The sequence below is a fragment of the Podarcis vaucheri genome (genome assembly GCF_965113315.1).
Source record: "Podarcis vaucheri genome assembly, chromosome: 3".
Lineage (NCBI taxonomy): Eukaryota > Metazoa > Chordata > Lepidosauria > Squamata > Lacertidae > Podarcis > Podarcis vaucheri.
This window is the reverse complement of record NC_138761.1, coordinates 8,789,360-8,933,538: the sequence shown is the minus strand read 5'-3', so window position 1 is coordinate 8,933,538 and position 144,179 is coordinate 8,789,360. Positions and strand designations below refer to the sequence as shown.

The window sequence follows — 144,179 nt, the reverse complement described above, 5'->3', positions numbered from 1 at the left end:
AGATGGTGACAGCAGTCAAAATTAAAAGACGCCTGCTTCTTGGGAGAAAAGCAATGACAAACCTAGACAGCATCTTAAAAAGCAGAGACATCACCTTGCCAACAAAGGTCCGTATAGTTAAAGCTATGGTTTTCCCAGTAGTGATGTATGGAAGTGAGAGCTGGAAGTGAGAAGGCTGATTGCCGAAGAATTGATGCTTTTGAATTATGGTGCTGGAGGAGACTCTTGAGAGTCCCATGGACTGCAAGAAGATCAGACTGATCCATTCTGAAGGAAATCAGCCCAGAGTGCTTACTTGAAGGACAGATCCTGAAGCTGAGGCTCTAATACTTTGGCCACCTCATGAGAAGAGAAGACTCCCTGGATAAGACCCTGATGTTGGGAAAGATGGAGGGCACAAGGAGAAGGGGATGACAGAGGTTGAGATGGTTGAATAATGTTCTTGAAGCTACCAGCATGAGTTTGACGAAACTATGGGAGGCAGTGGAATGGGGTCACGAAGAGTCGGACACGACTAAATGACTAAACAAGAACAACATTATACGGGTTAGCTTAGCACATGGACAGTGAGATTCGACTGCTCTGATTTGTTATTCCTAAAATAGATGAACGAACAGGCTGTCTAGAAGGTAATTTGTTGGTTTTTTTGGAGTCCAATAAATAATCTGGGCTGAGACATGTTTGATGAAAACAGTAGGTGCCTGCCAGACTCTTTTGCAAAGGCTGTAGGAGTATAAGAAGAGCCATTAGCCCTTCTAGTCCAGCATCCTGTTCCAACAGGCTGCAGATGTTGTTGCACAGCACAGTTTTGCTCTAGCCAGTTGGTGCATACCAGTTCTTTGGAAGTTGCATTGAAAATCCCCAGCAGTAGCTCTAGGCCATAGAAACAGAGGTTGAGGGCATTCCTGGAGGTCATTGAGTGAGAATTTGCGTAATAAAAAGGGCAAAAAAGTTTTGAGATAACCCAGTTTTTCAGCTGGTTTCCTGTTAGGTCCCTTTGCTGTGACCTTTGCTGTTCTGTTTTTACTGATTCCATTAAGAACCCAAGCACCTTATGGTAAAGGGGGGTGGGGGTGGCAGTGATGGTGGTTAGGAATTTTATGAATAAAATAAGAAGACAAGAAGAGTCCTGCCAAAGCCCCATCTAGACCAGGATCTTGTTCTCACAATGACCAGCTGAATGCCCACGGGAAGCCTGCAAGGAGGACCTGAGAGCAACGGCACTCTTGCCACTTGCAATTCCCAACAATAGGTATTCAGAGGCAAACTGTATCTGAAAATGGAGGGAGTACATGGTCCTTAGGGTCAGTAGACATTATCCTCCATCATTTGAAAGACCTACATTGGCTCCCAGTATGTTTCCAAGCACAATTCAAAGCGTTGATGCCGACCTTTAAAGCTCTAAATGGTCTTGGTCCAGTATACCTGAAGTAGCGTCTCCACCCCCATCATTCTGCCGGGACACTGAGGTCCAGCTCCGAGGGCCTTCTGGCAGTTCCCTCACTGCGAGAAGCCAGGTTACAGGGAATCAGGCAGAGGGCCTTCTCGGTAGTGGCTCCACCCTGTGGAACGCCCTCCCACCAGATGTCAAAGAAAACAACAACTACCAGACTTTTAGAAGACATCTGAAGGCAGCCCTGTTTAGGGAAGCTTTTAATGTTTGATGCATTACTGTATTTTAATATTTTGTTGGAAGCTGCCCAGTGTAGCTGGGGAGGCCCAGCCACATGGCCAGGGTAGAAATAATAAGTTATTATTATTAATATTATTTGTTTAATCCTCTTCTGAAGCCATCCAAGTTAGTGGCAATCTCTACATCTTTGTAGTGCTGAGACTTTGTTGGAAGTCTTTGGGACTGGTTAAACTTCTACAGAACACTTAGTCTGATGACATTCCCTACATCTCTTTAAAAAATGATCAAGATGGGTTGTAAAATATCAAGATGCATTGTAAAATATCAAGATGGGAATGCTAAGGGTCCTCTAATGCCTTGTAGTCCTCTAATGCGAACCAGTAGTTCATTGGAGATGCCCCTAACATGGTGAAATGCTGGGTCTGGGAAATGGCCTCAGGTTGTTGACATGAAGAGCTTGCAAAACCAAGTTTGGATTTCCCCTTTTTGCAACAACCTGGTATGTCACCATCTCTAGAAGCCTTTAAATATCCGCATTACATCCCCTCTCCATCTCAGGTTGCCAGTGGTGGTAGATTGCAGTTGAACCTTCAGCCATGAGGCTCCTTCACCTTGTTTTTGGGCTTCTCTGCATGATGATGCTGGTGGTTCCAGGTAATGCCATATTTTTTAAACAACCCTTGTCTCTGTATAAACTCTGTGAAAATCAAGTGTGATTTGACGGGACTTACTCCCATGTGGACAAGAAGCAGGTAAGAACTTTTGGTAGAGGACAGGACGAAGATGAGACTGTATGAGGATATTCACAAATTCTGGAGGCATCAACAGCAGCTCCCAGGTGTTCCTCCTGAGGCCCATAGTCATTCTTCTCTGTTGCCGCATAGTTTATCCTGATGCCTAGGTGCAGTTGGGGACACTATCTTGCTACCAGTGTTGAAGTAAGATTCAGTTGTTAGCCCAGAAGCTTCTGATTGTGGAATGGGAAGGAGCTCCTGTCTTAGGAACATAGGAAGCTGCCTTCTACTGACTATTGGTCCATCTAGCTCATTATTGTCTACACTGAGTGGTAGTGGCTCTCCAGGATTTCTGGAAGGAGTCTCTCCTAGCCCTACCTGGAGAACCCAGGACCTTCTGTTTGCAAGGCAAATCCTTGACCACTAAGCCATGGCTCAGTCTTGGACAAGTCCTTGCAAACATATGCAGTGAGTCTAGCTTGCAGAAATTTAGTAGAGGAAGCTTTTCCTGGTGTGAAAATTAAATGGTGAGGGAAGCTTCACTTGTTACATTTTTCTGTCATTTAGCAGGGAGTCTGTGGTCCTCCAGCTGTTGCTGCACTCCACCTCCCATATGCCATGACCATTGGACAACTGTCTGCAGCTGCTGGGAGTTGTAGTCCAGCAACACCATCTTGCTGTCTGTTGTAGCAAATTTCCATAATTACATAAATTAGGTATGTTATGTTGCCATTGTGCTATTCTAGCCCATTTTTTTTTCAATGCAAAGAATCTCAGTGCAAATGGGATGGGTGGGATGAGATCAGTTACCTAATGGGGGCAGACTGAAAGCAACAACAGTGAATAACATGCATGAGAGTGCTTGGACTAAAATTGTCAACCAAAAGCTTTGCTTTTCTGGTTTATCACCACAGCAGCTACTAACATGGGGTTTCAGTAAAGCAAATAATTTAATCAGACAGCGCCTATATGATATCGAGCGACAGAATAACCTGGCCACAATAAGGAAATTTCGTCCATGGTATGCTTATTTCCCACCTAGTCATTTTGACACTTTGGCACCCTATTTGCAAAATACAGACGTGCTTTCACTTTCGCAAGATTGAATATACTGTCTTCGGCTGCACTTGAGGGTCGATTTCAAAAAATTCCACTGGAAAAACATTTAGGTCCCTGTGGAGATGGAAGTACAGTGGTACCCCGGGTTACATACTCTTCAGGTTACAGACGCTGCAGGTTACAGACTCCGCTAACCCAGAAATAGTACCTCAGGTTAAGAACTTTGCTTCAGGATGAGAACAGAAATCGTGCGGCAGCAGCAGGAGGTCCCCATTAGCTAAAGTGGTGCTTCAGGTTAAGAACAGTTTCAGGTTAAGAACGGACCTCCAGAACGAATTAAGTACTTAACCCGAGGTACCACTGTATTGAGTCAGTGGTTCATGTGCTTCTGGCTTGCACTCTTTATAAGGATTTGAGGAGTGAGGTTATTAGCCCTCTATTATTGTCCAAGCCGGGTCACTCAACGATTGCTACTGTGTCCTTTCTTTTAGCAGATCAAGATGATCAGGTGACAGCAAAAACTGCAAGCAGGGGCAATGAGAATAAGATCTATTATTTGAATATTGATGTAAACCCCCAAAATGTATTTTTTATGGTTAGGTTTTTACCTCTGTCTTCAGTACATTTATTTTATTTTATTGCTATGGATAGTGGCCGATGCAAATAAATATTCTATCTATCATATTGGTTGGAATAGGGCTGCTATATGTCTGGGATTTCCCAGATATATCTGGGATTCATCTGTCGGAAATGGTCCTGTGCGGACTTTAAAAATCAGTAAAAATATCTGGGGAAACCTGGCTGTCTGTCCACCCATGTCAGAAGTGTTTATTGTTTTGGCAAATTTCCTTAAAAATAGCTCAAAAACAACTTTTGTGTCCAGATTTTCACTTTTTGAAATATGGCAACCCTAAGTTGTAATGGTTTCCATTCTAGAATGGGGTGAATAAATGAACATTGACAATTTCTGCTTCAATTTCTGTTTTCCCCAGACTTCTCCAACATGCCTAGTTTTACCATAGGTAAAGGTAAAGGGACCCCTGACCATTAGGTCCAGGCGTGGCCGACTCTGGGGTTGCGGCACTCATCTTGCTTTATTGACTGAGGGAGCCAGCGTACAGCTTCTGGGTCATGTGGCCAGCATGACAAAGCCGCTTCTGGCTAACCAGAGCAGCGCACAGAAACACTGTTTACATTTCTGCTGGAGCGGTACCTATTGATCTACTTGCACTTTGACGTGCTTTCGAACTTCTAGGTTGGCAGGAGCTGGGACTGAGCAATGGGAACTCACCCCGTCATGGGGATTTGAACCACTGACCTGCTGATCGGCAAGTCCTAGGCTCTGTGGTTTAAACCACAGCACCACTCGCGTCCCAGTTTTACCATACAAGCTAAATAAATAAAATTGACTATGTCGTACTTGGCAATGCTAAAATAATAGGAAATGCTGGTCTGTTTATGCCAAAGCCTCAAACTGCAAAGAGCTCAGTTCTGCTCCAACTTGATTTTGTGTCTCCGTGTGTCTGCAGGATTTTCTAAAATCGGTAATGCCAAGCAGTGTCGTGAAGCCCATGGAAAATGTGTGAGGCGCAGATGTCCTGGTGACTACAAGCGCATTGGGAATTGTGCTAGAAAGATTGCCTGCTGCAGGTGAGAGCAAAGATCTCTGGCTGAAAGAGAACAAGGCACATGTTTGCAAACGTAGGAGCCAGGGTCAAGATCCCTTCAGTGCCCATCAGTATTCAACTTGGCACCCCTGTTTGCCAGTGAAAAGCAGACTGCCTCCAAGTGAATTTATGGAAGACAGCATCCATGCATTTGAGTCAACTCTCTCATTCCCCATTAGCTAATATCCAACTTACAAAACTTTGGAAAGCCTAGAGCAATAGTTTCTGAACTGTGATACTCTGAAGCTTTTCAGGGATTCCCCAGAGAGTTCAGTAATGGTGGAGTGGTTGCCATGGAAGACAATTTACCTGTTGCTAGAACCACTTGGGGCTCCCTTCTTGTGTAATAATAATAATAATATAATAATAATTTATTATTTATACCCCGCCCATCTGGCTGGGCCTCCCCAGCCACTCTGGGCGGCTTCCATAAAAACCAAAAATACAATAAAATATCACACGTTAAAAACTTTCCTGAACAGGGCTGCCTTAAGATGTCTCCTGAATGTCAGGTAGTTGTTTATCGCTTTGACATCTGCTGGAAGGGCGTTCCACAGGGCGGGCGCCACCACCGAGAAGGCCCTCTGCCTGGTTCCCTGTAGCTTTGCTTCTCGCAATGAGGGAACCGCCAGAAGGCCCTCGGCGCTGGACCTCAGCGTCCGGGCAGAATGATGGGGGTGGAGACGCTCCTTCAGGTATATTGGACCGAGGCCGTTTAGGGCTTTAAAGGTCAGCACCAACACTTTGAATTGTGCTCGGAAACGTACTGGGAGCCAATGCAGGTCTTTCAAGACCGGTGTTATATGGTCTCGGCGGCCGCTCCCAGTCACCAGTCTAGCTGCCGCATTCTGGATTAGTTGTAGTTTCCGAGTCACCTTCAAAGGTAGCCCCACGTAGAGTGCATTGCAGTAGTCCAAGCGGGAGATAACCAGAGCATGCACCACTCTGGCGAGACAGTCCGCAGACAGATAGGGTCTCAGCCTACGTACCAGATGGAGCTGGTAAACAGCTGCCCTGGACACAGATTTGACCTGTGCCTCCATGGACAGCTGTGAGTCCAAAATGACTCCCAGGCTGCGCACCTGGTCCTTCAGGGGCACAGTTACCCCATTCAGGACCAGGGAATCCTCCACACCTGCCCGCCTCCTGTCCCCCAAAAACAGTACTTCTGTCTTGTCAGGATTCAACCTCAATCTGTTAGCCGCCATCCATCCTCCAACCGCCTCCAGACACTCACACAGGACCTTCACCGCCTTCACTGGTTCTGATTTAAAAGAGAGGTAGAGCTGGGTATCATCCGCATACTGATGAACACCCAGCCCAAACCTCCTGATGATCTCTCCCAGCGGCCGCATGTAGATGTTGAAAAGCATGGGGGAGAGGACAGAACCCTGAGGCACCCCACAAGTGAGAGCCCAGGGGTCTGAACACTCACCCCCCACCACCACTTTCTGAACACGGCCCAGGAGGAAGGAGCGGAACCACTGTATAACAGTGCCCCCAGCTCCCAGCCCCTCAAGACGGTCCAGAAGGATGCTATGGTCGATGGTATCGAACGCCGCTGAGAGCTGTATGTGAGAAAAGCAAAAAAATATAAATGTAATGTGAACAGCCAGGTTTGGATGTGTTCTCTGTTGTGCTTCTCATGGGGCAGACATGAGTTCCACATCTGTGTCCCTCACAGAACCTGAATGAACACCATAAAGACAGCAGATTTTAAGTTTTTGCTCTACTTTGTTTTTTACTAGAACACCATAATCTACCACTGAGAGCTGGGTGGAAAAATCATACACTTAGAATTAAATAATCTTGAGCTCAGAAGGCGTTTTGAGCACCAGAACTGAACTGAGCTCATAGTCCTCCTCCTCCTCCTCCTCCTCCTCCTCCTCCTATTATTATTATTATTATTATTATTATTATTATTATTATTATTAGCTCTCTCCCACCATTTTCCATGGCAGGGATTCATGGTGGCTTACAAATGAAATAGAAACAGCTAAAAACATCGAGAGGGGATTATTAAGAAGCAATTAAACAGTAATAGAATTACAATACAGTGGTACCTCAGTTTTCAAACGTTTTGGTTTTCGAACGCCGTAAACCTGGAAGTAAATGCTTCAGTCATCAAATACTTTTAGGAAGTCGGAAGTGCCACACGGCTTCCATACTGAGTTTTCCATAAGTAAATGCTTTGGTTTTTGAACGTTTCAGAACTTGAACGGCCTTTCAGAACGGATTGTGTTCGAAAACCGAGTTACCACTGAATATAGAATATATAAACATACAGATAATTACAGTAAAAACATCATAGTAGTAGTCCTTTCCTGAAAACAATGAATCCCCAAAGCCTGTTGGAATAAGAAAATTTTCACCTGCTGGTGGAAGGATAAAAAGAATGCACTTCTGGTTAGATTTATTTATTTCAGCAGCCTAATTTGGTGGAAGTAGTTTTCTCTTTACTATCGTTAAACAATAGCAAATCAAGACCCCTTGCTGATTAAATGCAGGTTATATACACATGTATCTATGATTACTGATTTTTATGGTAAGGTAAAAAAAATGAAGTGATGTACTTTTAAAATAATAATAATAATAATAATAATAATAATAATGTTTATAAAGAAAAATACAAAGATTATTCTCATTATTATTATTTTAAAAATCCAAATTAAAACATTAATCCAGAGGCAAAAGAGAGAGAGACAGAAACAAACAAACAAACAAACAAACAAACAGCAAGAGATAAAGTAAAAAGAAGAAATGGAATTAAAAAAGAGAAAGTGAAAAATAAAGAAAGAGAAGAGAGAGAGTAAATAGAGAAAAAGAAAGGAAGAAAAGTTTAAGAAGCGAAAGAACTTCCAGTGTGATAGTACTCTTGATAAAGTGCACCAAATAAAGATAATTTTCCTTAGTAATCCATTTAATAGTCTCTTTATAAAAAAGAAATAAATCACAGATTATCAGTCCCACCCCCGCAACACTCTGCTCTGCAGTGGAACGCCATTGCAGATATCTGGAGCAATTTCCCCGAAGGTCTAAAGACTGTGAACCAAACCAATGGCTAAAAGCATCCTTAGGAAATCTCCAGTACATGTCATCCCTTGCCAGACATATACCAAGGTATGATATAACACATGAGATTTTAGACATCTGAAGATGCAACTTGGACCAGGAACATATTACCTGTTGGCTATTCGTAACAGTGGACTGAATCTAGTGCTCTTCCGCTCATCTTACTTGAACAATGGCTACCGTATCGTGGCTACTAGTCATGGTGGCTATGCTCTGCCTACATGGTCGGAGGCAGTAAGCTTCTGAATACCAAGAGGGGACGATGTTGCTCTGCTCAGGTCCTGCTTGTGGTTTTCCCATAGGCAGTTGGTTGGCCACTGTGAGAACAGGATGATAGACTAGATGGATCGCTTGTCAGATCCAAACAGGCTTTCCATATGCTCCTAACAGCTGGGGATTTGCTGAATGAGCCTCTTCGCGTTTCTGTAGTTGGTCAGGGAATGACTGTACATTTCATATGAACCAAATTTACTTTCTTGAGTCTATTTCCCCCAGAATAAAATATGTCTCTCTTTGTCCTCCTTATCTGTGCAGGCGTTAACTGGCGACCGCCTGGCCACATCTCAATGGTCTACTTGGAATTCACTGCCTCCTGCCGCTGTGAAACTTCTATGGACCACACACTTGGGATTTTACTACACAGAGAGATGTGATTGCCTCACACCTAAATAAAAACAACTTGTAATGCAACTTCGTGACCGAAATGAATCTGTTCATGTTTGGGAATGGGAAGATTATGGCTTGGTTCTTTTGACTCCTTTTTTCATTCCTCCCCCTGTACAAGCACATGCCAATGGACCTAAAGCACACAGATGAGATAGTGACACTTTTGTGACCCTGCAAGTTGGCTCTGAATAAGAGCAGCCCAAATTCTAATGTTTTACCATTTATACTTTACTGAACTCAGCTGCCAAATCTCCCACCTTGTTTACATGAGCTAGATTGCACCAAATGGCCAAATCTGATGGAATAGTTCCTGTTGCAGCAGAATTATATTCACATTGTATGCACCTTGCATCTACTGATCTGAAGGGAAGATGGTCCTTCTTGGGGTGTGTGTGTCCCCCCCATCATTTCAGCAGCTGTCTGGCTTCAGGGAATTGGCTTCCTTCCCATCTTGGCAGTAGATAAGTAGAACAAAGGAAAAGGAGTCTTTTTACCAGTTAGAAATTTTAATGATCACAGCGAGAGAACAAAGAATCCATTTCCTAGGAATGGTGGTGCTTCCAATTAAGAGTTCCACTCCTTACCTCCATAATAATAATAATAATAATAATAATAATAATAATAATAATAATAAATTTTATTTATATCCCGCCCTCTTCAGCCGAAGCTAGGCTCAGGGCGGCTAACAACAATCAAATAATCCAACATTCTAAAAACATTTCATTATAAGAATTAATTAAAATCAAATTGATGGCAACCATTAAGCAAAAATTCTGTGCAGATTGCCAGAGGAGGGAGTCAGGCTGCGCCTTGACCAAAGGCCTGGTGGAACAGCTCTGTCTTGCAGGCCTTGCGGAAAGATGTCAGGTCCCGCAGGGCCCTAGTCTCTTGTGACAGAGCGAGCCACACACGTCACTACCGCGTCTTGCCAACTGGTCTTGCAACCACTGTGCTTTCTGTGCTGCCACCTTATCTGTTCTCCTTGACCTTGGGCTGAGTGGATGAATGCTTTCTAATGACATTGAGTCTGTTAACTCTCTCTCTCTCTCCCAGTTCTCCTCCTCCTAGCTGTTCCCCACCCATTTCTTCTCAGCTTCTGCCTTCTGAACTATGCCTCTCTGCAAACCATTGTTCAAAATCTATACTGTCTTCCTGCTCCTGGGAAGATTCAGGATCCTGATCAGAAGCAGGGCGAGGCTCCTACAATTCCTCCTCTGTGCAGCCCTCCTCAGCATGGTCCCTGACAGCAGCTGGTTCACACAACGTTAAGCCACTTCTGGATGTGGTTTTTCCATTGTGTGGATGATATGATGTCGATTGGCCAAATGGGGGAAATGTGTGATATGTGGATTGAAGGAGTTGGCAAAATGGCAGGGGTTCTTTAAAAGCCCATTCATGAATGGGATAATTGGCCCAGGAACCAGCCACTCATATTTGACTTTGTTTCAGCGGTGCCTGTTTTTGCATCGCTCCTCCCAGCTCTTTCCAGGGCTTGAAAGGGCAGAAGCTTTGAACACAACCCAGACTGCCAGTGATGTGGTGAGTCCTTTCTATTCCAACTTCCTGGTCATGCCCTCCAGCTCCCATCAGATCCAGCCAGTATGACCAATAATCAGGAATGATGGGAGTTCCAGCCCAACAACATCTGGGGGCATGATGTTGGCTAACCCTGGGTTAGAGGGACTTGGAGTTCATTTGCCGGGGTGCAATCCAGACGCTGTGGACCACTCTCTGAGGTTCAGTTCCCATGAGGGTAAATCACAAGGTTCTAAACTGTGCTACAGACAATGAAACGACATTGCCCCTCCTTCAAAAACAGAAGGAATCACGGTTAACCGGTTGCTCAGTGACAATGCTTTTATTGAAGAGAACAGCTTTAAAGCAAACAAAGTCAAGATGTTTCTGTGGGGTTCATGAAAAACTCACAAGGAAGAGTCTTCCAGGCTGCCATGGTAGCTGGAGGTGATGGTTTTCCAAGCAAAGCTGCATGGGACATCTTCCTTCAGTCATTGACTCTTAAAAGCAAGAGAATGTGGGACTGCTGATTAATCACCAGAAAGGAAATCGTTTCAGATCCAGTCCTGATTTCAAACCTCTAATCTGCACTGGTGGCGCTGTGGGTTGAACCACAGAGCCTAGGACTTGCCAATCGGAAGGTCGGCGGTTCAAATCCCCGCGACGGGGTGAGCTCCCGTTGCTCAGTCCCTGCTCCTGCCAACCTAGCAGTTCGAAAGCACGTCAAAGTGCAAGTAGATAAGTAGGTACCACTCCGGCGGGAAGGTAAACAGCGTTTCCGTGTGCTGCTCTGGTTCGCCAGAAGCGGCTTAGTCATGCTGGCCACATGACCCGGAAGCTGTACGCCGGCTCCCTCGGCCAGTAAAGTGAGATGAGCGCCGCAACCCCAGAGTCGGCCACGACTGGACCTAATGGTCAGGCGTCCCCTTACCTTTTACCTTAATCTGCATAGCCCTGATTAAACATACATAGAATAATAGAATGGCAGAGTTGAAAGGGACCCCAGTCCAATCTGCTGCAATGCAACATCTCAACCCTTTCCGCTCTTTTCTAAAAATACTAATTGAGACATTTATATAATGACTTAAACATCCACATTTCTAATCACTGTTTTTATACACATTACCTCTCTTCTGATGCATAAAGTCTAGCTCTCATCTCTACTGCCCATTCATACTAAAACAACTTCTCCATCTCCATTTGTCCAGTTGCTTCCCTGTCCTAACTGAATATGAGGATTTAGTTCTACATGTTGCCTGCATGTAGAGCATTCACATATTTAATTTGAATCAGGGCCACCCTTTATGTTTTATGCCCCCTATCCCAATTTACATCATGCCCCCTTTCTCCAATGGCTGCATGTCACTGGAGAAATGCCTGCAGAGGAATCCTAACACTCAAGCAGTTTAAGCTCCCTGAGGTGAACTCCTTCAGCCAAGCCTTCTCAGAAATACCCAAAGGGCCTTCTCATACACAGAAGTCGTTTGACTGCTTTACCCCCTCTGATGGTCACAGCTCAGACTACAGCCACATTCACCTCTATGACGAAGCCATATGATACACTTTAAACAGTTCTGGGCACTGTAGATTATTAAGGGTGCTGAGAGTTGTTAGGAGACCCCTATTCCCCTTCCAGAGCTGTAACCCTAGGTACCACTGTACTGTCTTAGCAATAATTGTAAAAGACCACTAATATTGGCCAGTACTGAATTTATTTCTCCTGGATTGTTGGAGAAAACCTGTCTCCATCATGTGCTGAATGAATTGTAGCTCCTTACAAACTCATTGGGAAATGTGATAAGAACACCCTTTGCTGCAAAAAGAAAGTTACTTATATGGCAAGTATATATTTCCTTCTAAATAATAATAATAATAATAATAATAATAATAATAATAATAATAATAATAATAATTTATTATTTATACCACGCCCATCTGGCTGGGCTTTCCCAGCCACTCTGGGTGCCTTCCAACAAAATATTAAAATACAGTAATCCATTAAACATTAAAAGCTTCCCTAAACAAGGCTGCCTTCAGATGTCTTCTAAAAGTCTCCCACTTCGGTGGGAGATGATGGCTGGCAACTATCAACAGATAAAAGCTTGTCTCCACCATTGACTGTGTGTGAGATCCCTCTGCTAAACCCCAGTCCTGTGCCTCAGAGGACTCAAGTGGGCTCTGTTGACATGGAGGAACATAAGGAGAGCCTGCTGAGTCAGGCCAAAGGCCCATCTAGACTACCATCCTGTTCTCATAGTTGCCAGCCTGGTCCTGAAAGCAGGACCTTAGTGCAACAGCACTCTCTCTTCCCATGGTTTCCTGCAATGCCAAGCAGAGCATAGGGACCGTGGCTAGTAGCCACTGATAACTTTCTCTGAGAATTTGTGCAATCCTCTCCTAAAGTCATCTAGGTTGATTGCTATCATTGCCTCCATAGTTTGACTATGTGCTGTGTGAAGAAGTGTTGAAGGCATGCTGTCCATTGGGACACCATGTTTTCTCTGTATTGTTATCAATCTTGATTGTGATTTTTCTTCAAGGAACCACTTTGAGGGTTTTTAAAAAACTGATGTTAAGAGAAGATTTTTTTTTCAAGTGTAATTGTTATCTGATAAGGGGTGGTGGTGGATCTTTGCGGACACTGCAGCTAGCGAAGATAGGGTTAATACCCCTCCACAGCTGCAAAAATCCTCTCCCAGTAAGATCTTTCTCTCTCTCACACACAAATGAAATCTGATGAAATCCCTATGGGAGATAGGGCATGTTTAGCCTGGAGAAGGTTAAGGGGTGATATGATAGCCATGTTTAAATATATAAAAGGATGTCACATAGAGGAGGGAGAAAGGTTGTTTTCTGCTGCTCCAGAGAAGCGGACACGAAGCAATGGATCCAAACTACAAGAAAGAAGATTCCACCTAAACATTAGGAAGAACTTCCTGACAGTAAGAGCTGTTCGACAGTGGAATTTGCTGCCAAGGAGTGTGGTGGAGTCTCCTTCTTTGGAGGTCTTTAAGCAGAGGCTTGACAACCATATGTCAGGAGTGCTCTGATGGTGTTTCCTGTTTGGCAGGGGGTTGGACTCGATGGCCCTTGTGGTCTCTTCCAACTCTATGACTCTATGATTCTATGCATACCGACTGATATATCACAAAATGGAGCAAATCCAGTTGTTCCACAGATGCCTTTCTACTGCATGCCTCGGGTAAGTTCTCTGAAAAGTGGTTTGTTGATTAAGGTGAAAGTTGGAGCTTTGGGGACATTTGGATTTGAAAGGAGTAAGAAACAAGATTTGGGCTCCACTTTTAAGCATGGAGGTCTGGCTGGAAGAAACATTGTCCTCATCGGGCTAGAGCATCTCCGAGATCTGGTGTTTAATATTAAGGACTATCAAAAAAACCGGCAGAGAGGAACTGAGAGACAATTAAGAGCCTCGGATGTGAGATCCCCAGGCTGATAGTAGATTAAGACTGATGGACATTTGTTGGGGATTGAAACCGGGAAAGGGGATGGGGTGGGATTTGGGGATCCAAAGGGTGTATAATTATAATTCGTCTTTTTATTTTTATTCTGTTTTGTTATTTGTATGAAAAATGGGGAATTCGTGGAAGGGAATTTGGGTCAACTTCAGAAAAAGGATTTAAGAATGAGTACTGATGCATAAATTTTGATGTTTATAAGGTAAAATCGGTTTTTTATAATGAATTAAACATAAAAAGGTTAAAAAATTGGGGATAAGAACTTGTTGAACTAACAATTTGAATTGGAATATAAGAAGGGGAGGTGTGGGGAAGTCAGGGAAATATGTTATTGGTTTTTAATCTACTAAAATGGAAAATTTTCAATAAATATCTATAAAAAAAAGGAACACAGCAGAGTGACTGTTGCTTCGTAGTTTAATTTTGTTTCAAAGTGCTTTGGAAGGAAAACTAAGCTTGTCAAGGAAACACATCCTACCTTTGGTTTCTCTGGTAATAAATAAAGAAGTGAAGAGAAAAGGAAAAAAAGAAAAAAGAAAAGTGGTTTGTTGAAAAACCTTGCTCCAATAAAATGAATTTTCTGGGACATTCCCACATCTCATGGACAGCTGTTGGTTGTCATGCAACTTACCTGGTGTAATGAGGAGAACCAAAAGGGAAAACATGAAGAGAGTGGAAGAAGTCTTCATGGTTTTAAGTCGTCTCGGTGTCTTAAAATCATGTAGAGATAATAAAACAGCATAGCCTGAGAACAAGTCCTGTATTTATAGGTGGTTGTGAGATTGTGGAATGGTAGTTTGTGCAATAGCATACATGGAGGGCGTATATGTGTTGGTCAGAGATTTGACAAAGCTGCACCAGGTTAGCTGAGTGAAGCTATTTTTGCAGGGCGTTGAGTATTTTCATGAAAATGTTAACCCACAGACCTGTTTTTCCTTTTCATAAATAGCTAACATATTCCATATCATTCTAGAGATAATTTCCATAGTTTCATTATCTGGCCGCAGTTTTTCAAAATGACATCTATGTGTGTGTAAATCAATCAGAACTGTGACATTCAAGATGACTCAGAATTCCTCTCTCTTTCCCCCCTCTAAAGTTCAGTTAAAGACCTCTCCAAGAAATCAGACAACAGGTTCATAGCCCATGATTGTATTGATAGTTTTGCTTTCTCATTTGCTAAAATGGCAAACAATTTAGCGTTAGGAGCAAAACCAGAGTATTTAGGAGAATAAAACTTTGGCTGGTTGAACATGTTGCAATAGTTACCAAAAAAAAAAAAATCACCCCTCAACAAATGAAAATAAATATTTTAATATATATTAACGTTATTCTTGTCTTTGAAGTTCTGAGGTTCTTTGGATTGGTTGGCATCCATCTGTCTCTTGGGAGACAATGGAGGAGTGAGCCTTTGTGCGTGAAGTCTCAGCTCTGTCTCTGGTTCCTCTCACAGTCCTCACAATGTTAGCCCTCCCAAAAAAATTCCCTCGCAAGCCGGTGCCTCTATTCATGGCCAACACATATACAGTATGAAGGCTTTGACACTGCAGGTTCATTCTCCAAGCTGTACTGGCCTCACCATATATGTGTAGAGCCCTAATGGCTCACAAGGTTAAAACCCACACAGCTGTGCCAGATGCTTGTTCTCAAATGCAGTGAAGCCAACCTGTGATTGTGATTCACTTTCTGAAGTTGTTCAAGAATGGTGAGAAAATGAGAAATATCACCTTTTTGGGGGGTGGGTTGGGGGGAGAGTTCACAGTGAGTTGGATTTCAGATGCCTATTTCTGCTTCCTCAAAGCATTGATGGTGGATTTCCCCACAGCCTATGAAAGTGCCCAGCTAAACCGCAATGTGTTAACATAGCTAGATTACATACTGATTCTATCTCTTATCTAAACTAAACAAAGGTTTACGGTGCCCTGTCGAACTTCCACTAACTTGGCGTATGCTTCCATGTGCAGCAAAGGAATTGACCAAACAATCTGAGCAACATAGTTGAAATGTATTGCCTCCTGCAGCTTTGCTTTTCAGATGGCCCATAGATTTGGTTTTGTGGCCAGATATTTGCCCAATAGATGCAAGTTCTTGTGCGACTTTGGGTTTTTTTGTTTTTAGGTTTAAAATATTTAAGCTATAGATGTGTGTGTGTGTGTGCGCGCGTGTGTGCGATATCAGAAGGTTGGGGGTTTGAATCTGCACAACGGGGTGAGCTCCTGTTGCTCTGCCCCAGCCCCTGCCTACCTAGCAGTTTGAAAGCACGCCAGTGCAAGTAGATAAATAGGTACCGCTGTGGCGGGAAGGTAAACGGAATTTCTGTGCACTCTGGTTTCCATCACAGTGTCCTGTTGCACCAGAAGTGGTTTAGTCCTGCTGGCCACACGACCCGGAAAGCTGTCTGTGGACTAATGCCAGCTCCCTCGGCCTGAGAGTGAGATGAGTGCCGCAAGCCCACAGTTGCCTTTGACTGGACTTAACTGTCCAGGAGTCCTTTACCTTTTACCTTATAGGTTTAAAAGTCTAAACCAATACTTTGAATTGACCCTGGAAACAGCTTGGTAACCACTGGAGTTCTGCAGTGACTGATGGGATACAATCAGTTGTAAAAACTGATCTACCTGGTAACAACATTCTATGCTAATTGAAGTTTCCAAACACCTTTCCGAGGTTGGCCCATCTATAGCATTTTGGAGTGGCCTAACCTGGGCCGAGATCAAGAATTCAGAAGCCATGATGGTTATTCTCTTTTTTTATATATATATTTATTAAAAGTTTAATGGTTACAGACAAAAGAAGAAAAAACAATAAAAGTTAAACAAAACAAAACAATACCTTACAATACATCAAAAATAAAAACAAAAACAAAATACAATACAGTAAAACAACAAAAAAGAAACAAAGACATTTAAAAACACATCCAATATTTCCGTATCTTTACCTTTCATTTACTTGTTTCATCGACCTCCTCACACCTCCCTTTTTTGTATTCTAGTTCACTTATCTATTTCAGCAAATCCTTTCCATCTTTCTCAATTTTTGTTCTATAATTTATCTTAACAATCTGACCTTAAATTTCCACTTTTACCCATTAACAATCTATTTTTACTTAATTCTTTATAACATTTCTGCTAAAGCCATATAACTTCATTCCAGCATCCTTCTAACATTCATTGATTTTGCAATATTTCTGTAAATATACTTAATTTTTTCCCCAATCTTCTTCCACCGACTCTTCTCCCTGGTCTCGGATTCTGCCAGTCATTTCCGCCAATTCCATGTAGTCCATCAGCTTCATCTGCCACTCTTCCCGGGTGGGTAGATCTTGTGTCTTCCAATGCTTTGCGATAAGTATTCTTGCTGCTGTTGTGGCATACATAAAGAAAGTTCTATCCTTCTTTGGCACCAATTGGCCGACCATGCCCAGGAGAAAGGCCTCTGGTTTCTTCAGGAAGGTATACTTAAATACCTTTTTCATTTCATTATAAATCATCTCCCAGAAGTTCTTAATCCTTGGGCATGTCCACCAAAGGTGGAAGAATGTACCTTCAGTCTCATTACATTTCCAGCATTTATTATCGGGCAAATGGTAGATTTTTGCAAGCTTGGCTGGTGTTATGTACCACCTGTAAATCATTTTCATTAAATTCTCTTTTAAGGCATTACATGCCGTAAACTTCATACCTGTGGTCCATAACTGTTCCCAGTCAGCCATCATAATGTTATGTCCAACATCTTGTGCCCATCTAATCATGGCAGATTTCACCGTTTCATCCTGAGTATTCCATTTCAACAGCAAGTTATACATTCTTCACAAATTCTGAACTTTGGGGTCTAACAATTCTGTTTCCAATTTTGATTTTTCCACCTGGAAGCCTAGTTTTTTGTCCAAATTATATGCCTCCATTATTTGATAATAATGAAGCCAGTCTCACACTCTGTTTTTTAGCTTTTCAAAACTCTGCAGTTTTAATCTGTCTCCCTCTTGTTCCAGAATTTCCCAATACTTCGGCCATTTGGCCTCCATATGCCATGATGGTTATTCTCTGCCTCCATGGTTGAAGGAAGTAATGCTTCTGCTACCACTGAAGGGGAGAGTGATCTTGTTCATGAATCCTATTTGTGGGTTTCCCTTTGAAGCATTTGCCACTGAGAGAACAGGACGCTGGAGTATATGGGCCTTTGGCCAGACCCAGCAGGGGTGGCCAAAGGGGTGCAGCTGGCAAAGGGGTGCAGCAGGGGTGGCCCAAAGGGGTGCAGCTGGCAAGCTATCATTGAAGCAGGACCCTAGAGGATTATTATCCTTAGCTTTTTCATATAATCAGTTATTCATATAATCAGTTATCAGTAATCAATATATTCATATATGCTCACACATAATCAGGTCTTTCAGTGATTTTATAATCCATTTGAATAATAAAAAAGCTTTTTGCCTAGTCTGACAGCAAGCAGCTCAACCTTTTCCACAATGCATTTTACACCCTAGAGAAAGGGGAAGCCATAAATCTGAAGAAGGCTGGTACATCTCCCCCTCAGTTCATAGACTAATTCTGGACACGAAACAGGAAGGGCTAACAACAATACTCCCTACATGAGCAGATGCACAGGGGAGTTAGCTCCAGGAGATCCCCTCCTCTGAAGTTTCAATTCCCTGTTCCATCAACTAGAGAAAAGGTCAGACTGTACTTTGACTGTACAGACAAAGAAAGCAGAAGTTGGGAAGTTATACTCTGTGCACGGTCAGGAGCCACAGAATGCACTAATTTATGATTCGTTGCTGGCGTTCGTGATTGTCTCATGATCTGTGATGCGCACAGGTATTTAACCTCAGAACTTGAATACTTTGGGGTCCCAGTCTTTTGGAAAGGATTCCAACTGGGTCCATTATTGCTCAGCAATAAACCTCACCTTCTTTTTCTCCAATTTGCTGTGTCTGTCAATCCTTTGTTTCATTTTAAGTGGGTACCATTTAAAATTTACTTGCAACATCATCAGGAGGTATTTTGATCTATGGTCATCTCATGTACACAATTGAACTGCAGGGGTTGATCTTACAGCACAATCTGAGTCAAGATTGATTGAAGAACAACTCTCCAATGGATGTTATCACCTCCAAATGACACTTCTGCCCTGCCTGGATTGAGCTTCAGAATATTACCCCCCACCCCAATCCAATATAATGCATAAGAATGTAAACTGGGTTATTGATTTCATGCACCTGTTCACAGTTCCCCATTCTCTCACCTCGATCAAATGAAAAGGAGAAGCAGAGTTTGTTGTCATGTGTTGATAGCCTCATTATAGTCAATTGGGTCATATGAAGCCTTCGATTTTCTACAACGAAGGTTCATTTTTTATTTTTTTAAGCAATTTTTTTATCATGACAATAGGCACATTTACTTGTCTTCTGACAATGGTTCATTTCTGAGCCAAACTGTGTCATGCCCAAGGCGATCTGAGCTGAAGTGACTCACTTTCCAAGGTGACATGGGTTCAGAATCGAATCTTATTTTAGGTGGACCCCCTTAGGGCATATATCTCAAGACCTAACGTTCCAGAGGGACATCCCACAAGTCATACAGGGACCTCACCACTCATGTATTGTGGCTTCATAAGAACAGCCCTGCTGGATCAGGGAAAACACCTGCTTCCTGCAATGGCCAAACAAGGTGTACTGGGAAGCAGAACATAAGCACAACAGAAATCTCCTACTCATGCGCCCCACTTAGAGACCTACTGGAAGTAATATAGCCACATGATTAAAGGTAAAGGTAAAGGTAAAGGGACCCCTGACCATTAGGTCCAGTTGTGACTGACTCTGGGGTTGCGGCGCTCATCTCGCTTTATTGGCCGAGGGAGCCGGCGTACAGCTTCCGGGTCATGTGGCCAGCATGACCAAGCCACTTCTGGTGAGCCAGAGCAGAGCACGGAAATGCCATTTACCTTCCTGCCGGAGCGGTACCCATTTATCTACTTGCACTTTGACGTGCTTTCGAACTGCTAGGTTGGCAGGAGCAGGGACCGAGCAACAGGAGCTCACCCCGTCGCGGGGATTCGAACCGCCGACCTTCTGATTGGCAAGTCCTAGGCTCTGTGGTTTAACCTACAGTGCCACCCGCATCTCCTAGCCACATGATTAGAAGCCATTAAAAACCTTACTCTTCAAGAATGTGTGTGTGTGTATGTGTGGTTTTGTTAGAAAAATCTCTGTTAGTACAAGAGTGAAGTGTGTCTTCAGTGGGAATCCCAGAAACAATCATAATCACTTCTAACCAGCTTTTTTGGGAGAATGAAGGGGAAACTTTGGCGTAGGTATAGATGTGATCATGTCTCCTTCGATGAAGGTGCCATGGTCTGATCACTACGCTCTGAAAGCCAGGATTGACTTTCCACCCCCACCCTGTTTAGGTGGCGAGCTGATTTGGGCTCGCCGCAGAGGCTGATGGACCCTGATAGATTCCTTCAAGCCTTGCGGAACCTTGCTCCCCCTGGCGACTCATTGACTGAGCTTGTTGAGGGCTGGAATCTTCCATTCCTGGGTAAGGTGATTGAGAGAGCGGTTGCTGAACAGCTTGGTGGGTTTCTGGATGGAACATCGGCTCTGGATCCATTCCAGTCCGGCTTCCGCACTGGTCATGGGACCAAGACAGCTCTGGTTGCCCTAACAGATGATCTTTGTAGACAGCTGGATCGAGGCGGGTCGGGGCTGCTGATTCTTCTAGATCTGTCAGCAGCTTTCGTCATGGTTGATCACGAACTTCTAGACCACCGCCTTGCCAACGTGGGGATCCAGGGCACAGTCCTTCAATGGCTGCGCTCGTTTCTCTCTGGTGGGGACAGAGGGTGGCGCTTGGGGGGGAATTGTCATCACGCCACTCCTTGGTGTGTGGAGTACCTCAGGGTGCGATACTCTCCCCTATGCTTTTCAACGTCTTTATGCTCCCCCTCGATCAGCTTGTCCAGAGTGTTGGGCTGGGTTGCCATCAGTATGCCGATGACACCCAACTCTATCTGTTGATGGGTGACCATCCTGACTCAGCCCCAGACACACTGACCAGATGTTTGGAAGCTGCTCCGGAGAAGCGGACACGGAGCAATGGATCCAAACTACAAGAAAGAAGATTCCACCTAAACATTAGGAAGAACTTCCTGACAGTAAGAGCTGTTCGACAGTGGAATTTGCTGCCAAGGAGTGTGGTGGAGTCTCCTACTTTGGAGGTCTTTAAGCAGAGGCTTGACAACCATATGTCAGGAGTTCTCTGATGGTGTTTCCTGCTTGGCAGGGGGTTGGACTCGATGGCCCTTGTGGTCTCTTCCAACTCTATGACTCTATGATTCTATGCATACCGACTGATATATCACAAAATGGAGCAAATCCAGTTGTTCCACAGATGCCTTTCTACTGCATGCCTCGGGTAAGTTCTCTGAAAAGTGGTTTGTTGATTAAGGTGAAAGTTGGAGCTTTGGGGACATTTGGATTTGAAAGGAGTAAGAAACAAGATTTGGGCTCCACTTTTAAGCATGGAGGTCTGGCTGGAAGAAACATTGTCCTCATCGGGCTAGAGCATCTCCGAGATCTGGTGTTTAATATTAAGGACTATCAAAAAAACCGGCAGAGAGGAACTGAGAGACAATTAAGAGCCTCGGACGTGAGATCCCCAGGCTGATAGTAGATTAAGACTGATGGACATTTGTTGGGGATTGAAACCGGGAAAGGGGATGGGGTGGGGTTTGGGGATCCAAAGGCTGTATAATTATAATTCGTCTTTTTATTTTTATTCTGTTTTGTTATTTGTATGAAAAATGGGGAATTCGTGGAAGGGAATTTGGGTCGACTTCAGAAAAAGGATTTAAGAATGAGTACTGATGCATAAATTTTGATGTTTATAAGGTAAAATCGGTTTTTTATAATGAATTAAACATAAAAAGGTTAAAAAATTGGGGATAAGAACTTGTTGAACTAACAATTTGAATTGGAATATAAGAAGGGGAGGTGTGGGGAAGTCAGGGAAATATGTTATTGGTTTTTAATCTACTAAAATGGAAAATTTTCAATAAATATCTATTAAAAAAAGGAACACAGCAGAGTGACTGTTGCTTCGTAGTTTAATTTTGTTTCAAAGTGCTTTGGAAGGAAAACTAAGGTTGTCAAGGAAACACATCCTACCTTTGGTTTCTCTGGTAATAAATAAAGAAGTGAAGAGAAAAGGAAAAAAAGAAAAAAGAAAAGTGGTTTGTTGAAAAACCTTGCTCCAATAAAATGAATTTTCTGGGACATTCCCACATCTCATGGACAGCTGTTGGTTGTCATGCAACTTACCTGGTGTAATGAGGAGAACCAAAAGGGAAAACATGAAGAGAGTGGAAGAAGTCTTCATGGTTTTAAGTCGTCTCGTGTCTTAAAATCATGTAGAGATAATAAAACAGCATAGCCTGAGAACAAGTCCTGTATTTATAGATGGTTGTGAGATTGTGGAATGGTAGTTTGTGCAATAGCATACATGGAGGGCGTATATGTGTTGGTCAGAGATTTGACAAAGCTGCACCAGGTTAGCTGAGTGAAGCTATTTTTGCAGGGCGTTGAGTATTTTCATGAAAATGTTAACCCACAGACCTGTTTTTCCTTTTCATAAATAGCTAACATATTCCATATCATTCTAGAGATAATTTCCATAGTTTCATTATCTGGCCGCAGTTTTTCAAAATGACATCTATGTGTGTGTAAATCAATCAGAACTGTGACATTCAAGATGACTCAGAATTCCTCTCTCTTTCCCCCCTCTAAAGTTCAGTTAAAGACCTCTCCAAGATTCCACCTAAACATTAGGAAGAACTTCCTGACAGTAAGAGCTGTTTGACAGTGGAATTTGCTGCCAAGGAGTGTGGTGGAGTCTCCTACTTTGGAGGTCTTTAAGCAGAGGCTTGACAACCATATGTCAGGAGTGCTCTGATGGTGTTTCCTGCTTGGCAGGGGGTTGGACTCGATGGCCCTTGTGGTCTCTTCCAACTCTATGATTCTATGATTCTATGATTCTATGATTCTATGATTCTAAGCTGTGGCTGGATGGTTATGTGGGAGCCGGTTGCAGCTAAATGCTTCGAAGACAGAGGTCCTGTGGCTGGGACGGGACGATATGGGATTGGGGGGGCAACTCCCATCTCTTGTTGGGGCGCAATTAGTGCCAGCATCGTCCGTTAAGAGTTTGGGTGTAATCTTCGACACCTCCCTTTCCATGGAGGCGCAGATTGCAGCTATAACAAGGGCGGCATTTTTCCATCTCCGCCAAGCTAAGCAGTTGGCTCCTTACCTCTCTCGCCCTGACCTAGCCACTGTGATCCACACGACGGTCACCTCCAGACTGGATTATTGTAACTCGCTCTACGTGGGGCTGCCCCTGAGACTGCCCCAAAACTCCAGCGGGTGCAGAATGCTGCAGCGAGACTCCTTACGGGGTCTTCGCTGCGAGATCACATTCACCCGGTGCTATACCAGCTTCACTGGCTCCCGGTGGAGTACAGGATCAGGTTTAAGGTACTGGCTTTAACCTTTAAAGCCCTATATGGCCTAGGACCCTCGTACCTATGGGACCGCCTCTCCTGGTATGCCCCAAAGAGAAACTTACGGTCTTCAAATAAAAACATCTTGAAGGTCCCAGGCCACAGAGAAGTTAGGCTGGCCTCAACTAGAGCCAGGGCTTTTTCAGCTGTGGCTCCGATCTGGTGGAACACTCTGTCACAAGAGAGTAGGGCCCTGTGGAACTTGACATCTTTCCGCAGGGCCTGCAAGGCAGAGCTGTTCCACCAGGCGTTTGGCCAGGGCACAGCCTGACTCCCTCCCTCGGCAATATTCGTGGAGCTCTGGCCCAATGGTTGCCAGTGGCTTGATTTGAATTAATTTTATAATGAATGATTTTAGAGTGTTGTTTGTGCTGTACTTTTGTACTGTGTTATTGTTGTTAGCCGCCCTGAGCTCAGCTCTGGCTGGGGAGGGCGGGATATAAATAAAATTTATTATTATTATTATTATTATTATTATTATTATTATTATTATTATTGGTTTACTAGAGTGAAAAGATGTTGAAAAGGATGGGAAATCAAAACTACGTTCTAAATTTATGATCTGAAGACTTACATTTTTCTGTTTGAATTTTATTTTGATAACTTTGATATATAGATAGTGATATGTCTTGGATGTATGGATGCAATTATGGATAATAAAGTGTTGAAGGGGAAGAGATTTTTAACCTTTTACAGCTTAAAAAAATTAAATGAATGAAACTCTTTCTCCCTCTTTACGATGCATATCTGTTTCCAGCAGTAGAAGAATTAGAACTGTTTATTGCATTCCTTATTTGTGCAAACAAAGAACTGGCCCATAACAGCAAGGGACCACCCAGGCAGCATATTTGAAATTTATGGCCTCCTGCTTATCTGCTTTGCAGATGGACCAGAGATTTGGGCCATGACTGACCTGCTCATCTTTTTGCCTAATAAAAGAAAGTTGTCTTGCAACTTGGTTTCTGAAAGTATGATGATATGGAGGCGATGGTTCATAACACGTGGGCCACAATGCAAAAACCCCACATTCTATTATTCATTCATTTATTGCTTTTATTTCCCATCTCTTTTCCCAAGTACCTCAAAGTGATGTAGATGATTCTTCCCCTCCTCAATTAATCCCCACAAGAACCCTGTGCAGTAGCTTAGACTGAGAGGCAGTGATAGGCCCAAGGTCACCCAGTGAGCTCCATGGCTGCCTGGTGATTGGAAGGTTGGGTTGCCTGGGTAAATTGACACTGTCAAAGAGAAAGTTAGCCATAATGATATGTCTAGGCTGTGTCAACAGACCTATAATGTCTAGATCAGGGGCCAGCAAGCTTTTTCAGCAGGGGCCGGTCCACTGTCCCTCATGCCTTGTGGGGGGCTGGACTATATTTTGGGGAAGAAAAAAAAAAAGAGAATTCCTATGTCCCACAAATAAGTTCCATGCAATTCTGGTGCTCAGAAGTCTTTGCTCCTTTTCTACACCTGTCTCAGTACTCATCTGGCCAAGCTCATCTCTGGATTTGGCTGAACCCTCTCAGACCAGATCAAGGGTTCTCTTTGATCCAGCTGTGTCACTGGGGATATAAATGTTACCAGGTGGTTGGGGACAATCTTTCAGCCATGGTCTTGTCTGGATCACTGGCCATGATCATTCACACTCTCTTAGTCTCCAAATGGACTAGAGTAGTGTGTTTCTCAGAGTTGCCTTTGAAAACTATTTTGCTAAGACAGCTAATCCAAAATGCAGTTGGGAGCCTCTCGAACACAACAATAGTCACCTGGATTTTGAGAAAGTTCAAACCTGAACAGGAAACATCAGGAACATTCTATAATGTAATTGGGATGGAGTCGTATCTTGCAACACAAATTTTAAAAATAACTTTCACACCTGCATTTTTTTTTACATGTTTTTATTGAGTGGAATACACTGCTTTAGTTGTGTTGAGCTGAAATAAGCTGTCTTGGCTTCCCCGACCGAAGATCCATTTCTTCTTTTCAGGTAGTCAAGGTTAAGAAACATGCACTGGCCTGGAGTTGCACATCATTATTTCGTGCAGCACACTTTACCACGGGGACAGTCGCTTATGCTGAAGCGTATTCCTTTCGGGCAAGTGCCCGGAAGGCAAATATTTCCACTGCGGTCACATCACCTTCCCTGTTCTGTAAGAGGGGAAAATGGAAAGAAATTTAGACAGATAAATAAGGAGAATGAGATTCTGACTTGCGAGGCAGTCTGATCAAAGAAAGAGAGAAGGGGTGACTGAAAGAGAGAATATGAACAGAGTGAGATAACATAGAGAGATTTATTGCTGTAATTGTTTTCCTTATTTAATAATAATAATAATAATAATAATAATAATAATAATAATAATAATAATAATATTTATTTATATCCCACCCTCCCCAGCCGAAGCCGGGCTCAGAGCGGCTAATATCAAATGTATAATACATTAACATAAAATCAGACAATCAATTAAAATACATCCTCAAATCAGATCAGGATCAGAATAAAATCCAATCAGATGGCAACCCGCAGATTAGGGTTGGGGACCTTAAATGCTCACCAGGCCCAACTGTTTGTGCTGAACTTATATGGGCCTGTGAGAAAAATTGGGAGGCCACTTTCATGCAAGTTCTTATGAAAGGGGAGAGGGAGTCAGACTGAACCCCGACCAAAGGCCTGGCAGAACAGCTCCGTCTTGCAGGCCTTGCGGAAAGATGTCAAGTCCTGCAGGGCCCTAGACTCTTGTGACAGAGCGTTCCACCAGATTGGAGCCACAGGCGCAAAAGCTCTGGCTCTAGTTGAGACCAGCCTAACCTCTCTGTGGCCTGGGACCTTCAGGATGTTTTTGTTTGAAGACGGACTGGAATGGATCCAGGGCTGATGTTTCATCCAGAAATCCACCAAGCTGTTCAGCAACCGCTCTCTCAATCACCTTACCCAGGAATCGAAGATTCGAAACCGGGCGGTAATTGGATAGATCTAAAGGATCTAATGTTGTTTTCTTTAAGAGTGGGTGCACCACTGCCTCCTTCAGTCCCCCTGGGAATGTCCCGGTGCCAAGGGACAAATTGATGATATTCCCTAGGGGGACCCGCACCTCGTCTGGACACGCTCTAATCAGCCAAGACGGGCACAGGTCAAGAGGACAAGTGGTGGGCTTTCCAGCTCAGAGGAGTCTGTCCACATCGGCTGGGGATATCTGGTCAAAGTGGTCCAATACTGGACCCGAGGACAGTTGAGGGGCCTCCAGTTCCTTTATTGTATCCAAATTGGCAGGGAGGTCATGGTGGAGCAACAGGACCTTCTGCGCAAAAAAGCTCGCAAATGCCTCACAGCTGTGTGTCAAATTATTATTTAAATTTGGCTGTTCCTCAAGGGACGTTAAAGACCTGATTATACTAAATAATTGCGCCGGGCGAGAACTAGCGGATGCAATGGAGGCCGAGAAGTAAGACTTCTTAGCAGCATTCACTGCCATCTCGTAGGTTTTCATAAAAACCCTATAAGATGTTCTTGAGGCTCCATCACGGGCACCCCGCCATACTCGCTCTAGCCGTCTGAGGTCCCGCTTCATTTTCCGGAGCTCCTTGGTAAACCAGGGAGCCCGGTTTCTGCGGGGCCGCAGAGGGTATTTAGGTGCGATCTCATCGATGGCTGCCAGGAGCTGGATATTCCAGCCCTCAACAAGCTCAGTCAATGAGTCACCAGGGGGAGCAAGGTCCCGCAAGGCTTGACGGAATCTATCAGGGTCCATCAGCCTCTGCGAATCCAAATCGGCTTGCCACCTAAGCAGGGTGGGGGTGGAAAGTCAATCCTGGCTTTCAGAGAGTAGTGATCAGCGAAGAAGACATGATCACATCTATACCTACGCCAAATATCAAATCCAGAGTGTGGGCTGCTTGATGTGTGGGGCCCAAAACAAACTGGGAGAGCCCTAGTGGAAGACACCAGGTCCAGAGCCTGTGAGGAGGGAGTGGCATCAGCATGGATGTTGAAGTCCCCCAATACCAATAGGTTAGGGAACTCCAAGGCCCAGCCGGCCACCGCCTCCAATAGGCCTGACAGGGTGGCTGCTGGTGCGCTAGGTGGCCAGTACACCAGCCAGATAGCCAAGCTCACCTCGGAGCCCCACACTAGGCCAACACATTCAATGCTGGTGATCGATGGCGGTGGTAGAGCCCTGAAAGAACAATCTTCCCGGATTAATAATGCCACCCCTCCCCCCCGGCCCACAGTCCACGACTGGTGGAGGACAGAGAAACCCGGGGGTGCCATCTCTCATAAGGTAACTGTTTCCCCTTCGCACACCCAGGTCTCCATCACACAAGCCAGGTCGACCCACTGCAAGGTAAAGAAATCTTGCAGGGTGGCGGTTTTGTTGCCTATAGACCTGGCATTGCACAGCACCAGTGACGGAGTAATCCTTGCTCACCCTACCCTCGTCCCTCGGGATGGGGCGCAGATTGGAAGGGGTACGAGCATATCCGTATCTCGATCCCCTTCGCCTATGACATCTGCCCCCACCGCCATACCTCTCTCGCCCCTCCACGGTAGCAATCCCAAGCCTCATACTAGCCTCCATTTACAAATAGAAAGCAACAAACCAAAAACAATTATACCAAAACAAAACCAATCCCCACCCTATTCAACATCCATCCCACCCAAGACCAAAACAAAACAAAACAAAATAAAAATACATGAATAAAAACCACCGTTCACAGTGGTACAGCAAAGTAAAAAGTAAAAACACTTTTAAAACACTTTAAAATATATAAAAACATTTTTGACATTTGCTGCAGCAGAATCAGTGTCCTTAAAGCTGTGGTGGTGGTGAGTGTGGGTCCTGCCCCCTGGGCCTGGTGGAATTGGTCTGAGGAGGGAGCGGCCTTCCCCAGCACTCATGGTGGCGGCAGCAGCATTTATTTTAAATTGGGCAGTCACCAAATTGGACCCTGCTGCCTGGTGCATTGGTGTCGCCTATTCTTAGTTGACTAAAGTATTTTCCTTATTTTTCATATTTACTTTAATTAGGATTTTCACCCAATTGAAGAAATATAATTCACTGAATTGAAGAATTGATTGAATTTCAATAAATTTGCTTGTAAGCAAATTCAGAGTCAGCATGCACCCACTAACTGTATATGATGTACTTATGTACTGTATTTTTCGCTCTATAAGACACACCATACCACAAGACGTGCCTAGTTTTTGGAGAAGGAAAACAAGAAAAAAATATTCTGAATATCAAAAGCCAGAACAGCAAGAGGGATCACTACGCAGTGAAAGCAGCAATCCCTCTTGGTGTTCTGGCTTCTGGGATAGCTGCGCAGTCTGCATTTGCTCCATAAGATGCACACACATTTCCCCTTACTTTTTAGGATGGAAAAGGTGAGTTTTATAGAACAAAAAATACAATATATCGTCTTAGAGGAAACATCCTCAAGGGTGAAAACGTGGTTCTTCCTATCCACAGTTTTTAATGGGACATTCTACCAAATTAAAAAATGCTGCCTATTTAATTATTCTTATATGATTAAAAATATTTAACTGATTCAATTAGGCTAGGGATGGTCAGTGCTATTTTTCCAGGAAAAGAGTTGCCAGAACTCATCACAAATTCCTTCCTTGTTCTCTTATAAGTTATAATGGGAATGGTGGCCACCTGAGAGGTGCTGGACCTGAGTTCTGGTGGGTTCAAGCTGAAAAAGGCTCTGGAGATGGAAAAATATGGGGCCTAGCTCCAGATGTTGTTGTCACCCACAGTAAGCAAAGCCCATGAAGCCCATATTCCAGAAACATCTCAAGGTCCACAGGTTTCCCAACCCCTTGTCTATGGACATTACAGACCATATTTTATATTTTATATTTATGATTAAATATCCAGGGAGAGCCTTTATGAATTGATTGACAAGATAGAAATGTTAATTATCAAGTACCTAGGAATCAACAAAATATTACTGAACTGTCAAAAATATATACGTACATTTTATAGATAAAAAAAAAGCTAATAGAAAAGAGCTGGAAGGAGAAATAAAATTCCCCAATGTAGTAGAGTATAATGTTAGGCCCAACATTTGTAAGGTTCAGAAAAACAATTTATCAACTTTCTTAAGAACTGAGATCAGGCAAAAGGGCAGAATTGCGGGAAGCCAGCAGGTCCACTCCATGGCGCCAGTCCGGAGATCCTCCCTCCAACTCCGGAGCTGGAGAAGAAGACTTCTCACCATCAGGGCGGACGAGGCGAGGGGCGGGCCGGAGAAGCGGCTGGGCTGGGCGTCTTCAGTGGGTGAGTGGCCGTCCAGTGGGGAAAATTGGAAGTGGGACGAGGCTGACGGGCAATTTGCCCCCGTTTCCTTGGCTGCACCCGAACACTTCCATACTATGTGCTTTTGCTTTTGGGCTCTTTGTTCTGTCTCATGGACAGACAGGATGTTTGTGTGAGCTTCTCCTCACAATGCTGTTATTTTCTTTACTATGATTTGCTTTAATTTGGTTTGATTTGATGTAAAGCCTCCTCAGCCATTTGTGCCCGCTTCTCCATTGGCACAGAAGGCAACTGTGGAGGTGCCCACAGAGGGGCCCCTTGAATTAGGCCACCTGAGGCACCTACCTCAGTCTGCCTCATGTAGGGGACCAGAAGTAGTACATGCTTCCAGCCCCTTTTTTTTCCCTTTTGTCATTTATGTTCAAATGCTTTTAATTTCAGTGTATGTTTTACCTGGGGGATACTGGATCGTCCCAGAAAACAGAAGGGCTACCATGAAGATCCAGTGCAATAGCATTGCTGAAGCTTGACTCAGGTCTCAAGTTGAGCAGCAAGAGCAGAATCTTGAGACAGAATGCTCTGGTGAGAGTTCTGTGTCTTCTGAATACCCAACTATTTATAGGGTTTCGTGATATACTGACACGTAAGCCCTCTGCATGGATGAACTGGCATGATACACGGGATGACAAAATCTATTCACCAAGAAGAACCCAGAAAAGTTAATTACCGTATATGTTGCACATTATTCTTCAGGAAGCCATAATATTCAATGTTCAGAAAGTAAAATTCATGTCGTTAAGCATGATGTGCACTCATAGCTCAGTGGTTCTATAGCACTTATTGTTTTAAAACTTTCTGTCTATATATTATTTCCTGCTTTGGGTATTGTGGTCCATGACTGCAACCACTCAAGAAGACACATTGTACCAAAGCAAGGAAATACTGAACAGTGCATTAACCTGATGAAATCTTTGGGATTCAGTGGGCTGTATGGAGAAGGTCAACGGCTTTGGAGGAGCCAGCCACTGAAGTTGAGCAATGAGGTATGGTCACTAAGGTTTGAACTTGAGAAAAGACTTCATTCGGTGCAAAAGACGGTGTGGGGGGAGGGGAGCCTATGGTTTCTTTATAGAAAGTTATCTTCTCCACATTTATGATTTGCCAACCCTCCCTTTGAATATTACTTCAGAATTATATTTCTACAGGTGAGGAGGGAAGAATTTGGATTACTGATATGGAATATGACATTAAACAGAACTGTGTGTGTAAAAAACAGAAAAAGGGAGGGAAGCACTATATTGCCAAAGGTTTATGGTAGAAACTGAGAGCTGACTCTTCCCCATCCTTTATATTATTCATGGAGTGAACTGAATAATGCTGAAAGGACTTTGAATTTCATTTAATCGGAAGTATAATACAGTGGTACCGCGGGACACGAACGGGATCCGTTCCGGAGCCCAGTTCACATCCTGAACATAACTTAAGATGTGACAGAGCATCTGCCCGTGCTCGGGTTGCATTTTCCCGCTTCTGCGCATGCACGTTTCACCGCTTCTGCGCATGCGTGTTTCGCCACTTCCGCACGTGCGCAGGGGATGTCATTCTGACCACCTGCTCATGCGCAAGCGCGAAACCTGGAAGTTTGGGACGCTTTATTCACTTTTGTATGGTTTAAGGTATCCAAATGTTTCTTGTACCTATGTAGAAAATATAATCCACTCAACAGAAGTTGCATCCACAACTAGTAAAGCCCCCCCCCCCCGCGTTTAAGTCCAGTGAGAGGCGACTATGGGGTTTTGGCGCTCAGCTTGCTTTCAGGCTAAGGGAGCCTTTGTTTGTCCACAGGGAGCTTTCTGGGTCATGTGGCCAGCATGACCAAACTTCTTCTGGTGCAACAGGACACCGTGAAGAGTGCCAGAGTGCACAGAAACGCTATTTACCTTCCCGCCACAGTGGTACCTATTTATCTATTTGCACTGGCATGCTTTTAAACTGCAGAAGCTGGCACAGAGCAATGGGAGCTAACCCCGTTGCACGGATTCAGACTGCCGACCTTCCAACTGGCAAATCCAAGAAACTTGGTGGTTTAGACCACAGCGCTACCCGCTCCCTTGCTGAAGGGGGGCCTAAATAGCTGGATTAGATGCAAAGTCCCCCTGCGATTAATCCAATCTTCATTCTCATGTGTGAATGTGGATATGCATAGCTGTATTGTGCCTTTGAAATGGGGGCACCTGCCATTATAAAGTTTGGTTATAAATTGTGTCATGAAGAATTATGCATTCTCCTCCCACCTCCTTTTAACCCAAAGAGAAACGTGATCAATTGTTTAGATGACTGCAATGCTTTTATTGAGGAAAGAGTACTAAAGCAGACAGAGTCCAATTATCTTCTCATTCTTTTGCTGGCAAGAAGTTCAGCAGGTTAGGAGACAATTCTTTTAGCAGAACTGAGGCATCGATTAGATCCGCTCCAATCAGTTATTTCCTGGTGAGAGAAGGAATATGATAATCGGGGTTAGTGTCCACAAACACAGTTTGGCAATTCAATTGTCCTGTCATTGTTCCAAAGCTCTGTACACTTGGTGATAGACATATCATCCCAGTTCATCTCCACACATCTATTAACTAAATCCTTTACCGCAAACTTCAGGTCTCTGCTATTCCATTGAGTTAAAACCACCTGCCCATCAGTATTCACCAAGTTGCTCAGTTGCCCACATTTAATTCCATCCATGAGTTCATGGACCTGTTGAACCTGCACAATCATGTCTGATGTGGTTACATCCGAGGCTTCCTAATTTGGCCTTCACATGTCACCACCCAGGTCCAAACTTTAGAGAAGCAATGCAAAATCTGAAAAGGAAGCATTTTGTTCCAGTGATGTAAACATGGTATCATACAGCCATGGGGTGGGGGCTTATTTGAGTTACACAGTTGGGAACATAATGCTCCTTCTGTATGGGCACTTGGGACAGAAGCTTTCCAGAGATAATGGCAAATAAGTAAAAATTAAAAAAAAAATCCTTCCAGTAGCACCTTAAAGACCAACTAAGTTAGTTCAACTAAGTTAGTTCTTGGTATGAGCTTTCGTGTGCCTGCACACTTCTTCAGATGCACACGAAAGCTCATACCAAGAACTAACTTAGTTGGTCTTTAAGGTGCTACTGGATGGAATTTTTTTATTTTGACTATGGCAGACCAACACGGCTACCTATCTGTAACTGGCAAATAAGTAGACATTCATTTCCATGAGCATCACATACTTATGGGTGATCCAACAGGTTTTGTGGGGGGCTTCTGGAGCACCACAAAAGCCTGTTGCACCTAAGAGGAGCTCTGCTGGATGAGGCCGATGGCCCATCACGTCCAGCATCCTGTTCTCACAGTGGCCAACCAGATGCCTGGGGGAAGTTCTCCCCTCCTGTGGTTTTCAGCAACTGCTGTTCAGAAGCATTGCTGCTTCCGAATGCCATGGTGTCACGTTGTGACAGAGGCCTTGGACCCATCGAAGAAGAAGAAGAGTTTGGGGGCACTGTTATACAGTGGTTCTGCTCCTTCCTCCTGGGCCATGTTCAGAAAGTGGTGGGGGGGATGAGTGTTCAGACCCCTGGGCTCTCACTTGTGGGGTGCCTCAGGGTTCTGTCCTCTCCCCCATGCTTTTCAACATCTACATGCAGCCGCTGGGAGAGATCATCAGGGGGTTTGGGCTGGGTGTCAATGAATATGCAGATGACACCCAGCTCTACCTCTCTTTTAAATCAGAACCAGTGAAGGCAGTGAAGGTCCTGTGTGAGTGTCTGGAGGCGGTTGGAGGATGGATGGCGGCTAACAGATTGAGGTTGAATCCTGACAAGACAGAAGTACTGTTTTGGGGGGACAGGAGGCGGGCAGGTGTGGAGGATTCCCTGGTCCTGAATGGTGTAACTGTGCCCTGAAGGACCAGGTGCGCAGCCTGGGAGTCATTTTGGACTCACAGCTGGCCATGGAGGCACAGGTCAAATCTGTGTCCAGGGCAGCTGTTTACCAGCTCCATCTGGGACATAGGCTGAGACCCTATCTGCCTGCGGACTGCCTCGCAAGAGTGGTGCATGCTCTGGTTATCTCCCGCTTGGACTATTGCAATGCGCTCTACGTGGGGCTACCTTTGAAGGTGACCCGGAAACTACAACTAATCCAGAATGCGGCAGTTAGACTGGTGACTGGGAGTGGCCACCAAGACTACATAACACCGGTCTTGAAAGACCTACATTGGCTCCCAGTACTTTTCCGAGCACAATTCAAAGTGTTGGTGCTGGGCTTTAAAGCGCTAAATGGCCTCGGTCCAGTATATCTGAAGGAGCGTCTCCACCCCCATCGTTCTACCCGGACACTGAGGTCCAGCACCGAGGGCCTTCTGGCGGTTCCCTCACTGCGACAAGCCAAGTTACAGGGAACCAGGCAGAGGGCCTTCTCGGTAGTGGCGCCCTCCCTGTGGAATGCCCTCCCACCAGATGTCAAAGAGAACAACAACTACAAGACTTTTAGAAGACATCTGTAGGCAGCCCTGTTTGGGGAAGCTTTTAATGTTTGATATGTCACAGTATTTTAATATTTTTTTGGAAGCTGCCCAGAGTGGCTAGGAAAGCCCAGCCAGATGGGCGGGGTATAAGTAATAAATTATTATTATTATTATTATTATTATTATTATTATTATTATTATTTTGATATATAGATAGTGATATGTCCTGGATGTATGGATGCAATTATGGATAATAAAGTGTTGAAGGGGAAGAGATTTCTAACCTTTTACAGCTTAAAAAAAATAAATGAATGAAACTCTTTCTCCCTCTTTACGATGCATATCTGTTTCCAGCAGTAGAAGAATTAGAACTTTTTATTGCATTCCTTATTTGTGCAAACAAAGAACTGGCCCATAACAGCAAGGGACCACCCAGGCAGCATATTTGAAATTCATGGGCTCCTGCTTATCTGCTTTGCAGATGGACCAGAGATTTGGGCCATGAGTGACCTGCTCATCTTTTTGCCTAATAAAAGAAAGTTGTCTTGCAACTTTGTTTCTGAAAATATGATGATATGGATGGTCCATAACACGTTGGCCACAATGCAAAAGTCCCACATTCTATTATTCATTCATTTATTGCATTTATTTCCCATCTCTTTTTCCAAGTACCTCAAAGTGATGTAGATGATTCTTCCCCACCTCAATTAATCCCCACAAGAACCCTGTGCAGTAGCTTAGACTGAGAGGCAGTGATAGGCCCAAGGTCACCCAGTGAGCTCCATGGCTGCATGGTGATTGGAAGGTTGGGTTGCCTGGATAAATTGACACTGTCAAAGAGAAAGTTAGCCATAATGATATGTCTAGGCTGTGTCAACAGACCTATAATGTCTAGCTCAGGGGCCAGCAAGCTTTTTCAGCAGGGGCCGGTCCACCGTCCCTCATGCCTTGTGGGGGGCCGGACTATATTTTGGGGAAGAAAAAAAAAGAGAGAATGAATTCCTATGTCCCACAAATGAGTTCCATGCAATTCTGGTGCTCAGAAGCGGACACGGAGCAATGGATCCAAACTACAAGAAAGACTCTCCTCCCTGAAGGGGAGGGGAGGGGTTGTGGTCGGAGCCCCGAGCCCCGGCTAGCAGGGGGCGTGGCCGCTCACCTGGCTGGTGCTCACGCCCCCTCGGTGGCCATCCAACCAGGGGCCATGGAGGGGGCGCGTCCAGCAGCATTTTGCTGCAGCGCCAGCCTTCCCTGGCCTCATTCTTCCTTCTTCGCCCCTTGCGAGTCACCCACCCTCCACTCCCTTTAGTTAGGGTTCAGGTTTTTGGCCTTGCTATGGACCTTAGGTTGGTCGCCCTGGTTGGCTGGGGGGCCTGGTAGGAGTTTTTCCATTTGGCACTAGGCTTTTTGGTTTTTTCGCCTACCTCGTAGCAATCGTCACAACTTTTGCGGTATTGGTGGGTAGGTTAGGCATTGGAATAATGTGTTGCGCTGTGTGGAAGTGCTAGGTGTGGCCATCGCCTATGCCTTCAATTTTTAGGGGTATTCCGTTAAAGGAATCTGGGGGTCGTGTATTCCGTCTGATGCCTGCTTGGCGGGAGGCCTTGGCACGACCCTCGGTGACAGCAGGGGTGAGCCTATAGTTGGATTAGCATCAACAGGCTCCACCTACTGGTGAAGAACCCACTTGTTTCGATCCAATGCCTAAGCCAATACCTTTTCAATTGCTGTAACCAATAAAGTTGTGGCCTTTTCTAGCCCATTAACCTTATATCACGTGTCCATGTGTCTTCATTTCACTTCACCGGGGTCGGGTCCTCGAACCACAAAGAACATTCCACCTAAACATTAGGAAGAACTTCCTGACAGTAAGAGCTGTTTGACAGTGGAATTTGCTGCCAAGGAGTGTGGTGGAGTCTCCTTCTTTGGAGGTCTTTAAGCAGAGGCTTGACAACCATATGTCAGGAGTGCTCTGATGGTGTTTCCTGCTTGGCAGGGGGTTGGACTCGATGGCCCTTGTGGTCTCTTCCAACTCTATGATTCTATGATGTCTTTGCTCCTTTTCTACACCTGTCTCAGTACTCATCTGGCCAAGCTCATGGAGTTTATCTCTGGATATGGCTGAACCCTCTCAGACCAGATCAAGGGTTCTATTTGATCCAGCTGTGTCACTGGGGATATACGGTAAATGACATCAGGTGGTTGGGGACAATCTTTCAGCCATGGTCTTGTCTGGATCACTGGCCATGATCATTCACACTCTCTTAGTCCCCAAATGGACTTGGGTCGTATGTTTCTCAGAGTTGCCTTTGAAAACTATTTTGCTAAGACAGCTAATCCAAAATGCAGTTGGGAGCCTCATGAACACAACAATAGTCACCTGGATTTTGAGAAAGTTCAAACCTGAACAGGAAACATCAGGAACATTCTATAATGTAATTGGGATGGAGTCGTATCTTGCAACACAAATTTTAAAAATAACTTTCACACCTGCATTTTTTTAACATGTTTTTATTGAGTGGAATACACTGCTTTATCTGTGTTGAGCTGAAATAAACTTTCTTGGCTTCCCTGACCGAAGATCCATTTCTTCTTTTCAGGTAGTCAAGGTTAAGAAACATGCACTGGCCGGGAGCTGCACATAATTTTTACGTGCAGCACACTTTACCACTGGTACAGTCGCTTTTGATGATGTGTTTTTCTTTGGGGCAATTTCCATTCTTAGAAATGCAACTGCCTCCATAGCGTTCACAAAACCTTCCATTAAATCCTGTAAGAGGGGGAAATGGAACGAAATTTAGACAGATAAATAAGGAGAATGCAATTCAGATTTGCAAGGCAGTCTGATCAAAGAAAGAGAGAAGGGGTGACTGGAAGAGAGAATATGAACAGAGTGAGATAGCATAGAGGGATTCATTGCTGTAATTGTTTTCCTTATTTTCCACATTTATTTTAAATTGGCCGTCACCAAATTGGACCCTGCTGCCTGGTGCATTGGTGTCGCCTATTCTTAGTTGACTAAAGTATTTTGCTTATTTTTCCATATTTACTTTAATTAGGATTGTCACCCAATTGAAGAAATATAATTCACTGAATTGAAGAATTGATTGAATTTCAATAAATTTGCTTGTAAGCAAATTCAGAATGCATCCACTAACTGTATATGATGTACTTATGTATATCGTCTTAGAGGAAACATCCTCAAGGGTGAAAACGTGGTTCTTCCCATCCACAGTTTTTAATGAAACATTATACCAAATTAAAAAATGCTGCCTGTTTAATTATTATTATATGATTTTAAAAATTTAACTGATTCAATTAGGTTAGGGATGGTCAGTGCTATTTTTCCAGGAAAAGAGTTGCTAGAACTCACCACAAATGCCTCCCTTGTTCTCTTATAAGTTATAACAGTAATGGTGCCCACCTGAGAGGTTCTGGTGGGTTCAAGCTGAAAAAGGCTCTGGAGATGGGAAAATATGGGGCGTAGCTCCAGATGTTGTTGTCACCCACAGTCAGCAAAGCCCATAAAGGGAGTTATATTCCAGAAACATCTCAAGGTCCACAGGTTTCCCATCCCCTGATCTATGCACATTACAGACCATATTTTATATTTTGTATTTATGATTAAATATCCAGGGAGAGCAATTAAGAATTGATTGACAAGATAGAAAGGTTAATTATCAAGTACTTAGGAATCAACAAAATATTACTGAACTGTCAAAAAAATATACATACATTTTATAGATAAAAAAAAAGCTAATGGAAAAGAGCTGGAAGGAGACATAAAATTCCTCAATGTAGTAAAGTATAATGTTAGGCCCAACATTTGTAAGGTTCAGAAAAACAATTTATCAACTTTCTTAAGAACTGAGATCAGGCAAAAGGGCAAAAAGAAGAACGACCCAGAGCCTGTAAGTATTTTTCATTCTCCGATTGCTGATGGATCTCGTGATCCACACTGTTTACATTCCATACTTGTGGAAGTGAGAGAACGGAAGCTTAGACACTGAACTTCCTGTTAGGATATTCCGTTCCACTTTAAGAACAGTTGTGTGGATTGTTGTATGTCACATGTCTCTTTACACTCCAGCACAGCTTGCTGGGAACTTCCGTTTTGTGTATAGCAATTGCTTATGCTGCTTGCTTGGACATGAAGGGGAGAAGACATGTTTTTTCTTTTGCCTTGATGTATGCTGGGATGCAGGTGGTGCTGTGGGTTAAACCACAGAGCCTAGGACTTGCCGATCAGAAGGTCGGCGATTTGAATCCCCGCAACGGGGTGAGCTCCCATTGCTCGGTCCAGGCTCCTGCCAACCTAGCAGTTCGAAAGCACGTCAAAGTGCAAGTAGATAAATTGGTACCGCTCCGGCGGGAAGGTAAACGGCATTTCCGTGCGCTGCTCTGGTTCGCCAGAAGCGGCTTAGTCATGCTGGCCACATGACCCGGAAGCTGTACGCCGGCTGCCTAAGCCAATAAAGTGAAATGAGCACCGCAACCCCAGAGTCGGTCACGGCTGGACGCAATGGTCATGGGTCCCTTTACTGTATGCTGAATAAACTGCTTGTAAATATGCTCATCACAGCCTCTCTCTGCCACTTCTGTTGTGTAGCATTTACTCTGCTGATTAGAGCATACTCCAGCTTCTAAAGCTGGGGTCACTGACACTGAACCAAGGACTGGAGATTGCCTGGCACATCGGCCGGTGGGCTGGTGCCAGCTGGGGGCTTGCCCCCGTTTCCTTGGCTGCATCCCAACACTTTCATACTATGTGCTTTTGGTTTTGGGCTCTTTGTTCTGTCTCCTGGACAGACAGGATGTTTGTGTGAGCTTCTGCTCACAATGTTGTTATTTTCTTTACTATGGTTTGCTTTAATTTGGTTTGCTTTGATGTACAGCAATAAAATTAATGATACTACATACTTCCGCAGCCAAGCTTTTGTTTACTCTGCTGTTTGCGTGCGCATATGAGCAGATATGAGTCGTTGAGAGAAGGACTGTTGCCAAACTCTTCTGTTACTGGAGGGAGAGGCTCCAATAGAGCCCCTCAGTTTACCACACATAATAAGGGCCATAGCTCAGTGCCAGAGCATTGGGGTGTGGATTTCTAATGAACAAACTTCTCTCTTTGAGGTTCAACGTCCCAGGTTCAATATAACCATTGCATAATGGCAGCCCAAGATATTCGGAATAACTTTTAAACTGATGTTACAGGTATTTATAATACAGTGGTACCTCGGGTTAAGTACTTAATTTATTTTGGAGGTCCGTTCTTAACCTGAAGCACCACGTTAGCTAATGGGGTCTCCCACTGCCACTGCGCGATTTCTGTTCTCATCCTGAAGCAAAGTTCTTAACCCACAGTACTATTTCTGGGCTAGCGGAGTCTGTAACTTGAATCGTCTGTAACCTGAAGTGTATTTAACCTGAGGTACCACTGTCTATGTCTATGTACTGGGGCGGCCCATACTGTTTTACCACCTGAGGCGAAAAGGGAAGATGGCTTCCTGTGCTGTCCATCCCCACCAAAGCCTAGGTGACCTGGGTTGTGCAGTTGTGGCTTCCATAAGCCAGTGAGATCTCAAGGGGCTCCCATGGAAACCAGAAGCCTCCTCAGCCATTTGTGCTCGCTTCTCCATTGGCACAGGAGGCAACTGTGGAGGTGCCCACAAAAGGGCCCCTTGAATTAGGCCACCTGAGGCACCTACCTCAATCTGCCTCATGGAGGGCACCAGGAGTAGTACATGCTTCCAGCCCTATTTTTTTTCTTTTGTCATTTATGTCCAAATGCTTTTAATTTCAATATATGTTTTACCTGCGGAAAATGTGATCATCTCAGAAATCAGAAGGGCAACCATGAAGAGCCAGCGCAATTGCATTGTTGAAGCTTGACTTGGATCTCAAGTTAAGCAGCAAGAGCAGAATCGTGAGGCAGAATGTTCTGCTGAGAGTTCTGTGTCTTCTGAATGCCCAACTATTTTTAGGGATTCGTGATATACTGACACGTAAGCCCTCTGCATGGATGAACTGGCATGATACACGGGATGACAAAATCTATTCATCAAGAGAAACCCAGAAAAGTTAATTACTGTATATGTTGCACATTATTCTTCAGGAAGCCATAATATTCAACGATCAGAAAGTAAAATTCATGTCATTAAGCATGATGTGCACTCATAGCTCAGTGGTCCTCTGTCGTCCCCTTCTCCTTGTGCCCTCAATCTTCCCCAACATCAGGGTTTTTTCCAGGGAGTCTTCTCTTCTCATGAGGTGGCCAAAGTATTGGAGTCTCTGCTTCAGGATCTGTCCTTCCAGTGAGCACTCAGGGCTGATTTCACAGAACCAAATGCCTTGAATGCAAAAGTGCTCAGTTTGCATAGGAGACTGTAGGAAAGATGTTGTTTTGGTGCTTTGAGAGCATCCACAATATGGTTGAATACAACTGGGGGAGATTTCATAACAAGAAGAAACTACATTGCATTTAGTCAAATCATTATTTCCTTGCTTTGGTACACTGTGTCTCCTTGAGGGGTACTAGGCATGGACTGCAGGAAATAACATATAGGCAGAAACTTTTTAAACAATAGATGCTATTGAACCCCAGAACCCTGAATAAATACAATGGATAATGCCATGGACTTTACTGTCTGCTCCTTGAACATTATGGCTTCCCAATGAATAAAATACAGAATATATGGCAATTAACTCATTTTTTGTCTCCTTGATTAAGTTTATGTCATCACGAGCAGTACGTTTGAATCATCCATTCATAGGGCTTAAATGTCAGTACGTTACAAAACCCTGTCAATAGATCAGCATTCAGCCTTCCAGAAGACACGGAACATTAATCAAAGTATTCTGCCTCAGTAGTGAACTTCTGCACCCAGGGCATGTGGACCTGTATATGACAGCAGTCTCCCTAATTATTCCACTCAGTTCCCAAGCAAAGGGTCTGAAATTGAATTTACAGCCCACAGAATGCTGAATGTTAATGCACTGATCAGCAGTTCCTTGATTTGGTACTGTATACTGTGTCTCCTTGAGCAGTAGTAGAAATGGACCACATCACTTATATTATCCGAAGTTGAGCAGCAAGAGCAGATTAGTGAAACAGAATGCTCTGGTGTGATTTCTGTGTCTTCTGAATGCCCAACTATTTATAGGGATTCATGATATACTGACACGTAAGCCCTCTTCATGGATGAACTGGCATGAAAGACATGATGACAAAATCTATTCACCAAGAGGAACCCAAAAAAGTTAATTACCACATATGTTGCACATTATTCTTCAGAAAGCCATAATATTCAAAGATCAGAAAGTAAAATTCAAGTCGTTAAGCATGATGTGACTAAACGGCTTCTGGCACAACAGGACACTGTGAAGAGTGCCAGAGTGCACAGAAATGCCATTTACCTTCCCGCCGCAGTGGCACCTATTTATCTTTTTGCATTGGTGTATTTTTAAACTGCAGAAGCTGGGACAGAGCAACGGGAGTTCACTCCATTGCACGGATTCAAACTGCCGACCTTCCGATTGGCAAGTCCAAGAAACTCGGTGGTTTAGACCACACCATACTCGCTCCTTTGCTGAATGGGGGCCTAAATAGCTGGTTTAGATGCAAAGTCCCCTTGCGATTAATCCAATCTTCATTCTCATGCATGAATGTGGATATGCATAGCTGTATTGTGCCTTTGCAATGGGGGCACCTGCCATTATAAAGTTTGGTTATAAATTGTGTCTTGAAGAATAATGCATTCTCCTCCCACCTCCTTTTAACCCAAAGAGAAACACGATCAATTATTTAAATGACTGCAATGCTTTTATTGAGCAAAGAGTACTAAAGCAGACAGAGTCCAATTATCTTCTCATTCTTTTGCTGGCAAGAAGTTCAGCAGGTTAGGAGACGATTCTTTTAGCAGAACTGAGGCATCGATTAGATCCTCTCCAATCTGTTATTTCCTGGTGAGAGAAGGAATATGATAATCTGGGTTAGTGTCCACAAACACTATTTGACAATTCAATTGCCCTGCCATTGTTCCCAAGCTCTATACACTTGATGATAGACATATCATCCCAGTTGATCTCCACACATCTATTAACAAAATCTTTTACATTTTCGGTCTAAAAAGGAAGCATTTTGCTCCAGTGATGTAAACATGGTATTCATACAGCCTTGGGATGGGGGCTTACTTGAGTTACACAGTTGGGAACATAATGCTCCTTCTGTATGGGCACTTGGAATAGAAACTTTGCAGAGATAATGGTAATACAGTAGACATTCATTTCCATGAGCATCACATACTTATGGGTGATCAAATAGGTTTTGTGGGGTGCTTCTGGAGCACCACAAAAGCCTGTTGCACCTAAGAGGAGCTCTACTGGATGAGGCCGATGGCCCATCAAGTCCAGCATCCTGTTCTCACAGTGGCCAACCAGATGCCCGGGGGAAGTTCACACGCAGGATTTGAGCGCAAGAACAATCCCCCCCCGTGGATTTAAGCAACTGCTATTCAGAAGCATTGCTGCCTCCAAGTGTCATGGTGTCACGTCGTGGCATGTGCACACTGTTTACTCTCCCTCTACCATCACCACTCTTTGGCACCACAGAGGCCTTGGACCCGTCCAAGGCTGAGCTTCAAGGCTTCCACCAACGCCCAGCGCAGACACAGGCGTACCCCGGAAGCATGTCTGTGGCCAGAGTGTGCTCCAACATAGGCCCCGTGGCAGAGGCCCAGTCACCACTGTGGTCCTGGAGAGCCAGAGGGAAGGCAGTGGACGGGAGCAGCAGCTGGCAGCTGGGAACCCACAGGGAAGATTTGGTGGGTGCTTGTGCCCTCAAGGGCCCCTGGAAATGGCTCCAGTGTTGCAACTTGTACATTGCTTTCTGGGTTCTGTGCTGTCCCCCATGCTTTTTAACATCTACATGCAGTCGCTGGGAGAGATTAGCAGGGGGTTTGGGCTGGGTGTCCATCAATATGCGGATGATACCCAGCTCTACTTCTCTTTCAGATCAGAACCAGTGAAGGCGGTGAAAGTCCTGTGTGAGTGTCTGGAGGTGGTTGGAGGATGGATGGTGGCTAACAGATTGAGGTTGAATCCTGACAGGACAGAAATACTGTTTTTGGGGGACAGGCGGCGGGCAGGTGTGGAGGATTCCCTGGTCCTGAATGGGGTAACTGCGCCCCTGAAGGACCAAGTGTGCAGCCTGGAAGTCATTTTGGACTCACAGCTGTCCATGGAGGCACAGGTCAAATCCGTGTCCAGGGCAGCTGTTTACCAGCTCCATCTGGTACACAGGCTGAGACCCTATCTGTCTACGGACTGCCTCACCTCTCTTTCAAATCAGAACCAGTGAAGGTCCTGTGTGAGTGTCTGGAGGTGGTTGGAGGATGGATGGTGGCTAACGGATTGAATCCTGACAAGACAGAAGTATAGTTTTTGAGGGACAGGAGGCAGGTGTGTGTGTGTGGAGGACTCCCTGGTCCTGAATGGGGAAACTGTGCCCCTGAAGAACCAGGTGCGCAGCCTGGGACTCACAGATCAATTCTGCGTCCAGGGCAGCTGCTTACCAGCTCCATCTGGTATGCAGGCTGAGACCCTATCTGCCTGCGGACTGTCTCGCCAGACTGGTGCATGCTCTAATTATCCCTCGCTTGGATTACTACAATGCGCTCTACGTGGGGCTACCTTTGAAGGTGACCTGGAAACTACAACTAATCCAGAATGCGGCAGCTAGACTGGTGACTGGGAGCAACCGCCGAGACCACATAACACAGGTTCTTGAAAGATCTACATCGGCTCCCAGTACGTTTCCGAGCACAAGTCAAAGTGTTGGTGCTGACCTTTAAAGCCCTAAACGGCCTTAGTCCCGTATACCTGAAGGAGCGTCTCCACCCCCCTCGTTCTGCCCGGACACTGAGGTCCAGCGCCGAGGGCCTTCCCTTACTGCAAGAAGCCAAGTTATAGGGAACCAGGCAGAGGGCCTTCTCGGCAGTGGCACCTGCCCTGTGGAATGCCCTCCCACCAGATGTCAAAGAGAAGAACAACTACCAGAATTTTAGAAGACATCTGAAGGCAGCCCTCTTTAGGGAAGCTTTTAATGTTTAACAGACCACTGTATTTTAATACTTTGTTGGAGGCTGCCCAGAGTGGCTGGGGAAACCTAGCCTGATGGGCGGGGTATAAATTATTATTATTATTATTATTATTATTATTAAGAAGGAAATGTATACTTGCCATTTAAGCAGTTTACTTTTTGCAACAATGGGTGTTCTTATCACATTTCCCAATGGGTTTGTAAGGTGATAGACATTGTTTAAAACGCATGCAGGTCCCCTTTTTTTTTGAACACTGCCAACCGTTTTCTATTTTTTGAGAGAATGCTGCATACAGACAAAACAAAAGGAAAAAGAACTGGTCAGATAACAGTGTTGTCAACATTGCCATTAACCAACATATCTAATTCCTTTAGAGTTAGCTAAGTGTAATGTACTTCATAAAATTTATATTCCACATGATTGTAAAAACAAACAAACCCTCAAAGCGGTTTACAAACCCCCCCCAGTAAAACTAAGAAAAAATTAAGACATATGTAAGTTAAAGCGCTAACACAAATTAAAATTACTTCAACTTCCTAAGCATTTGTGCAGGCTAGTCAAAACAAGAATGTTTTTAGCAGGCGCTGAAAGAGGGACTGCTTGGTTTCAATAGGAAGCAAGTTTCAAAATGCAGCTTCTGCCCCACTAAACAATTGATGTGGAGCAAGGCAGTCTCGCAAGTAAAGTGGCCCCAAGCTGTTAAGGGCTTTATATGCTAAGCAGAGCAATATTGTCCCTCATACCAGGCCTTTGACTCACCTGGAGAAATGAAGAGTAGAAGGAGGGAAAGCAGGAAGAGGCTGCAGAAGGCCTTCATGGTTTCCACAAACTGTCTTGTGTGCCTTAAGATCTTTCCCAAAGGAGATGACAGGAGGTGAGACTGGAGAGATCTGCAGTCACTCTGTATTTATTGGAGAGTTTGTCAATAGCAGACGATGTGACGTTTCAGATGCTTGAGAAACCTGTCAGTAAAATATTTCATGAAGCTGATTGCAGCAAGGGACTGCTGGTTTTTCCCCCAAATAAAAAAATCTTCATACTTTGCATAGTGTGAGCTATATTCACCAAGGCTTTAAGATAGGCCAAGTTCTTATTTTATTTTACAAGAAGAGAACTGAGGGTTGGAGAAAAGCAATGTGCCAAAAGAAACCCCCACCAACAATGCAATATTTATTAAAACTAGTATTATTTAGGCTATTTACCTCACTTGAGTCTCCTAGGTATTCAAAGGAGCTCAGCACGGGACAATCTTTTTCACTCCTCACCATCAATCTAATCTTCCTTGGTGGGTATTATGAGGTGAACGATGTGAAAAATCATAAAGAAATGGGAGCCCTGAAAGTACTGTAAAAATTGTGACAAGTCACATTTCTTAGGCACACAAAATTCAGATACACTGGTACCCCTAGTTGTGGACACGATCCGTTCCAGAGTGTCATTAGCACCCCAAAAAGTCCACAACTAGAGTGGCACTTCTGCGCAAGCGTGGAGTGCAATAGAGAGTTTCTGCGCATGTGTGAAGCGTGCAGAACTCCTGCGCATGTGAACGTGGCGAACCCCGGAAGTAAACACTTCAGGGTTTGCAGCGTTCGCAAGCCGAAAAGATGCAACATGAACCTAACACAACACAAGGTATGACTGTACAGGTTTTCATTCTTCGCCTCCCAAGGTAGTGGGCTTTTCTGTAGCTAGATTGACAACTCTAAAGATGCTTTGTGGTGCGGTCGTAAATGGAACCATTGTCAAATGCTACTCCACACCACTTACTTTTCCCCAATATAATTTGCCAAAATTAAGTAATGATCACTGATGAATGCAGCAAGCAATAGAATGGACTCCCTTGGGAGGTTGTGGACTCTCCTTCCTTGGAGGTTTTTAACCAGTCATGGATGCTTTAGCTGAGATTCCTGCATCACAGAGAGTTGGACAGCAGCTGGAGACTTTTTCAGGTGGTTCGCAATTTAGCGGAACCACCTGCTACATCGGGGCCCAGTACGGGCCACATGTTCTCCTGCAAGTTTTTTTGAAGATTAAGTCACTCAGATTCAGGAAGAGGTAGACTCCACCGTGGGAGCAGGGCCAGGGTGGGAGAGTGCTAGAGTCCTGTCTTGTCAAGTTGTGTGGGATCAATTCCAATCTGTTATCTCCGAGGATGTGGACAGGCTGCTTGGACGAGTGAAACCAACCACCTGTCTCCTTGATCCTTGCCCATCCTGGCTTATAAAAGCTGGCCGGGAAGGGCTGAGCGATGGGCTTCGTGGGGTGGTGATGGCTTCCCTCCGTGAGGGAGCCTTCCCAGACCCACTGAAAGAGGCGGTTATTAAACCGCTTCTTAAAAAACCATCTTTAGACCCGGCCAGTATGGCCAACTATCGCCCAGTCTTGAATCTTCCATTCTTGGGCAAGGTGATTGAGCGAGTGGTTGCTGAACAACTCCAGGCACGCCTGGAAAAAGCGGACCATTTGGATCCCTTCCAGTCGGGATTCAGGCCTCATCATGGGACTGAAACTGCCTTGGTCGCACTGGTCGATGATCTCTGGTGGGCTAGGGACAAAGGTGAGAGCTGCTTCCTAGTTCTGCTGGATCTCTCAGCAGCGTTTGATACCATTGACCATAATATCCTTCTGGACCATCTTGAGGGGCTGGGAGCTGGGGGCACTGTCATACAGTGGTTCCGCTCCTTCCTCCTGGGCCGTGTTCAGAAAGTGGTGGGGGGGATGAGTGTTCAGACCCTTGGGCTCTCACTTGTGGGGTGCCTCAGGGTTCTGTCCTCTCCCCCATGCTTTTCAACATTTATATGCGGCCGCTGGGAGAGATCATCGGGGGATTTGGGCTGGGTGTTCATCAGTATGCGGATGATACCCAGCTCTACCTCTCTTTCAAATCAGAACCAGTGAAGGCAGTGAAGGTCCTGTGTGAGTGCCTGGAGGCGGTTGGAGCATGGATGGCGGCTAACAGATTGAGGTTGAATCCTGACAAGACAGAAGTACTGTTTTTGGGGGACAGGCGGCGGGCAGGTGTGGAGGATTCCCTGGTCCTGAATGGGGTAACTGTGCCCCTGAAGGACCAAGTGTGCAGCCTGGGAGTCATTTTGGACTCACAGCTGTCCATGGAGGCACAGGTCAAATCTGTGTCCAGGGCAGCTGTTTACCAGCTCCATCTGGTACACAGGCTGAGACCCTATCTGTCTACGGACTGCCTCACCAGAGTGGTGCATGCTAGGACTACTGCAATGCGCTCTACGTGGGGCTACCTTTGAAGGTGACCCAGAAACTACAACTAATCCAGAATGCGGCAGCTAGACTGGTGACTGGGAGTGGCCGCCGAGACCATATAACACTGGTCTTGAAAGACCTACATTGGCTCCCAGTACGTTTCCGAGCACAATTCAAAGTGTTGGTGCTGACCTTTAAAGCCCTAAATGGCCTCGGTCCAGTATATCTGAAAGAGCGTCTCCACCTCCATCGTTCTACCCGGACACTGAGGTCCAGCACCGAGGGCCTTCAGGCGGTTCCCTCACTGCGATAAGCCAAGTTACAGGGAACCAGGCAGAGGGCCTTCTCGGTTGTGGTGCCCTCCCTGTGGAATGCCCTTCCACCAGATGTCAAAGAGAACAAGTACCAGACTTTTAGAGGACATCTGAAGGCAGCCCTGTTTAGGGAAGCTTTTAATGTTTGATGTATTACAGTATTTTAATATTTTTTGGGAAGCCGCCCAGAGTGGCTGGGGAAGCTCAGCCAGATGGGCGGGGTATAAATAATAAATTAATATTATTAGACTAGATGACCCTTGGGTCCCTTCCAACTCTACAATTTTATGATGGAAATTGAAGACCATGGTATCATAATGCATAAACGTATGGTGTGAATGTGGTCCAGGCCTGCTATTACCTGCCTTGAGGTTGCTATGGCTTTGTTGAATTGTATTAATCATGTTGATGAATGATTTCTGATCCTTTCTGATCCTTTGAATGACTATGATTTTATTGAATCGCATTCATCATTTTGCTGAATTTATTGTTTGCCTCATTTATGTGCCGTTGTGTTTGATCGTGTTGTGATTGCAATGTTTGTTGCTTTTTAATGGTACTGTGAATGTTGTGAGCTGCTTTGAGCTTGGCATTTGTCGCTGGAAAAGCAGGACACAAACATTAAATCAAATCAAATATCCCGAGGCCCAAAATGTGAATTAAAATGAAGAAATGCACCCTTCTTCCACTGCGAAGTTGGGGAAGTGTTATTTGAAACACACACGGACTCAGTGAGGCCCAGTAGACTTTGCCCACACAAAACGAGTGTTTGCCCCAGAAATAGGAAGCTAGACGAGGCCTGATTTCTCAAAATATAGTGCTGTGCCTCTCTTTCTCAACAAAAACAAATATCGCAGTGCATTTTTCAGTGAAAGAAATAAATTGACCCATGACTCTCATCCACCTAAGCAGCATATTTGAAATCCATTACCCCCTGCTTCTTTGCTCTTCAGAGTTGGGTTGTAAATTTAAAGTCACCAGGTCAGCTTTGAGGTCTATAAAACCAATTTCTCGTGCAGCTTTGGTTTTGAAATATAGGTGTGCAGAGGGCAATGAGAGGATTCCGGTTCTACAGGTTCACCTGTATTTTAGATAAATATTAGTTCTCAGTTGGATGTGGGATGCAGAGTGCATCGTGTATATAGGACATTTTTTAAAAAAAGGTTTAGCTTTTTATAATTTTATAATAGGCAAAAATAAAGATGGATTTGAGCCCCATGTTGGGCAAAAGATTCCTGCATTGCAGGGGGGTGGACTAGATGACCCTTGTGGTCCTTTTTAACTCTATAATTCTATGATTATTTGGGCTTATTTCTAACTTTACAATTCTGATTGTTTGGGTTTCCTCTCTGCACATGAATTATTCGGCCAGCAAATGTCAACATAAAACATGTTCAAACTATTGCAATTGTCTGTGCTGCTTATCAGTCTGGCATAACTGTTGAATTTGCTGAAAGATAAATATTCTTGGGGCCGTCCAATGCAGGATTCAGAACAGACAAAAGAAAAGCATCTCAGCACATAAATAAAAAATGGGAATCGCTCCTATAAGATGTGGAGACGGCTGCCAACTTGAAAGGGTTTCAAAGAGTATAAAGACAGAACAAAAACTATGTAAATCCTAGTCTCCAAAAACAGATTTAGAGGCAGTGGTACATGACCCCAGTCAAGCTTGCAAAAATCTATCATCTGCCCGATAATAAATGTTGGAAATGTAAAGAAACTGAAGGTACGTTCTTTCACCTTTGGTGGACGTGCCCAAGGATTAAGGCTTTCTGGGAGATGATAGATAATGAATTGAAAAAGGTATTTAAATATACCTTCTTGAAGAAACCAGAGGCCTTTCTCCTAGGCATAGTCGGCCAATTGGTGCCAAAGAAGGACAGAATTTTTTTTATGTATGCCACAACAGCAGCAAGAATACTCATTGCAAAGTATTGGAAGACACAAGATCTACCCACCCTGGAAGAATGGCAGATGAAGGTGATGGACTATATGGAACTGGCGGAAATGACTGGCAAAATCCGAGACCAGGGAGAAGAGTCGGTGGAAGAAGATTGGAAGAAATTTAAAGACTATCTACAGAAATATTGTAAAATTAATGAATGTTAGAATGATGTTGGATAGAAACTAAGTGGTCTTTAGCTGTAATGCTATAAGAGAATATGAGAAAATGGTTATTAATAGGTAAAAAATTAATGTTATAATATTTTAAAATTGAAGATTAAGATGATTGAAGAGGGGAGGGATTTGCTGAATGAAAAATTTGAATTGGAATACAGAAATGGGATGCGTGAGGAGGTCTGGGAAATAAGCAAATGAAAATATGTGATGGAAAGACTGAATTGTTTTTAACTATTTTTATTTTGTATTTTCCTTTTTCCCCCCTTTCTATTTTGTAATTTTTTTGAAAATCTTAATAAATATCTTATTAAAAAAAACAGATTTAGAGGCAGAATTGGGTAGGATTACAATGCAAAGTGCTGCTAAGATATCTACAAGAACAGAATGAATCTACAGAACACTTTGAATTGTGCTCAGAAACGTAATGGGAGCCAATGTAGGTCTTTCAGGACCAGTGTTATATGGTCTCGGTGGCCACTCCCAATCACCAGTCTAGCTGCTGCATTCTGGATTAGTTGCAGTTTCCAGGTCACCTTCAAAGGTAGCCCCATGTAGAGTGCGTTGCAGTAGTCCAAGTTGGAGATAATCAGAGCATGCACCACTCTGGCGAGGCAGTCGGCGGGCAGGTAGGGTCTCAGCCTGTGTACCAGATGGAGCTGATAGACAAGTGCCCTGGACATCAAATTGACCTGTGCCTCCATGGACAGCTGTGAGTCCAAAATGTCTCCCAGGCTGCGCACCTGCTCCTTCAGGGGCACAGTGACCCCATTCAGGACCAGGGAGTCATCCACACCCACCCTGCCCCATTCCCACAAAAACACTACTTCTGTCTTGTCAGGATTCAACCTCAAACTGTTAGCCGGCATCCATCCTCCAACCGCCTCCAGACACACAGGACCTTCACCGCCTTCATTGGTTCCGATTTTAAAGACAGATAGAGCTGGGTATGATCCGCATACTGATGAATACCCAGCCCAAACCTGCTGATGATCTCTCCCAGCGGCTTCATATAGATGTTAAAAAGCATGGGGAGAGGATGGAACCCTGAGGTACCCCACAAGTGAGAGCACTTCACTGTTGGAGACAATATGGCTCTGAATGCTTGTCCAAAATCGCAAATGGAGAGAGTGCTGTCACACTTGTGAACTTCCCAGAGGTTGACCAAGAACAGGGTGCTGCAGTAGATGAGCCTTGTCCAACATGACTTTTTTTTATCCCCCCCCTCTATTTTTATGTCCCCCAAAACTCTGCATTTTATCTGAGTACTTGATTTACACCTGCCAATGTAGCATTTCAATTAACCCGCCATTTACATTGTGGTTTTTATTTCTGCATTGTTACCAGTTGGTTATGAACAATAGCCTCAATTTGTTTCAGAACCGAAGTTGCTTTCCTTTCGGGGGGGGGGGCAAAAAGATGAGGTCACTCACAGAGCAAATCTCTGATCCATCTGCAAAGCAACTAAGCAGGAGGCAATGAATGTAAAACATTCTGCTCATGTGGGGTTTTCCTTGGTGAGTTAATTTTTTCCATATATAAGGAATGCAATGAAATCTTTATCTTCGGCTGAAGATGATAACAGAGCATCGTAAAGGGAGAAAATACTTCTCTTAAGCTAACATTTTAAAAGTTGCAAAACACTGGTTAAAATGTAAGTGTTATAAATCAGCCCAGTTCAGCTGGAAGAACAAACTGGATATGTGTGTTTAGGCCTCATCAGAAGATGCACCACCTTAGAGCAGGAAGAAAAAGGAAATTACCTGTCTATCCAGGCTCCTCTGAACTTTCCCAAAATGACATTGTGACATTGACAGTTTTTTTTTATTTTCCATTCCTTCCAAATGATATCTAGCATGGAATTTTCCTTTTTCACAGATGCTGCACACCGGATTGACATCCCCAAGCTCTCATTCCTCCATGAGTGTATATGTGAGATTAATATTTATTTTTTTTAAGGCCAGGGTACACTTGTTCCCCTTGAATTGCATTTGCCATTTTACTCCCCATTCGCACAGTCCTTTTGCAGCTCTTCACAATCCCTTTTAGCATTATAGATAGAGCTGCTTCTGAAGACGGTTTGGAAACTTCAGCTGGTGCAGAATTCAGCAGCCAGGTTGCTCACTGGAACAAGACGGTCTGAGCATATTACAACTATCGTGGTCCAACTGCACTGGCTACCAGTGAGTTTCCGGGCCCAATTCAAAGTGCTGGTTTTGACCTATAAACCTTAATCGGCTCAGGATCACAATACCTCAAGGCCCGCCTCTTTCCATATGAACCAACCCAGACCCTGAGATCACCTTCTGAGGCCCTCCTTCGTGTCCCTCCTCCTTGAGAGGTCCAAAGGGTGGCAACACGAGAACAGGGCCTTCTCTGCAGTGGCTCCCCATCTGTGGCATGTTCTCCCCAGGGAAGTTTGTCTGGCACATTCATCACGCACCTTTAGGCACCAGGCAAAAACGTTCCTTTTTAACCAGGCCTTTGGTTGATGTGTTTGACATCCTGTACCCTTTTAAAATATGGTTGTTTTCTGGAAGGGTGTTATTGGGTTGTTGTTTATATTCTAATTATATATGTTGTGATCTTTTCTGTGAACTGCCCTGAAACTCTGGGTATAGGGTGGTAAATAAACTCAGTAAATAACAACAACAACAACAACAACAACAACAACAACAATTTATTACCAACAATCATGGCCACCTTACTGTTCACTCCTAACTCAAGATCATTTATGAACGAGTTTAAAAGCACAGGCCCCAATACTGATCCTTGAAGGACTCCATTTTCTACACCTGTCTATTGATAGAATTATCTATTTGTTCCTAGTCTATGCTTCCTGCTGCCGAACCAGTTTATGATGCACAGAAGGCCCTCTCCTCTTATTCCATGACTGCTAACCTTACTCAGAGTCTGTGATGAGATACCTTGCTGAAAGTTTTTTGGAAGTCCAAGTACACTATGTCAACCAGATCATCTCAATATATATACTTGTCAATCTATATTTTCATGTAGGACTGGGAATGTTCCCTGCCTGAAACCCAGGAGAGCTGCTGCCAGCCAGTGTAGACAATACTGAACCAGATGGGCCAATGGTCTCTCTCCTTATGAAGCACTTTCCTGCCCTTCTGAAAGTCATATTCCCACAGTGATTCAGCATGGTCCATTGTTCTAATCTTGCAATCCATGAAACAATGTTTATTTGGTTTTACAAATATAGAATTATAACAATACAAAATACATATCCATATTTGGAGGTTTTTCTGAATCACTTCCCACCTTCCCCTCTATGGATCCTATTGTCAACCTTTTCAACTGCATATTGTTTCATAATCCATATTTTAGGTCTCTCAATTTTGTGCATAATACTTGCTACATTGCAAGTGTTATTGCAACCCTGCTAATGTTTTCAACTACTTACAGTGGTCTTCCAAATAAATTGTAATTTTTTCCCTATTTTTATTGAGGTTTTGGTGTTCTGGGTTCCTGAGCTTTCCAGTCTATTTTTTTCCTTTGTGCCTGTATCAGTCATTTTCAAAACAAAGTTTTACAAAGTTTCACACTCAAGGTTACAGTACTTCACCAAAATACAATATGCAGCTGTTACTAGACTTTTTCTCTTTTCCCTCTCCCCCTCCCTCTTTCCCACAGATATTCTAAATAATGTAACAAAAAGAAAAGACAATTTAATTGGTACGTGGGAAGAGAGTAGAAGATAGGGAAAAAAGTCTAAGATATAGATTCAAGATATTACAAGATTTGGTGGGTCTTTATGCTGCAATGTAATCCAGTATGTCCCAGGTCTTTCCAAACTAGATTTAAATTCAAATATAGAGGCAAATGTTGTATCCAAATTGTAATCCAAAACTTCCAATAAATCCAATTGTTGTATTCTGTAAATACGGAACTAAATTTCAACTCTGTCTCTTTTCACGTCGGATGCTATGATGGGACTATGCTGAGAATCCTGGCTCCAATCACAGGAGGGCTGGGACATTTTGTTCTAAGGAGGAGTCGGTGTTTTGTTCTAATTGTCCATGGGCTGAACATACTGAAACAGTCTTCTTGTCTTCTTGTTCATCCAGTCCAAATGCAACTTGGACCGAGAACAAAGGCAGTCAATGGAAACAGCGTTCCACAAAGGTAAAAATGTTCCTCATAGTTTCAACTTATCTGGTATTGGAAAAATCTTACAAGCAGAGGGGACAGCAAAACTACCGGTAACTTTACCAGGAGAGGCTCATAAATAATCAGGTTATGGCGATTGCAACATACCCTGGTCATTGCAGGAATGTTCTGGGATGCATTGATTTCCTAACAGCCATTGCAATTCGTTTTTCTAGTGAAGGGAATTGAAATATACTCGGAGTTGAGAGTGGATTTCATGCTCTTTATTCAGCTCATAGTGGTGAGGAGGAATGGAAGTTCCTCCAGAATGTCTGCTTTATATACATTATTTACACAATGGGCTCCACGTGATTGGCTAATTCCGGGATACTCCAGTAGGGTGGCTCCTGTGGACCAATCATACTGCTGCATTCTGGGTTCTGTTGTTCTAGGACCAATCAGACTGCTGCATTTTGGATCCTATTCAACTCAGTACATAACAGCAATAATGGTTATTGAAACAACCCTGTAAGATGGGCCACTTTATTCGCTTTTTTTAAATGAATGGCGCTTAAAGGTGAGGTTGCAGTCATGGGCCATCGGGGTGGCCAATTTAGTGCTGCTAACACAGTGGTGGTTGGAATTAACCCCCAGAGGCACACTCCATTGTCTTTCAAGACAGATGGATGCTAGCCACAATGTCACTGCACGATTTAATTTGCACGCCCGTCCTTTTTAAATAACTGCTAGGGCTGTGTGCCGCCCCATCACAGGGCTGGATCCACGCCTCCATAGCATGCCATTCTGCCACAGACCACCCAAAGGACCACCAGAATGGGACAGAAGGACCCACAAATGTAGGGTTGTTTTTTGGGGGAGCTACATTTGGAAGTGGGAGGTAATACACGCAGGGCCATCTAAAGTGGGAAGGTGCATTAAAGCCATTAAGCTCAGAGAAAGTTTGTTTTATTGCACAAGAGTGTAAAAAAGGAGACTTTGTTCCACTTGTTCTCTTTTGTCTCCCCCACTTCTCTTCTAAGGGTGTTGAGAAACAATATAAGTTTCAGCTATGAGGCCTTTCTTCTGCACCCTCATTTTTTTTGTACTCCTGACTATTACAGGTATGCTGGTCCCATTCCCACCCCACCCCCCCAGTTTTTATCTTTACAGTATATCTGAAGGAGCATCTCCACCCCCATTGTTCTACCCGGACACTGAGGTCCAGCACCGAGGGCCTTCTGGCGGTTCCCTCACTGCGAGAAGCCAAGTTACAGGGAACCAGGCAGAGGGCCTTCTTGGTAGTGGCGCCTTCCCTGTGGAACACCCTCCCACCAGATGTTAAAGAGAACAACAACTACCAGGCTTTCAGAAGACATCTGAAGGCAGCCCTGTTTAGGGAAGCTTTTAATGTTTCATGTATTATAGTATTTTAATATTCTTTTGGAAGCCGCCCAGAGTGGCTGGGGAAGCCAAGCCAGATGGGCGGGGTATAAATAAATTATTATTATTATTATTATTATTATTATTATTATTATTATTATTATTATTGCAGAAATATGCTGTTACTTCTCTTTGTGGAAGGCAGTCCAACCCGTGGATTGTTAAGTCACTCTCGGAATTTCCCGGTAGGGCTAGGAAAGGCCTCTGTCTGAAACACTGGGTTCTTTAATAGAGATGGAGGAGAAATTCAGTTTGGTCCACATTGCAATGTGGAGCTCCTTAATTCTCACTTTCCAAATCAATGCTTGAACTAAAACACATCTCTCTTTTGAAATTTGAAGATTTTCAAGCAAATAATATGCATAGAAATATATTAACAAAAATATCTTAAGATATTGTAATGCTAATGCAAAACTGCATAACAGCAAGGGAAATAACTTGCAAAATATGTATATTATATACTACTGGTAGTACGAATACATTTAGGGACGCGGGTGGCGCTGTGGTCTAAACCACTGAGCCTCTTGGGCTTGCTGATCGGAAGGTTGGCGCTTCGAATCCCCACCACGGAGTGAGCTCCTGTTGCTCTGTCCCAACTCCTGCCAACCTAGGAGTTCAAAAGCATATCAGCACAAGTAGATAAACAGGTACCGCTGCAGCGTGAAGGTAAACGGCATTTCCATGTGCTCTTGCTTCTGTCATGGTGTTTCATTGTGCCACAAGCGGTTTAGCCATGCTGGTCACATGGCCCGGAAAGCTGTCTGCAGACAAATGCCAGTTCCCTTGGCCTGAAAGCGAGATGAATGTCGCAACCCCATAGTTGCCTTTGACTGGACTTAACCATCCAGGAATCCTTTACCTTTTTCACCTTACTAATACATTTATTTTACCCCTCCTTTCTCCCAGACAGGGACTCAAGGCTGCTCATAGATAAAATAAGAACAGTTAAAAGCATAAGGGGAAGACCAAATCATTACAAAAACAATTAAACATTAATATAATTAATACTGGGCTGAGAAAGGTCCCCCAACCCTGACAGAAGACTTTAAAGCTGGGCTGAAAACCCTCTGACATTCTCTTTCTTCTTTGCTTGCACAGGATTGTGTACTGACATTCGGAAGGCGAAGGATTGCAAAAAGGCCCACGGTAAATGCAGGCATGCCATGTGTTTGCACGACCCCTGGCAGCGGATTGGGAAGTGCGACTTCAAACGTTTTTGCTGTGTCAAGTAAGCTCGAAAGCCGAAGAGACAACAGGAGCATATTGGCAGTCAATGCATTTAAAAATGCGGGATTGGGGTGGGGGGAGGGGTATGTGCTTATTTGTGATCTGAACCGACCCTTCCCTGCAAAATTTAGAGGTTTTGCATTTTGTGCAAGCTGCATTCCTGCGCAACTGTAGGAAGGGAGAGTGCAATTGTATTTGAATCCCGCTTGCGGGTTTCCCACAGGCATCTGTTTGGCTGCTGTAAGAGTCCAGATGGGTCACTGGCCTGATTTAGCAGAATCTTCTTATGATCTTAGTTCCCCACCCCCCCAAAAATCTGGCGATTTGTGTGTGACTGAGGATGATCTTGGCTGCCACCTATGAAACATTTATGATGGAGTGCTTAAAACCAACTGAAAGTATTGGGAAGAAGAAGAAGAGGAGGAGGAGGTGGAGTTTGGATTTGATATCCCGCTTTATCACTACCCAAAGGAGTCTCAAAGCAGCTAACATTCTCCTTTCCCTTCCTCCCCCACAACAAACACTCTATGAGGTGAGTGGGGCTGAGAGACTTCAGAGAAGTGTGACTGGCCCAAGGTCACCCAGCAGCTGCATCTAGAGGAGCGGAGACGCGAACCCGGTTCACCAGATTACGAGTCTACCGCTCTTAACCACTACACCACACTGGCTCACACTGGAAGAACACCTCTTCATTTCTGATCTGAGCAATATTTCGCAGTAGGGGTGGCTGAATCATTTTTGGTCCCCTTAATATTTTGGGGGTAGGGGCTGCCCCCCCAATGTCCCATGAGTGTGGAGGTGAAGCTCAAAGCCCAGTGTGGTGTGGCCCCATGGCCGGCTCCTTCTCTCCTTCTCCTGCCATGGAGGGGCAGGAGAGTCAAAGCAGCCTCCTAATGATGGCAGCACCAGGAGGACATGGAGGAGGAGCCACGGGTCATTGAAGCTGCACTGCTGCTGGATATGTCTCTGCCCCTTGCTCCTCCCAACATCCTGACATCATGCCCTGGACATCAGGGTGTCATTTGATGTCATGTGTGTGACGTTCCAATCGCCCTCGCAAGCTGGCGCCTCTGGTTTGCAGATATTGGTGGGAGACAGGGTGGGAAGGAAATAGACTAGTCAGGAGAAATGACACTAAGGATTTTAAATTAAGTACTACCAGCTTCATTGAGTAGGTGGTTGAGATCTTCCTGGCAGCAGTGGGCATGTTGAGCAATTTCAGGTTCCCCCTGCCTGTTGGCTTTTCAGAAATGCTGAGCAGAACAACACACTGTTTGGATGCCAAATAAGAGGTCCAATAATGGAGCAGCAGTTCTGACTGCTGGATCCATGTATTGATGGGAGTTACCACATCTGGAAGGCCACTATGATTTTATAGGGTTGAAGCCAATGTTACCCAATGCTCAGATTGGACCCCTTGAAAATAGAAGATGTTGCTCTTTTCTTTTGGCTGTTCTGAACCTTCCAACATTCAATTTCATTGGATGGACCTGAGTTCCAGTATTAGGAGGAAGTAGATGCTTCTCCATCTACTTTTATTCCAAACCCCTTAGTTGTATTTTCTCTAAACTAAAAAGCCCCTAATGTTGGAACCTTTCCTTATAGTGGAGGTGCACTATTGTCTTGAAAATTTGGGTTGACTTTTTCATGCTGCATGCATGAACACTTTTATGAGGGGGTAGGAATAAACAAATGATGAAGATATGTTACGCTGTAGTAATCTCTCCATGCCCAAACTGTTTAATCCTAGAGGAATCGTGTACTTGTCGTAACCTGGACAAGTAATTTCAGTGGAAAGACAGTACTTATAAACATTTGATTATCTCCTAGAATCCATGCTCTTAATATCCTCTCAGTCACCTTCCATGTGGGGATGCCTCGGCACAGTAAGCCTTGGGTTGATGGTAACAGAATTGTTTTCCCAAAACAGTGAACTCTCACAGTCTCTCTTGTCTTTGTAGGAAAACAACCAAGTAGCCTCCTGAATGATAACTTGCCGTGGATCATATCTCTTGCTTGAAATGTTTAAGATCTGCTTAAGCACTCTGGCCTCTGAGCAAATGTTGGCGGTGAGAGAAGATGGAGAAATCAATGCTCAAGGAATGCATTCTCTAAATATCCTCTAAAATAAAGCTGCTGTGCAATTTGTGTGTGTCTAAATGGTGTTCGTGCTTTAATGTCCCAAGTCTGGGTGAAGGAAGCTTGTCTTAGTCCCTCTTGCATCTTTTTTTGAATCTTTTTATTTTTACTTGGGTTGTAAATTGCTTCTGGACTTAGGAAGCTACCTTAGACTCTCATTCTCCCTGACAGTAAGAGCTGTTCGACAGTGGAATTTGCTGCCAAGGAGTGTGGGGGAGTCTCCTTCTTTGGAGGTCTTTAAGCAGAGGCTTGACAACCATATGTCAGGAGTGCTCTGATGGTGTTTCCTGCTTGGCAGGGGGTTGGACTCGATGGCCCTTGTGGTCTCTTCCAACTCTATGATTCTATGGTCACAGGGGAGCAGTCATGCAGTGAAAATTGCAGTGGGTTAAGAGCAGTTACTTTTTACCCAATATCTCCAATATATGTTGTCTGCAGAGCACTGAAGAGGTCTGGGTTTTGTTCCACATGATTTTTTTAAAAAAACTTAGCAACTTAATTTAAGTTTTTAGAAAAATTCTTCAAGGCACTGCTTTAGCATAATGAACTCAGGGCTCCTCAGAGCTCCTTGGATAGCAGTTTAGACAGCCTCATGTCATTTAGCCTATTAGAAGTCTACCTCAGAGGACACAAATAAACACATGTTGTGGGAATACACAAGTTAATTATTGTTCTAAATTTTACTGTGAACCTGACGTGTACTAATATATTTTCACCAAAAACTGGCTGCAAACGGGGGGGGGGGGAGTTTATGTCTAATGTGATATATTGCTGTACAGTGGTACCTCAGGATACATACGCTTCAGGTTACATACACTTCAGGTTACAGACTCTGCTAACCCAGAAATAGTACCTCGGGTTAAGAACTTTGCTTCAGGATGAGAACAGAAATCATGTTCTGGTGGTGCGGCGGCAGCAGGAGGCCCCACTAGCTAAAGTGGTGTTTCAGGTTAAGAACAGTTTCAGGTTAAGAATGGACCTCCAGAACGAATTACCGCATATTTTGCTCTATAAAACACACTTTTCCCCTCCTCAAAAGTAAGGGGAAATGTGTGTGCGTCTTATGGAGCGAATGCAGGCTGTGCGGCAGAAAAGCAAGAGGCTATCCCAGAAGCCAGATCCCTCTTGCTGTTCTGGCTTCTGGGATTCAGAATATTTTTTTTCTTGTTTTCCTCCTCCAAAAACTAGGCGCATCTTATCATCTGGTGCGTCTTATAGAGCAAAAAATACGGTAAGTACTTAACCCAAGGTACCACTGTAATTCTTTTAGTAAAATTGCTCACTAGCTTTTGTTGACCCACCCAGTTGGGATGTACTTAAGGTAGGGCAAGCAGAAATTCTAACAAGGGTCAAACCAAGGATTGCAACTGGTCACATTTACATTTTGGCAATAAATACTCTTGAAAAGTGTCTGGTCTAAAGTATAAATAATGGAAGAATAGAAGTTTTCAGTTTTATTAATTGTTGTTTTTGTGTGTGCAGCTCTGATTTCACCCCCCCCCAAAAAAAAGATGAAGAACTTCTCAGGTGATCACTCCCAAATAACTCAACAACTTTTTACCTCTTGAAATATGGCAACCCTAATGATGATGATGGGAGACCCAATTTGTGAAACCCTGCCCTAGAGAATGCACTTCTTGCAGTTATGCTTCACCTTGTCCCAAATGGTTTCCTGGGAATTAACTTTCTTATGTGGATACTAGGGTACTAGGGATTTGTGTGGAAGTCATTGCCATGTGCACTTTTTGGTACATTGTATTTGTGTTTTTACTTGGATAGAGGATAAATCTTGCTCTGGGGGGCTGGGGAGATCACTAAAAATTGTTTCCTTTTTTGGTGCCAGGAGCCTTTTCAGCAGATGAATATTGCTATGGTAATAGCAGTGGGTGAATCTGTCGCTTCTGGTTAGTCTCAGTTTCTCATTTTTCCATACTTAAGTTTGGTTCTCCATATTTCCACATCATTCTGAAAATTTTTTATTTAATAATTATTCATGTTCCCCCCCATAATGTACACATTTTCCCAGACAATTTGCACTGTCCTGCTCAAAGTGAACCCCACTAATATAATGAATTTTAGTTATTTTAACAACAACAACAACAATATTTATACACGGCCCATCTGGCTGGGTTTCCCCAGCCTCTCTGGGTGGTTTCCAACAAAATATTAAAAATACATTAAAACATCAGTCATTAAAAACCTCCCTAAACAGGGCTGCCTTCAGATTTCTTCTAAAAGTCAGATAGTTGTTTACTTCCTTGACATCTGATGGGAGGGTGTTCCACAGGGTGGGTGCCACTACTGAGAAGCCCCTCTGCCTTGTTCTCTGTGTACATTTTTATGCACACTTTACCCAAACACATGCATTTTTTTTTTTTTTTTTGCACACATAACTTAGTTGGAAAACTGCATCTCAAAATTCAGAGGAGTTAAAATTGCAAATGCTAGCTGTGTTTTGGTTGGCCCAAATAGTGTTTCAGAATCTTCAGATTAGATAGGTTCACCATTAAATGCAAATGGAATCAAATTTCTCCCTCATCCCTTGAATAGAATCAAGGGATTAAGAAATGTTCCAGGGCATTCAAGCCAATAATTACTTTAGTAATGAGACTGAGTTTTCATTTTGTACACTGTGAACTCAGTAGGTCTTTGAATGATAGCAAGTGCACTGTACTCTGTGTGATCAGGGATAAAATATACAGTAATCATTCTTCTTATCTTCTTCCATCATATCTTTCATCTAAGAAGCTGAAGGCGGTACATGCACTTCTCTCCCTCCCTATTTTTGCTCACAAGAACCCTGCGAGGTATGTTTTGCTGAGAGATGGCAACTGACCCAAGATAACCCTGTTGCATAACATAGGCACCCCTTTTCACATTTCCTGCAGGGACAGAGGCTGCACAGCAATATTGGTGGTGGAGTCAGAAGCGCATTGCCTGTGTCTTCCATAAAGGGATCTTCAGAGATGGTTCAAGACCTTGATTAGATAGACTTTCTCTACTTCTGAATTTTATAAGGATCAAGTCAAAATATAAACATTCCCGACTCTTCGTGACCCCATGGACCAGAGCACGCCAGGCACTCCTGTCTTCCCCTGCCTCCTGCAGTTTGGTCAAACTCATGTTTGTAGCTTCAAGAACACTGACCAACCATCTCGTCCTCTGTCGTCCCCTTCCCCTTGTGCCCTCCATCTTTTCCAGCATCAGGGTCTTTTCCAAGGAGTCTTCTCTTCTCATGAGGTGGCCAAAGTATTGGAGGCTCAGCTTCAGGATCTGTCCTTCCAGTGAGCACTCAGGGCTGATTTCCTTAAGAATGGAGAGGATTGATCTTCTTGCAGTCCACGGGACTCTCAAGAGTCTCCTCCAGCACCATAATTCAAAAGCATCAATTCTCCGGTGATCAGCCTTCTTTATGGTCCCCATGTTTAGGTAGACCTAACCAAGCTGGTGCATTTAGAAATAGGGTCAACGCTGGGTAACAACTTAGCTAGTGTTCCCCGCCTTTCTAAAACAAGGAAAGGTGCAAAAGCCTTACCTTAGGAATGCCCCATGACCATTCATAAAAGGTCTTGGAGGGCCCTGTTCTTATTTTGTTCTGATCCCCCCCCTCCTCTTGTTGGGAGGGATATAACCAGGGCTTTTTTCTAGTCCAAACTCGCTGGAACTCAAGCACCTCTCACGTGGGCGCCATTGCCATTATAAGAGAACAAGGGAGGCATTCATGGTGAGTTCCAGCACCTCTTTTTCTAGAAAAATAGCACTCAGTCAAAAAAAATCTGCTTTGTATGCATGTAGGACACCACAACTTCTATTGGTAGCATCTCCAGGTAGGAGGAACCCTGGAGAGTCGCTTCTAGCTGGTTACACAATACTGAGCTAGATGGATGAATGGTATGATAAGGCAGCTTCTTACATCACTAACACTCTTCGCTAATGATTGTATTATTCCTTTTCTTTCATTGGTTTCTTTGGGGGAAAGGTTGGCTCGGAATTGAGTTGTACTTTGGGAAGCAAAACAACGAAACCTCAACTGAGATGCATGGAAACAATAAATGGTTTTTGGCATGAGCTGGTGGAAGCTCATTAACCACAACCAGAAACAGATAGGTAGCCGTGTTGGTCTGCCATAGTCAAAATAAAAAATTCCTTCCAGTAGCACCTTAAAGACCAACTAAGTTAGTTCTTGGTATGAGCTTTCGTGTGCATGCATGGTATCTGAAGAAGTGTGCATGCACACGAAAGCTCATACCAAGAACTAACTTAGTTGGTCTTTAAGGTGCTACTGGAAGGAATTTTTTATTTTATCACAACCAGAAAGATAGGTAAGAAGTAAAGACAGTCACATGTCGAAGAAAAGACAGAGACACAGCTTTCTGGGGTTTTAGGAAAGAGCCATTCCCAGTCACACCTGGAAACGCCTGGGATTGAACCTGGTCTGATGCTCTGTAATGGCAGAGCAGTTTCCATAACGGCTTTCCCAGTTTGGGGGAAACAAGGCTTCACCAGTCATAGTTTATGAAAGGGAAGGAGACTGGCTGAGCCTTGCTCATGCATTTCCATTTGCAGAGCAACTCACAACAGTATTTTCCAAGCACAATGTGTGTGAGGGGGCGGGGGAAGAGTTCTCCAACAGGAAGGAATGCTAATCACTCTCATAGTCGGTAATATTTAAATCAGCTGATCTACCTGCTTCATTAGAACTGGAAGTGCACATTGGCATTCATATCTTATAATCTCTCTTTCTCTTTTTCTATCAGCATTGAGGTGCCATGAGGAACTCTTACCTTGCTCCGATACTTCTTTTTGGGGGTCTCTTTCTTGCTGCAGGTAAGACATACACAGACATACAGTGGTATCTTGGCTTAAGAACTTAATTCATTCTGGAGGTCGATTCTGAACCTGAAACTGTTCTTAACCTGAGGTTCCACTTTAGCTAATGCTGCCACCGCGCCGCCAGAGCATGATTTCTGTTCTCATCTTGAAGCAAAGTTCTTAACCCGAGGTAGTATTTCTGGGTTAGCAGAGTCTGTAACCTGAAGCGTCTGTAACCTGAAGCGTCTGTAACCTGAAGCGTCTGTAACCTGAGGTACCACTATACAAGCTTCATAAACAATAAGTATGATAGGGATAAAGAACTGGAGACTAGTGGTGCTGGCGAGGCTAATCTGACCTCTCAAGGCTTCCCTTCTCAATCCCATCATAGAACTGAACCCCTCTCCCCTGCTATGCACCTCTTATTTTGTTCTCCTGTGCTTTATGAAAGCAAAGACACAGTCCCCGGTTCAAGACTCATTGCCTGTTGGGAGGGCTATACGAAAGTATGGCTGCTCACCCTATGGAAAAGAAGGTAAGAGAAGTCTTTTTGCCTGGGACTTGGTTCAGGAGTGAGCCTGTGGGTGCGGTAAGTTGTATTCCTTCTTCATGGAGACAAAATACTGCTTAAAATTAGCTGCAGACCAGGAGTTTAGGACGCTGTGGAGAAATTTTCCAGCACAACAGATTCAGCATCACCCAGGAGCAAGGGTTCCACCTTGCTTTACTTCTCTTCCCATGTCAGCAATTGCTTGTAGGATGCTGGTGATGTTCAATATCATTTATTTTGCACTGGGGATGGTGGTATTGTTTAATCATAAGGCGTGGGCTTTAGGTACAGACACATATTTAAAACAGGAGATACTGTGAACTGAATTAGCAGCTTTTTACTCATGCAAGCCATAGACAATTTTTACCATTGAAATTATCTGAAGCAACATGAAGGTGTGATTCACCTTGTTTGTTCTGCATTGTCCTTTTTGCACACACTAATACCATCATTCCCATTGTCTGCCAAAGATTGTGTGCATGTGTGAACCAGCCCCAAGTGGAATATTTGAGTCGGCACTACTGAACGTATTTACAAGTGAAAATCAGGACTTTACTGACAAACCTTTCACTGGATTTCTTCTCGTGGTAGCATATATGATCATCAAGAGCTTCTGGAAAGTTCTTAAAAGGGCTACTTTATTTTATTTTATTTTGTATTGATGAGTATGGCATACAGCCCTCACGGAAAAGCTCACACACATTATGATTGGCAAGATGAATAAAACACAAGGACACTTTTGCTGAAGGGTAGTGAAAGTCTACTGTCTTTATAAATATGCCACCAAGTGGAAGACATGTGGATTTCATGATAACCAAATAACAGTAGTAGTTTTATATTTCCTATTTATAGAAATCTTTGCCATTATTCCGTGGGAACTATTATTATCGCAAGGGTGAAGTTATCTCCAGAGTATGGAGTTGTAGTTTTTTTGTTTGTTGATAACAAGTTGGATTATGTAGCACAACTGCGGAATGACAATAAAAGGTTAGCCCCCCCCCCAAGGAGAGTGAAATTGTTGGGTTCTACTTATTAACGTATGCTTGAAGTAGCCCTGATTAGTTACGCAAAAAGGCTTAATTTTAACTTGTTTTCTCTTTTCTTTTGCTGTTCCGCAGGACTCACAATTGCTAGGAACCTCATAAAGAAGGAATGCATTTGGACAAGGCATTATGTTGGAAGCAATCGAAGAGGTTTATATTGCTGCTATGAAACAGGTAATTATTACTGAACTTGCTTTTTTGTTACATTGCAAGTGTGGTTAAAATCCTGCTAATGTTTTCATCTGCTTATAATGGTCTCCTAAAGTTATTATAAATTTTCCTCATTCTTTTCTGAAGTTCTTGTCCTCTTTGTTTCTGAGCTTCCATTTAATTTTGCCATTTCAGCCTAGTCCATCAACTTTGTTTGCCATTCTTCCTTGGTTGGAATTGTTTCTCTCTTCTATCTCTGAGCTAGCAACATCTGTGCGGCTGTTGTCACGTACATAAAAATTATTTGCTGGTCCCTTGGAATCTTGGTACCTGTTGTTGTTCCGTCGTTTAGTCATGCCCGACTCTTCGTGACCCCATGGACCAGAGCACGCCAGGCACTCCTGTCTTCCACTGACTCCCGCAGTTTGGGCAAACTCATGTTAGTAGCTCCGAGAACACTGTCCAACCATCTCGTCCTCTGTCGTCCCCTTCTCCTTGTGCCCTCCATCTTTCCCAACATCAGGGTCTTTTCCAGGGAGTCTTCTCTTCTCATGAGGTAACCAAAGTATTGGAACCTCAGCTTCAGGATTTGTCCTTCCAGTGAGCACTCAGGGCTCATTTCCTTCAGAATGGATAGGTTTGAGCTTCTTGCAGTCCATGGGACTCCAAAGAGTCTCCTCCAGCACCATAATTCAAAAGTATCAATTCTTTGGCGATCAGCCTTCCTTATGGTCCAGCTCTCACTTCCATACATCACTACTGGGAAAACCATAGGTTTAACTATACGGACCTTTGTTGGCAAGGTGATGTCTCTGCTTTTTAAGATGCTCTCTAGGTTTTTCATCGCTTTCCTCCCAAGAAGCAGGCGTCTTTTAATTTTGTGACTGCTGTCACCATCTGCAGTAATCATGGAGCCCAAGAAAGTAAAATCTCTCACTGCCTTCCCCTTTTATTTGCCAGGAGGTGATGGGACTAGTGGCCATTATCTTAGTTTTTTTGATGTTAAGCTTCAGATCATATTTTGCGCTCTCCTCTTTCACCCTCATTAAAAGATTCTTTAATTCCTCCTCACCTTCAGCCATTAAAGTTGTGTCATCTGCATATCTGAGGCTGTTGATATTTGGTACCTATAATTCATAATAAAAAAGCTTCTGGTTTTTAAAGAAAGGTTATTTTAAACATCTTTTTCATTTCATTATATATCATTTTCCAAAAGGTTTTGATTACCTTACACTCCCACCACATTACCAAACTTACTTATAAATCAAAATCAGGACCTTTAATTGGATTTCTTCTGGTAGTAGCATATACGGTTGTCAAGAACTTCTGGAAAGTTCTTAAAAGGGCTACTTTAAAATCTTGGTATAGATTAGTATGGTATACAGGCCTCACTGAAAAGCTAACACACATGTTGCAACTGGCAGGAAGAATAAAGCACATGAAGGGCAGTGGGGCTTTACTGTCCTTACAAATATGCCAGAAAGTTGAAGACATGGATTTCATAGTATCATAGTATCATAGAATTGGGAGGGACCCAAGGGTCATCTAGTCCAATCCCCTGCAATGCAGGAATCTCAGCTAAAGACAAATGGCCACCCCAACCTTTGCTTAAAAACCTCCAAGGAAGGAGAGTCCACAACCTCCCGAGGGAGTTTGTTCCACTGCTGAACACTTACTTTCAGAAAGATTTTCCTGCTGTGTATTCAAAACTCCTTTCTTGTAACTTGAAGCCTTTGGTTCAATTCCTACCCTCCAGAGCAGGAGAAAACAAGCTTTCCCCCTCTACCGTGTGACAGCCCTTGAGTCATTTGAAGATGGTTAACATATCTCCTCTAGGTCTTCTCTTCTCCAAGCTAAACATACCCAGCTCCCTTGATCATCTTGGTTGCCCTCCTCCACACGTTTCAGATGATACTCAAATAATATTAATAATTTTGTATTTCCTCTTTATAGAAATGTTCACCATTTTTGTGTGGGAAGTGTTAGTATCACAAGGGTGAAGTTATCTCCAGAGTGGAGAGTTGTAATTTTTTTGCTTGTTGAATATGATTTTGCTTATGTAACACAACTGCAAAATGGGTATAAAAACTTAGGGGCTTTGGGTTTTACTTATAATGTATGCTTTAAGTAGACCTAATCAGGTATACAAAATGGCTTTATGTCAGGGGTTCAGGAGCAGAGACGCAGAGAAGGGAGGAAACAGAGAGCGAGGGGGAGGAATCCGAAGGGAGAATGAGTGAAGATGACGACCCGAGATCTCCAAGCCTAAGCAGTGAGTCAGAGGACTCCCAAAAGGGAGCCCCAGTGAGCAGAGCAAGGGGGGGATCCGGGGGGACACCCCAGGAGGAAGGGAACAGAGGAGATTCAGAGAGCAGCAGCTGGAAGTCGGGACCCACGCTCATAACTGAGAGCGGCAGCAGCTGGAAGTCGGGACCCACGCTCAAGACTGAGAGCAGCAGGGAGGAAGGTAGCCAGGCATCGGGTTCCGGAGGCTGTCAGCAGGAGGGAGGGCACGAGTCAGGGGTGGTCACGCCCTCCTCAGAGAGTGAGGCAACGGTTAAGAGGAAGGCAGGGAGTTGGGCGCGCGCGCCAAGTTCAAATGCAGAGGAAGCTGGCGCAGCAAGCAGCCCGGAGAGGGAGCCGGGTCCCAAAGCCCGCCGAAAGGAGGAGGAAGGAAGTGGGGGGTCTTCAGCGTCGGAGGAGTCTAGGAGGGAGGAGACTAGGAGGAGCAGTGGGACCCAGAGACGCAGGGAGAGGCGTAGGAGGTGGAGCAAGGCTAGGGTATTAAGCTGGTGCACAGGGGGCGGAGAGTCAGACGAGACTTCGTCGACCTAGAATGGAAGGTGTAGAGCTGCACGCTGCAGTTCGGACATGAAACTTGTAACTCAATAAAGACTCTTATAAAGTGAACGTTGGCTAGCGTGGTCCTGTGTGAGCTGGGACCTGGTGGCAGCTCTGACACTTTAAAATAAATAAATTCATTTTGCTGTTCCACAGGACCCAAAACTCAGACCAACTCTGTATGCAATAATTATGGTTGCAGCTCCATAAAGATGGTGTGTTTTTGGACAAGGGAGTTTGTCCGAAGCAATTTGAATGGTGTATATTGCTGCAGAAAAGTGTAAGTCCAAATATTGTGGAAAACTCCGTAAGAACAGAAGCCTAACAATGCAGTCCATGATGATGGTGATGATGCTTCTACCTGTATTCTACTGACCATAATTTGAAGCTCTGTTCAGGACTCCAAACTAAATGCATGCAAGTTTTCTATGCAGACAGTGATCTAGGTTGCAGGAATTGAATGTGTGACCTCACTATTCTTTTCACACATTTGCTTCAAAGGCCTGAAGAAGTCTAAATAATTTTGGAGAGGCTATCATTTCCTCTTTTTGGTTGATATAATTATTAGCAAATCTTTGGGGTTAGAGCCAATAGTTTCTTTCTTTCTTTCTTTCTTTCTTTCTTTCTTTCTTTCTTTCTTTCTTTCTTTCTTTCTTTCTTTCCTTCTTTCCTTCCTTCCTTCCATAATCTATATCATCTCTCTCTCTCTCTCTCTCTCTCTCTCTCTCTCTCTCTCTCCTCTCATCTATCTATCTAATAATAATAATAATCCAGAGTTATATGTTACACCTAAGGTCTGTTTCTCAGGTGTCAAAGGTCAGGATAAAGAGGTGCATATTTAGCTTGGGTCACATGTTTATTTTCCATTTCAGAATGGAAATAGTATAACCTCCTCATCCAATGTCTCCTTGGTCAATATGTCCTCAGCTGGAACCTTCTCAGCCAAAACTTCCCCAGCCAATACCTCATCCCATAGTAGACTCTCATCCTGTGAAAACAATAACAGAGTTACCATGGCCATATTACAAGTTTTTGTTAACTCCGCTTTCATGTTTCAAAACATTAAAACAACTTGCATGTTTTCATGTGGGAGTGGGTGAATGTTCAAGGATGCAGAAGCAATTTGCCAGGGCCCCAATTCCACATGCACTAAGCTGACTTTGCAACATTAAAGGAAAAATTCATAAAGGGGCTTCTAAGCATGTTCAGAAGAGTGCACTTAGAAACTTCCACATCATCCGGAACCCTGGTAATGCTGGGTTCCTGACTACATGGAGGTTTCTAGCTGTATATAATCTGAAGCGCCATTCAAGCTTTTACACTATGAAAGTCTGCTTTGTGGGCTGGGATACCATGGTCGGGCTTTTATGTGCAAACCTTCTGCTCTCTTCACACATTCTCTCTGAAAGCCAAAAACTCTTGACATTCAGACGAACAATTTTGCAATTGCGTGGTCTTCTGTTGTTCCGCATGATATTTTACAGGAAATATCTTGGGTTCCACCTTTAATAGTTCTACAGATATCAGTAGTGCCTCTTGCAATGTTCTGGTATTATTATTTTACTTACTTAGAATTTCAAAAGAAATTTAAAGTTCACTCCACATTGTTACTCACAGGCTCTCCAAGTGCCCTTATTTTCCTGGGATGTCCCTGATTTAGAGAAGCTACACCGGTTTCTTTTTGATTATATATATATATATGCTTTTTATTTATTTTCCATTTAATATTATGCATTCACATCCCCATTATCCACTTTACTGCCCTCAACTTCCTTCCCTCCTGCCTCATGACTTTTGAAATTAACCTTTATATCATTGCAATTTATACGTTTTCCAATTCTAATTACACTCATTACAGAATGCCTCAAAATTTAAATAAACAGAAGCAGAATCAGAAGCAGCCGAAGCCGCAGCAGAAGCAGCAGAAGAAGAAGATGCACAATCCTAAGACTATATAATAAAACTGTAATTAGAAACAGAAATGGCTATGAAATTATGGACATGGAATGTTAATGGAATAAATAATAAAGTTAAAAGAAATAAAAATTGAACAAATTTTATTGAAGAGAAAATTGAACATTATTTGTTTACAAGAAACATGTGGCAAGGAAGCACAGAAAAAAATTAATTAACAAAAAATAGGAAATGAATTTATATCTTGAGATAAAAGTAAAAAAAGAGGTGTGGTTTTGTGTATTAGAGATAGATATGAAGCATGGCAGATCTTCAAGGATGAGGAGGGAAGGCAAAAAATTAATAATAGTTGGAATTTACGCACCAAATGGCTCAAAGCCTGAATTTAATAAATCATTGAACAAGAAACTTTTAGATTATATGGATAAAAAATATCATAATGGCAGACTTAAATGGGGTGGTTTCATTGGAAATGGACAGATCAAAAAGAAAAACAGAATCCAAGGAGGAGAAACTACCTAAGACTTTCTTCTCTTTGGTAGAAAGCTGCAATCTAATAGACATTTGGAGATTAAGACACCCATTGGACAATTCCTGTTCTTCTCAGAGCCTAATCAATCAGCTGGAAGAACAGACTACTTTTGGATATCCAGCAAATTAGCAATAAGGATTACAAAAGTAGAAATTCAACCAAAAACTTTATTGGAGCATAATTCATTTTTTTTTTAATTAAGAGGAATAGATAAATCAACTTTTCGATGGAGATTGAATGGTAGATTGAATGGTAGATCAGGAAATAAATGAATGAAAAGGCACAAAATGAAATAAATGAAAAGGCACAAAAAACCTTAAAAGACTATTTCAAAATTAATCTGAATGAAGAGACAAAAATTAGTACTATATGGGATGCAAGCAAAGGTGTAATGAGAGGTTTTTCCATACAGCAAAATAGCTTTAAGAAAAAATAAGAGAAAAGAAGAAATCAGAATTATTAAATCATATTATGGAAAATGAAAAGACATTAATCAGTAAACCTAGTGTTACAAAAGGTAAACAAAATATTAAGATGTTACAAACACAATTCTCAATGATTATAAATCAGGAGACTGAATGGAAAATAAAGAGGATGAGACAGAAAAAAATTGAATTAGAGAATAAACCAGGAAAATTGTTAGCATGGCAATTAAAGAAAAGACAGTGCCAAAAGACAAGTTAGTTGAAAATCTGAAAGAGATTAGAAAGAATTTTTAAAATTTCTATAGACAATTATATAAAGCTGGAAAAGAAAACGGTCGGCGCCAGTGTTTAATGGCGGTCCTTGCCTCAAGCTCCGAGGGAGGACTGCTCCGCAAGTTCGGGTCTGACCCGCTACGGCGAGCGGGGGACCCCTAAAATCGCAGGCGCTGAAGCCTGTGAACAAGGAGACTCGGCGGGCACCCTTCGCGCCCCCCGGTACTGCGAAAGAGCCTTTTTAAAGGCTACGGAGCGGCATCGGGTGTGAGCGCGGTGCTGAGAGTCGTTACCCAGCCTGCGGAGTGAAGCCGCGTCGCCATTGAACAGAGAGTGCCGATTCCTTCCTGAAACTGAAATTGGACTGTAAAACCCGTGAGTAAGACTAACAGACAGAATGGGACATTTAAATTGATTTTGAGAAATTTGGCTGAAAACGGGGAAGGCATAAAGTAAGGAAGTCTGCCTCCCCGGACTGCATGATAAATAAAGCAACGAAACAGCAAAGCTGCATTTAAATGAAGGCTAACTTTTAAGCTGTCAAAACCTGACATCGGACTTAAACTTCCCCCCAGTAAGCAGGAGAAGGGGGGAAGTAAAATTGGAAATTTATAAACCTGTTTGAAGGAAGCGGAGGAAAAAGATCTTCCACTGTCAAAAACCCTGAGACGGGCTGCCGGAGTAAGGCACCGGGGAACTGAACTGTCAATTTAAACTGGATACAAAGTTGGGGTTTTGACTGAAACAAAGTTATAAGACTTTAATGGAGTTATTTCGTGAACATCTGAGGATACTGAAACTGTAATAAGAACTTTAACGGTGGACTTTTGGGCTTTTTGTTTTTGGATTCTTTGTTCTCTGTCTTATGTGTTTCTGACTTTTTAAATTGGATACAATTAATGCTCCCTCTAGAGGACTTAAAGAAAATTTGCTACTGTGAGAGGAAAAGAGTGGAACTTTCCACTTCTAAGCCTTTCCTGTGAGAACTGACCTTGAGGATATGAGTGGCCAACCAGAAGAGATAACAACTAGATCCAAAGCAAAACAAACTCAGCAAACTCAAAAGAAAAGGGGTTCGATGCAAGGCACAATACCAGCTGGACAGGAAAAAGTACCAACTGCATCTATGGAGTCAATGACACAGGCATTGCTTAAAATAAACTAGTCTTTGGAAGCCTTGACAAAGCAGTCAGCGGAGAATACAAAAAAACTGAATGACTTGACAGCAAGATTGGATTTGAACACGGCAAGTGTAGCTTCTAATACAGATTCTATAAATAAACTTATTCAAGAAAATTCTGAAACAAGAAAGATTGCTCAAAGTGCAAAAGATACAGCAGAAGAGACTAAGAGGGAGCTTGCACCAATTACAAAAAAGGTGAATGAACATGATGCAACTTTGTCTTTGTGGGAACTCCAGAGAAAGGAGAAAAATCTTAAATTAAGACTAGTTCCAGAGGGCGAGAAAGACAATCTTGCAGAATTCCTCACAGAAAATATTCTGAAATTTTGGCAGGACGAATTTCAGGAGGAAGAACTTGAAATAACAACGGCCTTCCGGTTGGGCAGAAGGCAGGGCAAGAAGCCTAGGGATTGCTTGATTACATTGAGATCCAAAGAAGAAAGAGACAAAATACTAAATCTACACTATCAAAAGGCTCTTGTAATCCAGAATTGTCAAGTTCAGATCTTTAAAGACATCCCTAAATACATTTTGGAGGTGAGGGCCTTTTATAAAGATTTGGTTTACCTTCTGAAGAAGAACAATATACCTTTCAGGTGGGAGTTCCCACAAGGATTGTCTTTCAACTATACAGGAAGGAAGATCAAAATAAAAACAGTTCAAGACAAAGAACTGTTTTTGGAAAGAAACCAGGAGGACCTACAGAAAGGAACAGTAGATACAACAGTAGAGAAAGAACCGACAGACATTGCAAATCTCTCATTTGGACTTCTATTACCATCGGAGGAGGAACAAAAACTTGGAGCATTTGGAGGAGTAGGTACATAGTACCAAAATGTCTCTGCAACTTCTTAGCTGGAATTGTAATGGTCTGAACCTTCCCAGGAAAAGACGCCAAGTTTTTCATATCTTGAAGAGAGAGCAATTGGACCTAATATGCTTACAAGAAACGCATGTGACCAGGATACACAGGAAATTACTTATAAACAAGAGGCTTGGAAAAGAATTTATTTCATCAGATAAAGTTAAAAAAAGAGGTGTTGTGATTTATGCAAAAGAGAAATTGGCTCCTAAAATGATTTTTAAAGATGAACAAGGAAGATACCTGGCAATAGAAATACAAGTTCAAGGAGAAAAAATTATGATATTGGGAATATATGCACCAAATGAGGGGAAGGCGGAATTCTTCAAGAGGTTGCATGAGACTTTAATGGACTATTTGGACTTTAAAATTATAATGATGGGAGACATGAATGGTGTTGTCTCCACTAACATGGATAAGGCACAGAGACAAATAATCTCTAAGGATGGAAGACTTCCAAAGACTTTTTTTGAGATGACTGAAACACTGGACTTGATTGACATTTGGAGAGTAAGGAACCCTCTGGAGAGGGAGGGAACTTTTTTCTCTGAAGCCAAAATGACTTGGACAAGGATTGACCAAATTTGGGTAACTAGTTGTATGGCACCGAAGATAAAAAAAGCAGAAATCTGCCCAAAGACTTGCTCCGACCATAACACAGTGAAGATGGAGATGAAACTAACAACAACTGGAACCTTCAGATGGAGGATGAATGACAACCTATTTAGAGATGAAGAGATCTACAAAAAGGCCCAAAAAACATTGAAAGATTACTTCGAGATAAATTTGAGAACTGATGTGGAAAAAAGAATAATTTGGGACGCTAGCAAGGCCGTGATGCGAGGTTTCCTAATACAACAAAATTCCATAAAGAGGAAAAAACAGAATGAGAGGAAAGAAAAACCTCTGGAAAAGATAAAGGAAGCTGAAAAGAAATTGAGGTCTAAACCAAAGTCTCATGAGATTTTGAGAGAAATAAAGTATTATCAGACGCAATATATGGAATTGATGAATCAAGAGATAGAATGGAAGATAAAGCAAATGAGACAAAGAACATTTGAATCGGCAGACAAATGTGGGAAACTTCTGTCATGGCAACTGAAAAAGAGACAAAAATTGAATACTGTGACAAGTCTGGAAATGGAGGGAAAAATTATCCACAAACCAAATGAGATAAATAATTGTTTTCAAAGTTTCTTTAGGAAACTATATGCACAAGGGCCGGTTAATGAGCAGGAAATAGAAGAATTTATTAAAAAGTACGGATTACCAAAGATCTCAGATCAAAGTAAAAGGATTTTGAATGAGAAAATAACAGGACAAGAAATAGAGGATGCCATTCTGAAGATGAAACTGGGAAAATCTCCAGGACCAGATGGTTTGACTGCTAGATATTACAAGGCATTGAAGGAATGGACAATACAACCATTGAAGGAGGTCTGTAATGAAATTTTGGAAGGGAAAAAGGCACCTGAATCGTGGAAAGAAGCTTTCATTTCACTTATACCGAAAACAGAGACTGAAAAGAACCAGGTTAAAAACTACCGCCCTATATCATTACTTAATGTGGATTACAAAATCTTTGCAGACATTTTAGCAAAAAGACTGAAGAGAGTTTTGGTGGAGGAGATTCATAAGGACCAAGCAGGCTTTCTCCCAGGGAGACATATGTCAGACAATGTAAGGAACATTATAGACATTTTAGAGTTGTTGGAAGTAAATATTAACAGAAAGGCAGTGATAATTTTTGTGGATGCGGAGAAAGCCTTTGATAATATTTGTTGGACCTTTATGAAGAAGAATCTTCAAGGGATGGGGGTAGGCCAAGGATTTGAAAATGGTATAGGTGCTATATACTTTAAGCAAAAAGCAAAGTTGATTGTGAACAATGTGGTCACGGAAGAGATTCCTATAGAAAAAGGTACACGACAGGGATGCCCAATATCACCCTTACTTTTCATAACAGTCCTGGAGGTTTTGTTAAACATGATTAGAAGGGACCAACTGGTTAAAGGTGTTCAGCTCGGAGCTAAAAACTATAAACTAAGGGCATTTGCAGATGACCTAGTATTGACTTTGCAACAGCCAGAGACTAGTACCAAAAGAGTTTTAGAACTAATTGAGGAATTCGGTCAAGTAGCAGGATTTAAACTGAACATGCAAAAAACTAAAGTGTTAGAGAAAAATCTAACAATGGCAGAAAAAGAGAAGTTTCAGAGTGAAACAGGTTTAATGATAACAAAAAAGGTGAAATACCTGGGTGTGAACTTGACTTCTAAAAATGCAAACCTATTTAAAGACAATTACGATAAATGTTGGACAGAGGTGAAGAAAGATCTAGAAATATGGTCAAGGTTGAGACTTTCCTTGTTAGGCCGAATTGCTGTTATTAAGATGAATGTATTGCCTAGAATGTTGTTTTTATTCCAGACACTCCAGATCTTGGATAAGATGGACTGTTTCAAGAGGTGGCAAAAAGACATATCAAAATTTGTCTGGCAGGGCAAAAAGCCCAGAATAAACTTCAAGATCTTAACTGATGCAAAAGATAGAGGGGGTTTTGCCCTGCCGGACTTGAGACTTTATTATGAATCGGCAGCTTTTTGCTGGCTGAAACAATGGCTACTTCTTGAGAATACAGACATTCTGGACTTGGAAGGGTATGACAATAGATTTGGTTGGCATGCATATATATGGTATGATAAGGTAAAACTGCATAAAGGCTTTAAAAACCATATTGTTAGGAAAGCACTGTATAATGTTTGGATAAGATATAAGGATTTATTGGAAAGTAAAACTCCCAGGTGGTTATCACCAATGGAGGCTAAAGAGATAAAAAAATTAAATATGGAGTCCAAATGGCCAAAATATTGCGAAATTTTAGAACAAGATGGTGAAAGAGTTAAATTGCAGAGTTTTGACAAACTAAAGTCCAAAGTACGAGACTGGTTGCACTACCATCAGATAAATGAGGTATTTAAACAGGACAGGAAAATAGGTTTCCAGATGGAGAGGTCGAAATTAGAAACAGAACTGTTAGAACCCAATACTAAGAACTTGTCGAGAATGTACAATTTGCTGCTGAAGTGGAATACACAAGATGTAACAGTAAAATCAGCTATGATCAAATGGGCACAAGACATAGGTCATGACATAATGTTTGATGATTGGGAACAGTTATGGAATACAGGTGTTAAGTTTACGGCTTGTAATGCACTGAGAGAGAATATAATGAAAATGATCTACAGGTGGTACATGACCCCAGTCAAACTTGCAAAAATTTATCATTTGCCTAGTAATAAATGTTGGAAATGTAATGAGACTGAAGGTACCTTCTACCACCTTTGGTGGACCTGCCCGAGGGTAAAGGCCTACTGGGAAATGATCTATAATGAAATTTAAAAAGTCCTTAAATGGACATTTTTGAAAAAAACCAGAGGCCTTTCTCCTGGGCATGGTGGGCCAATTGGTGTCAAGGAAGGACAAAACATTTTTTATGTATGCTACTACAGCGGCAAGAATTCTTCTGGCAAAGTATTGGAAGACGCAGCAGCTACCCACTCTGGAAGAATGGCAAGCGAAGGTGATCGAGTATATGGGAATGGCAGAGATGACCGGCAGAATCCGTGACCAGGGGAGTGAGACGGTGGAAGAAGATTGGAAGAAATTCAAAAAATATCTTAAAGACTGTTGTAAGATTGACGATGGCTGAGATGTTATGGTCATAAGAAATAGAGAATTGCAGCTGTAAATCACAACTCTAAAGAATGTAAAATGAAAATGAGTGATTTAATTGAACGAAGGGTTGCTGAGAAAGGGTTAACATAAGGATGCAGAAAAAGGGAGGTATGGGGAGGTCCGGGAAATAAGGTGTATGAAAATAAGTTTAAGAAATTATACATGTTTATTTGTTTGTATGTTTTGTATTGTTTTGTTTTACTATCTGTTTTATTATATGTTTGGAAAAGCAATAAAAATTATTATTATATAAAAAAAAAGAAAACGTAGCTGGAATCGAAAAATAATTTAAAAAAGAAAATGTGCGAAAAAATTCTGAAAGAGAAAAAAGACTGATTGAATGAACCAATAACAGTAGAAGAAATACAAACAGGAATTAAAGACTTAAAAATTGGAAAGGCCCCAGGACCTGATGGATTTACTGCAAAATGTTATTAAAAATTAAGCCAAATTATGCTGTGACCGTTGAAAGAGGTCATGGATAACATTTTAGAAAAGGGAGATATCCCAGGGACATGGAAAGAGGCATTTATTAACATTGATCCCAAAACAGGATGTAGATTTACTTCAGAACAAAAATTACAGGCGAATCTCGCTATTAAATAATGATTACAAAATGTTTGCAAGTATACTAGCAAACAGACTAAAAAGAGTGTTAAAGGATATGATACATGAGGACCAAGCTGGCTTTCTTCCTGGTCGACAGATGAAAGATAATGTAACAAATATACTCGATATAATAGAATATCTGACTAGCAAGAATGACAAGCAAACAGCATTAATAGTTATAGATGCTGAGAAGCTCTTTGACAATATTTATTGGGAATTTATTATAGAAAACTTGGAATTAATGGAAATGGGACAGTTTTTTATAAAAAGGGATCAAAGCAATCTATTCAGATCAAAAAGCTAGATTTATTGTAAACGGTGTGTTAACTGATAATTTTGAAATTATGAAGGACACCAGACAAGGTTGTCTGTTATCACCATTATTGTTCATTACAGTCCTGGAAGTCCTTCTAAGAGATATGAGAAAAACTGATAATATTAAAGGAATTTGTGTCAGTCGAAAAATATATAAATTGAAAGCCTTTGCGGATGATTTAGTTATAACCGGTGCAATGGAAGCACTAGAAAGAATAGAAGAATTTGGACAGGTGACAGATTTTAAATTAAATAATAAGAAAGAGAAAATTCTAGTTAAAAATATGGACCAACATTTAAAGGACGAACTGCAACAAAAAATAGGTATTGAAGTGGTAAAAAAGTTAAATATTTAGGAGTCTAGTTAACACCAAAAATATATGTATTTGTTTAAAGATAACTACACACCTATATGGAATGGTATCAAAAGAGACTTAGAAGTGTGGGGAAGAATGAAGCTATCCCTGTGGTGTAGGATTTCAGTGATCAAAATGAATGTGTTACCCAAAATGCTATTTTTATTTCGAACAAGCCCAATTATAAATGGTGTAGCTAATTTCAAAGGGTGGCAAAAAGTAATTACAAAATTTAGCTGGCAAGGGAAAAAACCAAGAATAAAATTTAAATTACTTACAGCTGTTAAAGAAAGAGGAGGTTTCTCCCTGACAGATTTGAAATTGTACTATGAAGCTTCTTGCCTATGCTGGTTAAGGGAGTGAATATTGTTAAAAAATACAGATCTATTAGATCTGGAAGGATTTGACAATAGGTTTGCGTGGCATGCATATTTATGGTATGAGAAGGTAAAAGTCCATAAAGATTTTCTGAACGACATAATTCGAAAATCAGTCTATGGGGTGTGGAATAGATATAAGAATTTATTAGAACATAAACACCATGGTAGCTGTCACCGTTAGAGGCAACAACAATTTTATCCTAAATTCATTCTCAATTGCATAATTCACCTCCTCTTCCTACAGGTTTAACCATCCTGCTAATTCCACAATCAATCTGGTCTTAATGAACTCTCCTGCAACTTCCAGTATTGCTCTAAATCTCAAATTAAGTTCTTTTTGCCTCACTTCCATCATCGCTAAAGAATCTCAGGTCTCCTCTTGTAATTTGGCCAATTCTGCAACTTCTGCTTTAACCTTCTCACCATCTTTTCTCATCTCTTTCACTTCTTTTTGTGTTTTTCTAATGGCATCATCCAGAGCTTGCATTTTTATCTTAATATCTTGTACAGTTTCCCCTAATTCCAATGATTTAGTTGACAGTTCTCTAATTTGTCCCATCAAATCTGCCACTGATTGGTCAATTTTCTTTTTCATAGCTGTTAGTTTACTCTCTATATTTTTTCCACTATCTTTTATGTCCCTTTTTATCTCAGCAAACATTTCCAAAATTTTACTAGATTCTGGGTCTTGCCTTGAAGCTCTCCTTTCGCCTGGTGTTGTTCCAACCCCTCCCTTTTTTGTTGCCATTTTGCTATTTTTTATAAACTTATATTTTTTTTCAAGTCTTAGACACTTTTAAAATCCTAATTTCTGAATTGCAGTTTTTGAAATTGCCAATAGATGTCGCCCACTCTATAAAAGCAGAGAGGGACATGAAAAACAACAACCCATAAACTAAAGAGAACTGCAATTTCCCTCTTAGCCACTAGATGGTATCAGTGGTCAAATTACTTCACCTTCCCTTGTTTTGTATGCAACCGCTTGCTTATTTGCCAACCAAGTAAGTTCTCAAAACAAAAGCCGTTACTATTTTTAACTTTTCACTCTCCACTTTTGGTTTCTTTGTTAGGCGGCCTTCAGGATGTAGGATGAAAATAAAGGAAAAAACCAATAAGTTTTTTTTCAAATAGTCAAAATGAAGTCTCTTTGGCTGCTTCTATATGTGCCTGATGCACAAAAAAGAAAGAAAGAAAGAAAGAAAGAAAGAAAGAAAGAAAGAAAGAAAATAAAAAGAAAGGGGGGAGGGAAGCAAAACTTTCCACTGATTTAAAAAACAAACATTGAGAGGACAATTCACACACAATACGAAATCTACTTTCAATTTCTTTGTTAAACTGACTTCAGGGCATAGAAAAACAAAAGCTCCAGCTCAATACAAAATCTCTTTGGCCGCTTCTTTATTTGCCTAATGCACCAGAAAAAAGAAGGGGGGGGGCAGAAACACCCACCAATATAAAGGGCAAACAAAGGGGGGGGGAGGTGGTAGGAAAAATTAAATATATCCAAGATAGCCCAGACAAAGTCACAATCTACCAATTACTTCAACCTAATCCGATTGATCAAAGGACTTTAAGATGCAAATTGGAAAAAGCTCTGTGTGTCACCCCACTCTCTAATCTCGGTGCAGCCTCCCCAAGGATGGAAGAGAAGCTGCCCCAGTTTCTGATTTGATTCCAGAATGTCCCACTTTTCCTTAGGATGTCCCTATTTTCATCGGAGAAATATTGGAGGGTATTGAGTTATTGTGATCCAGCAGCAAGCAGCTATGACTCTCTGCAGCTTGTTTCTTTCCTTCTCCCCACTTGCATCACACCAAACTAGCTACACAAAGCTTCTGCCTACAATATCTTCCAACTCTGTATTCAAATCCCCTGGCTTTTATCTGCAGAGCGAGATAGGGCCCCACTCAATTGCCTTTACACATTTAGTCTTTTGATCCTGTGTTGTCTTAATCATTATCCCCAGGCTATAACCCTTAGAAGGAAACCAGCTTTATCATTCAACCCTTAATTGAATCCTAACATTTGCTTGATCTGGAATCTAGGGTGTCTTGCACCCACAGACTCATAACGGCTGCCAGAGCCTGTATTTCCCAGCTCAATCACTGAGAGGATTGAGAGCAGTACTCTTAGTTGTCCTCCATGTTACCGAGGTCTGACTGGCTTCAAATAAAAGTATTTAGTGTCACCAGTCCTGTTCTGTGGAACACTTCCGAGGGTAGATTTCGCAGGCATCCTTGCTATTGACTTTCAGGCATCTCCTGAGAAGCTTTTTATGTCAACAAGCCTCTGCAACTCTTTAAATTTTCTTAATTGGCCATAGTCACCTTCAATGATCATGTCACATTGTTATTAATTGTCTTTTGTTTCATTGTGCACATATTTTATGAGATAAAGGTAAAGGTACCCCTTTATAAATACTTCTATAAATAAATGCATTTCCAAGAAACTCCACAAAATTCTGCAATAAACTGTCAGAACATTTCAATCCCCCTGCAAGTGCCTACAACAATTAATCTTTTGATCTAAATTGCTGAGACCATAAAGTCCAAACACAAGAGGAGGGGAGAGACCTAAATGTAATTGAGCTTCTCCTTGATTTAAAATGTCTGAGACCATAAAATCCTAAAATGAAAAATGAGACAGAAATGTAATTTCAGATCATTTCTAATTTAAGTGTTGCCTGTAGCTACTCACCCAATCCAGGCAGACCCTGTTACTCTCCAGTTCAGATCCCCTTCTTATATCCTTCCATAATAATAAAGCTGTATGACCTTTTTCTGTGACATGGTTTATGATAATGTGACAAACTTACTGGCTTTTCTGTACGGTTCCTGGATGTGCTTCTCTAACGCAGCAGCCAATGACACCCACATCCAATTTGAGGCCATGGCGTCCCTGTGGGAGTTGTTATCATTCATGGTTCTGAAACAATCCTCCAACTCAGTTACTCTACGCTTTCCTTGATGAGATAAAAGAAACTTTTCCTACCCCCTTAAAAAGGGGAGTTAAAAGTAGATCAATAACAAGCTCTATTCATATAATCCAATGGAATAAAATGGCCACATAACCCACACGTTAAACCAAGGGTGGTGAAACTTTTTCAGTCCAAGGACTACATTTCCTCGGAAACCAACTTTCTGTTGGAAGCCAACTTTTCAGGGGACAGCTAGTAGTGTTTGAGAACAGAAGCAAAAATGTTCTTCTTGAGAACACTGATATTCTGGATTTGGAAGGGTTTAACAATGTATTTGGATGGCGTGCATACTTGTGGTACGACAAGGTAAAAGCTCATAGAGCTTTCAAGAACCATATTGTCAGGAAAGCAGTGTTTAATGTCTGGATCAAATACAAAGACATTAGAAAATAATACGGCAAGGTGGTTGTCACCAATGGAAGCCAAGGCTCAGAAAAGACTCAATATGGAGGCCAAATGGCCGAAATATTGGGAAATATTAGAAAAAGATGGAGATACTTGGAGACTGCAGAGTTTTGAGAAACTAAAAGACAAAGTGCGAGATTGGCTACACTATGCTCAGATCAGGGAGGCTTTTAATTTGGATAAAAAAATAGGCTTCCAGGTGGAAAAATCGAAATTAGAAACAGAACTGTTAGAACCTAAAACTAAGGTGCTTTCAAAAATGTATAACTTGCTGTTAAAATGGAACACACAGGATGAAACGGTTAAATCAGCTAGGACATTGGGTATAACATTATGTTTGCTGACTGGGAACGGTTGTGGACCACCGGTGTGAAATTTACGGCATGTAATGCCTTGAAAGAAAATATTATGAAAATGATATATAGGTGGTACATGACCCCAGTCAAGCTTGCAAAAATATACCATTTGCCTGACAATAAGTGTTGGAAATGTAAAGAAACTGAAGGAACATTCTTTCACCTTTGGTGGACGTGCCCTAAGATTAAGGCCTTTTGGGAAATGATCTATAATGAGCTAAAAAAGGTATTTAAATACACCTTCCTTAAGAAACCAGAGGCCTTCCTTTTGGGCATTGTCGGCCAATTGGTGCCAAAGAAGGACCGGACTTTTTTTATGTATGCGACAACAGCAGCAAGAATACTCATCGCAAAGCATTGGAAGACTCAAGATTTGCCCACGCTGGAAGAATGGCAGATGCAACTGATAGACTATATGGAACTGGCAGAAATGACTGGCAGAATCCGGGACCTGGGAGAAGAGACAGTGGAAGAGGACTGGAAAAAGTTCAAGGACTACTTGCAAAAGTATTGTAAATTGTATGAATGTTAAGATGATGCAGGATAGAAAATGATCTGGCATTAGTAAATTAGTGGAAAGATGCATGAAAATAAGTGAACCATGAGAACAAGGTTGAAATTTTGATTAACAGCAGGTTAAATTTAAATATCTAAATATTTGAAAATAAAGTTCAAAATTGGAGATATAACTTCTGAAAATTACATAATAAGATTTGAAAGAAGGTGAAGTACTGCTGAATACAATTTTATAAATGGGAACGCAGGAAAGGGAGATGTGAGGAAGTCCGAAAGGAAGGTTTATGGAAGTTTGGTTTAGTGAAAATTAACTATGCTGTATTTTATTTGTTCTGTGTTTGTTTTTTCTGTTTTTATTTTTCTTTTTTCTTCATGTTGGTGATGGTGTTTTATGTGTTGGGTGATGTATTTAAAACCTTTAATAAATATCTTATGGAAAAAAAGAGAGAGAGAACAGAAGCAAAAATGGGTGTAGCAGGGGATGTTGATTTAATATCATATTATTTATTCCCCATCTAGATAAGCTAAAAGCATTATCATAATTCTAGAACACGTTTTAGCCAGGCAAAAGCACTACGGTAAAGGTAAAGGACCCCTGGATGGTAAAGTCCTGTCAAAGGCGACTACGGGATTGTGGTGCTCATCTCGCTTTCAGGCTGAGGGATCCAGAATTTGTCCACAGAAAGCTTTCTGGGTCATGTGGCCAGCATGACTAAACCACTTCTGGCACAATGGGATACTGTGATGGAAACCAGACCACACGGAAGCACTGTTTACCTTCCCGTCGCAGCGGTACCTATTTATCTACTTGCACTGGTCTGCTTTCGAACTGCTGGGTGTCTAAACAACTCATTTATCAGTCACAAGGCTGCGGCTATGGAAGAAACCTCCATCAGGTTATATATGTGTGTAAATAAACCATAAACCATAAAGACACCACAGTCTCTGCTATGCCTCATTTCCCAGAAGGAAACATGGGTAGTGCGCCTGGAACTCCCTGGAAAACTGAACTGCTCTGAGATCAGAGGTGGTGTGTAAAATTATCCTGGATATAAGTTGTCCAGGGCTTTATATAGCAACACACAAGCTTTGAAGCTAGCCTAGTAGCATATAGGCAGGCAGTGCAGGTTGTCACATGCTGTTGGCTGTCTGCCCCCACCAGCAGTCCAGCTGCTACATTCTGTAATTAAGCATCTCACGATGCTGTTCTATTGAGTTCTGTGGGACTCAGCCTCCAATGTTTTGGCAGCTTGCTTGTGAATCAGTCCCACTCAATGCAAAGGTATTTGCTTCGGAATATATGTATAGGGCTGTGTTATTAGGCAGCAATTCTAGAAACACTTACTTGGGAGAAGGTATTCGGGAGTTCCACATACATCTCCATGCATGTTTATTATTCATTCATTTAGCAAGATATATAAACTGCTCAAAGAGCTTTAAGTGGTGTCCATAAGGGAATTATTATTGACTGAAGGTGAAAAATAAGAGTGCGTGTCTCACTTTAGCTTCTTGTTCCCTCCTCTCTTTTAAGATACAACATCCTGCCATGAAGATCTTGTCTATTCTTTCTGTGGTTTTCATCCTGTCATTTCTGGTTGCTCCAGGTAAGTTGTATTTAATAATAATAATAATAATAATAATAATAATAATAATAATAATAATAATATCTTTATTGTCATTGCCCCCTTCGGGGACAACGAAATTACTTGCAAAGGGATTCTTTTGTGGCAAGGCAGGTGACTCCACAATGAACTGAAGAGATTTGAGGTTCCTACTGTTCTTCCCACCTGGAAACTATTTTTAAACTGACCTCTAACATCTCTGAAAAATCAGGAAAATTCTGCATGGGTCCATGACCTTTTGCACCTTGCCCTGGTGAAAATTCCAAATATTATGTAGATTAAATTGCTTGTGAGATGACAGCATAGTTAAATTTAGCAGTTAACAAATAGAGTATTTTTCTCTCTGTCTGTTTTTTTAAGTAGTCAGAGTGAGAGTGAGAATGAGAGTGAGAGAAGGAGAGTCCAGTAGTCCAGAACTCCAAGATCTGGGGTGAAATTTGCAAGTATCCCTAATTCTGACCAACTCTTTCTTTCTATACAGGATTCACACACATAGGAATCACCAGTCGCGAACAATGTGAATATTTTTAAGGCAAATGCCTTCTATTCCAATGTGAAGAAAACTGGAGAAAAGGTGGGAAATGTGCTGCAGATGTGTATTGTTGCAGTCAAGAGTAAGTGCAAAAAATCAAGATTCCCAGTTATTAATGCAGCTTTGTTTACTCCACTAGCAACTTGGGGGCTATAGACTCCCCATTTCAGACTCACACTAAAAGAAGTTTGATCTTGAGATATAAATAGATGCTGCATGTGCCCAGTGACTGACTCTGCCAGGAATGGAGAGAATGGTGTTTGCCTTGTCTTAAGCAGCTATTCCGTAGACCAGAGGGAACTTCGCCTCCCAGCATTACTGACCTCACTCATTTTGGTCCCCATGTTCTTCTTCCCACAGCCCTAGTATTCCAGAAATGAAAGAAGAAAGCTAGATTTGCCAGCAAGATCCGCCAGTGAATGAATGCACTGTTGTTGCCCTTGCAGCTGCTAAGCCCATCACTTCCACCGAATATGACCCAAACACTTCAGCAGTTCAGCTTTCCTTCTTTTCTTCTCCATGTCTTGCGTGAATTTTAGTAATAAAAATGGATGCAACGGCTTCCTGGATTTTATATTTTCAAACACAAGGGACTTGTCATTCTGTGTTTCCCAGCATTGCTCTCACACACCTGGAAGAAAGAGTTGGGACAGAAGTACTTGGATAATGAACACTATAATTCAGTAAAAAGGTAAAGGTAAAGGTACCCCTGCCCGAACGGGCCAGTCTTGACAGACTCTGGGGTTTGTGCGCCCATCTCACATCTATTGGCCGGGGGCCAGCGCTGTCCGGAGACACTTCCGGGTCACGTGGCCAGCGTGACAACGCTGCTCTGGCGAGCCAGAGCCGCACACGGAACGCCGTTTACCTTCCCGCTGGTAAGCGGTACCTATTTATCTACTTGCCCCCGGGGGTGCTTTCGAACTGCTAGGTGGGCAGGCGCTGGGACCGAGCAGCGGGAGCGCACCCCGCCGCGGGGATTCGAACCGCCGACCTTTCGATCGGCAAGCCCTAGGCGCTGAGGCTTTAGCCCACAGCGCCACCCGCGTCCCTACTATAATTCAGTGCTCCCCCCCCAAAAAAAAAGTTTAGGGGTGTTGGCAGCCTCTCTATGGGCTGGCTAATAGCAGCACCTCCTTCGACCCTCAGAAGACTCCTCCGGTAATGGGAACACCAAACGCAGCATTCCTGAGGAGCAGGTCCTGGTGCTATGGACTCACAGCTGCTCATGAGAGCACACAAACTCAGCAGAGTAAAACAGAAGTGGAACTGTGGAGGTTTTGTGGCATACCTACTTTATTTCTACTAATTAGCCAAATTAAAGAACGTAACAAACATGTACGAGAGGAGCAGCTCTCATACAGACATCCTGTCTCTTCGCAAGACAGAACAAAAGAAACAGTAATGGAAGTCACCCAGACTGGCTTCTGTCTCTTCCTTTCCCACGAAACAGAAAGTAAACAATAGGATCACGTGATCCTTGCAATGGGAACAATGAAAATACTGACAAAGGGTACTCTCATTTTCCTACTCATATTGAAATACTGCCCCTCAATGAGGCCAAACTTTGATTCACGAAATGTTTAGGGGTATGCGTACCCCCAGGGGGAATAAAAGCACTGCTATAACTGTAATCCTCTTTTAAAGCAATCCAAGTTGGTCGCCATGACTGCCTCTTATGGCAGCTAATGTCGGAGTTTAATTATGAGTTGTGCAGGGGTGACAACTTGAATAAAATATTCTGGGGGCCCCACATAATCAATCACATGATTCAGTGCCCACATACCATTTGAATGGGAATGCCCATCAACTTTGGGGGGCCCAGCCCCCTCAAATAGTTTATTGTGGGGACCGCAGCCCTCACAGCCCCTAGAAGTTGACTCCTATCGAGCTGTGTGAGGAAGTACTTTGTTGTGTATGTCCTGAATCTTCCATTGTTCAGCTTCATTGGACATCCTTGAGTTCTGGTATTATGAGGGAGAAAAACTCTTTTCCACAACTTGAACTATTTTATAAACCTCTGTCATCAAGACCTCTCTAATTCCTCTTTTCTCTAAACAAAAAAGCCTCAGATGTTGCAACATTTCCTCACGAGGCACTTGCTCCTATTGCATATATTAATATTGTGCAGCTTGAAGCAGTTGGATGCATAAAAACTGACTGCTTTTGGAATAAAACATTGTCCAGACCCATACATTTAATTCAAAGCTTTAGTTGCAGAAGTTTTTTCAGAACAGAACAAAAAACACTAATTGATACATCCAAACAGTTCTATAAGACCTAGTGCATGTCCAGCACTGGCTCAACATTGTATAAGAAATTACTGTTCTTCCAGAAATCAAAACTCTTTCTTTTTCCTATTCCAGCCTGCAATAGCCCACATCCTGCCTAGGGCTATGTAAGTTCCCTGGAAAGCTTCATTATCACATCTTACTGGCTGGGAACAAAAGACCCATATGATGATTTGCAAATGAATACCTTAATCACCTGATCTAAGATTAAACCCCACATGTTAGCAGGCAGAGAACAATAACAGTTAATTTATCAACACATCTAGGTGCTCAGAAAACTCTTCTTGATCTTCTTTAGCTTCAAAGGAATCTTCCAGTTAAACCCTTTCAGCAATACATGCCAGCATTCTCTATGGCGCTGTGGGTTAATCCACAGAGCCTAGGACTTGCTGATCAGAAGGTCGGCGGTTCGAATCCCCGCGACGGGGTGAGCTCCCATTGCTCGGTCCCTGCTCCTGCCAACCTAGCAGTTCGAAAGCACGTCAAAGTGCAAGTAGATAAATAGGTACCGCTCCAGCGGGAAGGTAAACAGCGTTTCTGTGCGCTGCTCTGGTTTGCCAGAAGTGGCTTAGTCATGTGGCCACATGACCCGGAAACTGTCTGTGGACAAATGCCGGCTCCCTCGGCCCATAGAGCGAGATGAGCACCGCAACCTCAGAGTCGGTCACGACTGGACCTAATGGTCAGGGGTACCTTTACCTTTACCTTTAATACTAAATTATATGTAACAGCTCCACCTCTTGATCATTCTGGTTGCCATTTTCCAAACATTTCCCACCTCTACAATACCCTTTTTGAGGCGAAGAGCTCTACACTGTATTCCAATTGTGGTCTCACTATAGATTTGTATGCCAGCATTATGATATTGGCGGCTTTCTTTTCAGACCCTTTCCTAATGATCCCTGGCATGGAAATCTCTCTCTGCCCAGCTTCCATACATCTTCACTGAGCTACAAACTGGGTAACCAACTTCCCACTTCCTCCCACAATTTCCATTAAATGGGCAAGTCTACCTTTCAAGTATTAAATCCCAGCTTTGCACCTGCAACTGCCCCCCCCATATATACATTGGGAGAATTAAAGTATCCCCATGTGGGAGAATCCCTGCACCTATTGTTGGCAGGTTTCGTCCCCTCAGAAACCATTTTTTGGCAGAAAATTAGAGACTTTGCCTTCTCCTCCTTGGTTAATCTCCACAACTACCCTGTGAGGTCAGTTAGGATGGGAGACAGTGACAGGCCCAAGATCACCCAGTGAGTTTGATGGCCAAGAGAGGCCATCAATCCTTGTCACCCAGGTCCCAGTCCAATTCTCAAACAACTACATGAAACCGGCTCATATTTATTTATTCATTTACATCTTTAGTAACAGGATGGTGGAAAATGCTGCAGCAATGCAGGAAACTAACAGTGACCACAAGGGAGAGGAGAACTCTGTAAGGGCTTAATGATGAGTCTCATTCTTATTCTTGTCTCAGAAGAAAGTGTCCAGAGCTTCAGGAAATCATAGTGGTCCTTTTATCTGTAACTGACAGATGGAAACAGACATTAGAGAGCTCAACAAAACCCAGGGAACTATGGTAGGAATGGTCTGGAGGTGGAGATGACTGTGTTCCTTTAACATTTCCTTCCTTGTCTGAGTCCAAGGTAATGACTACTGTGAAAGGAGTTCCGCTCTCTCTTTGTACCTGAAGCAATGACTGTGGTGAGAATACACCTGTCAGGAGGCTGTCTGTGGCTTCTGGCTGGTTGCCCAGGAAATTATGAAGACAAGGAAAAGTTTCTTACTGTCCTTTTTTATTTCAATCTTTACAGAGAGGCTATAGAACCCAGCCTCTTGCATAATGCCATTGTCCCAAGTGAATCTCCACCCCGTCTCTCCCACTTCCTCATTCATCATTCTCATCATCTCTCCTATGGGTGCTGCTACCTACCCTCTGCCTTTGAGCTTTTTGCTCTCCTACTTTTAAGGCTTGCCAGGTTCTGGGAAATGGAGGGTCTGGAATGCTTTCTAGTGACAACGTGTCAGCCAGGTGTTGCTCTGGCTCTCCCATGATTTCCCAACTTTTCCCCTCACCTTCCTCTGAGCTGTGACCTCCCTCAAACCCCTGTTGTAAATCTATACTATCTTCCTCTTCCTCCTCCCTGGAAGGGTCAGGCTGGGGAGGCACTCTCCACCATTCCTCCTCTGCCCAGTCCCTGACAATACTATAGGGTAGAAGAAGAAGAAGAAGAGTTTGGATTTGATCTCCTGCTTTATCACAACCCTAAAGAGTCTCAAAGCAGCTAACAATCTCCTTTCCCTTCCTCGCCCACAACAAACACTCTGTGAGGTGAGTGAGGCTGAGAGACTTCAGAGAAGTGTGACTAGCCAAAGGTCACCCAGCAGCTGCATGTGGAGGAGCAGAGACGCGAAGCCGGTTCCCCAGATTACGAAACTACAGCTCTTAACCACTACAGCACACTGACTCTTGTGTGAACATATTTGACCACCACTGTTGGCTTATAAAGATTCTGATCGCCAATGTTTTTGTGTGGCTGCAGCATTTCCTCAAAGTGTCTTGCTTGTTGGGATAGAGGAACAGAGAGGGGGTGGTGTGAGCATGTGTAGGAAGTGAGAGAAGGTAAAAAAATGCATTCATTGTTCTGCCCACTTTTGCCTTTGGCACCACCCAATACTAGTTTGTCTCCCTAAGATGGTTGTCCAGAAGGGAATGTTGGTTTTGGACTGAGGAAGCTTCCCCAGCCCTGACCTAATGGTCAGGCCAGCCCTAGATGATCACCCCCCCACACACAGATACATCATTTTGGAGAAATGAGGGAGTGAAAGATCACTTCCCTGCAAAAAAAGAAAGGGCTAACATTTGCGTAGTGTTCTCTGCCTCCGGAGATTAAAGGCAGCTAGAGGGAAATATATTTATGCAAACTTCACATAGGTAGTGAAGGGTCTGGGGATTATTCTGATCACCCGGTATTTTTTTCCCAAGGGCGACGTTTTCACTCTATACATGGTAAACAGAAAAGGGATGGTAAAGGTAAAGGGACCCCTGACCATTAGGTCCAGTCGTGGCCGACTCTGGGGTTGCGGCGCTCATCTCGCTTTATTGACCAAGGGAGCCGGCGTACAGCTTCCGGGTCATGTGGCCAGCATGACTAAGCCGCTTCTGGCGAACCAGAGCAGCGCACGGAAACGCCGTTTACCTTCCCGCTGGAGCGGTACCTATTTATCTATTTGCACTTTGATGTGCTTTCGAATTACTAGGTTGGCAGGAGCAGGGACCGAGCAACGGGAGCTCACCCCGTTGCGGGGATTCGAACCGCCGACCTTCTGATCGGCAAGCCCTAAGCTCTGTGGTCTAACCCACAGCGCCACCCACGTCCCTGAAAAGGGATGAAGCAGGGGCAAATAATAGGGTGGGTGGGTGTGCATTTGATCCCAAGAATTCCCTACCCTTGTTTCAAGTGAAAAACATCATTGCTGAATCTAGTTTAAGTGTTTCAGAGCCATCTTCTTTCTGCTTCACCAGTTTGCAAGCAGCCTTAGCAAAGCATTCAAGTCAAGGGACAAACTTCCTTATTTCATTACATACTCTTTGCAGCAGTAAGTGTCCAGTAAACAGTGGCCGATCTTTTTGCCATAGGGCTGACAAGGCAAATGTCTGCATATCCCCCGAGCGACCATACACTCTGTGTCGCCATGAAGATACCTGGTGAATCCTGCACAACCAGAAGAGGACAATAACTGATCAGTCTGAAAAAGAAAGAGGCACTTCAAACAGGAACTAGTTATAGAATCATAGAATTGTAGAGTCGGAAAGGATCCCAAGGGTCATCTAGTCCAACCCCCTACAATGCAGGAAACTCAGCTGAAGCATCCCTGACAGATAGCCATCCAACCTCTGCTTAGAAACCTCCAAGGAAGGAGAGTCCACATCCTCCCAAGGGGGTCTGTTGAACTGTTGAACAGTTCTTCACAATGTTTAGTGGGAAGCTCCTTTCTTGTAACTTGAAGCTGCTGGTTCAAGTCCTACCCTCCAGAGCAAGAAAAAAGCTTGTTTCCTCTTCCATCATTTCCCTAGTCCATCATTTCTCTAGCAAACTTGCAGAGGATTTCATTCTCTTCTCCCCTAGCCTGCCTGGGGAATAAAGGGTGGAAAAGTAAATGTTGTCCTCTCTGTTCAAGTTCTTTATGTTTCTGGCTACCTGTAATGGATTTAATTTATAGTCCAATATGACTCCCCTCAGCTCCAGAAAGCACAATCAATGGTGAGGGGTGATGAGAGCCACAGCTCAGCAACTTTTGGTTCCCCACACCTGCTGTAGAGCACAGTCTGATGGACGCCGCTATTAAACAAAACAAATATTTTATTGACTCTACTCCCGATCACATGGGGTTATTGTCTGTTCCTTTGCACACCATGGAGAATGCTCAGAAATATCCAGCAGCCTGTAAATCATATCAACAGCACAGGATCTATGACATCTTTAAAGGTAAAGGTAAAGGTAAAGGGACCCCTGACTATTAGGTCCAGTCGTGACTGACTCTGGGGTTGCGGCGCTCATCTCGCTTTACTGCCCGAGGGAGCCAGCGTACAGCTCCCGGGTCATGTGGGCAGCATGACTAAGCCACTTCTGGTGAACCAGAGCAGTGCACGGAAACACCGTTTACCTTCCCACTGGAGCGGTCCCTATTTATCTACTTGCACTTGGACATGCTTTCGAACTGCTAGGTTGGCAGGAGCAGGGACCGAGCAATGGGAGCTCACCCCGTTACAGGGATTTGAACCGCCGACCTTCTGATTGGCAAGTCCTAGGCTCTGTGGTTTAACCCACAGCGCCACCCGCTTCCCATGACATCTTTACTCTCCCACAAACATTATTTTAATTTGTTTCCATTAAGTTTCCACATGGCCTACCTGGAGCAACCCAGAAAGCAATGTATAAGTTGCAACACTGGAGCCATTTCCAGGGGCCCAAGCACCCACCAAATCTTCCCTGTGGGTTCCCAGCTGCCGGCCGCTGCTGCCATCCACTGCCTTCCCTCTGGCTATCCAGCACCACAGTGGTGACTGGGCCTCTGCCACGGGGCCTATGTTGGAGCACACTCTAGCCACAGACATGCTTCCGGGGTACGCCTGTGTCCGCGCTGGGCCTTGGTGGAATCCTCGAAGCTGAGCCTTAGACGGGTCCAAGGCCTCTGTGGTGCCAAAGAGTGGTGATGGTAGAGGGAGAGTAAACAGTGTGCACATGCCACAACGTGACACCATGACACTTTGAGGCAGCAATGCTTCTGAATAGCAGTTGCTTAAATCCACAGGGGGGGGGGAGATTGTTCTTGTGCTCAAATCCTGCGTGTGAACTTCCCCCGGGCATCTGGTTGGCCACTGTGAGAACAGGATGCTGGACTTGATGGGCCATTGGCCTCATCCAGTAGAGCTCCTGTTAGGTGCAACAGGCTTTTTTGGAAGCCCCCCGCAAAACTTGTTTGATCACCCATAAGTATGTGATACTTTTTTGGAAGCCCCCCGCAAAACTTGTTTGATCACCCATAAGTATGTGATACTTAGGGACGCGGGTGGCGCTGTGGGCTAAAGCCTCAACGCCTAGGGCTTGCCGATCGAAAGGTCGGCGGTTCGAATCCCCGCGGCGGGGTGCGCTCCCGCTGTTCGGTCCCAGCGCCTGCCCACCTAGCAGTTCGAAAGCACCTCCGGGTGCAAGTAGATAAATAGGTACCGCTTACCAGCGGGAAGGTAAACGGCGTTCCGTGTGCGGCTCTGGCTCGCCAGCGCAGCGATCTCACACTGGCCACGTGACCCGGAAGTGTCCTCGGACAGCGCTGGCCCCCGGCCAATAAATGTGAGATGGGCGCACAAACCCCACAGTCTGTCAAGACTGGCCCGTTCGGGCAGGGGTACCTTTACCTTTAAGTATGTGATGCTCATGGAAATGAATGTCTACTGTATTACCATTATCCCTGCAAAGCTTCTGTCCCAAGTGCCCATACAGAAGGAGCATTATGTTCCCATCCCAAGGCTGTATGAATACCATGTTTACATCACTGGAGCAAAATGCTTCCTTTTCAGATTTTGCATTGCTTCTCTAAAGTTTGGACCTGGGTGGTGACATGTGAAGGCCAAATTAGGAAGCCTTGGATGTAACCACATCAGACATGATTGTGCAGGTTCAACAGGTCCATGAACTCATGGATGGAATTAAATGTGGGCAACTGAGCAACTTGGTGAATACTGATGGGCAGGTGGTTTTAACTCAATGGAATAGCAGAGACCTGAAGTTTGCAGTAAAGGATTTTGTTAATAGATGTGTGGAGATGAACTGGGATGATATGTCTATCATCAAGTGTATAGAGCTTTGGAACAATGGCAGGGCAATTGAATTGCCAAATTGTGTTTGTGGACACTAACCCCGATTATCATATTCCTTCTCTCACCAGGAAATAACTGATTGGTGCAGATCTAATCGATGCCTCAGTTCTGCTAAAAGAATCATCTCCTAACCTGCTGAACTTCTTGCCAGCAAAAGAATGAGAAGATAATTGGACTTTGTCTGCTTTAGTACTCTTTGCTCAATAAAAGCATTGCAGTCATCTAAACAATTGATCACGTTTCTCTTTGGGTTAAAAGGAGGTGGGAGGAGAATGCATTATTCTTCATGACACAATTTATAACCAAACTTTATAATGGCAGGTGCCCCCATTTCAAAGGCACAATACAGCTATGCATATCCACATTCATGCATGAGAATGAAGATTGAATTAATCGCAGGGGGACTTTGCATCTAATCCAGCTATTTAGGCCCCCGTTCAGCAAGGGAGCGGGTAGCGCTGTGGTCTAAACCACCGAGTTTCTTGGACTTGCCAATTGGAAGGTCGGCAGTTTGAATCCATGCAATGGGGTGAGCTCCCATTGCTCTGTGCCAGCTTCTGCAGTTTAAAAGCACACCAGTGCAAATAGATAAATAGGTGCCACTGTGGTGGGAAGGTAAATAGCATTTCTGTGCACTCTGGCACGCTTCACGGTGCCCTGTTGCACCAGAAGCAGTTTAGTCATGCTGGCCACATGACCCAGAAAGCTCCCTGTGGACAAACAAAGGCTCCCTTAGCCTGAAAGCAAGCTGAGCAACGAAACCCCATAGTCGCCTCTCACTGGACTTAAACGCGGGGGGGGGGGGAGGGGCCTTTACTAGTTGTGGATGCAACTTCTGTTGAGTGGATTATATTTTTTACATAGGTACAAGAAACATTTGGATACCTTAAACCATACAAAAGTGAATAAAGTGTCCCAAACTTCCAGGTTTCGCACTCGTGCATGAGCAGATGGTCAGAATGACATCGCCCGCGCAATGTGCGGAAGTGGCGAAACGTGCATGTGCAGAAGCGGCAAAATGCAACCTGAGCACGGGCAGATGCTTTGTCACATCTTATGTTATGTTCAGGATGTGAACAGGGCTCCGGAACGGATCCCGTTCGTGTCCCGAGGTACCACTGTATTATACTTCCAATTAGCTGAAATTCAAAGTCATTTCAGCATTATTCAGTTCACTCCATGAATAATATAAAGGATGGGGAAGAGTCAGCTCTCAGTTTCTACCGTAAACCTTTGGCAATATAGAGCTTCCCTCCCTTTTTCTGTTTTTTACACACACAGTTCTGTTTAATGTCATATTCCATACCAGTAATCCAAATTCTTCCCTCCTCACCTGTAGAAATATAATTCTGAAGTAATATTCAAAGGGAGGGTTGGCAAATCATAAACGTAGAGAAGAAAACTTTCTATAAAGAAACCATAAGCTCCCCTCCCCCCACACCGTCTTTTGCACCGAATGAAGTCTTTTCTCAAGTTCAAACCTTAATGACCATACCACCTGGCTCAACTTCAGTGGCTGGCTCCTCCAAAGCCGTTGACCTCCTCCAGACAGCCCACTGAATCCCGAAGATTTCATCAGGTTAATGCACTGTTCGGTATTTCCTTGATTTGGTACAATGTGTCTTCTTGAGTGGTTGCAGTCATGGACCACAATACCCAAAGCAGGAAATAATATATAGGCAGAAACTTTTAAAACAATAAGTGCTGTAGAACCACTGAGCTATGAGTGCACATCATGCTTAACGACATGAATTTTACTTTCTGATCTTTGAATATTATGGATTTCTGAAGAATAATGTGCAACATATAGGGAATTAACTTTTTTGGGTTCCTCTTGGTGAATAGATTTTGTCATCATGTCTTTCATGCCAGTTCATCCATGAAGAGTGCTTACGTGTCAGTATATCACGAATCCCTTTAAATAGTTGGGCATTCAGAAGACACAGAACTCCCACCAGAGCATTCTTCTTCAAGATTCTGCTCTTGCTCCTCAACCTCGGATTATATAAGTGATGTGGTCCATGTCTACTACTGCTCAAGGAGACACAGTATACAGTACCAAATCAAGGAACTGCTGATCAGTGCATTAACATTCAGCATTCTGTGGGCTGTAAATTCAATTTCAGACCCTTTGCTTGGCAACTGAGTGGAATAATTAGGGAGGCTGCTGTCATATACAGGTCCACATGCCCTGGGTGCAGAAGTTCACTACTGAGGCAGAATACTTTGATTAATGTTCTGTGTCTTCTGGAAGGCTGAATGCTGATCTATTGACGGGGTTTTCTAACGTACTGACATCTAAGCCCTATGAATGGATGATTCAAATGTATTGCTCGTGATGACATAAACTTAATCAAGGAGACAAAAAAAGAGTTAATCGCCATATATTCTGTATTTTATTCATTGGGAAGCCATAATGTTCAAGGAGCAGACAGTAAAGTCCATGGCATTCTCCATTATATTTATTCAGGGTTCTGGGGTTCAATAGCATCTACAGTGGTGCCTCGCAAGACGAAAAGAATCCGTTCTGTGATTCTCTTCGTCTAGCGGTTTTTTCTTCTTGCGATGCAAGCCCATTGACGGATTAGTGGATTAGCGCTATTAGCGCCATTAGCGGCTTTTAGCGGCTTATCGGCTTATCGGATCAGCTGATAAGCGGCTTAGCGGCTTAGAAAAAGGCGGGGGGAAGGAAAAAAAACCCGCAGGAACTCGCAAGACATTTTCGTCTTGCGAAGCAAGCCCATAGGAGATTTGTTTTGCGAAGCACCTCCAAAACGGAAAACTCTTTCGTCTAGCGAGTTTTCCATCTTGTGAGGCATTCGTCTTGCGGGGCACCACTGTATTGTTTTAAAAGTTTCTGCCTATATGTTATTTCCTGCAGTCCATGCCTAGTACCCCTCAAGGAGACACAGTGTACCAAAGCAAAGAAATAATGATTTGACTAAATGCAATGTAGTTCCTTCTTGTTATGAAATCTCACCTAGTTGCATTCAACCATATTGTGGATGCTCTCAGAACACCAAAACAACATCTTTCCTACAGTCTCCTATGCAAACTGAGCACTTTTGCATTCAAGGCATTTGGTTCTGTGAAATCAGCCCTGAGTGCTCACTGGAAGGACAGATCCTGAAGCTGAGACTCCAATACTTTGGCCACCTCATGAGAAGAGAAGACTCCCTGGAAAAGACCCTGATGTTGGGAAAGATGGAGGGCACAAGGAGAAGGGGACGACAGAGGACGAGATGGTTGGACAGTGTTCTCGAAGCTACTAACATGAGTTTGACCAAACTGCGGGAGTCAGTGGAAGACAGGAGTGCCTGGCGTGCTCTGGTCCATGGGGTCACGAAGAGTCGGGCATGACTAAACAACTGAACAACAACAGGTACCAAGATTGGCACTATTACTTCCCTTGATCTAGATGCTATACTCCTATTGATGCAGCCCAGAATTGCATTGGCTTTTTTAGCTGCCACGTCACACTGTTGGCTCATGTCAAGTTTGTGGTCAACCAAGACTCCTAGATCCTTTTCACATGTAACAACCATGGACCACAATACTGAAAGCAGGAAGCAGCAACTGTTAAAACAATAGATGCCATTGAATCCTTGAACTCTTAAAATATTTCACGGTTAATGTCATGAATTTCACTTTATGTTCCTCTTTTGTATCCTTGATGAATAGTTCCTGTCATCATGTGCATCACATCCGGATTACCAATGCACAGAGCTTACATGTCAGTATATCACAAAACCCTACACATAGTGGCTATTAAGTGGTCCAAGAGGCACAGAACGACCACCAGAGTATTCTGCCTCAGTAGTCTGCTCTTGCTGCTCAACTTGAGATCTGAGTAAAACTTCAGCAATGCGTTTGCCCTGGCTTTTCGTGGTTGCCCTTTCGTGTTTTCTGAGATGCTTCTGTTTTCTACAGGTAAGACATGCATTGAAATTAAAAGCATTTGGACATAAATGACAAAAGAAAAAAAATGGGGCTGGAAGCATGTACTACTCCTGGTCCCCTCCAGTGTGGTGTAGTGGTTAAGAGCGGTAGTCTCATAATCTGGGGAACCGGGTTCGCGTCTCCGCTCCTCCACATGCAGCTGCTGGGTGACCTTGGGCTAGTCACACTTCTTTGAAGTCTCTCAGGCCCACTCACCTCACAGAGTGTTTGTTGTGGGGGAGGAAGGGAAAGGAGAATGTTAGCCGCTTTGAGACTCCTTAAAGGGAGTGAAAGGCGGGATATCAAATCTAAACTCTTCTTCTTCTCTTCTTCTCCATGAGGCAGGCTGATGTAGGTGCCTCAGGTGGCATAATTCAAGGGGCCCCTCTGTGGGCACCTCCACAGTTGCCTCCTGTGCCAATGGAGAAGCGAGCACAAATGGCTGAGGAGGCTTCTGGTTTCCATAGAGATCTCATGGGAGCCCCTTGAGATCTCACTGGCTTATGGAAGCCACAACTGCACAACCCAGGTTAGCTAGGCTTTGATGGGGGCGCACAGCACGGGATGCCATCTTCCCTTTTTGCCTCAGGTGGTGAAACAGTATGGGCCGCCCCTGTACATAGACATAGACAGTGGTACCTCAGGGTAAATACATTTCAGGTTACAGATGATTCAGGTTACAGACTCCGCTAGCCCAGAAATAGTACTGTGGGTTAAGAACTTTACTTCAGGATGAGAACAGAAATCATGCAGTGGCAGCGGGAGGCTCCATTAGCTAAAGTAGTGCTTCAGGTTAAGAACAGTTTCAGGTTAAGAACAGACCTCCAGAACGAATTGAATATTTAACCCGAGGTACCACTGTATTATAAATTCCTGTAACATCAGTTTAAAAGTTATTCCGAATATCTTGCGCTGCCATTATACAATGGTTATATTGAACCTGGGACATTGAACCTCAAAGAGAGAAGTTTGTTCATTAGAAATCCACACCCCAATGCTCTGGCACTGAGCTATGGTTCTTCTTTATTATGTGTGGTAAACTGAGGGGCTCTATTGGAGCCTCTCCCTCCGGTAACAGAAGAGTTCGGCAACAGTCTTTCTCTCAACGACTCATATCTGCTCGTATGCGCACGCAAACAGCAGAGTAAACGAAAGGTTGGATGTGGAAGTATGTAGTATCTCTAATTTTATTGCTTTACATCAAATCAAACCAAATTAATGCAAATAATAGTAAAGAAAATAACAACATTGTGAGGAGAAGCTCACACAAACATCCTGTCTGTCCAGGAGACAGAACAAAGAGCCCAAAAACAAAAGCACATGCTGTGATTACCAATAGTCAGCATGGATTTCTGAAAAAATAAGTCATGTCAGACTAACCTGATCTCGTTTTTTGACAGAATTACAAGCCTGGTAGATGAAGGGAACGCAGTGGATGTAGCCTACCTTGATTTCAGCAAGGCATTTGACAAGGTGCCCCATGATAGTCTTGTAAAGAAGCTGGTAAAATGCGGTCTTGACTATGCTACCACTCAGTGGATTTGTAACTGGCTGACTGACCGAACCCAAAGGGTGCTCATCAGTGGTTCCTCTTCATCCTGGAGAAGAGTGACTAGTGGGGTGCTACAGGGTTCTGTCTTGGGCCCGGTCTTATTCAACATCTTTATCAACGACTTGGATGATGGACTCAAGGGCATCCTGATCAAATTTGCAGATGACACCAAACTGGGAGGGGTGGCTAACACCCCAGAGGACAGGATCACACTTCAAAACGACCTTGACAGATTAGAGAACTGGGCCAAAATAAACAAGATGAACTTTAACAGGAAGAAATGTAAAGTATTGCACTTGGGCAAAAAAAATGAGAGGCACAAATACAAGATGGAGGACACCTGGCTTGAGAGCAGTACATGTGAAAAGGATCTAGGAGTCTTGGTTGACCACAAACTTGTCATGAGCCAACAGTGTGACGCGACAGCTAAAAAAGCCAATGCAATTCTGGGCTGCATCAATAGGAGTATAGCATCTAGATCAAGGGAAGTAATAGTGCCACTGTATTCTGCTCTGGTCAGACCTCACCTGGAGTACTGTGTCCAGTTCTGGGCACCACAGTTCAAGAAGGACACTGACAAACTGGAAAGTGTCCAGAGGAGGGCAACCAAAATGGTCAAAGGCCTGGAAACGATGCCTTATGAGGAACGGCTAAGGGAGCTGGGCATGTTTAGCCTGGAGAAGAGGAGGTTAAGGGGTGATATGATAGCCATGTTCAAATATATAAAAGGATGTCACATAGAGGAGGGAGAAAGGTTGTTTTCTGCTGCTCCAGAGAAGCAGACACGGAGCAATGGATCCAAACTACAAGAAAGAAGATTCCACCTAAACATTAGGAAGAACTTCCTGACAGTAAGAGCTGTTTGACAGTGGAATTTGCTGCCAAGGAGTGTGGTGGAGTCTCCTTCTTTGGAGGTCTTTAAGCAGAGGCTTGACAACCATATGTCAGGAGTGCTCTGATGGTGTTTCCTGCTTGGCAGGGGGGTTGGACTCGATGGCCCTTGTGGTCTCTTCCAACTCTATGATTCTATGATTCTACATAGTATGGAAGTGTTGGGATGCAGCCAAGGAAACGGGGGCAATTTGCAAACCCCCAAGCTGGCGCCAGCCCACCGGCCAATGTGCCAGGTGATCTCCAGTCCTTGGTTCAGTGTCAGTGACCCCAGCTTTAGAAGCTGGAGCACGCTCTAATCAGCAGAGGAAACTCTACGCAACAGAAGTGGCAGGGAGAGGCTGTGATGAGCATATTTACAAGCAGTTTATTCAGCATAAAGTAAAGGGACCCCTGACCATTAGGTCCAGTCGTGACCAACTCTGGGGTTGCAGCACTCATCTCGCTTTATTGGCTGAGGGAGCCGGCGTACAGCTTCCGGGTCATGTGGCCAGCATGACTAAGCCGCTTCTGGAGAACCAGAGCAGCGCACGGAAACGCCGTTTACCTTCCTGCCGGCGCGGCACCTATTTATCTACTTGCACTTTGATGTGCTTTTGAACTGCTAGGTTGGCAGGAGCAGGGACCGAACAATGGGAGCTCACCCCGTTGCGTGGATTCGAACCGCCGACCTTCTGATCGGCAAGTCCTAGGCTCTGTGGTTTAGCCCACAGTGCCACCCATGTCCCATGACATCTTTACTCTCCCACAAACATTATTTTAATTTGTTTCCATTAAGTTTCCACATGGCCTACCTGGAGCAACCATGAGTGCTATAAACAGCATCAAGGAGAAGGCACAAAAAATCTTCATGGCAAAGTGCTGACTCTGGTATCACTATGAGAAAAGAGACAGCAATGGCATGAAGGGGTTAATACAACCTGGCTGATTGTAAGCATGCTGGGCTTTGAGCTAAGTTATAGACCAGGATAGCAAGCCTGTGGCTGGATTGCAACTCCTATCAGCCCTGACCATTGTAGTGGATATAGATAATAAGTCTTTTCCAGGAATTCCTGCAGTTGCTTCACAACCTTAAATCAATAAATCCATACATAAATGTATCTTAATCCCTGGCAGATGTTCATATATAGTTAACTTCCATCAGAATTCTAGAATTACACCATTAAAGGACTCTTATCCCTACAACATTGATGGAGTTGTTAAGAACATCTATCAGTTCCAAACTAACAAGGATATGGAGAAAAAGATGGTTAAAGATAACATATGATTCTACAGGTACTTACCAAGATGTTTGAACACTAGGTCTCCTTCCAGCCCAGATGGCTTGCTTATATTCTTTGTCTTCACTTATATTCACATGTCCAATTAGACACATCCTACCCTTTCAGGACAGATTGATCAACGTAGGTTAATAAATTGGGGATTTAACTTTGTGGAGGGATGGAGAGGTAATGTTTATCCATGTTCCTAGACCAGCTTGTACCCATGTCCTTCCTGCTCTTCTGCTCGATGTTCAGTTTATTCAAATAAAGGAACACCCCTGATTTTGTCCTGTGTACACAAGGTACCAAGAGTGAGAGGGGAAATGAAACAATTGCTACCACTTGCGTACCAAGCCCCCATGCCCTGTTGATTAAAAAGCACACAGACACAAGTATTTAGGATTGTGGGCTAAAACAGGCCACAACTTTATTGGTTACAGATGTGAGTAATTTGGCTTAGGCATTGGGTGAAACCAGGCTATATATTGACTCCCGCCTGTCTGCAGGGAGGCAAACTAAGGGTAAAATACCAGAAGGGGAAACCCTATGACTTACATCAAATAGGGGCACCCCAAGGGGTTCCCACTGGGGTCATGGCATGGCCCTAGCTTAGAAACAGTACAACCCAATGGCACAGGGAAATAAAAAGGGAAGAAGCAACAGGCATCAGAGAGCAGAGTAACTGATTATATAGGACAAAGAAAACCCAGACCAGGCAGCCGCAAGCGGCAAGTAAGGATCAGTGGATCACCCAAGCCAGATCACCGTGAGGGCCCAGATGCCCAGCCACAACACTGCCCACTGCGAAAGGTGAATGGTCTTAGCCCACCTACACATGTCAGGCACTATAAAGCTTCTACAGAAGGTTTATATGTGTCCTTAATACTTGTTTCCTGTCTTATTGTGAATCCCCCTTACTAGAAAATACTAGTCCAATATCCTGTTTTCACAGTGGACAACCAGATGGCCATGGGAAGCCCACAACTCAGACTTTAGCACAGCAGCACTATCCCCCCTTGTGGTTTCCAGGCGTATCCTGACTCTGATAATGGAGGCAGAGTATAGCCATCATGATTAGTAGCTACTGACATCCATATACCTTCATGAGATTCTCTAATTCAATATGAGCTGAAGAAATTAACAGATTGAAGAACAGGGCTCAAGCTAACAAAATGATTTACAATAGGGAGGTTCTCCACTTAGGCAGGAAGAACCATTGTACATTGAAACCACAGTGTCATTCTTGTGGCTCTTACGATCAGACAGTTGCAACCCCTCTCTTATACAGTGGTACCTCGGGTTACATATGCTTCAGGTTACAGGCTCCACTAACCCAGATATAGTACCTAGGGTTAAGAACTTTGCTCCAGGATGAGAACAGAAATCGTGCTCCAGCGGCACGGCAGCAGCAGCAGGCCTCATTACTAAAGTGGTACCTCAGGTTAAGAACACTTTCACATTAAGAAGAGACCTCCGGAAAGAATTAAGTTCTTAACCCGAGGTACCACTGTATATTTAAACAATTTTTATAGCACTTAACTACAATCTTCTTAGCTGTTTAGTCTGTCCCACTCAACAGCCTTTTGGCACCAGCAGTGCTTTGCACCAAATGGAGATCTGTGATAGATAGCATGCTTGGCATGGATTTTCAGTTGCCAGTTTAATGTACTGTACAGAATTTCCTCTCTTTTGCCCACTGTGTCTTATTAAGCAGCAACACACCAACAGTTCTGGTTGTCATGCTAACTGCACCAGGATTGTTAGAACGCAGGGCTTACGTGTCCTTGTATCACCAGGCAGGGAAAGAGCAGTGCAGTCTTTCATAACACAGAGTACCTTCACAGTGCTCTGCCTCAGTTTTGTCCAGCTGCTGTCCAGCTTGATCTCCTGGTCAGGCTTCAGCCATGAAGAAGGCCTGCCTTTTAGCTGTTGTTATTTCACGGGTGCTTTTGTGTTCTGCGGATAAGGCATGCATCGGAAATTGAAAAATTCATTTTAAAATGATATAACTATAGCATGCTAAGAAGAAGTTGGAAGCCATTTAGAAGAGAGATGTCAATTTGTCATCTATGTACAGGATGCATCCTCTAAATTGATGTCACCTAGCTTTTTGCAGTCTTGCAAAATATAACAACAACAACAGCAGCAGCAGCAGCAGCAGCAGCAGCAGCAGCAGCAACAAGTGATAAAACATTAAACATTAAAAGCTTCCCTAAACGGGGCTGCCTTCAGGTATCTTCTAAAAGTCAGATAGTTGTTTATTTCCTTGACATCTGATGGAGGGGCGTTCCATAGGGCAGGCGCCACTACCAAGAAGGCTCTCTGCCTGGTTCCCTGTAGCTTCACTTCTCGCAGTAAAGGAACCGCCAGAAGGCTGGGGAAACCCAGCCAGATCACTCATGGCCGAGTAAGATTGTCTTCGATAAACACAGTTTTAACAATGAGTCCGTAAATGACTGTGGAGGCCAATTCTGGATCCACACGTCCTTCCACAGTAGGGACATTGGTTTCCGGGTGGGAGTTGATCATGGTGTGGATCTGCCAAGCATGCCTTCCTCTTAGCATGTTTCTCCCTTGTGTCCTGAGTTCGAGTGTCTTCAAAGCCCATGACACCTTTGGTAAAGGTTGTTCTCCAACTGGAGCACTCATAGGCCAGTGTTTCCCAATTGTTGGTGTTTATTCTATATTTTTAAAGATTTGCCTTGAGAGAGTCTTTGATTCTCTTTTGTTGACCACCAGCATTACACTTTCCATTTTTAAGTTCGGAGTAGAGTAGTTGGTTTGGAAGACGATAACCAGGTATTCAAACAACATGACCAGTCCAATGAAGTTGACGTTGAAGAATAATTGCTTCAACACTGGTGATCTTTGCTACTTCTAGTACCCTGGTATTAGTTCGCCTGTCTTCCCAAGTGATGTGTAGAAATTTTCGGAGACACCGTTGATGGAATCTTTTGATGAGTCGGAGATGGCTTTTATAAGTGGTCCATGTTTCACATGCATACCGTAAGGTTAGTAGTACGATAGCTCTGTAAACAAGCATTTTGGTTTCCCTGTGAATATTGACCCATTGATCCCAGCCTTTCATAGGATGAATAAATCTTTAATTTACAGAGCTATATTAAGGCTCTCCAGAATTCAGAGGCAGAACCAAGTGTTCCAGGAAATATTGCAAATTGGTACAATCATATCTGTGTTCAAAGGAGCATAACCAAATGAATAAAAAAAAAGGCCAACATAAGAAGTTATTCCAGATTCGAAGGTGAGCTTTCTCTGCTTCTTTGTAAGGAGGTAAGTTAAATCAAGTCTCTTCAGGCTTTGTCAGCAGCTTGGACTTTTGATGGTATATTCGGAACTTGTATTGTAAAGAATTACAGATCAGAATACAAATGATCTTATGAAGACCTGTACGTAAATGCATTGTAACAGGCACAGTTGTGTGGGTGGTATTCAATGCTAGTCCTACTCAGGGGTAGACCCATTGTAGTCAATGGGCATGACTAACTTAGGTTTGTTAACATAAACGAGTCTACTTTGAGTAGGATTTAGCTGAATACAACCCTCAATATTTTATGACAAAAATATGTGTAGATTTATCTCAATGCACATATTTCTAAACAGATGTTATCATAAAATATGCATTTTGCTTCATTTATTGAGCAAAATACAAATCATGTATGTATGTATGTATGTATGTATGTAACCAACATAGTTTGTACATCACTTAATCATAAACCCCCTCTAAGTAGTTAAAATTATTGAAACTAGAGTTAAAACAAGATAAGCTTTCTCTCTATGTAAAATAAGCAGTTAAATAAATGTACATATTGAAATAAATGTCAATGTGATACATATTAGGCTGGAGTATATTAATTTGGACAGTTCATTTAAAAATATGGATCAAAACAAATTAATGTCCCTTTCCAAGAAACAATGAGCAACTGCTATTGCTGTTTTCCCTTTTGTTCCCCCTGTGAACAATACCATGGCCTTTGGCTAGTGCAATAAAGTTTATGAATGAATGAACCAAAATATATATAATAGAGTTTAGAAAATTGTTTGAGATTGCAATCTTCTTCCGATTTATTTGGGTGTAAGGCTCACTGCACACATTGGAAATTTTATCCAGTGTAGATAATGAGAGAATTGCTCTAAGTCAACACTGGTCTGCTTACATTGGCAAACTTCTAAAAAGAAATTTCCATTGTTTTGATGGAAAGGTTGTGCCTCTTCAGATCTAAATTTAATATACTAAACACACACACACCGAAACATCATATGCATGCATACAAACATGCAATTTCCATGGAGTTCAATGGAACTTGCTCTCAAGTGTTTGGCATGACAGGTGTGAATTGTTTGGATCTGTACTAGTTTGTGATTTACATGTCTTGGAGCCATATTCAATTAACTCAACATGCTAGCAGAAGCCAAATTCCTGCTAGAGCTATGGGTCTTCCCCACCACTCCTCACCCCTTCTTGGGAGGGTTGGGAGAACCTCCAGAACAGCACATGGAGCTAGGAGAAGGGAGATTATTCAGTTGGGGAAGCAGAAAAACGATGTGTTGAATACAACTCTTGGTACCCTTTCTCTCTTTCAGTGACTTCGAGATATCGGGCAACTTTTGCCATGGAAAAAGCTCATGGCTTTCTTTTTGTTCTTCTCTGCTTGGGAACCCTGAGAGAGTCAAGTAAGATCTGTTTAAAGATGACGGCAGAATGATGTGGGAGAAAACTCCCTTGGGAAGTTTAGTATGGAGGCTCAAACAAATTCCCAGTTAGTCAGACTGCTAATTCAGTCATGCATTCAAAGACAGATTCCAAGAGAGTCTATGAGATGAGAGGATATCCATTATGACACACACTATTGGGGGGGGGATGTCATCTGGACCATTTCATCATATAGCCAAGCATTTCTGCTACTTTCTGTCACCCTAGCAGCTCACTGTCTCTTCCTCCAAGCAAAGACCTTAGAAACAGCTATTCAACACATGCTTTCTTTTGCTGTGCACAGAGGCCTCCTTGCATCTTATATGGAGCTATTCTTCTTTCCAGCACACAGTGTTGGGCTCCTCCTAAAACTTGTTCTTACTAGTTTTGTTGTCTTGTGGTGGCCTTAGGATTTTGAGACTATCTACCTGCGCCTTAGCTGTTTGTTTTTCCTTCATGCTCCACCTGTTGCCTTAATAAGACAGTGGTACCTAAGGTTACAGACGCTTCAGGTTACAGACGCTTCAGGTTACAGACTCCGCTAATGCAGAAATACGACCTCGAGTTAAGAACTTTACTTCAGGATGAGAACAGAAATTGTGCGCTGGTGGTGCGGCGGCAACAGGACACCCCATTAGCTAAAGTGGTACCTCAGGTTAAGAACAGTTTCAGGTTAAGAACGGACCTCCGGAATGAATTAAATTCGTAACCAGAGGTACCACTGTAATAATAATAAATTTTTATTTGTATTCCACCCTCCCCGGTCAAGTGGCTAACATCATAAAAACAACACAATATACATAAAAACAGACACCAATTAATTAAAATACATCTTAAAATTAATTCAGACAAGTTAAAATCTGGGCAGGTGGCAATTATCAGGTTGGAACTGAGAGTGGTTAATACTTGCCGGGAGCAATTGTTTCCACTGATCATACAAGGACCTGTGAGTGGGTTGGGGGTCTCCTTCGGGCTTGTTTTATACAATGGAAAGTAAGTCAAAATGCATCCTGCCCAAAGGCCTGGGGGAACAGCTCCAACTTGCAGGCCCTGCAGAAAGATGTCATATCCCACAGGGTCCTGGTCTCTTGTGGGAGAGTGTTCCACCAGGCTGGGGCCACGGCCCAAAAGGCCCTGGCTCTAGTCGAGGCCAGTCTAATTTCCCTGGGGCCCTGGATCTTCAAGGTGTTGTTGTTAGCAGAACATAAGGTCCTCCATGGGGCTTACCAGAAGAGGTGGTCCCACAGGTACGAGGGTCCTAGGCCATATAGGGCTTTAAAGGTTAAAACCAGCACCTTAAACCTGATTCTGTACTCCACCAGGAGCCAGTGCAGCTGGCATAGCACTGGGTGAATGTGGTCCTGTGGTGGGGATCCCGTAAGGAGTCTCGCTGCAGCATTCTGCAGCTGGAGTTTCTGGGTCAGTTTCAAGGGCAGCCCCACGTAGAGTGAGCCATGCAACAATCAACTATCTGCCACTGCTGAAAACAGAATGCTGAACCAAACTTCGTCTGATCCATGCTCTTATGAACTACCATTCACATATTTAAAGAGCCTGCCACATGACACTTGCCTCCCCTGAAAAAAAAGCATATTGAAAGAAACATGATACTGCTTTAAAATCATGACTTCCCCCAAAGAATTCTGGGAGCTGCATTACGTCAAATGAGTGGAGAGTTGCTAGGAGATCCGCTATTCCCCTCACAGAGCTACCATTGCAGTACAGCCTTAGCGAAGCCCCAAGAAACCGTAACTGATGAAAAAGTTTATTTTTATTCAAATATGACAACACAGAGGATTTGCAAACAACCAATATTGACATAATTAGCAAAATCAAAATATAGCCTATGCAGAGAAGTTCTTTAAGGTGAGATTGGGTCCCTCCCTACTTCTTTGCACGTTTACAGGTTCCACTTGTGGTCCTGCAAGAAAAGATCCAAACAAGTTCTTCCTCATTGGTATGGGAACTTCGAGTATGTGAAACTGATAAGTACACTGTGGCCACACTAGGTTGGCATTCACCCCAGTGTGCTTGCCAAGTCTATAGGAGTACATAGGAGTACAAAAAAGAAAAAGAAAAGAAAAAAGAAATTGATTTCAGGATTCTTTTTTCTTGGGAGGTGTCATCTTCTGTACATCATGCTGGATACCCCTTCACCTTGAAAGGGTCCCACAAAATCCACTTAGGACCTAAAACCCAGACAGTGTTGGATGACAAAGAGTGCCCTAAATCCAGTAATGCCACAGGTATATATACTAGAAGGGACGTGGGTGGCGCTGTGGGTTAAACCACAGAGCCTAGGGCTTGCCAATCAGAAGGTCAGTGGTTCGAATCCCTGTGACGGGGTGAGCTCCCATTGCTCGGTCCCTGCTCCTGTCCATCTAGCAGTTTGAAAGCACGCCAAAGTGCAAGTAAATAGGTACTGCTCTGGCGGAAAGGTAAATGGCGTTTCTGTGCGCTGCTCTGGTTTCACCAGATGCGGCTTAGTCATGCTGACCACATGACCTGGAAAAACTGTCAGCGGACAAACGTTGGCTCCCTCAGCCAGTAATGTGAGATGAGCGTGCAACCCCAGAGTCGTCTGCGACTGGACCTAACGGTGAGGGGTACCTTTACCTTTATATATACTAGAGCGGTTCATAAAAAACTTTTTTTGGGAAAATTCCCTCTGCAAAGGTCTTATCTTACCACACTAGGGATTATATAGCTATATCTGAAATTTCATGCATATCAGTTAATATCTTGACCCTCCTCCATGAAAATAGCTGTTTATTTGGCTGTTTTCCTATGTCGTGAAGGCTGAAATTTCAATTCAGTGGAGCAGGGTAGAGATATTAACTGATATGCATGAAATTTCAGATATAGCTATATAATCCCTAGTTTAGTAAGATAAGACCTTTGGAGCAGGCATTTTCAAAACGTTTTTTATGAACTGCCCTAATATACACCCCACTTGACTTTCCTGCCAATACTGAAAGCCAAACAAAAAAATTAAAAACACCACTTCAAAAATTGGACTCCCAGCAGTAGGGAGTAGGGGAAAAAGAGGAGGGGCTTCCTAGGGCTCCCCCCCAAAAAAATCCTACTCATCCCCCAAACATGAAAGTAGCAAAGTACATGCCACAAAGGGAGGGAAGGAATCACAAAGAGAAGAGTAAAGTGTTTGGGGCGGAGCCATCTTATAAAGCCTGGCTTCTTCCCCATCCTGATTGGCCTGTCATCTCACCTGACCCTTCCCCAACTCCTCTGCAGGGCTAAAACATTTTGAGTCTTCTTCCCAGGGGAGTTGAGATGTGGCAAATCCACTTGCGCTGAAGGGTGGGAGTGGCACTCCCAGAACGGCTTAACAGTCAGTTCCTCTTTCCAAGTAACTCTGGTAATGGTAGCTTGGGGGGGTAGGTGTGTAGGTGGCCCACAATTGAAATCCTCCCCCCCCCCAATTAATTTTTATTGATTCTCAAAAAAAAAAAATACAAATTAATGCCCAGTTAATTCGAATTTAACATAAAATCCTGTTGCTGTTTAGTTGTTTAGTCGTGCCCGACTCTTCATGACCCCATGGACCAGAGCACGCCAGGCACTCCTGTCTTCCACTGCCTCCCACAGTTTGGGCAAACTCATGCTGGTAGCTTCGAGAACACTGTCCCACCATCTCGTCCTCTGTCGTCCCCTTCTCCTTGTGCCCTCCATCTTTCCCAACATCAGGGTCTTTTCCAGGGAGTTTTCTTTTCTCATGAGGCGGCCAAAGTATTGGAGCCTCAGCTTCACGTTCTGTCCTTCCAGTGAGCACTCAAAGCTGATTTCCTTCAGAATGGAGAGGTTTGATCTTCTTGCAGTCCATGGGACTCTCAAGAGTCTCCTCCAGCACCATAATTCAAAATCATCAGTTCTTCAGTGAACAGCCTTCTTTATGGTCCAGCTCTCACTTCCATAAATCACTACTGGGAAAACCATAGCTTTAACTATACAGGCCTTTGTTGGCAAGGTGATGTCTCTGCTTTTTAATATGCTGTCTAGGTTTGCCATTGCTTTTCTCCCAAGAAGCAGGAGTCTTTTAATTTTGTGACTGCTGTCACCATCTGCAGTGAATAAAATCCTATGCAGGTGTCTTCAACAGTAAGCCCCACCTTGTTCTCTTATAAAGGGATGGGAATCTGACATTGCTCTAAACACTGGCAGAGGACTAGGGCCGCAGAGGGAGCGGACCACCCCCGGCACCACTATTCAGGTAGGGTGCCATCGCGGTGGCCCCGCCGGACACGTGCCATGCACACGTACGCACACTGGGTGCCACACCCCCACAGGTGGCGCACCACACCCCCAGAACACACTCCATGCCCCCCAGGGTGCATGCCATTCCCCCGCCTGCTCTCCGCCCCCAGTAGTGGAGCATGCAGCTTCGCCACTGGCTCTACAAAAGAAAAGAAGAAAGGTGCTCAGTTCCCTCACCTCCCCCGCCCCTGGTAAGCAGGCAGAATTTTAATAGGCAACTTTCAATCCGCCCTAAATAAAAACAAAGAGTAGCTAAACTATAAGCCTTATGTTTATATTTAATGCAGACCTCCAGTTCAGAAACAAGTCTTAGAAAATTCACTAGCTTTTTTGAGGTATTATTTGCTCCTCTCAGATTTCCTCAAACGTCCAACCTGTTTGGGAAACTCTGTTCAGTTTCTGTTAATTGATTCTCATGGGAACTTACAGATTCTGGCTTCACACAGTTAACTCAAAATAAAAAAAAAAATTTCTTCCAGTAGCACCTTAAAGACCAACTAAGTTAGTTCTTGGTATGAGCTTTCGTGTGCATGCACACTTCTTCAGATACACCAGATACACCAAGTGTCCAGTTATTTGATTCTGGTGTGTATCTGAAGAAGTGTGCATGCACACAAAAGCTCATACCAAGAACTAACTTAGTTGGTCTTTAAGGTGCTACTGGAAGAAATTTTTTATTTTATTTTGACTATGGCAGACCAACACGGCTACCTATCTACTACAGTTAACTCAAGGCAGTGTTAATTTACTCTTGGCAGAAAGCCAAGCTCTGCTTGACCTAGAAACTACTTACTCTGATTGGTTAACGACCAGCACTCAACTCTGTTATCTAGGAATGCTAGCACAGTTTTGGGGTTAGGTGTGTTAGGAGTAGGAGTAGAAGTGCTGTGTATGGTTATGAGAGAGAGAGAGAAAAAGGAAGGATTTATTTTGCTTTGTTTTGTATGCAGAAACTCTGCTGGTTTTATTTTTCCTTTTAATAAATCCTGTAAATAGTTATTCTGAGTCTAGCTGACTAGTCATTACCACCTCAACTAGCTTCTTCGCTGTGCAGGAAAACTCTGCTACGTTTGGGCTAAAGCCATTAGAGCTATGCCTGACACTTCAAAGTTCCATGAAACTCAGCATTTGTTTGGAGGCTTTGCTTTAAAAAAAAAGGGGGGGAGGAGCCATTATAGGAGATTCAAGAGGAATTGAATGAGAAAGTGTCCAGTTATTTGATTCTGGTATATTATGTTTCTTGAACAGGTTTCGTGTACAGTTTTGTAAAGCCTACAAAAATCGATCACCAAGAATGTTTAAAAAAGGGTGGCCGATGCTTCGGAAGAACTAGCTGTGAAAAACAGTTTGTTTTCTATGGACACTGTCAGAATGGAAGCAGAGGCATATGCTGTAAAAGGTAAATCTATAATATTGCAGGTTACATGCAAGAGTGGAGAGTATTATGGAGGTGAAATCAAAAATTTGTTGTTGTTTTGTCATTTAGTCATGTCTGACTCTTCATGACCCCATGGACCAGAGCACACCAGGCACCCCTGTCTTCCACTGCCTCCCGCAGTTTGGTCAAACTCATGCTGGTAGCTTCGAGAACACTGTCCCACCATCTCGTCCTCTGTCGTCCCCTTCTCCTTGTGCCCTCCATCTTTCCCAACATCAGGGTCTTTTCCAGGGAGTCTTCTCTTCTCATGAGGTGGCCAAAGGACTGGAGCCTCAGCTTCAGGATCTGTCCTTCCAGTGAGCACTCAGGGCTGATTTCCTTCAGAATGGATAGGTTTGATCTTCTTGCAGTCCATGGGACTCTCAAGAGTCTTCTCCAGCACCATAATTCAAAAGCATCAATTCTTCAGTGATCAGCCTTCCATATGGTCCAGCTTCACTTCCATACATCACTACTGGGAAAACCATAGCTTTAACTATATGGGCCTTTGTCAGCCAGGTGATGTCTCTGCTTTTTAAGATGCTGTCTAGGTTTGTCATTGCTTTTTCACCAAGAAGCAGGCGTCTTTTAATTTCGTGACTGCTGTTACCATCTGCAGTGATCATGGAGCCCAAGAAAGTAAAATCTCTCCCTGCCTCCATTTCTTCCCTTCTATTTGCCAGGAGGTGATGGGTCCAGTGGCCATGATCTTCAGTATATCTATATCTATATCTATATCTATATCTATATCTATATCTATATCTATATCTATATCTATATCTATATCTATATCTATATCTATATCTATATCTATCTATCTATCTATATGTTGAGTTTCAGACCATATTTTGCGCTCTCCTCTTTCACCCTCATTAAAAGGTTCGTTAATTCCTCCTCACTTTCTGCCATCAAGGTTGTGTCATCTGCATATCTGAGGTTGTTGATATTTCTTCTGGCAATCTTAATTCCGGTTTGGGATTCATCCAGCCCAGCATTTTGCATGATGAATTCTGCATATAAGTTAAATAAGCAGGGAGACAATATACAGCCTTGTCGTACTCCTTTCCCAATTTTGAACCAATCAGTTGTTCCATATCCAGTTCTAACTGTAGCTTCTTGTCCCACATAGAGATTTCTCAGGAGACATGAGATGATCAGGCACTCCCATTTCTTTAAGAACTTGTCATAGTTTGCTGTGGTCGACACAGTCCAATTAAAATCAAACGTGTGTATTAACGTGTGCTGGCAGGATCGTAGGAGAAGACCTGTCAATGAAGGAAAGGATCGTGAATAATGTTTCCCTGCAGCATGGTGACATGCTTGGGCTGGCTTTCCTGAATTCAAAAATCACTTAAGAAACACGTGGATTTACAGAAGTTCAGGATATTACAAAGGTGCTGGTTCTGTGGTGATTTTAAAGGGAATGAAAAGGGAGTGGGGAGCTTTGATCAGGAAGATCCAAGTGTGTTGGGATGGAGAAATTTCTAAGACCTAGCAACTCAACAAATTCCTGAGCCCAGTGCTCCCCAGCCCGATGCATTTCAAATGCTTGGGACTACAAGTTCTATGAGCCCCAGACAGCATGGCCGATAGCCAGAGATGGTGGGAATTGTAGTTCAAAACATCTGGAGCAAACTGGGTCGGGAAAGGCTGCTTTAAACTTTCAGAAGAGGGAACCCAATTACTCTAGCAAGATTGGCTCCTGCTATATCATTGTCATGCCTTGTGCTGAGGCGAGGCAAGGCAAGGCAAGGTAGAAGCTAAGCTGGGTGCAGAGGGTGGTACCAGGCAGGTTGAGGGACTAAGCACATAAAGGTCGTCAAAGCAGGGGCACAGAGGTTTCTTCGGTAGGGAACATGTTGAGCCACAGTGCTATGCACAATAATGAGGCCCACTCAAAGTGAAAGGTCTTAACTTTGCATACAGCCTTCCCCATTAGTCTCTCACTGCAATGGAGAGGGGAGAATGTCTGGTTGGACTGATTCCCCCATGGAATGTCATATCTTCTGACTGAAGGGCCAATCGTCCTTCAGGTTAATAGGGTGGCAATGTTTCTGAGATGTGCCCTTCCCTTTCTGTTTGTGTACTCCTTCATCCCCCTAGACCTGAGTTTTGCTATAAAGAGGATTCATAAGTAGTAGTGGTAGTAGCAGTAGCAGTAGCAGTAGCAGTAGTAGTAGTAGTAATAATAATAATAATAATAATAATAATAATAATAATAATAAATTTATTTCTACCCCACCTGCGGCTGGGCTTCCCCAGTCACTCTGGGCAACTCCCATCAGAATTAAAAGCACAATTAAAAGCCTCCAGACACTCACACAGGACTTTCACCACCTTCACTGGTTCTTATTTAAAAGAGAGGTAGAGCTGGGTTTCCTCAGCATACAACCAGCCAACATACAACCAGCCAAAACCCCCTGATGATCTCTCCCAGCGGTTTCATATAGATGTTAAAAAGCATGGGGGAGAGGACGGAACCCTGAGGCACCCCACAGGGGTCTGAACACTTATCCTCCCCACACCACTTTCTGGACTCCTTCATACTATTGTATAACAGTGCTCCCAGCTCCTCTAAATGGTCCAGAAGGATGTCATGGTCGATGGTATCAAAGGCCGCTGAGAGATCCAGCAGAACTAGGAAATAGATTTCACCTTTGTCCCTATCCTGCTGGAGATCATTGACCAGGGTGACCAAGGCAGTTTCAGTTCCATGTTGAGGCCTGAATCTTAATTGGAAGGGATCCAAATGGTCCGCATCCTCCAGGCATGCCCGGAGTTGTTCAGCAGCCACCTGCTCAACCACCTGACCCAAGAATGGAAGATTTGAGACTGGGCGATAGTTGGCGAAATTGGCCGGGTCTAAAGATGGTTTTTTAAGAAGCGGTTTAATGACCGCCTCTTTCAGCGGGTCTGGGAAGGCTCCCTCACAGAGGGAAGCATTCACCACCCTGCAGAGCCCATCGCCCAGCCCTTCTTGGTTCACTTTTATGAGCCAGGATGGGTAAGGATCAAGGAGACAGGTGGTCAGTTTCATTCATCCAAGCAGCCTGTCCATATCCTCGGAGGTTAACAGATTGGAATTGATTCCACACACCTTGACTAGACAGGGCTCTTGCACTCTCCCGCCCTGCCCCTGCTCCCATGGTGGAGCCTACCTCTTTCTGAATCTGAGTGACTTTATCTGCAAAAAAGACTTTGCAAAATTGTTGCAAGAGATCCTGGGGCCCTTACCAGGCCCCGATAGCATTGGTGGTTCTGTTAAATTCTGAACCACCTGAAAGAGTCTCCTGCTGCTGTTTTCTGCAGATGGAATAGAGGCGGTGAAGAAGGTCCTCTTCGCTATTGCTACCACCACTTGGTAGGCTCGACATTGAGCATTAACTCATGTCCAGTCAGATTCAGAATGAGTTTTTCACCACTGGCACTCTAGCCATCTCAGTGTTTGTTTCATTGCCCTCAGCTCCGGGGGAAACCACAGTGCTATCTGGGCTCCAAGGAATCAAAGAGGGCACATCAGAGCCAGATGGTCAATAGCCCTGGTTAACTCTGGAGTCTGGAGACCAAAGCTTATTGAGAGAGTTCAGTATGTTTAGGCTGGAGAAGAGGAGAATGAGAGTAGATAGCCATCTTCAAATATCTTTTACATGGAAGATGGAGCAAACTTGCTTTTTCCTGCTCCAGAGGGTAGGACCTGATCCAATGGATTAAACTTACAAGAAAGGAGATTCCAACTCAACATCTGGAAGAACCTTATGATGATAAGAGCTGTTCAGCAGTGGAATGGACTCCCTCATAAGGTGGTGGACTCTCCTTCACTGGAGGTCTTTTGAAGCAGAGGTTGGATGCCCATCTCCCTTCATTGCAGGGGGGTTGGACTAGATGACCTTTGAAGTACCTTCTAACTCAACAATTCTATGATTCTGTGACTAGCTGTGAGATCATATACAGTGGATGCTCGGGTTGTGAATGTGATCAGTGCGGGATGCATGTTCGCAACCCGCAGCGTTCGCAACCCGTGTCTGCACACGCACGGCTTGCAATTTGACGCACATGCACAAAGCGTGATTTAGCGCTTCTGCGCATGGGCGACTGCTGAAACCCGGAAATAACCCGTTCCGGTACTTTCAGGTTTCGGCGGTCCGCAACCCGAAAAAACACAACCTGAAGCGGCTGTAACCCGAGGTATGACTGTATATCTGGCCTGTACCTGTATATTGGGATGTACCTGGTCGATCCTGGTTGATTGCGGCATCCTCCCCCCCAAAAAAAACTCAACAACTTTGATGAAGCTTTCCCCCAAAAAAGCACAGCAACTCTGGTCAATCCAATGGGTAGATCACGGCCAGTTTTTTTTAAATAATGGGAGTAGATTGCAGTATCTTGGAAGTTGGTCGTACCTGATATATATGTTTTAAATAGGTTTTGGATATATTCAATCATTTTTCTTGTGTTGTGTCTGTAGCCCTGGGTCCCTCTGAGCGGAAGAACTATCAATAATTTACCAAATAAATAAATAAATACTACCACCTTTTCACTTAATGTTTTTTTCTTTCTCTGCAGAGACCCAAAAGAGTACTGCAAATGGCGGGGAGGTGAATGCACTAAAAATAAATGTCCTCCAGATAGTTCTTCCCTTCACCAGTGCACTAAAAGGGTTTTCTGCTGCAGAAAGTGAGTTGCAAAGCTTGACAGATAAAATGCAAAAAGGAAAGAAGAAGAAAATGGTCCAGATGACTGCATATCTTTAGTGGGGTATCTTTAGCAAAGGGTAAATTGCATAGAAGGAGGGGGTTGTAGGAGATACACTGTAAATGGTTGGCTGAGGAAATAGGTTCAGCTGCAATCTCTTAAACCAATATCTTTGAAATGCTGTTGACCTGGTCTCAATGGTTGGGTTATCTCTTTATTTGCATGAGCAGCGAGTCATAAGAAGAACCTGCAGGATGAGGCCAATGGCTTTCCTGGCCCAGCATCCTGTTCCCACAGTGGCCAGGCAGATACCTATGGCGCAGAACATCAGCGCAACAGCACTCTGAACATTTGCTATTCCCAGCAGCTGGCATTCAGAGGCATACTGCCTATGAAGTGGAAGCAGAACATAACCATTGTGGCTAGTAGCCTTTTATCGCTTTATCCTCCATTCATTTTCTAAGCCTCATTTAAAGCTATTCAAGGTGGTGGTCATCACTGCCTCTTGTGTAAATCAGACCATTGCTGGGATTGAATGCCACAGAGGACCATCAAGTGCCAGACCAGTGAGATTCAGCTAAAAGACGGGAGCAGATGTATGGAGACCACCAAGCCCCTTATCAAGGGCTATATTAAATCCAGGGGGTGCTTTCCCCCCAGCTGTGTGTGAGGCCAGAGGTAAAATTTCACAGGGGAATGGATGCAATTTTTACTTAATTACAGTGTTACATTTCACATCCAATAAACACACAAGACGTAACCAGATGTATGTTTGAAAAAATAATGTATGCTATTCATTGGATTGGACGCGGGTGGAGCTGTGGGTTAAACCACAGAGCCTAGGACTTGCTGATCAGAAGGTCGGTGGTTCGAATCCCCGCAATGGGGTGAGCTCCCATTGTTCGGTCCCAGCTCCTGCCAACCTAGCAGTTCAAAAGCACATTAAAGTGCAAGTAGATAAATAGGTACTGCTCCGGCGGGAAGGTAAACGGCGTTTGCGTGCACTGCTCTGGTTACCAGAAGCAGCTTAGTCATGCTGGCCACATGACCCGGGGAAGCTGTACGCCGGCTCCCTTGGCCAATAAAGCGAGATTAGCGCCGCAACCCCAGAGTCGGCCACTAATGGTCAGGGGTCCCTTTACCTTTACCTTTACCTTTTATTCATTGTATTGAATTGTAGATTTCAACAGCTCATAAAGTTCAATGAAAAAAGTAGAAGACCCGGTGGATCAGTTCATTCTCTAATCAGTTTATGCATAAGGTCCATATATGTGAAAGTGTCTATTCCAACTGTCTGTTCATAGAGTTCAGCAATCCACACGAAAGGTTGTTGCAGTTCCACAGAATCCTTTCACAGAGTCTGAGACAAGGATTTCTGGAATATTAGCCTTGTTTTGCCGTCCTGGGCTTCATCAGTAGTACAAACATATATGATATCACAGGACAGTGGATCTTATAGCATAGTAGTTGAACGTTATGAGCTACTTCTGTTGAAATCTACAGTTCAATACAATGAATAGTATATATTATTTTTCAAAAGTACAGCCAGTTACCTCTTGTGTGTTTATTGAATGTTTCACGTAACCATAGGCTTGTTGTTGTTTTGCACATTTCACATCCATGCAAAGGCTTGAGGTTGCCGCAAATCTCCTTTCCCACCCATTTGTCTGAAATTTGGTGGACTAGCCCCTCGCAAAAAGGGGCTACTGCATTTGGGCACATTTCATCAAATTCACCCAAACAACTTTTAAAAACAACAACCGCAAACCCACCAATGAGTATTTATTAATTATTCCATTATGGTCAATAGGAGAGACATCTGAGGCTTCAGAAGTTTAGGCAAGACAAGCTCTACTTCATATTTAAGGTGTGAAGCCTGATGTTAGCCCAGGTAACTGAATCAAGGATATCTGCTGTCTGAATGAAGGGACCCCTCCCCCCCACCATGTGCTTAGTTTTTCTATGTATAATCGTGACAATATACAGTAAATTGGTATGGTCTGATGATACATGGCTAATGAGCCATGTTTGATTAGGTGGCAGCTTTTTCAGAGCCAGGTCAAAGTTACCAGTTATTTGAGAGCAGTAGGTTTATAAGGTTTTCCTCAGTGTTTTCTAGAGTCACAAATTTCCCTGTTTACTCTTTCAGGCGTCCGAATTAAAAACCGAAACATTACTAATAGTAACTCTGGCCGTGTTCCAGCAAACATCCTCGAGAGCTGCAGAAGCAAGGAAATCAACAACTGTGTCTTCAAAGGGTCCACAAAACCATCAAATATGTCGCTGTGGAATAAATACAAGAAACGTTTAGCCATCTGTTTGCCTTATCTCTATCCTCACCTTTCTACACTGTTTGATATGAACGTTGATATGAACGTTTAGATGATTTCTCTTGGGTCTCCAAGCTGTCATCACGGCAGATGTCTTGTAATAATGATTGCAAGCATTTAGTACTTCACAATCCATTGAAAACTATGTTTCTTATTGAATTTCTGCAATCTGCTTTGTAGGAGCCTATTATTATTATTATTATTATTATTATTATTATTATTATTATTATTATTATTACTACTACTACTAAGTCTTGCTGCACCATTCAGACATCAATTTCAGCCTTTGACAGTCTTGCCTTTCGACAGGAGTGGCCCTGCCCTTTATTTATTTTTGGCCAATTATTTTTATTGATTTTCCTAATTATTACAAATCTTGCCAAATTAGATTAATTAATGCAATTTCCCCAAACCGGCTTTCCACTCTCCTTATAAGTTATGTCCAAGATGAACCCGTGTTTCTGCTCATATTCTCAATTAATCTCTAGATAACACCCCCCAATATTTACCAATATTATTATCCATCAGCTGCCACTCTACATCCCTGCGTACAGCAAAAAAATCAAGTAATCCCCCCTTCCTCTCTTTCTTTCTCTCTAATCAATAATAGCAAGTGTAGCTTGTTTTTCAAATTCAGATTTCCCCCCAATTTTAGCTGTAACTCTTGCTCACTCTGCCCAAGATCACATTGATGCTCAGCACTACCCTTTTGCATGAAGTTCCTTTTTTAAAAAATAATATTTATTAAAAGTTTAAGAATTAAAGAAAAGTGTAAAAAAGAAAAAGAAAAAATAAACAATTACAATACATATAAAAAAGCAAAAGACACAATACATCAAAACAAAAACAGTTAAAAACACGTCCAATATTTCCATATCTTTATGTTTTATTAACTTGTTTCATCGACCTCCTCACACACCCCTTTTTGTGTTCTAGTTATTAATTATTTCAGCAAATCCTTTCCATCTTTCACTGTTTTCTGTCATTTAATTTTCTTGATTTATTTTAACCTTATCTTACCATTAAAACCCTAAAACCTATTTATACTTAACTCCTTATAACATTTCTACTAAAGCCATGTAATTTCATTCCAACATTTTTCTAACACTCAATAATTTTGCAACATTTCTCTAAATAATTTTTTTAAAAAACTTTTTTTCCAATTTTCTTCCACCGTCTCTTCTCCCTGGTCTCGGATTCTGTCAGTCCTTTCTATCAATACCATATGGTCCATCAACCTGGTGACCTTCTGTCCGAGGCTCTTAACTCTCTTCCATGTCCCTTCTGCAGATCTTCTTCATATTTATACATGCACTTTAGTTTATCTTCTGCTGATCTTGTTCTTAATTTCCTTCCTTTTGCATGAAGTTCCTACCAGGAATTTTCAGAGTTGTCAGATGATAATCCATGGGACAATGCACTGTATTTATAGAAGAAACCTACTAACTGTCAGCTTGTAAGGCCCTGAATAGCTCAGGAGCAGACTACCAGCTCATTCATGGACACCATCAGAGGAGGACCTCCGGTTGCATGCCTCCCCCCCCTTCACCATCCTCTGTCATCCTGTGTCTATTCTCCACAATGCCAACCTCTACTTTCCCATCCTCGGTTTGCCCCAGTGGGTCCCAGTCCCAGCTGCACTCCTTGCTGGGATCCTCTTCCCCGTTGTCCTGCCATGATGTCCTTCCAGTCAGGCTTCAGGCCTTGTCATGGCACTGAAACTGCCTTGGCCCCCTTAGTAAATGACCTGGGAGAGATAAAGATGGGCATAGTGACCTTGCTCTTCCTCCTTGTTCTCTCAGTGGCTTTCCATACTGTTGGACACAGTATCCTTCTGGAGTGTCTCAGGAGGTGGCTTCTAATTTTAAGGCAGGGATTTGGTGACTTATTTCAGCTTATATATTCCCACCATCTGTATAAAGTGCTATGATACCACCTTTAATGGTCACTCATGGTTTCTCCCTTACAAATTATGGGAACTCTTAGTAAGTGACACAGGTTGAAATTAAAAGTGATACATATCCTGCCTCGTGAATCTCACAGCCATGTTTGAAAGTCTCTGAAATAACTGTTCACCTGAAAAGTGCCTCTGGGTACTCACCATTTGTGTCTGCCTAATGATAAAAAATACCGGGATGCAGGTGGTGCTGTGGTCTAAACCACTGAGCCTAGGGCTTGCCGATCGGAAGGTTGGTGGTTCGAATCCCCATGACGGGGTGAGCTCCCGTTGCTCGGTCCCAGCTCCTGCCAATCTAGCAGTACGAAAGCACATCAAAGTGCAAGTAGATAAATAGGTACTGCTCCGGTGGGAAGGCAGACTGTGTTTCCATGCACTGCTTTGATTTCGCCAGAAGCAGCTTAGTCATGCTGGCCACATGACCCGGAAAAGCTGTCTGCTGACAAACGTTGGCTCCCTCGGCCAGTAAAGCGAGATGAGCGCTGCAACCCCAAAGTCGTCCGTGACTGGACTTAACTGTCAGGGGTCCTTTACCTTTAGCTTTAATGAAAAAAATGTGGGGAGGGGCACCTGGAAACAAAGCAATGATAATCACATTTATTCACAAAAAAGACTACTTTGAATAGCCTATTTACATGATATACTCTTGCTGATACAGGTTTCCAGGCCCTCCCAGTATCCCTATTTTCCAGGGGCATCCCTGGAAGCTTTAGAGAAGCTGTCGCTGTTTCTGATTTGATCCTGGGAATGTCCCATTTTTCATTTGGATGTCCCTATTTTCAATGGATAAATGCTGCAAGGTATATTAGGATGTCCCTATTCTTACTGGAGGGTATGGAGTTATCTGACCCCCGAGCCGTCTGAAGGCAATCCTGTATAGGGAAGGTTTTTTAAAAAAATGTTTAATGTTTTATTATGTTTTTAGGCTTGCTAGAAGTTACCCAGAGTGGCTGGGGCACCCAGTAAGATGTGTGGGGTAAAAATAGTAAAATTATGATTATGGAATTGGATGTCCCTATTTTCATCAGAGAAATATTGGTGGGTTTGGGTTCCAAAGAAGGTGACATGGGTGATAATGGCCATTACCATTTTAAAGAATTAGCAGGCATGTTTTGGAAGACCTTTCAAATGCCTTTTGGGCTTCTGACCTTTAACCTTGTAAGGACTGAGCGATGAAAGTTATCCCTTTGGTGTCTGACACCCAAAGCACTTTTATTTTTTCATCTCTCCTTCCATAACTTAGATAGAATTGTGACCTTTGGGAAATGGGAATAAGTAGAACTATAGAAACTCAAATAACTAATGGCCCTTAACAGGCCGGGATATAAAATGAATACTTGGTAACTTCCTGCATAATTTTGCATTTCATATGCCAATGATCTGATTACAGGTGACTCATACATTAACCTATTTTGAACATGTAATATACCCTTTGGGGAAAGTGAAGTGTAGGTGGGTTCCCACAAGGCAAGACACAGTGATAACAACAAAAACTTTTATTGAACTAACAGAACTAGACAACAGGGACAAAGCAACTGCTTATATACATTTCTGAAGGCCTGGGCCAATCCCCAATGTGATTGGCTGTCTAAACTTCCAAGCTGCGAATCATGACTGAGAGTTTAAGGGCCAATGGCAGAAGTCCAAATCCTGAAATGTTCTCTGATTGGATATTATGTATCTAATCAGAACACAGGAGCTCAGAATCCTTTGTCCAGACTCAAGCTCAGGCAAACACAGACCACTGAATACATAACAGAAAGGGCTTATCTTTCAGATCTTATCTGTGGTCTAAACCACTGGGCCTCTTGGCAGCCAGTTGAACGCAAAACTATCTATCTATCATCTATCTATCTGTCTATCTATCTATCTATCTATCTATCTATCTATCATCTATCTATCTATCTATCTATCTATCTATCATCTATCTATCTATCATCTCTCTCTCTCTCTCTCTCTCTCTCTCTCTATCTATATCTATCTATCTATCTATCTATCTATCTATCTATCTATCATCTATCTATCTATCATCTCTCTCTCTCTCTCTCTCTCTCTCTCTCTCTATCTATATCTATCTATCTATCTATCTATCTATCTATCTATCATCTATCTATCTATCATCTATCTATCTATCTATCTATCTATCATCTATCTATCTATCTATCATCATCATCTATCTATCATCTATCTATCTATCTATCTATCTATCATCTCTCTCTCTCTCTCTCTCTCTCTCTCTCTCTATCTATATCTATCTATCTATCTATCTATCTATCTATCTATCTATCTATCATCTATCTATCTATCTATCTATCTATCTATCTATCATCTATCATCTATCTATCTATCATCTATCATCTACACCTATCACCTATCATTTTCTATTAAAAATACACAAAACAAGAAAAACATCATAGCCCAAGCTCATTACTTAAAAACATTTCCTATAGGCCTTCTGGAATAAAAAGGTCCTTGCTTGTCAGGAGAAGGACAAGGAGGGAGCCAGTCTAACTTCTCAAGGAAGAAATGTCCCTGAATATTATTATTATTATTATTATTATTATTATTATTATTATTATTATTATTACCCCATCCATTTGGCTGGGTTTCCCCAGCCACTTTGGGTAGCTCCCAAAAGAATATTTAAAACATGATAAAACACCAAACATTAAAAACATCTCTAAACAGGGCTGCCTTCAGATGTTTTCTAAAAGTCAGATAGTTTATTTTCTTGACATCTGATGGAAGTGCATTCTGCAGGGCGGGCACCACTACTGAGAAGGCCCTCTGCCTGGTTCCCTGTGACTTTGCTTCTTGCAGTGAGGGAACTGCTAGAAGGCCCTCGGCGCTGGACCTCAGTGTCTGGGCTGGACGATGGGGGTGGAGACACTCCTTCAGGTATACTGGGCCGAGGCCATTTAGGGATTTAAAGGTCAGCACCAACACTTTGAATTGTGCTTGGAAACATCCTGGGAGCCAATGTTGGTCTTTCAGGACCAGTGTTATATGGTCCTGGCGGCCACTTCCAGTCACCAGTCTAGCTGCCACATTCTGCATTAGTTGTAGTTTCCGGGTCACCTTCAAAGGTAGCCCCAAGTAGACTTCCGGAGGCGGCGCGAAACGGCAATGGCGGTCCTCTTCGCGCAGTGAAGAGGGGCTCCGTGGAAAAGGGTCGTCCGCTAGGGCAAAGCGGAGACCCGCCAAGAAAAACCACAGGTAGAGTGAGCCTGTGGTCGTGGGACTCGGCGGGCACCAAGAGCGACCTCGGAAACGCAGAAGGGACCCCGTAAGGGGCTCCGGAACGTGGAGGGGGTAGCGGTGCTGTGAGTTCATCGCTCTTTCCGCGGAAGTGAAGCCGCGCGGCTGCTGCTGATGAGCGCTGACCTCTCTTCTTTGAACACTCGATTTGAAACAACATACTCGTGAGTAAGAAACTTGAGATCTTTGAACCTAAATTCCTGAAATTCGGCTGAAAGCGGGAGACGTTAAAAAGGAAGTCCGTCTTCCGACTCTGCTTAAAATAGCAAGCAAAGAGCTATCAAAGCTGAAGCGCTGACAGGGGTTTTAAAAGAAGCTGGAGTATACCCTGCAAATTCGGACTTGAGTACTTAAAAGTTAAAACTGTACTTTTACAAGTGGATATAAATCGTAACTTCTTTCCCTTCTTCCTGTGGATTACAAAGTCTTGAAACCCAGCTCCCGGGCTGTCTGGATACAAAAGAACCATCAGACTGCGGTAACTGTGTATAAAGTTATAAAGTTACTTTGGGGCTTCTCTGTAAGTTACAAATAAGGAACTGTTGCATGCACCATTGTTAAGAACTTTCACTCTCTGCAGTTTAAAGTGAACTTTGAAGGTTCTCTCCTCCGTTTTGGTTTTTATCTGGCTTTTACCTAATTATTTATTGGGAACTTAATGGTGGAAACTTTTTATGCTCTTTGCTAACTTTTGGGGAGCTCCCCCTACTGGATTGTGGAAACTCTAGTCTCTGAGAACTGCTGGTTGTTTTGCAAATTTTATGGTTGGATGTTTACATCCTGGACTGCTTTTCCCATGGGATTTACAATTTGACCTTGACACTTGGACAGCTGTGGAATGAGTGGTGCACCAAAGACAAGGGCTGCCAAAAAAGCAAAACAAACTGAACTGTTGCAATCAACTCTGCCTGTGCAGCCACGTAGATCATCGGTCCCAACTGTTACAGGCCTGCAAGAAGGACAACCTAGACAGCCAGCTTCTGGGGATATGGCTGCAGGAGGGCTAGACCCAGTTTCTAAAGAAATATTGGACCAGCTGGCTGCATTAAATAAGAAAGCTGATGAACAGGCGGCTAAATTTGACCAAGTGACAGCTACAATTAATAAATTGACTGACCAAGTTTCCCAAAATACACAGGCAATAGGAAATATTCAAACAACAACAACAGAAAATCGAAAATTAGCTGAAGAAGCAAATTTAAAAGCAGAACAAAATAAAAAGAAGATAGAGGAATTAAGAGGGGAAGTAAGACCACTGGGCAGACAGATCAATGAACAGCAAGCCTATCTGTCCATGGCGGAATTGAAAAATCGGGAAAGCAATCTCAGGCTCAGAAATATCCCAGAATTTGAGAAAGAAGATTTGATTGGTTTTCTGACAGCAGAAATATCAAAATTCTGGGGTTTGGCAGAAGAGAAGGACTTTAAAATTGTCACCGCTTTTAGACTGGGAAGAGTGGCCAAAAAGGACAAACCAAGAGACTGCTTGATCATTTTGAGATCCAAGCAAGAAAAAGATAATATACTCGGCCTACACTTTAAAAATTCATTGGTGATTCAAGGAAAGACAGCAGAAATCTTCAGAGATATACCGAAACAATTGTTGGATTTAAGAACTACATATAAAGACCTCGCAAGTTTATTGAGAAACAACACAATTCCCTACAGGTGGGAATTTCCTCAAGGATTATCTTTCAACTTGAAAGGGAAAAAAGTAAGAATCAGAACAGTAGAGGAGCAAGAAAAGTTCCTGAACGAACACGGGGAGGACCTTCGGAAAGGAGTAGCAGGACCTTGGCCACCCCCTTCGTTTGGTTTAAATCTGGTTCCACCTCCAGACATAGACGACAAGGGAGACACCCCTATTGGCTGACAAATTGATTCAGGATGTCTCTGCAGCTCCTTAGTTGGAACATTCATGGCGCAAATTCCCCTGAGAAAAGAAAAAGGATTTTCCATATATTGAGGAAAGAACAATTGGACATTATTTGCCTTCAAGAAACACATGTGACTAGGCTCCATAGGAGAGTGTTAATCAACAAAAGATTAGGCCAAGAATTTATTTCATCAGACAAGGTTAAGAAAAGAGGAGTAGTGATCTATGCAAAGGAGAACCTAGCACCGAAGTTTGTGTTTAAAGATGAACAAGGGAGAATTTTGGCGATTGAAATACAACTACAAGGAGAAATTTTTTTGATAGTAGGTATATATGCACCAAACGAGGGGAAATCGGAATTTTATAAAAAGCTGCATGAGATAATGCTGGATCATATTGACTATACTAACATCATTTTGATGGGGGATATGAATGGGGTGGTCTCCACCCATATGGACAAGTCACAAAATCAAAACCTGACTAAAGATGGCAGACTACCTAAGACTTTCTTCGAACTAACAGACAATATGGACTTGACTGACATTTGGAGGACAAAAAACCCACTAGGTAAAGAAGGAACATTCTTTTCTGAGGCCCACCTATCATGGACAAGAATCGACCAAATCTGGATAACTAGAGGACTGGCACCTAAGACTAAAAAAATAGAGATCTGCCCCAAAACCTGCTCCGACCACAACGCCTTGAAAATGGATTTGAGACTTACACCAGCTGGATCCTTCAGATGGAGAATGAATGACACCTTGTTTAGAGATCAGGAGATTGTGAAGAAGGCCCAAAAAATGTTGAAGGACTATTTTGAAATAAATTTGAACACTTCTGTGGAAAAGAAAACAATCTGGGATGCAAGTAAAGCAGTTATGAGAGGGTTTCTGATACAACAAAATACGATTAAGAAAAAACTCTGGAATGGAAAAAAGGACAAGATACTAGAGAAGATAAGAGATGGAGAGAAAAAGTTGAGACATAATCCAAAATCAAAAGAAGTTTTAAGAGAAATTAAATTCCATCAAGCACAATATGCGAAATTGATAAATCAAGAAGTCGAATGGAAAATTAAACAAATGAAACAAAGATCATTTGAATCGGCGAATAAATGTGGGAAGCTGCTGGCATGGCAGCTGAAAAAGAGACAAAAATTGAACTTTGTTACCAATCTGGAGGTCGAAGGAGAATGTATCCAGAAACCAGAAGAAATTAGAAAGTGCTTCCAGAGATACTTCAAAAAACTGTTTACCCAAGGACCTCAAGCAGAGATGGAGATAAACCAATTCATAAAGAGTAATGGACTGCAAAAATTATCTCAAGATAAACAAACAACCCTGAATTACAGAATAACACAGCAGGAAATTGAAAGTGCCATTCAGAACATGCAATTGGGCAAATCCCCAGGCCCAGATGGACTTACCTCCAAGTATTATAAGACATTGAAGGACTATTTGATTCAGTCGCTAATGGAGGTGTGTAATCAAATTATGGAGGGGAAGGGGGCACCAAAATCGTGGAAAGAAGCCTTCATCACTTTGATACCAAAATTGGAATCTGAAAAGACTCAACTTAAGAATTACCGTCCCATCTCACTCCTAAATGTGGATTACAAAATTTTTGCTGATATTCTGGCAAGTAGATTTAAAAAAGTTTTAAATGAAGTAATTCATAAAGATCAAGCAGGCTTTCTCCCTGGTAGGCATTTGTCTGACAACACCAGGAATATTATTGATGTTTTGGAGTTATTGCAGACAAATATGAATACGAAAGCAGTTTTAATTTTTATAGATGCAGAGAAGGCCTTTGACAACATATCTTGGAAATTCATGAAGAAAAACTTGGAAGGGATGGGAGTGGGAAGGGCGTTCCAAGATGGTATAGAAGCAATCTATTCAGAGCAAAAGGCCAAATTGATAGTGAACAATGTGGTGACAGAGGAGTTCAAAATTGAAAAAGGGACACGACAGGGGTGCCCCTTATCACCTCTGCTATTTATCTCTGTCCTGGAGGTGCTGCTTAATTTGATTAGGAAGGACCAGCTGGTGGAAGGAATACAGGTCGGAGGAAAACAGTATAAACTGAAAGCTTTTGCAGATGACTTGGTTTTAACACTACAGGAGCCAGAACCTAGTACAAAAAGAGCTTTAGAATTGATCTATGAGTTTGGTCGGGTGGCGGGATTTAAGTTGAACAAACAAAAAACAAAGGTTTTGGCAAAAAATTTGACACATTCAGAAATAGATGGGTTCCAGAAAGAAACGGAGTTAAATGTGGTTAAAAAAGTGAAGTACCTGGGGGTTAATCTGACCGGAAAAAACCTGAATTTATTCAAAGATAATTATGAGAAATGTTGGTCAGAAATCAAAAAGGACTTAGAAGTTTGGTCAAGATTAAAACTTTCCTTGTTGGGAAGAATCGCAGCTGTAAAGATGAATGTATTGCCAAAGATGTTGTTTTTGTTTCAAACCCTGCAGATCGTGGACAGAGTGGAATGTTTTGGAAAGTGGCAGAAGGATATCATGAAGTTTGTCTGGCAGGGCAAAAAGCCCCGGATAAAACTTAAAATACTAACAGATGCAAAAGAAAGAGGGGGATTTGCCCTGCCGGACTTAAGGTTATACTATGAAGCTGCATCCTTCTGCTGGATGAAGGACTGGTTCTTATTAGAAAACACTGATGTCCTAGATCTGGAAGGGTTTGACAATGCTTTTGGGTGGCATGCATATTTGTGGTACGACAAGGTAAAGGTTCACAAATTGTTCAAAAGCCATATTGTCAGAAAAGCTTTATTCAATGTCTGGATTAAATATAAAGACTTACTTGAAAATAAGACCCCGAGGTGGCTATCACCAATGGAGGCTAAGGCCTCAAAAATACTCAATATGGGGGGTGGCTGGGCAAAATACTGTGAGATAATAGAAAGAGTCGGAGACAATTGGAGGTTGCAGAGTTTAGAAAAATTAAAAGACAAGGTGTGAGACTGGTTACACTATACCCAAATTCAAGAGATTTTTAAAAAAGATAAAAAAAATTGGTTTCCAGGTGGAAAAATCGAAACTAGAGACAGAACTACTTGAACCTAAGATGAAAGTGCTTTCAAGAATGTATAAATTGCTGCTTAAATGGAACACTCAAGATGAGATAGTTAAATCAGCCATGATAAAATGGGCTCAAGACATTGGGTACAACATCATGTTTGAAGACTGGGAAAGGTTATGGACCACCGGTATGAAATTCACGGCATGCAGTGCCTTGAAAGAAAACATTATGAAAATGATATACAGGTGGTACATGACCCCAGTCAAACTTGCAAAGATGTATCATCTGTCTGATAATAAATGTTGGAAATGTAAGGAGGCTGAAGGAACATTCTTTCACCTCTGGTGGACATGCCCGAAGGTAAAGGTCTTCTGGGAAATGATTTATAATGAGTTGAAAAAGGTATTTAAGTATACCTTTCACAAGAAACCAGAGGCCTTCCTCCTGGGCATTGTGGGCCAGAGAGTGTTAAAGAAGGATAGAATTTTCTTTTTATATGCAACTACAGCAGCAAGAATTATTATAGCCAAATACTGGAAGGCACAGGAGCTACCCACGCTGGAAGAGTGGCATACGCAACTGATGGATTACATGGAATTGGCTGAAATGACTGGCAGAATCCGAGACCTGGGAGAAGAGGCAGTGGAAGAGGACTGGAAAAAATTTAAGGACTATTTACAAAAACACTATAAGTTATATGAATGTTGAGAATTTGCTAAGTTTGGGGAAAAACAAGCTTCAGTGATCAGATTTGAAAATGGTGGAAACTAAGTTATGACCGTGAAAAGTCTAAATTTTAGAGTAATGTTCCCCTTTTTGGGATTGAGGATGGGAAAAAGTGAGCTAACAACATATACCCTAAATCTAAAATATAATTAGATGAAAGTACAAAAACGCATGTGTCAGAGTTGCTCCCCGATCCTAGCTCACAGAGGATCACGCTAGCCAGCGATCATTAAGTAAAAGTCTTTATTGAGTTACAGTTCCCATTCTCAAGCTGCTGCGTGCAACTCTACGTCTTATGGTTAGATCGGCGAAGCTCCGTCTGAGTCTCCGCCCCTTGTGCACCAACTTAATATCCTAGCCCTGCTCCACCTTTTCCGCCTGACTGTTCTCCTCTGGGTCCCTCTGCCCCCCGGGGTCTCCTCCCTCCGGGACTCCTCCGACGCCGACCCCCCGGACCCTTCTGTCTCCTTGCGCCGGGCTTTAGGACCTGGATCCCTCTCCGGGCTGCCTACTGCGTCACTCTCCTGTGCATTTGAACTTGGCGCGCGTGCCCAACCTTCCACTTTCCGTCTGACCGTTTCTTCGCTCCCTGATGGAGGTGTGGCCACTCCTGACTCGTGCCCTCCCTCCTGTTGTGAGCTGCCAGCGCTTGATCCCTGGCCCCCTTCCTCTTCCCTGCTCTCTGGCGGTGACGCTGGTCCCGATCTCCAACTGCTCCCCTCTGAGTCCCCTCTGGCTCTATCTTCCTGGGGTGTCCCCCTAGGCTCCCCCCTTGCCCTGGCCACTGGTGCTCCTTTCTGTGAATCTTCTGATTCACTGGAAAGACTCAGAGATCTTGGGTCGTCGTCATCACTCATCTTTTCTTCTGCCTCCTCCTCCTCGCTCTCTGTTTCCTCCCTTGCCCTTGCCTCTGCTCCTGAACCCCTGACATCCATCCCCCCTCGAAGCCCCCTCTTCCCCCCTCCCCTCCTTCCGGTGCGGGAGCTGGGTGCTGCTGTGTCAGGGGGACGAATGTCGGGTACAGTTCGCTTCCCGTGGCGGGCCTCCATCTGAAGTCTTCCGGTTCTTCCTCCCTGCTCTCGTCGACGACGGTCACCTCCGCTTCCATCTCTGTGCCGCCGTGCTCGAAACCCGGGTCGTCCCCGAAAATGTCCATGTCCGTCTGTCCCTCGCTTCCTCCTGGGGGCGTCGCTCGTCCTGGACCCTCCAGCCACTTTCTGCGCCACTGCTCCTCTGGTCTATCGTCCCACCAATACGAGGGTTCTGAGGCAGATCCCGAGGGTGACCCCTCCGGGGAACGTGCGTCGTGTGTCGGTTCCTCGTCCGAGTCGAACCCCCGGAACGTGCTGGCTGAAAGCGTGGGCGTGAAAAGCCAGTCGTCGAAAAAATCATCTGGCATGGGCCTGTGTGGGAAGAGGGCATGAAACTCTTCTTTGAGCAGGGGTTCGTCTAGAGCGTAGCCTGGAACCCAGCTGTTGGCACTGGCCGGGGTGCCCTCCTTGGCGAGAAAGTATTCTACCCCCTCTTCCCCCCATCTAGAGTCCAAAATCTCTGTGACTTCGTTGATGCGCTCCTCCTGTGCCACTCCCCCTTGCTCGGTTCTCTCTCGGAGTGGACTTGGTGCCGTGCCTGGTTCCTGAAATCTGTGAGGTGCCTTGTAGGGAGTGAGCACCGATCTGTGGAACACCGGATGCATCCTGGAACCCTCCGGAAGCGCCAGCCTGAAAGCCACCGGGTTGACCTGCTCTTCGACTTGGTAGGGCCCCAGTTGCTTATGCCCTAGTTTCTTCTTCGCCAACGACCTGGCCGGCACTGCGTGGGCTGCTAACCAGACCCAGTCTCCCACATGGATCTCTTCGCCAACCCTTCTGTGTTTGTCCGCTTGTACCTTGTATGCGTGTTTGGCCAGCTCCAGGTGCCGCCGCAGCTGATCGTGGACCTCCTGCAACTCTGACGCGAACGCATCTGCTGTCTGTGGCTCCCCCTCCCCCATTCTTTCCAGTCCCGGGAAGGTTCTGGGGTGCCTCCCGTTGTTGGCGAAGAACGGCGTGACCCCCGTGGACACGTGCTTCGTGTTGTTGTAGGCGAACTCGGCGAGAGGCAGGTAATCCACCCACGTCGCAGGCTGTTGATTCGCATAACATCTCAGGTACTGCTGCATGATGGCATTGACCCGCTCCGCTTGCCCGTTGGTCTGCGGGTGTCTAGCCGACGCCAGGTTGATCTTGACGTTCAGGAAGCCCATCAGCTTCTGCCAGAAATTCAAGATGAACTGTCGCCCTCGGTCGGACAGAATAGACCGCGGCAGACCGTGAACCTTGAACACGTGGTCTATGAACAGTTTGGCGGTTTGTTCCGCCGTGGCCACCTTAGCACACGGAATGAAATGTGCCATCTTGGAGAACAAGTCCACCACCACCAGCACGGCCGTCTTGCCCCTCGAGCTGGGCAGATCCGTGACAAAGTCCAGGGCCACTCTCTCCCATGGTTCGAACGGAGTTTGCAGTGGTTCCAACAGTCCGGCCGGCGGTCTGTGCACTGGTTTGGCCCTCTGGCAGGTGTCACACCTCGCCACGTAGTCCGCGACTTCCCCTCTCATTCCGGGCCACCAGAAGTCTCTGGCGACTAATTCCACCGTCTTCTCCTTGCCAAAGTGCCCGGCAGTGGGCGCGTCGTGCAGCTGCTGCAGTACCTTGGCGCGAAGTTCGTCTCCTGGCACGTAGATGGCCCCTTTACGGAGGAGCAATCCATCTCGCAGCTGGAACTCGTCGGTCGCTGCCGTGCCCCTGTGCACCTCTGCCATCTTTGCTTGCGCGAAGGAGTCATCCTGCAAAGCTCGTCGCACCGCCTCCAGGTCAACTGTTGCCGCAGCGCACGCCCACACTGTTGGTGCGAAGATGAGCATGGCGGCCGCTGGCGTTGCCTCCTCCAGATACTGCGGCTTACGGGAGAGAGCATCCGCCATGATGTTGGTGTCCCCCAGGACATACTCTATTCGGAAGTCGAAGTTCGCAAAGAACTCCGCCCAACGTATCTGCCTCTGGTTCAGGAACTGCGCCGTGCGCCAGTGCTCCAGATTCTTGTGGTCCGTGCAGACCTGCACCGTGTGCTTGGCGCCGATCAGGAAGTGCCGCCACGCTTTGAACGCTGCATGAATGGCCAGCACTCCCTGTCCCAGATGGTGTAATTCTGTTCGGACTTGCTGAGCTTCCTGGAGTAAAACGCTCCCGGCCTCCAAACCCCCTGCGGGTCTTTCTGCAGCAGGACTGCTCCCACGGCTCTGTCCGAGGCGTCTGTCTCCACCCTCATCGGCCTGCTGGGGTTGACATGAAGCAGCTGCTCTTCCGACGCGAAGAGCCGCTTGAGTGCCTGAAAGGACTGCTCCGCCTGCTCCGTCCAGATGAACTTCTTTTTCTTGGAGCTGAGCGTGTCCGTGATGGCCGCCGTCTGCATAGCAAAGCCTTTGATAAATTTGCGATAGAAGTTCGCGAAGCCGACAAACCGTTGGACCTCCTTCCGGTTGCGTGGGCTTTTCCAATCCAACACTGCTCGAACCTTGGCGCTGTCCATGGTGAGCCCCTTGTCAGACAACTTGTAGCCCAGGAAATCCACCTCCGTCACGTCGAACTGGCACTTCTCCAGCTTGGCGTAAAGCCTATGCTGCTGTAGCCTGCTCAGCACTTCCTTGACGTGTCTGTCGTGCTCCTGCTGCGATTCCGAAAAGATCAGGATGTCATCCAAGAAACAGACGCACGTTTTGTAGAGGAGCCCCACCAACACGTGATGCATGAACGCTTGAAACACGTGGGAGCCATTTTGCAATCCAAAAGGCATAACTCTATATTCGTAGGTGCCCAGGGGCGTGAACATGGCTGTCTTCCACTCATCTCCTTCCCGCATGCGAATGAGGTTGTACGCCCCACGCAGGTCCAACTTGGTGAACACGCTGCCCTTCCGTACCTTTGCGAGGAGGTCGTCGATTCGGGGCATGGGGAAGTCCGATGGCTTGGTCACACTGTTTAAGATGCGATAGTCCACTACAAGCCTTTTTTGGGGCGTGTCCCGCTTCTTAACAAAGAATACAGGACTGCCCCCCGCTGCCTTGGACTCTTGGATGAAACCGCGCTCCAAATTATGATCTATGAACTCTTTGAGTTCCTGCAGTTCGTCCTCAGACATGGAATACAGCTTCCCTTTGGGCAGCGCCGCCCCCGGCAGCAGGTCAATTTTGCAGTCATATGGTCTGTGGGGGGGTAGCCTGTCTGCCTCCTTCTCGCAGAAAACCTCCAAAAATTCTGCGTACTTGTGGGGAACCGCTTGCAGCGTGCCTAGCTGCAGCTGTGACTCCTCTTCCTCTCCCTCCTGCCGGGGCATTATGCAGTATTCAGCACAAAAGGAAGAGCCGAAGATCAGCTGCCGCTGGTACCAAGCCAGCGTCGGGCTGTGCTTGTCCAGCCAACTCATGCCCAATACAATGGGCGTGTCCGATAGTTGAGTGACGTTGAAGCTGATGATTTCCCTGTGATTCCCAAGTCGCATCACCATTGGTGGCGTCTGCTTCACCACTTGCCCCCCTAGCAGCTCCCTGCCATCCACCGTGACAACCTGCAGGGGCAGCGTGGCAGGCAGCAACTGTATGGCGTGCCGGTCGACAAAGTCCTGCCCTATAAAGTCCGCATTGCTGCCTGAGTCGATGGTAATTGGCACGTCCATGGTGATTCCATTGGGCAGCTGGAGCGATGCGGTGAGCCTCACTACTGGCTTGGGCGGGAGGGGGTCCATGGGCTGTAAAATCTCTGGGGACTGCTTCACTGACACGTCTGGCTGGGCCCCAGTGCCTCTTCCTCCAGCCAGACTGCGTCGTTTCCCTGCTGTGGTTCTCCTTGCTGCGTTGCTGCAGTTACCATTGCTGAGGCTGCAGTGTGCTTGTGGAGCCTCCGGGGACACTCTTTCGCCATATGCTGTGGATCATCGCAGATATAACACTTCCTGTTCCCTCTAGGAGGCTTCGCTTTCACTGTTGCCGGTGCTAGGGCTCTGGCTGCTGACTGAGCCCTTGCACTTCCAACCTCCATAGGTTCCGCCCCTCCTCCTGGCGGAGGCGTGGATTGCGCACGCGCTGCTTCTCTGGGAAAGAAGGAGGAGCCCCTGGCTGGTTCGCGCCCTCCACGCCCTTCGTCCCTGCTCCACGGACGTTCTTCCAGCCGCACCCCCACCGCCAGCGCCCTCTGAACGATCTCCTGCGTGGTCCGGGGTCTCTCCCCCCTCGCAATTTCATCTTTAACCGAGCCGTGCAAGCCCTCCCAAAACAGGTCTCTTACAGGAGCCGAATCTCTGTCCCATTCCAGGGCACTGACCAAAGCGAAAAAGCGGGCATGGTACTGCCTTACGCTGGCCCTCCCTTGCTTCAGTCCATGTATCTGCTGCCGAGCAAGATCCACGTCAATGCTTGATAAAAAGCACCCATCCATCGCTTTAATAAAGGCATCCACATTTTGGAGCGCCGGATCCTTATCCCTCCACAAATTGCGCAGCCATGCTTTAACATCTCCATGCAAATGGGACATGATGAACCCCACTTTCTCTTGCTCATCTCTAAAGTCTTTGTTCAGCAGTTGCAGTGCACACATTACATCTGCTCTAAAGTTGGGGTACTGTTGCAGATTCCCATCGAAGTGAGAGACCAGACCGCCTGTTCGTCTCCCCAACCCAATCCCCTCCGGTTTGGGTGTCAGTTGCCCTTGCTTAGTAAGCACTTCCAACCTGACCTGGAGATCCCTGTAGGCGGCAGCTGCGTCCTCCTCTCTCTTCCTGGATGCAAGTGCCTCGGCATTCAGTCGTGTCACTGCTTCTCTGAGTTCCGCTATCTGCTGTTCAGCCGTCATGTTGTCTGCCGTTCGTGAGCTCGCTAGTAGGCACCCGCTTTCTCTCCTCTCCGTGAGGCCGTAGATGCCCACAATTTCAGAGACGGAGCTTACTGTCAGAGTTGCTCCCCGATCCTAGCTCACAGAGGATCACGCTAGCCAGCGATCATTAAGTAAAAGTCTTTATTGAGTTACAGTTCCCATTCTCAAGCTGCTGCGTGCAACTCTACGTCTTATGGTTAGATCGGCGAAGCTCCGTCTGAGTCTCCGCCCCTTGTGCACCAACTTAATATCCTAGCCCTGCTCCACCTTTTCCGCCTGACTGTTCTCCTCTGGGTCCCTCTGCCCCCCGGGGTCTCCTCCCTCCGGGACTCCTCCGACACCGACCCCCCGGACCCTTCTGTCTCCTTGCGCCGGGCTTTAGGACCTGGCTCCCTCTCCGGGCTGCCTACTGCGTCACTCTCCTGAGCATTTGAACTTGGCGCGCGCGCCCAACCTTCCACTTTCCGTCTGACCGTTTCTTCGCTCCCTGATGGAGGTGTGGCCACTCCTGACTCGTGCCCTCCCTCCTGTTGTGAGCTGCCAGCGCTTGATCCCTGGCCCCCTTCCTCTTCCCTGCTCTCTGGCGGTGACGCTGGTCCCGATCTCCAACTGCTCCCCTCTGAGTCCCCTCTGGCTCTATCTTCCTGGGGTGTCCCCCTAGGCTCCCCCCTTGCCCTGGCCACTGGTGCTCCTTTCTGTGAATCTTCTGATTCACTGGAAAGACTCAGAGATCTCGGGTCGTCGTCATCACTCATCTTTTCTTCTGCCTCCTCCTCCTCGCTCTCTGTTTCCTCCCTTGCCCTTGCCTCTGCTCCTGAACCCCTGACAAGGTATCAATTTGCTGTTAATTTTCTTTTATTGTAAAGAATGCAGGGTGTGGAGGATGTGGGGAAGTCCAGTGGATCATGAAAAATTGTTTGAAAATGTGAATTTTCTCTCTTCTAATTTCTTTTCTTTCTTCTGTAAAGTCGCTTTTGCTGAGTTATTGACGATGTATTTGACCTTGGAAAAAAGCAATAAAAAAATATTATAAAAAAACAAAAACAAAGGTAGCCCCAAGTAGAGCACATTGCAGTAGTCCAAGTGGGAGATACGGTAACTAGAGCATGCACCACTCTGGCGAGACAGTCTGCGGTCAGGTAGGGTCTCAGCCTATGTACCAGATGGAGCTGATAGACAGCTGCCCTTGACACAGAATTGACCTGCGCCTCCATGGACAGCTGTGAGTCCAGAATGACTCCCAGGCTGTGCACCTGGCCCTGAAGTAATTATAGCTGTGTCCAGTTAAAAGAAAATTGGTGGGTGGGTGGTGGAACAGTACAATCAAATGAACAATGAGGTATATAAAAAGAAAACCTGAGCGGATGCAACAGAAGCTACGAGGTACCATTTTGGTAAACAGCTGCAGACACGTATCTTGACCATCTGAAGCACCCTTCTTTTTCATCTTGGGATTGTGAGTATGCTCTCTCAAGTTTCACCAGAGATGAAACAATTGTACTGGTATCCAGGTTCTTTCTGGGCTTACCACTGAAACCCCGCATGGCTTCATGCCTCATCTGAACAAGTAACTGCCCTGTCTGTAAGTCCTCTCTGCAGGCCACTCTTCAAGAGCCTCCACCATTTCAGGTGAGGTAGGTGCTAACAAGGGTGCAGAGCTTTTCCGAGCTTCCCCTCCCGGCATTTATGGAATGGGTTCCTTTGGACACTTGTCTGTCACTTCTGTGTGGAGCTAAGCAAATACCTTTTTTATTTTTCATAACTTCTAATTAAACTGTGACATTTATTCTGCTGTTTAATTTGTTGCTATTGTTTAGTCGTGTCCGACTCTTCGTGACCCCATGGACCAGAGCATATCAGGCACTCCAGTCTTCCACTGTCTCCCGCAGTTTAGTTAAACTCATGCTGGTAGCTTCGAGAACACTATCCAACCATCTCGTCCTCTGTCGTTCCCTTCTCTTTGTGCCCTCAATCTTTCCCAACATCAGGGTCTTTTCCAGGGAGTCTTCTCTTCTCATGAGGTGGTCAAAGTATTGGAATCTCAGCTTCAGGATCTGTCCTTCCAGTGAGCACTCAGGGCTGATTTCCTTCAGAATGGACATGTTTGATCTTCTTGCAGTCCATGGGGCTCTCAAGAGTCTCCTCCAGCACTATAATTCAAAAGCATCAATTCTTCGGCATTCAGCCTTCTTTATGGTCCAGCTCCCACTTCCATACATCACTACTGGGAAAATCATAGCTTTAACTATACGGACCTTTGTTGTCAAGGTGATGTCTCTGCTTTTTAAGATGCTGTCTAGGTTTGTTTAATTACAGTGGCTCTATTTCCTTCTGTGTAAGGTGTCCTTGAAGAGGAACAGCAGATTCTGAAAGACCATGTGTCTCCTACCTGGCTGCGGTCTCCACATCACCACTTTTGTGTTACTCCTTGTAATGTTGTCTGTTGTTGATGCCACTGCAGAAACATCTACTGTCATAAACTTGGCTGCTTCCCTCAAACAAAAGGCTACTGAATGGGACCAAGAAGGTGCCTGTAAGCCTCGCACAGATTTTCAGCCTGAATTTAATATCCACCTTCCAAAGATCGGTAAAGAAGACAAATGCTCTCCCAACGATGGATTTGAAAAGGAAACCTGCCTGAGAGGGCTTTCAAGTGGACTTTATCAATTTCGGGTGTTTTTGGAATATCTACAAGAATCACTAAGTATCAGTGAGACACAACCAGTTAAATATATTTGGCCAACAACAGAGAACCTGGCAAGTAGTTTGATGTCAATGATGCAGAATTCTAAGTCTGTGACCCCTCTCGATCCAGATAACGCAGACTTTTACTCTAAAAAGCTAGCAAGCTATAGCAACTGGCAAAAAATACTTATTCAGCATGTCATACTTCAAAAATATATTTCATTTATGGAGAAAATTGAAGGTGTGTTTAGATACATGTAGTTCTCGTATCTACACAATGTAAATAAAGTTCACCATTTGCCACTTAAAATTAGGGCTGCAAACAAGGGGTTACAAGGGGTACAAACAAATCAGTCCCTAAGCTAGAAGGGGCACTTACCTATAAATTTATTTTAAAAGAAAGCCAATTAGTGAAGGAAGGTATGAACTGTTGTAAATGAATAAATACATAAAACAAATGCCTTAAAAATGGGATCTCTTGCTTTTTATATGTCCTCTGATGTCTATACACATTCCCAAACCACAGAGTTGCCATATTTCAAAAAGTGAAAATCCATACACAAGTTGAGCTTTTTTTGTTTTTTTGGCAAATTTGTTTTTTTGTTTGTTTGTTTTGCAAAACCTCAAAACAACAAGAGGAGTTTCTGAAGAATTAGATTTAACTGTCGTCAGAGTCAGCGAGGACTTTTTTGAATTTAAAAATACTTGCTTTGTCATGGAGTGATGCCATAGAAGCAGATGGCGGACACAAAACAAAGATAACTATGCGTTTCATTTCACTGACATCATCAGGAGATTGTAGTGAAAAAAGGCGTGATATAACGACCACAGGGAAGCATATTTACAAGATCTCAGCTTTCGATCTATATTCAGAACAGAAATTCCTAGCCTCTCCTCCAAAAGTGAAGCTTTCAAAACTTTATGCCTGATTTAAACAGAGGACATGCCTGAAGGAAAGTGGGGAGCTTGCAATCAAATGTTGGTGTAGGCGATAAGGTAATTAAGCAGGTTCTGAAAGGGCCTCCAAGGTGTAGGCTGTAAGGAATGTAAGAAGGAACATTGCTCCTGGTGTCCTTAACTTAGCTCTGCCAAAAACAGAAACAGTCACAAAATGGCCAGTGTAGGGACATGGCGATTTAGGGAATCATTGCTGTGGGAAGCATAGGCATTCACAAAATGGCTGCCCTTGGTGATGTGTTCAGTAACAAAAATTGCTGCTGCGACAAGGCACCCACTTCACTAAAGGCAAACTGAAGAGGCAGTGACCCCTTACCTATGTCTGGTGTTTCCTTAAAAGTTGCTCACAGAAGGGGATATTTAAAGAAACCGTTTTTAACCACTCCAAAAGTGAAGTCAGTCCTTGCAGAAATATGCGTCTGATGTTTGGCGGGATTCTTCTCTTCCAAAGAGGTTGTACAAAATTGGAAACTCTATACACCAAACTCACACCAATGACCAGGCTTCAAGAGCCTTACCCCTTTCAAATTATTGTTGAACTCTGCCAAAAAGATGGAACAAGGTGTAGCGTCTGGACCAGCCTTTCTCAACCTTGGTACCCCTGATGTTGGCCATCATCCCTGGCTAGCAGGATCAGGGATGATGGGAGCTCTAGTCCAACAACATCTGTGGACTCAAGGAAGGTTGAGAAAGGTTGGTCTATATTAATAGATATGGGTAGAGCTGACAGTCTAAAGCAGATGTGAGAAGTCAATTGAGAGATTACTATCAATGAATCTCCTATTTACCCAACTGTTCTTGTCATTCATTTGTGGGGAAATGACTTTGTTCAGTGGACAAGACCAGATTTGTTCTCAGAGAGATCATCCCCATCATCAACATTTTTAATTTGTATACCGTCTTTCTATCTTACAATACTCAAGGTGGTTTACAAGCTGAAGAAACAAAAAATGTACACCTTATAACAATCTAATGCAATACAAAAATGTGATAATAAAACATAACTTTAAGACAAGCAACCTGCATCAAAAAAGTAACATTCAACAATCATTAGAGTAGTATAAAATAATATCAGCATATAAAAGTTACAGAAATTCACCCTTAACAGTTATGATAAATAATTTCTAAACTATAATCAATAAAACGGCAAGCCACAGTACATGAAATAATACAATACAAATTGAGAAGCAGAGACTAGAGGGTGGAGCAAGGCAGGTGGAAGGATGGAGTCTCTCCACTCACAGTTCTTCCTCCAGGCACAGCTACCTTCAAAGATGGGCTCCTAACTTGTTCCTTGGGTGAGTCCATAAAGGTGGAGAGGACAAGGTGTGGTGTGAACACAATGGATAACAAGGTCCTTCTAACAATGGGGTGGACTTACATACCCCATGGTAGGATCAGGGACATGACTCCCCCCCCCTTTTATTTAGGGCTGATAGATTTCATCATCCTGTTCAGGGATGTGAAATAAGTTTGGAAGATCTGCAGAGAGCCCCAGGTTCCTTTTGGAGAGAAGGCAGGATATAAATTGAGCAAATGAATAAACAAAACATTGAGCAAAACAATGAATAAACAAAACAAAACATTCCCCGCCCCCCGTGGAATGAGGTGAACAAGCTGGAAGTTAGGAATATAAGCATTAGGAACATGAACTGTGGTTAAGGGCATAGTTTAGGAACTAACCATTGCCTTCTGCATGGTGGGTCCTAGAGAGGCGCTCCCTTTATTTTATTTTGAAATAATTTTTTATTTGATTTTCAAGAATAAAAACATACAAGAAAACCAATTCTGAATCCAAATAACGAGATTACTCTGAATCTCCAGACTTCCCCCATCCCTTCCATGGGTCCTATTTCCCACTGCATATCAATAGTTCTCCAATTTTTTTCATCTTTCTAAATTATCCATACATTCTGTTACATTACAAGTGTGTTTAAAATCCTGCCAATGTTTTAACCTGCTTACAATAATATTGCATATAAATTACAAACTTAGGATCACTTAGCAAGGGCTTAGAATTTTTCTCCAAATCCTTAGCTAGCGGGTCACAGACTACAGTTTATGTAGTGTAGCTTCACCCTGGGCCAACAGGGGGATACTGTATATAGTTTTCACTCAGGTCTGTAGATAGTTTTCACTCAGGTCCGCGTCCGTTATTTTTGGCGGGAACTCTGAGCTGTTATGGTTACAATGTTGACAGCCGGCTGACTATAAATACAGGCCGGCTGAGCTGTTCGCAGTCAGTTTATTTCCAGCTTACCAGAATAAAAGAGCTACTTGAAGAAATCGCTGTGCCGGCTGCTATGTCAACCCACAACTTAACACTGGCGACGAAGGTGGGATGGATGGACATCAGAGCACAGCCAGATGCGGCCAGCCTCTGAACTGAGCTGAATCACACAGCGAAATCACTGAGCGAAATTACTGAGCGAAATCACTGGCAGAACCAATTCAGAGCTGACTGTTCTGGCTGGAGCACTGTGTTCCATCCATCGCCCTTCACGCCGGCATCGGAATCATGGCTTCACTTGTGCCTCTACCGCCGTTTGCGCCAGCATCTGAATCATGGGACTCCTACCTCGCTCGGTTCGACTGCTACCTCCAAGCCAACGAGCTGACAGCAGTATCAAAGGATCGGAAGCGGGGCCTATTCCTCAGCCTCTGTGGGCCTGAGGTGTTTGAGACGGCCCGAGCATTGGTTGCGCCTGAAGCAGTCCAGGAAACACCATGGGACACGATCCAAGAGAAGCTCCGCAGCCACTACGCACCAAAGCCGTCCAAGATTGCTGCCCGCCATGCGTTCTACCACCGGAACCAGGCAGAGGGGGAGTCAATCAACAACTACACCACCGCCCTGCGACAGGCTGCAATGCACTGTGAGTTCCGAGACTTAGACGATGCCCTGATGGATCGAATCGTCTGCGGGGTCCGGGACATCCATCTGCAACGGCGTCTCCTAGCCAAGCCAGACCTCACGCTACAGAAAGCCATTGAGGAGGCTGTGGCCTCAGAAGCTGCTGAACGCTCCGCTCAGGAGATCCGCAAGTCCAGCAGCCCGCGTCTTGCTAGGGAGCCAGTTCCGGTGCATCATGAAGAGGCCAGCAGTGATGAGGCATCCTCCAGTGAAGACGATGATGTGCACCAGACAAAGCGGGAGCGCAGGAAGTTCCAACAGAACTCCAAGGGCCAACCGGAATGTGCTGGCTGCGGAGGCAACCATTCCCGTGCCAAGTGTCGATTCAGAGACGCCATCTGTAGGAAGTGTTCCAGAAGGGGCCACATCGCTAAGGTCTGCCGATCGGCTCCATCTGACACCCCCCCTTCATCGACTCGCAAGTCCAAGTCTTCACTCCAGTCTGCCAAGGAAAGTTGTTTCGCTCTCACCAACTGCCGCTGCCCGTCTGGAACCACGATTGGCCAAACCGACTCGTCGACGCGACGCAAGCTGAACGTCACGGTGCTCATTGAAGGAGCTCCATGTGACATGGAGATCGACACCGGGTCTGCCCTGTCCATCGTGTCATGGAGCACCCTCAAAAGACTGGTACCCAGAGTGTCCAAAAGGCAACTCGACTCTCACCGCGTACACCTGAGAGACTACCAGGGAAACGACATTCCCGTGGTAGGCGTTGGCCGGTTCCGGATCGCCTTCAAGGATTTTTCGGGCCTGCTCCGGTTGGTGGTGGTCGAAGGTCAGTGGCCAAGCCTCCTAGGGCTAGACTGGTTTGATGCCCTCGGCCTGGAAATCACCGGCATCAACTGCATCTCTAACGCAGAGACTGAGGGTCTGGTCAAAGACTTTGCCGAGGTTTTTGACGGCACCTTGGGGCAATATACAGGTACGCCCATCTCCTTTAGCCTTGATCCACAAGTCGCCCCCATCAAGCTAAAGCCACGCCGGGTTCCCTTTGCTCTCAAGGCTAAGGTGGACGAACAACTGGACAAACTGATCGCCCAAGGAGTTTTGGAGCCGGTTGACCACGCAAAGTGGGAAACCCCCATCGTCACGCCTGTCAAGCCAGATGGGTAGGTGAGAATCTGTGCTGACTACAAGTGCACGATTAACAAGGCACTTCAGCAGCACGCTTATCCGGTTCCTGTTGTCCACCACCTGCTGCATTCCCTGGGTGAGGGTAAGGTCTTCGCTAAGCTGGACCTTGCCCAAGCCTATCAACAACTGCCTGTCGATGATGCCACTGCTGAGGCCCAGACGATCGTCACCCACCGGGGGGCATTCCGTTGCCGCCGGTTGCAGTTCGGGGTGAGTGTGGCTCCTGGCATCTTCCAAAGCCTTATGGAGCGTCTCCTGCAAGGGCTTCCGGGCGTGGTACCATATTTTGATGACGTCTTGGTGTCTGCAGACTCACACCAGCAGCTGTTCGAGCGCCTCCGTGCCGTGCTGACCAGGTTCCAGGAGGCCGGGCTCAAGGTAAAGAGGGAGAAGTGCCAGATTGCCGTTTCACAGGTAGAGTTCCTGGGCTATCTTATCGATGCCTCCGGCCTTCATCCAACCACATCCAAGATCCGCGCTATCCAGCAGGCCCCCACCCCAAAAAACAAAACGGAGTTGCAGGCATTCCTGGGGCTGCTGAACTTTTATAACATGTTCCTGCCCCACAAAGCCACAGTGGCTGAGCCTCTTCACCGACTCCTTAGCACTAAGACGCCTTGGGCCTGGGGTCATCGGGAGACGGCGGCCTTCAACGCGGTCAAGGCTCTCCTTTCTTCAGACAGTGTGCTGGTACAGTACAGTGAATCCAGGCCGCTGGTCCTTGCCTGCGACGCCTCACCTTTTGGCATCGGTGCTGTCCTTAGTCACCGTTTTCCAGATGGAAGAGAAGCAC

General features: G+C 43.9%; 6 long non-coding RNA genes across 8 annotated transcripts; 4 read left to right on the top strand and 2 right to left on the bottom strand.

Annotated features, from left to right (window-relative positions):
- Window positions 1-2,199: 2,199 nt before the first annotated feature.
- On the top strand, window positions 2,200-8,825 carry LOC309529796. The gene is made up of 3 exons (XR_014218467.1): window positions 2,200-2,287; window positions 4,956-5,076; window positions 8,700-8,825. It is a non-coding gene; the product is annotated as an uncharacterized lncRNA (long non-coding RNA).
- Window positions 8,826-32,026: 23,201 nt separating this feature from the next.
- Window positions 32,027-45,165, bottom strand: LOC309528910. Its single transcript, XR_014217980.1, has 3 exons — window positions 44,991-45,165; window positions 44,371-44,516; window positions 32,027-32,121 (listed from the first exon to the last, which is right to left on the bottom strand). It is a non-coding gene; the product is annotated as an uncharacterized lncRNA (long non-coding RNA).
- An 8,784-nt stretch (window positions 45,166-53,949) lies between these two features.
- LOC309528903 lies at window positions 53,950-58,802 on the top strand. Its single transcript, XR_014217974.1, has 4 exons — window positions 53,950-54,025; window positions 55,030-55,110; window positions 56,528-56,657; window positions 58,618-58,802. It is a non-coding gene; the product is annotated as an uncharacterized lncRNA (long non-coding RNA).
- Window positions 58,803-63,549: 4,747 nt separating this feature from the next.
- On the top strand, window positions 63,550-85,700 carry LOC309529752. 2 transcript variants are annotated; one of them, XR_014218415.1, is made up of 6 exons: window positions 63,550-63,622; window positions 65,276-65,374; window positions 68,348-68,471; window positions 84,564-84,636; window positions 85,136-85,268; window positions 85,547-85,700. It is a non-coding gene; the product is annotated as an uncharacterized lncRNA (long non-coding RNA). The 2 variants fall into 2 exon arrangements; XR_014218416.1 differs by lacking the exon at window positions 63,550-63,622 and adding an exon at window positions 64,043-64,142.
- Window positions 85,701-88,840: 3,140 nt separating this feature from the next.
- On the bottom strand, window positions 88,841-101,598 carry LOC309529706. Its single transcript, XR_014218343.1, has 4 exons — window positions 101,525-101,598; window positions 101,036-101,117; window positions 91,067-91,193; window positions 88,841-89,004 (listed from the first exon to the last, which is right to left on the bottom strand). It is a non-coding gene; the product is annotated as an uncharacterized lncRNA (long non-coding RNA).
- A 3,165-nt stretch (window positions 101,599-104,763) lies between these two features.
- Window positions 104,764-118,905, top strand: LOC309529704. 2 transcript variants are annotated; one of them, XR_014218340.1, is made up of 5 exons: window positions 104,764-104,794; window positions 106,106-106,195; window positions 111,735-111,885; window positions 116,467-116,577; window positions 118,799-118,905. It is a non-coding gene; the product is annotated as an uncharacterized lncRNA (long non-coding RNA). The 2 variants fall into 2 exon arrangements; XR_014218341.1 differs by having other exon boundaries at window positions 118,745-118,905.
- The last annotated feature ends 25,274 nt before the right edge of the window (window positions 118,906-144,179 follow it).